The 144,179-nt window shown below is 45.4% G+C and overlaps 1 protein-coding gene across 2 annotated transcripts; it reads left to right on the forward strand.

The window, feature by feature from the left end:
- The first annotated feature begins 8,505 nt into the window (after positions 1-8,505).
- TNNC2 (troponin C2, fast skeletal type) lies at positions 8,506-68,753 on the forward strand. 2 transcript variants are annotated; one of them, XM_086932580.1, is made up of 6 exons: positions 8,506-8,628; positions 61,036-61,090; positions 64,165-64,308; positions 64,990-65,104; positions 66,118-66,254; positions 68,178-68,753. In XM_086932580.1, exons 1-6 carry the CDS (start codon positions 8,626-8,628, stop codon positions 68,207-68,209), a joined length of 486 nt encoding a protein of 161 aa, XP_086788706.1. In that variant the 5' UTR covers positions 8,506-8,625; the 3' UTR covers positions 68,210-68,753. The 2 variants fall into 2 exon arrangements, with proteins under 2 accessions (XP_086788706.1, XP_086788705.1); XM_086932579.1 differs by lacking the exon at positions 8,506-8,628 and adding an exon at positions 59,769-59,906.
- Positions 68,754-144,179: the final 75,426 nt, after the last annotated feature.

The following is a 144,179-nucleotide window of genomic DNA, read 5'->3' on the forward strand; positions in this document are numbered from 1 at the left end:
TTTAAATGCTATGCATAAGGCTTTAAACTCAATACGTCGCTTCACTGGTAACCAGTGCAATTCTCTTAAGGATGCAGTGGCTGATTTATGTTTCGGAATATTCAACAAAAGCCGGGCAGCCACATTTTGCACGATCTGAAGTTTAGTCAGGCATTTGGACCTCAGATTAATAAAAAGGCCATTGCAATAATCGACTCTGGATAGAACCACGGCTGTGATCACCAGCTTACGTAGCTCGGCAGCGATGAATGGGAGAATCTTTCTCAGTAGTTTTAACGTATAGAAGGATGCTGAGGTAACCTGGCCCACATCACCTTCAAATGTGAGCTTTGAATCAAAGATGACATCAATGTTTTTACTTTAGTTGAAGGGGTGGGCAGAGGGCCAAGTTAAGATATGGCACCACCTAACCCGACCAATGGATGTCACCTCACTGAACTCAGCCCGGAGACATCACCATATACAACACACAGATATCAACTAACCAAACTTAGTTGTATCACCTTACCAATCTCTGCCCAGAAACATTGCACTGCTTGCCCTACTCAGAAATATCAACCCACAAAAACTCATGTTAGTGGGCAACCTGACCTAGCACTTGTTATGCAAAGACTACTGTTATGGAAGCTGGCTTAAACCTTATAACACTCACCCCAAAAATATCACCCACCCAACAAGAGATATCACACTACCCAAAACAGAGACATCACCTTACCGAACCCAATCCGGAGTTATTACCTTGCAAACCCAGAGATATTAGCATGGTCAACCGAGAACTATCACCCATCCGGCCTGAAGATATCACCCTAGGCAACCCAAACCCCTGGCATCACCCAACTCAAACCAACCCAGAGATATTGCCTCACCAAGCTTAACCAGGAGGGATCACCCCATGCCTAAACCTGAAAGTTCACAACTGGTCACCCAGCTCAGAGACATCAACCTGACACATAAAACTCAAAGACATCTGCGCCCCTTCAGATACTGGGCGCTCATTCCATCAGATAAAGATAGTGAGAGAGGTCACCCTATCTAAGAAAAGTCAGTCACTTCCCCTTATCCAAACCGGCAAAAAAATACCTTCCCTTCTATCCAAACTCAGGGACATCATCACTACCCAGACTCAGAAATGTAACCCCTTTTAGCCAAACTCAGAGGGTTCATCCCCTCTTACCAAACTTAGGGAGCTCACCTAAATCAGGGAACTCACCTTGTACTACCACATTTAGATAGATTGCTTCAACTCAGCTAACCCAGAGAGATCACCCTATTGAGCCAGCCACAGAAAGATCACCCAGCTAACCGAAACCAGAGGGTCACCCTGCCAACCTAACCCACAAATATCTATCGCTAATCGATTCCTTTGGACATCAAACTCAAAAACTACTCCGCCCCAACAAACTTTGATCCACACCGAACTAAAAAAGAGACCAGACAAGGTCTATAGATCACCTTAATCCAGCCGGCCCAGAAGAGAAATGGCACCCAGGCCCCACAGGGCAGATAGACCTTCCCTCTCATCAAGTTAAGTGACCACATCCAAAGCATCACTTCATCCACCCCTCCCAAACACCACACTTCATCCAACCCAGAGAAAGCCCCAGCCAAGAGAATAACCACCCAACTCAGAAACATCACCTGGTGCCACCCATGAAAGAGAGCGCCGTGCCCTCTCCAACACTTAGCTATCACCAGCCCCTCCCAACCCACGGGTGACAGGGCCCTCCACCCAGGGCTTTACGTGGGATAAAAAAAACTGGGGGGTCTTTCAAAGGGGCGCAGCCGATGTAATGAAGTATTGAGTTATAACGGGGTATACCCTAACAATTCATGGACCTGGGTAAATAAGTAAAGTACAAGGAAAGTGGTCCGAGTTTGCGCAATTATTCAAAGATAATCTGTATTACTTCATACAAAAGTTCACCACAAATACATATAATTCTTCATTGATAAACATCGTGAACAGTAAAGCTTGCAATATTAAAGATTTGATTGTATTTATTCTTACAATCGTGTAGGATATAATTACTGCATCGCCAAATAAACATTTACTCTTCATAATTAAATGCGTAATTTTTAAATCATTACAAAGATGGTGCTCTCAGTGAAGGAAGGAGGGGTTGTGATAGGGTTTGTGAGGGATTGGTTAAAGGTAGTGCGACATTAATAACATCACATTAGAATCGGTAGGCCTTTACACTAAAACTAGTACACATGTTCCCGAATCACATCACACATAGGCTAGACAAATCCATTGCGTTGAGTCCTATGGCGTGTTGGGTTGGTGTAGTCTACGTTTCGACCCCTGTATGTGTGTAAGGGTTATTGTTGCCTCATGCTGGGGTCTTCGTCAGGATAGATAAAAATGTGAGCACCTAGAACATAAAGTCTAGCATTAGATGCTTGTGGTGAGCAGAATTCATCGTGAAGACTATAGGTAAGGGAATACCTACATGTGAACGGTCGGTGTCTGAACCGTCACTGCGTGGGCCTACGTGGGCTCCAGAGGAATCTAAAGAAAAAGTGAAGGACAAATCTTAATGAAAAACACTGGCAGCTAGGCCGTGTACCCGTTAATGCGGAAGACGGGCGGGAGACTTACTTGGGCAAAGCTCCTGTGATCATGTATACATCTCCGTTATAGTCACTGGAGGAATTCCAATGTAAGACAATTTCTTGTTTCAGTGCGTGAAAGCACCATTCTGAATAATCAAAGAGTGAGCATAGTAAGAACATGGAAACGGACTCTAAAGCGGTACAAGTTCGCCACATTACGAGGGGCTCAGATGGAACTCATATTCAGGTGAAGTGGTAAAGGTCCGCTTAATTGGAGCGAGCTAATACGGTTTTATGGCCTCACGAACTTGTACCGCTTTAGTTTCCATGTTCTTACTATGCTCACTCTTTGATTATTCAGAATGGTGGACTATAACGGAGATGTATACATGATCACAGGAGCTTTGCCCAAGTAGCTGCCAGTGTTTTTCATTAAGATTCGTCCCTCACTTTTTCTTTAGATTCCTCTGGAGCCCACGCAGGCCCACGCATTGACGGTTCAGACACCGACCGTTCACATGTAGGTATTCCCTTACCTATAGTCTTCACGATGAATTCTGTTCACCGCAAGCATCTAATGCTAGACTTTATGTTCTAGGTGCTCACATTTTTATCTATCCTGACGAAGACCCCAGCATGAGGCAACAATAACCTTTACACACATACAGGGGTCGAAACGTAGACTACACCAACCCAACATGCCATAGGACTCAACGCAATGGATTTGTCTAGCCTATGTGTGATGTGATTCGGGAACATGTGTACTAGTTTTAGTGTAAAGGCCTACTTATTCTAATGTGATGTTATTAATGTCGCACTACCTTTACCCAGTCCCTTACAAACCCTATCACAACCCCTCCTTCCTTCACTGAGAGCACCATCTTTGTAATGATTTAAAAATTACGCATTTAACTATGAAGACTAAATGCTTATTTGGCGATGCAGTAATTATATCCTACACGATTGTAAGAATAAATACAATCAAATCTTGAATATTGCAAGCTTTATTGTTCACGATGTTTATCTATGAAGAATGATATGTATTTGTGGTGAACTTTTGTATGAAGTAATACAGGGTAAACAGTCATAATATTGATTCCAAAATATAGAATGGACATAATATCGAAGTAAAAATATAGAATGGACAAAATATCGAATGGACACAATATAGTGGTTAAAAATATCGAATTTAAGGTAAGTAATATCGATTTTCAAAATATAGAAGTCAAAATATCGAAGTATACAATATAGGCATTAAATATATCGATTTTTTAATAATATACATTTTTTAAAGTGTTTTGTATGTTAGTATATGTGTGAAAAGTGTATATTAATTTTTGTAATGTATGTTTAATGTATTTTAAGTAATGAATTTTATGTTATTTAATTTTTGCGTAATTTAATTCTGTAGCGGGTTGTGGGTTTATAGGGGAATAGGGTGGGAAGTAATTTAATTGTAATTAATTAAATATTTTTATTTATTTATTGGTATTCATTTTGAATGTATTGTTATTTTTTAATTGGTAATTAATTTTTATTAATTGCCAATAAATTGTTAATTATGTTCATTTTCTAAATTTATTTTCTGTAGCGGGTTGTGGGTATATAGGGGAATAGGGTGGGAAGTAATTTAATTGTAATTAAGTAAATAATTTTTTTCATTTATTGGTATTGATTTTAAATGTATTGTTAATTAATTTTTAATTGGTAATTAATTTCTATTATTTGGCAATTAATTTTTATTAATTGGTAATTATTTTGTATTAATTAAGTATTTGATAATTATGATAATTGTATTAATGTATTTTCTGTAGTGGGATGTGGGTTTATAGGGGAATAGGGTGGGAAGTAATGTAATTGTAATTAATTACATATTAAAAATACTTTTTGTGTTTTGATAATTAATTTACTGTTAATTTTTAATTGGTATTAATTTTTATTATTAATAAGTTTGTTATTGAAAATTAATTAGTTGTTAAATAATTATGAATAGGTTATTAATTTTTAATAACTAATATGTCGTTGTATTTCTAATTATTTATTACATAATATTACATTGGTTATTAATTTCAATTAATGTTTTATTGGTATTGATATTTAATTTATTTTTAATAATATATTAAATCATTACTTCCCCTACTGTTAAACTCAGTGGAGTGGGAATAGTAATTTTCACCCTCCCGCTATCCAACGCTTTCCCTACTGTTGCACTCTCTGGAGTGGGAATAGTATTTTTTACCCCTATGCTATCCAACGCTTTCCCTACTGTTGCACTCTCTGGAGTGGGAATAGTAATTTTTACCCCTACACTATCCAAAGCTTTCCCTACTGTTGCACTATCTGGAGTGGGAATAGTAATTTTCACACTCCCGCTATCCAACGCTTTCCCAACTGTTGCACTCTCTGGAGTGGGAATAGTATTTTTTACCCCTACGCTATCCAACGCTTTCCCTACTGTTGCACTCTCTGGAGTGGAACTAGTAATTTTTACCCCTACGCTATCCAATGCTTTCCCTACTGTTGTACTCTCTGGAGTGGAAATAGTAATTTTTACCCTTCCAATATCCAACGCTTTCCCTACTGTTGCACTCTCTGGAGTGGGAATAGTAATTCTTACCCCTACGCTATCCAACGCTTTCCCTACTGTTGCACGCTCTGGAGTTGGAATAGTAATTTTTACCCTCCCGCTATCCAACGCTTTCCCTACTGTTGCACTCTCTGGAGTGGGAATAGTAATTTTTACCCTTACGCTATCCAACGCTTTCCCTACTGCTGCACTCTCTGGAGTGGGAATAGTATTTTTTACCCCTACGCTATCCAACGCTTTCCCTACTGTTGCACTCACTGGAGTGGGAATAGTATTTTTTACCCTCCCGCTATCCAACGCTTTCCCTACTGTTGCACTCTCTGGAGTGGGAATAGTAATTTTTACCCTTACGCTATCCAACACTTTCCCTACTGTTGCATTCACTGGAGTGGGAATAGTATTTTTTACCCCTACGCTATCCAACGCTTTCCCTACTGTTGCACTCTCTGGAGTGGAAATAGTAATTTTTACCCCTACGCTATCCAACGCTTTTCCTACTGTTGCACTCTGGAGTGGGAATAGTATTTTTTACCCCTCCGCTGTCCAACGCTTTCCCTACTGTTGCACTCACTGGAGTGGGAATAGTATTTTTTACCCCTATGCTAGCCAACACTTTCCCTACTGTTGCACTCACTGGAGTGGTAATATTAAATGTTACCCTCCTGCTATCCTACGGTAAAATATTGTAAATTTTTTATTAATAACTTAAATTAATTATATCTTAATTTTAAGGTTATTTGAGTATTTTTAAGTATGTTTTAGTTAATTATATTTATTATTTCATTAATTTTAAATTACTTTTAAGACATTTTAAAAAATTCGATATTTTGACTGACTATATTTTTTACAGACTATATTTTGGATTCGATATTTTTGTACTTACCTGTTTGTAGATAGGAATTCGATATTTTGGCATTCTATATTTTGGTGACTATATTTTGGTAAGTCTATATTTTGTCATTCTATATTATGTCAGAGATCCGTAATACAGATTATCTTTGAATAATTGCGCAAACTCGGACCACTTTCCTTGTACTTTGCCGATGTAATGAAGGGCGTGGCTTAAAACACATAAGCTAAAAATGTGGGTCGAGGAATGTCCTACACTGATCAGAAAAGAGCAATAGAAGCAAGAGCACAATCAATAATCTGTGCTTACAAACAACTGAAACAAAAACTGAGTTGCCCATCATATAGTCATCTTTTGAAAGTAATGGCCTCACAATTAATTCCTGCACTTGCATATAGTTTGGAAATATGGCACGGCCGGGAATGTGAAGTTTTAAACAATCTTCAAACAAAGGTGTTTAAAGCCGTTTTTAACCTTCTAAAAAGTGCATCACCTGCACAGAGCTGTCTGGAATTCGGTCTACAAAATCAGGAATTCCAACGTCAATCGGTTTTTATAAAATTATACTGGAAACTCCGTGCAGCAGATCCTAGTTCTCTGAACAGCCTTTGCTGGTCCGAAATAAAGGCTCAGTTGGTTTCGCAAAAATTACACTTATGGGGCGAATATTTATGATCAGCACTAACTACTCTAGACATACAAGAGGCATGGGATAGTAAGATGGAAAGGGCGGCATTTAATAAAGTATGTAATAGTGCTGCAAAAAATCTGTCCCTTGTTGAAGATAAAAGAGCTTTGGTAAAACGCAAACACTCCTGGTCAGTTATAAACTCTTATGTTAAACTAAAACCGCAAGCTTATTTGGAGGCACATTTTCGATTGTTTTAAAAAAAGAGTTTTATGATGTACCGGTTTGGAGAATATGAAACAGAGGATTTGCGACAATCATGGAAAGGAAAATTCCCAAATGAAAACTGCTGTTTATGTGGATACCACACCGAATGTTTATGTCACCTGATGTGCGTTTGCCCTACCTCGAAAGAAGCAAGAATGAGTCTCTTAAAACCAATTTTAAAAGATCTTAACATTCGCACCTGTAGGCAAACTGTGACTTGTTGGTTGGTGGGTGCATCAACTATTCTTATCTGTCGAGGGGTTAAGTTTCTTACCTTGATCAACAATCTCTTATGTAAAGTAGACAAAACAAAATGAACTAGGATATAAATGAGTTGGCAATATGGATGAATTGTAAAAAAAATATTTTCAAAGATTTTTTAATGTAATTTAGTTTTAAATCATTGAAATTGATTGTTAAACAGGTAATTTATCTTTAGTGTTATGCTTTATGGTTGTGATAACCAAATAAAGTTTTCCTTGAACTGAACTGAACATAAGCTAAAAATCTGTGCTTAGCATTGTGTGCCGCCCAATGGGTATTTTGCTGCTCCTTTCATTGCATTTCAGATATATAATGCAACAAGTAACAAATACACGTACAACAAGCCAGGACTGTTGGCTTTGCCAATGGATGTTAGTTGCATAAGATAAAAAAGCAGCAATTCTGGCTTCGTTGTATATAACTTTGAAAATGCTTCATTTCTGGCATGAAGAGACTGAAAGAACTATAACGAGTCTCTTTGAAGTTACTTCAAAGGCAGTGGAGGGTGGCGCTGCTGCAAATTTTAGATTTTTGTTCACCCTGAGGGTAAGGGCAAAGATGGAGAGCCCAATAGAGACCCGTCTCAGCACCTGCTTTTCAGAACTGCCGGTGCTGAGTACCAGCAGTACCCGGCCCACTTTAAGCCATTCCTCCGCCACTCAGGGGTGATACATCTTCCCGCATCAGCACCCTCCTGCCGCCAGAGTCAGTGACAACCTCCCCCGCACAGGGCAGCAGCATCCTCGCCCAGCGTCTCGTACAAGTGCCACCCCACGCATGTGCCAGGGCACAGCTCATACCACAGATTCTCTTCTCGGGGACCTGGGCACGTCACGAGCCCTTCGGCACGTTCATGCGGTGCTATTTCAGACCAACTTGTGTCTTGGGGAAGGGGGGAGTTGGAGGGGGTGATGAAGGAGCAGCGAAGAAATGGTTCACACGATACCCCGCCCCTCCCTCCACCCCCCCCCCCCCCCCCTCCCCCGGTGCCTGTAAATTCTAAAGCTATGGGTCCGGGCTGGGCACATTTTATGGGGCTGCTGGCTCCGACGCGTGCTTTATTTTAACTGTTTGTTCCAGGGGCAGACCCCCGGCCATGTGTCGCCCCCCCATCAGCTGCTCCTCCGGGGAGTTTATAATTAACGCCCCCACCCCCGCTGCCCTACCTGATCGTTTCTTCCAGCATCACGCACACACAGGCGCCCCATAAATCCCTGCAGCTAAATTTGGTAAAATGACTCTGCCACCAATCAGGGTGCCTCCAGGGGGCGGCCTGGCCACTCAGAGCATTGTGTCCGAGGGCGCCCAATCCTGGGGGGTTGTCCGGGGCAGCTGCTGGGGCAGGGACAGTACAAATTTGAGGGGGGTCTTTGGACAAGGAAGTGGTGTGGTGTGCCAGGCTGAGCAGACTTCCAAAGGATACCTCGTCACATCTCCATCATTCCCTGCTGAGGCGCGAGCAACACTATCACAATGGTAAGGGGCGAGATCAATCGAACTCAAGGTGTGCTTCTATAGCGCTAAATAACTGTCGACTTCTAAGCGCTATGATAGCAGACAGCACTGAACGGTAGTTATTCGTCTGTGTCTGAAACACGATTAGCAAAGTTAGCCCATCGTGCATAGACAGTGCTTGAAAGGGAAAAATAGAAGTGCAGGTACTCGGTCCCAGAGTACCTGCTTGTTTCTTAGAAGTGCCGGTACTCTCCAAGTAAAAGTATTACATTTCTTTTCAGAATTGCTGGTACTCTCCTTCTCAATACAATTCAGTGCCGGTACTCCGTACCGGTCAGTACCGGTCCATTTAAAGCTATGCGCATAGACCCTTCATACTCCATTACTGCTTGTCACCCGAAATCAGTGGTCCTCTTGTTATCTGAGTCAAGGAGGATGAAAGGCTGAGTCGTCTCTTCCATGAGCCACACCTATGCCTCGCACCGGGCTTTTTCTTGCGCACAGCAGAGATGAAGGGCGACGGTTTCAGGGTCGCACCCCTTTTGCCTCCGACAGATCTTTTCAATAATACCCATCACTTTTGATTTTTGGAACGTTTCCCTCAGAATTCCCGCCAGTTTCCGCAGGAGGTGCATAAACATACTCGACTATCTTTCTGATTTGAAGGCTCAGGAAACAGAGCATCCATGGATGAGAAACGTATCAGACAGCGGGCTCGTTTTGTAGTAGGCGTTGAAAGCGATGACACCCCAATATTTTAATTCTCCGACTGAACAGTGAGGTACATGAGGCAGTCTGGGAAACATCACTTAACGACATCATGTTTGCATGGCCCGTACTGCACCCGATTGCAGCTTCGAAGCGCTATACACATCAGCAATGTATCTGCGTTCACGTCGATGTCACTCCTTTTTTCGACATCGGAAGAATGAAAGACTCAGTTGGCCTCAATCAGCCTAGAACCCAGCACGTGCACGCAGACAGTGGCTGCAGCTGGCGCTCCACCGAAAGAGCTGTCTAGGGTCGGGGTCGTGAACACTTACCCCCTCCTCAGGTGCTTTCCCATCTCCAGGACAGAACAAGCGCGCAGACTCGCATTTTGCGCGCGCACCTCGGTGCCCGTGTGAGTTCACTATCGTGTGCAGGATTGTGAGGTCAGAACATGCTCTGGTGCCAGGTGGCACCACTACTACGGTCAGTCAGTCTCTTCTCTTACAGCGCCAAGACGCCCTCGGGCATTCAAGGGCTCTACAAATCACAAAATCAAATCAAATCAAATCATGGAGAGTGTGATGTTCACAGCAGGCACGGGCCGAGGGGCGCCCACACGCTGTGGCTGTCAGGATATATTTAATTGGAAACAGAGGGACAGCAACGCGGGGCACCCACACCCCAGGGGTGCGGTAGGCACCCAGAGAGCTCAGTAGCGCCGCCGCCGTGTCTCGGGTCATAGTGTAAGAGAGGAAATGCTCCCGCACCCCTGACAGCTGTATGAATAAGATACAGCGATAAACAGAGCTCAGTGGCCTCCGGTGCCACTGCACCTGCTGCACCAATTGAAGCCACATACCTGAGAGAGCTGAGTTCGTTGGCGCTCAGTCTTGGAGTGAGGGCTGCTTGCCACAACCAGGAAAGAGGCCAAGTGGGGGACAGCACGGGGGCGGTGGGGTGGATCAGGGTGCAGCGACAGTGAGGCATGGAGTGCGGTGTCTCTCGGAGTGCGGGGACAGCAGTCCAACCACGGGTGCACGGCGGTCAGACCGAGTCTGCTCAGATGTGGTTGGATATCTTGTGGGCGCGAGGGTTTGAAAACCAGAGTGGAACTCGAGAGAAACCCGTCCGACAACATGTTGCTGCAGCGAACATGGTGCACAAGTGCATAGTAACAGTGAACTTTTTTTTGCATAGTAACAGCTTGAGAGAGGGTTTGTGTGAGGATTTATATAAGGTGGTGCTCATAAAGGACAAGCTCGTCAAAAACGGTGCGGGGGACGTGTGAGAGTCGACGTACATGTACGGGAGAGAGTCTATGTCAGAAAGTGTGAGTCTGAAGCAGGATGCGCGTGTCTGTGAGTTAGACGTCGTGCATTTGCGCCAACGCGCGGGAAAGCTGTCTGATTGATAGTGCGTGCGTATGCCCGTGTAGATCACCGAGGTTGTGCAGAGTAGGTTATGGCAATAGTTGTCATTGCTGATTGAAGACCCCCGGTTCTGTTTGTTGTTGCATCTGAGAGAGAGTGCAAGAGTCTGTTTGCGAGTGCGAGGTAGCGTACACGTCATAATAGCTGAGAGTGCGTGAGAGGGCACGTGTGGCGGCAGTGGTTAATTTGTATAAAAACAATAAGTGCTAGGGCTCTAGTCAGGAAGCAGCTTGCACCAGCCCATTTCTCCAGTTACCCGCCTAAACCAGAACAAACTACTAACCATTAAATTAGGCAGAGGATGTGGCTAATGTCCAGAGCTGCCAATGGAGCTAGGGAACCAGGTTCGCGTCTGGACGTTGGCTCAATGTCCTATGATTCTGGGAAAATCTCTTAATCTCCCTGTGAATTAACTTGTCCTTAAATGGTGCTCATGAAAAGCACTAGTGTTGATGATTACGTGCTTCAGCACCAGAAGCCACCGGCTCAAATTAAGCACTGTCTGGCGTTTAAGAAAATGTTTATGTGTATATGATGCAATTAGAAGTGTGTGTCAGACAGCGGAATATTGTGTCTCTGAGTGTGCTTGTGAGAGAAAGACTAAGGGTGAGCATATTTGCGTGAGTGTTTGTATTTAAGTGTGTTTGTATGTCTATGTGCGTGAGAGTGTCCATATGAATGAGTTTGTGTACGAGTTAGTGTTTATGTGAGCAACAAGGTGATTGTGTTGGGGTGTTGACTCTCACTGTTCTCTAGATCATGTGGATACAGCCTGGTGTCTTGAGTGACCAGGGCTATTTCATAGACAGAGGGGAGCAGGGACCTCACCTCTCATCTGAGAAAGGGAGGACCACCCCACCTGGTGGAGTAAAGCCAGGATCCGGTACATCACCGAGGCTGGCTGCCCTGGAAGCAGGCGCCCTGTACAGAGAGGGCGGGACCAGTGTCCATACCACTGGAAGGGTGAACCAGAATGGAGGATTCTGTCTTTAATTCTTTTGTTTAAAATCCAGAAGAATCTCTAGTTCTTAAATTAAATTTAGTCGGTGATTCAGATGGTCACGGTAGAAACCTAAGGTACTCAACAACAACAGATTATCAATCCTGTTTATTTCCTGGCCACAGAGTGGGGTTTGTATGTCAATACATTATGGAGAATAAAAATTGAGAGGAGCGGGGAAAGTGGCTTGAGCTAACTTCTCCGAAGATGATCTTGAGTTGAAAGGGAGGTTGTTCTAGCCGGTCTGGAGAGATACTGGATCTTTGGCCACAATAAATGTACCGAAAATGTTTGCCCTGCCTGTGTTCAAGCGTATATTTGTGCGCATACCGCTGCAACTATTGAAAAAGCAATCAGCTCTTTAGTGCTTATTATCTCTGAGGTGGAAAGAAAAACCCATGGTTCTAACGGGCGCTGTAGAAGTTTGAGTTGAACAAATACCTTTTGGAGTCCGGGATCTATGCTTTATGCTTCATCGCTAGTTGAGGTGGCTTACTAGGTCCAGACTGGAGACCCCGTTGGAGCGTAAGTGATCAGGCAGCTTTTCCACTCACCAAAGAACATGAACCTTTTCGATAGGGTGACCCGATCTTGAGAACGAAAAACCGGGATATTTGGGAAAAATAGAAGAAGGACTACACTTTTTCACCCCCAGAATGGCTCAGAATGACAGCTGTCATCAACATAGGATCACAGAAGATGCATTAAGAAAGTACATAAAATGTAATTTCTACAACCAAAATCATACCTATTGATTACATTGCTTACTTATAACAGTTTCTAACTAGCAAAGCTTTAGATCACCCCAAAAAGTGTCTTTCACTATTTTAAGTCAACATCCTCTAAAAACCGGGGCATGAGCCAAAATTTCCGAAATCTGCTGGGACAACTGGTGAAAAACCGGGACTGTCAGGGCAAATCCGGGATGTCTGGTCACCCTACTTTTCGATGGATTAGTACATTGTAAAGCAGCAATACTTCCTGTTTGTGGCAGGGTTGACAAGACCTGGGACTGTCGAAGGGGCATATCTGATTCCTCATTATGAAAAATCCAAATATCAGGCTTAACACTGTTTTGAAGATCTTGGTATTTGAGTCTGGGAGAAGCATATTTGGCAGTATTATTGCCATGTTCCACTTTCCACGCTCAAACGACTGCCCCATCTGCATTACAGGGTTTTATCAGTTGATATTATGTGAAGGTCTCCGAGCATCAGCCTGCATGGTTAAAGGGGTACCTTTGGATGTTTTCCCCGTGCCCTTACTTTTATGGGGTAGTGTGATTCCCGCATCAACGTTGAACAAATTATTGATATTACCGGTCTTTGTTCATGATGGTTACCTCCCGGGGTATCAGGTCAGAAGAACTGACAAGTTGCAATTCTGAACTTGAGTTATGAAATAGTCTGGCTTGCACTTACCAGCTCCGACCCTGAGACTCTCTGTGCAGAAGGTTATTTTTTGGAAATATTACACACCAATTTGGTCAAAATATTACATTATCTACCACATCTTATTGCAGAGTTGTGCACCCAAGTGGTAATGCAATGGAACGAGATATTTGAAGTACTTCAGTTCATATCTCACACTCAGCCTAGGGCCTTTGTTTGTTTGTCAATTTCCCACTGCGATGGTTCTCTTGATCGAATGTGTGAGGGTCTCTGCTCTATGCGCCTTTACTCTATAAACTTTGGCCGTGACCAAGAAAATGACTTACACGAAGCAGCAATCCATGCATAAACCTAAATCGAAAGATGTTGTGAAGTTTTTTGTAATAACATAGATATGAAAGAAACTATGCAAAATGGAGACACATGTCACGTAAATCTAATACAGCGTGGAAAACATTTGAAAATTATCATGTTTATTGCTTAGAATACATCTCTGTTTTTGGTTGAATGCTGTAGTGAGATAGGGCACACATTTTTTGTTGTTGTAAATATTGTTTTATTTTATGATTGTATGTCTTCCTTGTGAACTTTTATGATTCATCTGGAATCGAATAAAGGTTTCTGACTGACTGAGATAGGGCACCCTCCTACCACTGTGTTGTCCTGTGGGTTCCTTCGTTTGACTTGTTTTGTCTTGTCTGCTTTTGGGGGTAGCTTCTGGGATCAGGCGAAACATATGGGCTTTTAAATTGAGGCCACCGTTGGTGTTGTATGTATTTGCTGTTTTGATTTTGAATATAGATGTTTATATAAAAATGTTCATTGTTGAGCCTTATTTATGCTTCAAATTCGCAAAACCTTTTCAGTACAAATGTGATTGTTTCCTTAATGAATAAAACGTGCATACAAGTTATTGTTCTATGTTCTGTCCCATCGTAGGACAGTTGAGCTGCAACATTTGATGGCCAGTTTTTAAGACTGTGGCCCATAGTCGTGGAGTCTGTCAGGAGGGCGTGGCCCCTGAATATCGAAGATGGGAAATTGTGGGATAAGAATACTGAGGACTAATAAAGTAGCGAGAGGAAAGTTAGTATAGGTTTTCTATACCTAACTCGACTTATGTACCTTGACTAAAAAACACACACACATACACACACCTTCTCTTTAAGGTTGATAGATGGGAAGCTAGGAATAGTAAGTCTATACTTCCTATATATGCACATACCTTTCATATCCTCGTGGAGAAGTGTGGCTCACTTGTTAGATGAGGCAGACCTGGAAGCAGAGGTCAGCCCGGGACCAGGGTTGAATTCCCGGCTCGGCGGGGTCTTAAGTCCTAAAAATGTCCACAGACTCGACAATTCTCGTTCCGGTGCCTACTCGATTCACAGGTTCACACTCTGTGACTCTGGGCAATAGCTTGCTTAATCTCCACAACGGCCCCTCGCGGCGGGATGCCTGGCTTTCACCTTGCGGATACCCTGCTGGGGTTATCTCACAGGGGAATACCAGGACAGGTTCCCTAAGCAAGCGCTTAGAAACCGCTCGGTGATTTGCGCTATATAAATTCCTGTACATTTACATTCAGTAGTACAAGCCAGGAGAAGTTGAGAATGTCTGACCACTCTCCTCTACTCTGGCAGTTGCACAAAAGTCCATGTGATATCAGTGTTATTGATAGGTCTGGTACCGGGGTGCAAGGGAATACCCCAGACCTGGAGTCCGTTAGTCATTATACTGGCTCAGAGAGGCAGATATTAAACAGCATACAATATGCACACAAATCACACAGATATTTTGTGGAGACTTGTCTTCATAGAAAATCTTCTTTATTCTTGATGCACACAGCCAACGCGTTTCACCCACATGGTTCCTTCCTTTGCGAGTTATCCAATGTTCTCAGGAGGGGTTAAATAAAACCGTCCTACTCTCCAAGTATTGCAAGTGCAATGCACCCACACTTCAGTTTATTCCATGTTCTGTACTCCTCACCGTATACGGCGGGAACGGCGATTTGATCATTCACCCAGGTCAACAAACCTGGGTGGATTATCAAATTAATATGACATGGATCACTGAATAAAAACTGAACATTGGAGGATTGCCTATCTACATGCAAAAACGTGGAATAGAGTATTCCACTTTAGCCCTGAGGAAGCCCGTGTGGGCGAAACGCGTTGGCGGTGTGGATCAAGAATAAAGAGGATTTTCTATGAAGACAAGTCTCCACAAAATATCTGTGTAATTTGTGTGCATATTGTATGCGGTTTAATATGTGCCTCTCTGAGCCAGTATAGTGTATAGTTTGATTTTAGGTCCTGTGGCAGTGGACCTACAGAGGTGGCCACGCTCTAGTTTGATCTGTGTGGATACTTATAGTGATCGAAGAGTAAGTGCGGCTGAAATTGAGTTCCCTCGCTGCCATTAGCGTTTTTTTTTACTGGAGTCAGTTAGTAGCTGCTACTAGTATTGATCGTTTTTTGTATTGACTAATTGTGTCTTGGTATCAACAACGACGGGTGCGGTCAAGGTCGGTGGGGCAGGGCGGTGGGGATGTTGACAGATGACGGAATAGGATTTATTTCATTAGCCCTATTCCGTCGTCTGTCCCCTGTCCCCTAAATAGATGCCTGTTATTTTGGGGTTGTGAACTGTTCTCCCATAAACTGTCATCTCTGACAGCCACTATCATCTGACAAAAGGTTCCGTTTCCCAAGTTGTTAACTTCTCCTGCCTAAATTCCTGTGCATTCCACCCCTGCTCTCCAGTAGAGTCGAAGAGCCCTTCGCTCAGCTGACCTCCCCACTCCCCTCCATCAACAGGTGTGAGATGGAGGGGCAGTAAAGGAGGAGGAGAACCATTGTCAGCTGTTGTGCATTTGTTGAGTGGGATTCCAACGGCACATCCCTTACTGCTTACAAAGGAGCTGTCGACATTGTTGGCAATTTTCATTATTCTCCGATCACAAGTGGTTGTATGTCAAAATACAGAGGGCAAACTATAGACCTACCCATTTATCGATCCCAAAAAACAGACTAACCCATATCATCAAGGTAAGCATGTGAAAATATAGATTTATTTAACTCCATATCTACTTCCCTCGCCGTTAAGGCACGTTGATACAGTGGAGCCGATATATATATATATATATATATATATATATATATATATATATATATATATATATATATATATATATATATATATATATATATGGTCTACATTAAAAGCTTGCTTTGTAGCACTACACCCACAGGCAGCATACTATATATATATATCTATGCCTGGTCAACTGGAATTATGCAATAATACGGCTGCATCGTTTTCTGCATATTTATAGATTTGCCACATAATCCGTAATCTGCAGCATTATCTGCAGAGTTTAAAAACGAAATTGTTTCTAGCTCCAACGGATCAAAAGTTACCAAAAACTCAGCAAAGCGCGTAGCAGCGTAGTAGAAGACCCTTTGAAAAATGTGACCGGTCACATTCCTGTGATTTATCACTGGATTCGTAGCTTAAACGGATACTAATGAGATGACATTTCTGGCCAGATATTTTTAACATGTAACAATGACAAAATGAAGTAATACTATCACAAATTGTGCAGCATTATGCCACATAATTTGACTTCTCCTGCCACACAATTTAGTCACCCCTGACGCAGAATTTGATCTGACCCTGCTGCATAATCCCACCGAACCTAATCTATTTAGGGCTCCTTGTACAGCAAAAATGTAGCTAGTGGTGCTTCTCATCCTCTTGTGGTTGAAACTTCATAAACCATTCGACCTGCAAGCTCATGATTTAGAAATAAGCATCTGTTATTTCAGTGCCAAGATACCCATCTGGGTGAATGTGGCGCTTTACCAACTACCCATGTCAAGTTATATGTTTGGTGAACATTGTAAAGTGCAGGTTGCCAAGAGTTACTCCACCAGCTTCAATTTATAACCCACTTTTGACACTCTAGGGGTCAGCATCCCAACTCAAACATCTCAAGGGCAGGGTCTCGTGCCCCCCGAACTATAGGGTCCCATCACCCCTCAACAGACTGTCATCCTGTGTCCACAATGCTCGTTCCATCCAAATTCCCAGCGAAGACATTTTGAGAATCTGGTGTCCTGGAGAATTTAGGGCGTCTTCGCTAACTCCTGCGGTTACCGTTTGCTCCACAGGTGGCCCAGAGAGTTGTTCGATTTCAATTTACACCTAAAATTGATCAAGAATGATTCACCTATAACTAGCCACATCTAGTCAGGGCTACCATGTCAATGGGAGTTTTGAGGCTGAACAATGCCAATTACTCCTACTTGGGTCTAGGGATGTGCTAAGGCTTTTTTTGTGCAGTTTTGCCAATTTTCGTCCTCTTAAAATGTTGCAAACTTTTCCAGTCTGCCTTCGCCTGGTTCAACAGGTTTTTTCCCTTGCAAAATATTTCTCTGCAATTTTTACTTTGTGAAGATTTCCAACGCACAATGAAATTGTTTGTCAATGCACAGGAAAAGAACACTAAGGGGCCCATTAGAATATAGGGCGGATCGCAACCGCCCTCATGGCGGTGGCGATCCGCCCTACTTCCTAGCCCGCCCGTCACCCATTTCCCCCGCCATATTAGTATGGCGGGGGAACCGCAGCAGACGGGCAAACCGTCTGACTCTTTTCCGCCCAGACATCGAGTTGACCGGGCGAAAAAGGGTTTCATATGGAGGCGGTGTCTGCTAGACACTGCCTTTCATATAAGGCTGCAGGCGGGAGGGACGCCGCCACGGAAAGGCATGCGGTTTTTGTGTTTGGGGCCCGTTGCGGGCCCCTAGGATGTTGGTGGGGGCACATGGGGGGTACCTATGGTACCCCCCAGCAGTTCCATGCACAACATCGCAGGCACCGCGCGGGGCCTGCCATGTTGTGCATGGAAGTGCACAACATGCCTTCCTGGCATTGTGGCGGGCGGTGCTGAGTGCACCACCTGCCGCAATGCCAGGAATACAGGATGCGTCTGACACTGTGGCGGGCGCATCCTAATTGTCCCCATGGGACCCCCGCCCTTATGGCGGGCGGTCTTTTTTATGTGAGGATGTCCTAATGATGCCCTAAGGGTCAGTGGGGTGGCCAGTGCCATTTTAAGAATGTTTGAGTACTTGGGCCAGACATATTTTGATGCCTGCTGTTCCGACCAACTCTAAATTTTACTGCCTCTTTTCTGCTAATTTAAAACGGATCCATCCATCCATCCATCCATCCATCCATCCATCCATCCATCCATCCATCCATCCATCCATCCATCCATCCATCCATCCATCCATGGGACAGAGTCAAACGTATAGGTAGAGAGGTGCCGATAGAAACATCAACAAAGGTAAGCTAGAGAGGGAGAAAGATCTCATTAACTGGGGGGCCCTTTGAAGGTGGGGGCCCATGGGACTTCCCGCTTTGCCTATGCCTAGAAAGCTTCTCTCCGTAGCCAGTGTGTCATGGGGCATAGTGCAAGGAAGGAACCTGGTCCCTGGCAACTGTCTGAATTGAAAAAGACATCAATATTCAGTGTTCTGTGGGCCCTCAGGGCTCTATGCCCCGGTGCCACTGCACCTGCTGCACCAAAGGAAGCTACGCCCCGGACTGGGGTCCTCTTTACAATAACCATGGGCATCCCAATCTGGTTCGAGCTGGGAGTTTGCGATTGGATGAGAATTCCCGGATTTGCAGTCATTGACGGACCTGCGGGTTTCACCCCAGTCGTTTTATGCTTTGTAAAACCTGCTGGATTTTTTTGCGATAAAAAATTGCACCGTTCCTGGTTGTGACACGCCAGAATGGAGGCAAACACACATTTGAAGCTTAGAAGAGTGCAATACTACGATCTTGGATTTATTTATAATGAGGGCCCATCAACTTTCTGCAAAGTCTATCTGTTGGGGACTTACTTTGATAGTATTAAATAAGGCTATGCGTGACCTGCGGCGTCTCATAAATTGTGGGTCTCACACCTACATGGCAGGGAGCAAAACTTTGCCAGGGTGTTTGGATGAAAGCGCTGCAACATCGCGCACGCCTACTGTACCTTCAATCCTGCTGAACAACACACCCACATCTACACAATGTTGCACTTTAGAGAGAAGGTGCAGAGAGGCCTGCACCCCGCCCAGTCTCAGGATCAACACACCCAAATTATTTTATTTATATATTTTAAAAGTTTGATATAGCGCTAGCTTGACCCGTAGGTATCAGAGCGCTTTACATACACACTGTAAAAACAGAAGAAAATTGCATTACATAGTAGGGAGGCGGTAAGGAAGCAAAACAGAGATAAAAAAAATACAACATGAAAAATAGGTAAACAGTGCAGGGGAGGGAGAGATGGTGCACTCCAGTGTTCTCCAGCCCCTGGAGACCCCCGCTAGGCGCTATGAGCATAACACCTAAATATAATCATGCTTGTGAGATGTGAGGGGCGGGGAAAGGGTCAAACAAGAAACATGAAACATATTTAATTTGATTTGATTTAGATCTCTGCTGAGGTCAACAAATACAAAATACATGAGTTTCAAACAATTATTATTATGCACTTTACAACCGCTTTTAAAAAGTCTTTAAAAACATGAACAAATTATAACAGACAAATTCATCAGGAGACGACTTGCAGAATATGATTAGACTCGAGCAGAAGAGAAATTATATCTAAAACAAATGGGCTTTATGAACTGATGCCTAGCCTCTACCAGAATAACGTTATAAAAGAGAATAATCTGAGGTGGGACTGCACTAGGGAGGGGGGCTTTCTGGAGTGTGAGGGCACAACCCCAGGGTAAGCAATACTGGGGTGGTTGGGGCCAGGGGTAGAGGGAAGAGTGGGGTGGTGGATAGGGAAAAGAGGGGGATTCTGGAGATGGAGGAATATGGGGAGAGGACATTGGAGATGACTGAAGGGGATTGTAGGGGGAGTTATACTGTTGATAGTAGGTGGGAAAGTGGAGTAGAAGCAGTGCTTAATTTCAGCCGGTGGCTGCATGCGGGCCCAACTGCACACATTTTTAGATATCCAGCGCATATTTTCCTTCACAGACTTTGACCCAAAGCAAGAGAGAGCGAAACACAAAGGGAGGAAAGAAGGGCAAAGAGAAAGACGGAAAAACAGTAAGAAAGTGAGAAATCAGAGGTGAAAAGGAACCTGTAAGATTGAGATAAAGAGGCAGGGAGTGTGTGGTGGTGGATGAAAGCGGTATGAGGTGGAATCAAGACTACGCAGCCTTGGCATTTGACAACCCGGACATTCAGCACTACTGGCTGCGGGCTTCTCCGCAAAACTTCGGGTATCAGCACTTATTCTTTTACAAACTGAGCACTGGGTAGAGGCAATGCTGGAGACACTGGATAGGAAAGTAAGGGGACAGGGAATACTGAAAATGGTAGATAGGTTAGTAGATAGAAAGGAATACTGCAGATGGTGGATGGGAAAGTAGGGGGATGGAGTACTGGAGATGGTGAATAGTAAAGTAGGGGTCAGGTAATAGTGGAAAAAGTGAATAGGAAATTAGGGGGACAGGAAATAATGGAGATGATGGATAGAAAAGTAGAGGGACAAGGAATACTGGAGAGGGTTAATGGCGATTTAGGGGGACAGGCAATCCTGAAGATGGTGGATAGCAAAGTAAGGGGACATGGAATACTGGAGATGGTGGATTGGGAGAGGGAAAAGAGTGAACAATAGAGATTGCAGCTAGGCAGAGAGAAAAGAGAGTGAACCACAGACATGGTGGATGGGGAGATTCAGAGGAGAGGGAATAACAGAGATAAATAAATAATTACAATTGGGGAACATCGAGATTGAGGGACAATTACAGGTAGAGGATGGTTCTGCTGCCTGAGTGAATCTCAAGGGAAGCGAAACATGAGATGGCGAAGATCTGAAGGAGGAGAGTGGATGCCCCCGGAGGGAGGAGTGAAGTGCTGAGGGACTGCTATGAAGATGGTGGTCAGGTGGTGGCCTCGGGTCCTGGCGGGAGCGAGACATGAGGCGGGGAAGATCTGAAGGGGTACGGTGGGTGCTTCGGAGGGAGGAGGGATGCTGGGGGGAATGCTTGGAAGATGGTGGTCAGGTGGTGGCCTTGGGTCCTGGAAACTCAGCTCTATTCATAGCCAGGGACAGCTGCCAGCTTTACTGCAGGGAGGAGCAGAGCGCATTCTCAAGCAGCCCTGTCAGGGCAGGAAGGGGGCGGGCAGGGCACTGGGGATGAGGAGAGAAGGTGATATTCGAGGACACGGCAGGACCCGAAGTGGGTACGAGGAAAGGGTGCTGGGCTACTTCCCCTCGTCTGCTCCTTGCTTTTTCCATATCTTTGCGTCCTAAGAGCCAAATTATATCAAGAACGGCGATAAAATTATCGCCACTTTAGCAATAGGAAACTGCTGCTAAAGCGGCGATAAGGGGCTTGATAATATGCCCTTGTGAATTCCAATAGAAGCCCAGGTTGTGGTGTGAAGGACATCAAACCTGGGCTTCTATTGGAATTCACAAAGGCATATAATCAAGCCCCTTAACGCCACTTTAGCGGCAGTTTCCTGCCACTAAAGCGGTGATAATGTTATCGTCGTTCTTGATAATATGGCCCTCTTTGTCTAGGGTGGCCAGATTTTGAGAAGCAAAAATTGGCTTTAGTCTAGACATAAAAGTAGGACTACAGCCTTAATTCTTTTGTGTAGCCTTGTAAAAAAAAAAAATATATATATATATATATGTATACATATATATATATATTATGCACACATTTACAAGGCTACGGTTACATAACATTAGCTATGGTAACACCTCTACCCTGAGCCCCCACACCCTCCTTGCGCTCTGTCAAGCAGTTAATTTCCTCCTGCGCTGCCTGAAAGAAACAGATAAATCACTTAAATTATTTCAGACTTTAGTGGAGTCTGTGGAAAGGAAAGCATACATTCAACTCTGCATTGCAGGATGACTTGACCTTTGTCCCAAAAACCAGGACACGTATTTAAAATTAAGAAAAGCATAGGGACACTGGGACAGTCCTCACAAAACCATGACTGTCCAGACAAATCCAGGAAGTTTGGTCACCTTATCTTTGTCATCACAGGGCTCTCCACTGTCTCCTGTGGTCAGATGCTCGGGCGTAACACTGGTGCCGTGAGGCCATGAGGTTCATTGGGACCCACCGTTCAGGGGGTGGGAAGGAGCACCTTCAGGGGAGGCCCCGTTTGTCCAGTGTCACATATGTAGGGGGTATCATGTTGTGTTACACCACTGGTCTGATCCCATATAATCAGATCAGACTGCTTAGACTTGGTCCCACCTCATGCTCCTCTGTTCCATCACCCGACCCGACCCTTCCTGCACCTTTATCTCACTCTTCCAGGTTCTGCCCCCCTTTGTTTCTGTTTTCCTATATTTCTCTTCTTCCTTCTCTCTCCCTTTGCTGTCTTTCTATCTTTAGCTCTGAGTCAAAGCATGATGATGAAAACATAAGCCCTGTCCTCAAAATTGAAAGCTGGTGCCCACCACCTTCATCCACCGGAACAAATTAAACGCTGGTCTTCTCTCATATTTGTCCATGATATCTTTCTTTTCTTTTTCTTTCTGTTTTTCCCCTATTCACGCTTTCATTCTTCTTTATTATACCTCTCGATTACCGTATCCATCGCCATTCCACAGTCTACGTAACTTATTGTCGCACTCTGTCTCCTCCCAATTTCGTCGCCTCCATGTCTTTGCCCCTTTCCTTGTCCACAACTCATACTTCTCCCAGTCCCTCTTCCTCATTGCCTATTCCCTGTGGTATTTTCTAATGTCTCGTGTCCCTCTTACCAGACTTGGACACTCCAAAAGTAGACAAAAACATCAAAAGATGATGATGATCAGTGGTTTAAATAGAAATACAGAAGTACTGGTACTCACCCTAAAGAGCACTTGTTTGCTCTTGAGAAGTGCTGGTATTCTCCCATTAAATGTATTGCAGCAGTCAGGTACTCTACCTTTCACATTAAAGAAGTGCAGGTACTCAGTACCGGACAGTACCTGCCCATTTAAAGCTCTGATGATGATGATGATGAAACAGACTTGTTTCGCACACAGCTACTCCAAGGAGTGTCCCGGCACTGGACACAAATCACAAATAAGTAATTCATCAATATTAGAACATTGGAATGTTAGGAGCTCCATTGAAAACAATGAAGTGCTCCAGGCTTATAATGGCTAGTATAAGCCTGGAGCTCCAACATTCCAATGTTTCTTTGTTCACAGCTCTGGCTGTGAACAAAGGCTTCAAGGAGCCTAAGGGGATTCCAATCCCCTCACGCTCCCATAAGGCTTTGTTCTTTTTTGTTAGAACATTCTGCCCTCTGGTGGCCGAATGTTCTAATAGCCTTATAGCCCTTCGTAGCTGGGCTACACTGGCTATTAAAGTCCCTATCCCTAAGCCGGTATAGCCCTCTACGACGGGCTATAAGGCTATATTAGAACATTGGAATGTTGGAAGCTCCATTGAAAACAAAGGAGTGCTCCGGGCTTATAATGGCTGGTATAAGCCCAGAGCTACAACATTCCAATGCTTCTTTGTCCACAGCTCTGGCTGTGAACAAAGGCTCCAGGGAGCCTGAGGGAATTTCAACCCCCTTGCGCTTCTTAAAGCCTTTGTTTAATTTGTTAGAACATTCTGCCCTCTAGTGGCAGAATTTTCTAATAGCCTTATAGCCCTTCGTAGCTGGGCTACACCGGCTATTAAAGTCCCGCTGCCTTGTTAAAGTCCCTTGCCTTCGGCTCGGGCGTTTAACGCTGCTGTGGGCTTTATTATAGCCTTATAGCCCGCCGTAGAGGGCTATACCAGCTATTAGAACATTGGAATGTTGGAAGCTCCATTGAAAACAAAGGAGTGCTCCGGGCTTATAATGGCTGGTATAAGCCCGGAGCTCCAACATTCCAATGCTTCTTTGTCCCAGCTCTGGCTGTGAACAAAGGCTTCAGGGAGCCTGAGGAAATTTCAATCCCCTTGCGCTCCTTAAAGCCTTTGTTTAATTTGTTAGAACATTCTGCCCTCTAGTGGCAGAATGTTCTAATAGCCTTATAGCCCTTCGTAGCTGGGCTACACCGGCTATTAAAGTCCCACTGCCTTGTTAAAGCCCCTCGCCTTCGGCTCGGGCCTTTAACGCTGCAGCGGGCTTTATTAGACGGTATAGCCCACTACGGTGGGCTTAAGGCTATATTACATATTTGTGTGCTACCACACATCATGAGTGGCAAAGATTTTGCATCATCCCAAAGTATGCAAAGTGAGAGCCACAGAATTGGGCTTCAATTTGTAGGGTAAAAATACCACTGGGGTTAAAGTCCGGATTTAAATACTGCCAGATCTGAAACTTACCCTCAACCCGGCGCTTTCCCTATCACAATGAAGTGCATAAGAAAAAGGTCTACGCAGTTACAGACAAACCTACCAGATAAAAAGACACCAATGGGAAGGTTTAAACACCAGTCGTTAACAAACTGACATTAAAATTGTAACACTTTGTTACTGACAATCATTCGCACACAGAGCTTCCATTATGAAGCCTTTGTTGTAACCTATGTGGTAATAATGAACATTATGACCATTATTGGAGGTATGAGTAATACTCCCCAGGGCCAAACTAAATGTTTTTAAATGGGAGTGGGGTAGCCCTGCTTCCCTCTTGGTCTGTTCTCAGCCCCGGGGACCGCCACCTCCACAGGGCAGGACAAGAAAGGAGGGGGACCGCGCAGCCCCCCTCCTGGAGCCAATAATGGCCCTGGGGACCGCAACCCCCCAAGGCCGGCTCCTGCTATGTCCCTGGGTGCCCATCCTGGGACATAGCTGTTTTCTGTGGCTTTGCAGGGGCTTTACTGCTCCTGCCAAGCCACAGCAAATGCTTCGCTTCCAGCAATCGAGAGCATTGATAATGCTCTCACTTGCTGAAAGCAGAGCAGATTTGCTTTCACACACAGGTAGCTGCCTTTTCAGCAGCTCCCTGTGTGTGAAAACAATGCGGGCCATTATACTATGGGGAGGGAGGGGTGTCCCCCCTCCCTGGGCTGGTTCCCACCCTGGGCACCACTTCCCTGGCTTTTTAAAAAAAAGTATTTTTTATTAAGGAGCGCAGGACCCCATTCGCCCCAGGGCCCGGCCATTATACTATGGAGAGTGGGGCCATGCTGGGCCTATTTCAGCCCAGGGGACCCCATCCCCCAGGTGTTCGGGCTCTTTACTGTGAGAGGCCTCTGTAGGGGATTGCGGGGGAGCATCAAGTACACCACCGTCCCTGCCGGCTCCCCCCTCCTGCGGGAGCCGGCATTGCTAAAAGGCAGCACCCTGTCTGTCAGAGCAATGTTTTGATCTGTTTCCCTGCACGCATATTTGCGTGCAGGGAAACAGATGAAAATTCCGCTTTCTACAAGCTGGTACTGTTTGACAGCTCAAGCTTGCCTAAAGTGCAGTTGTGTTTACTTTTGCTTTGCGGGAGGTGTCAGCTCCCACCAAGCAAAAGCAAACAGCTAGCTCCCGAGGGTGGGCATCTCAGGAGGCAGCATGAGCTGACCCTGGAGGGGGTGTAGTCCCCAGGGCAATCCAGGGCTCCAGAAGGTGGGCCATGTGGCCCCTCTACTTTACAGCACATATCCCTGGGGAGATGGTGGTCCCTGAGGCGCGGGCTCATGAAGCCCCGCCATAATGTAAATGAATTGCCCCGGGGAAGTAACGGTCCCTAGGGCTGCAGGGATGCCCTGCAGGCCCTCTGCATTAATTTGATTAGTCCCCAGGGCTGGGAGGGGGGGCTGCACAGCCTCCGGTACACATAAAAACCAATGCCCTGAGGAGGTAGCAGTCCCTGCGGATTTCATAAACCCTAGGAGGGGGGCCCCATGTGCCCCCCTCCTATTTTTATGGCACAGCCCCGGGGACCTGGCCCATCCAGGTGCCCGCACTGCGAATATTGCATTTTTGTGGCAAATTAAAAAAATAATGTTTGTTTGACCTTGCGAGGTCCCAGTGGGAACCCAAGACAAATGCTTGGGGGGTCAGGGTATTACTACCCTGCCCCCTTTTCTTTTTTGAATGTTTTTTTGGGTGGAACTCAGCTGAAGCCAAGTCCCAAGATGGCTGCCAACATTTCCTAGTTGAAGTATTGGCAGCCAATCAGAGATCTACATTTCCCTGCACAAGCTTGTAATTTTTCGTGATTAATCGCAAAGGACCTGTGGCCACAGATATCACTAACTTTATTTTCTTAAATTTCTCAACCACTACTGAGCAGATTTACGATACATTTTAAAAAGCACAATCTGAGGACCAAAAGCTAGCTTTCTGCCACATTTTGGTGCAAGTCTGGCCTGCAGATCGAGCTGTGGTCGTGTTCAAAAGTCCTATGGGATATAACATGGGAAAATGCCCTTTTTGACAGCCTTTTTTCCTCCCTCTGACGAACATACACAGAAGGGAGCCACACCACCGGGGTTTTCATTTATCCAATTGTACTGTTTTGTTACCGCTTGACGCATATCGGCTACATTGCAGTCTTGATCACAACAAAGGGTGCCTTTATCACCAATGTTTTTAAAGTGCATACATGTATACTCGTAAAAGACATAGAAATCATCTTAACAGTTTAGCGTTGCATCCGTTGTTTTCGTTTGTTTCTCTCTTATTTTCTCTTACTACATTTTCATACTTTTTACAAATGTTCAAGTGTACAACCTGATTTTGGATTGGTTACACATATGCTCATTAACTGCGATTTTCATTCTATTTGTAGCCATTTTCATACCCAAACCTCTTGATTACTGTATCCTGCATATTGAGTCCATGTGGGTATTCTTAATAAAGTACTTTGGAAGCGCCAAACTTGGTGGCAGATTTCTAATAAAAATCTCTATATAAATATATAGACAGACTCCGGTAAAATGATGTTTAGTTAAAATCATATAGTTGAAACCTTTAACAAGTGCATTGGTAAAAAATATTTTAAATTCCACCCAAATGGGCTTATTGTATAGCTTAGGGCGGTATAATTGTAATATTTGATATGCAATCCATATTTTTTGTATTTTATGTGCAATTCATATTCACTCATATTATGCCCAAGCGGGCTGCTGCACAACTTGATCTCCCCAAACTTTCTTTACCAATAAATGACTTAATCGCAACTGCAAATTCATAAAACTTGATTTCATTTTGTCAATGCATAATAAAGTGCTAATATATAGTTCATGTGTAAATACTATCCAAAAGTGACCCATGCATATAACATTCATTAAAAATACAATTTAATTATTCATCCTAACCTTGCTGACTTACAGTAAGAGGTATATTCACAGGTATATCATAGGTATGTATGCAAGTCTTCTTCTGCATTATGTCCTGTCAGCACTTTTGTGTTGAGTTCTATGATGTACCTTGATTCTATCGAAACATCTCAGGGCTTTCTCCCTATGCTCACCTCTTCCATTCTTGGGGATTGCCTCAATAGCATAATAGGATAGCAAGTTTGCATTGCTTATGTGGTACTTCTCAAAATGCCTCGCCACAAGATAGTTCTTATCTCTGCTCTTAATTGCCCTGATGTGTTGTAGGATTAGCTTATGTACCTGTATTGTTGTGCTCCCCACATACAGTAGGTTTTTTTGTATTTTATTTTACGTGGTCAGTCAAATAGTTCAGTTTTACACATTTTACATACACATAATTGCGATGGCAGTGTATACAGTACATTTTTACATGAACTTGCATCAGATTACTGCCTTTGGTGACTCTAGCTTTACAGGTCCAATCACTAACATATTGAAAAAGAAAAGGAATAGTACATCTATATCTTCATGAAACAAATAATCAGGGAACATTGGTCCGGCGCCTGGTATATGTATATGCATATAGGTCCTACTATCATCCACCAATTGGACTAGATGAGACATACACCTTCTACATCATAACATGCCTGTGAGCCAACCAACATACTTAATCAGTCCTCTGTTTGCTTAGAGAGAAGATACTGCACTAGTGGGTCCCAGAAATCTCATGGCCTAGAGGATTGGGGTATGTCTTCTGCATACATGTCTAGTTTTACAATATGACATGTCCCTGACTCAATTGTGTGCTTCGGTGTCTGTTTACTGCCCCATTTCATTGCTCTTCTTCTCTTTGCCAACAATAGTGCTACCGCCAAGGACCTACGTTTGCGCGTCAGTTTAATCTTATAGATACCCAAAAGGCACATCAGGGGTGCATTCGGAATACGCTCTCCTAGCATATGCGTGAGAGTGTCAGTGACTTCCTGCCAGTAAGATTGGAGTTTTGTACACGCCCAGACCATATGTACGAAGTCTGAGTTGGGGGCATGGCATCGGTGGCATCGGTCATCAACCCTTAGTCTGTATTTATGCAGTTGCATGGATGTATAGTATACCTGATGTATGAACTTAAACTGTATGATTTTCAGATTGCAGTTAGACGTGAGCAGCTGTAATTGCATACACTCAAAATCCCAATCTTCTTTGGAAATGGTTGTGCCCAATGTTGCCTCCCATCTAGCTAGGGGTCTATCCACTGTGCGGAACTGTTCATGTTGTGACGTGGTGTATAGTTTACTAACTAGGCATTGCCCCATACTGGCACATATAGTAGGTTGCATGGGCAAGAGTGTACATATACCACATGATCTGTTTTGCAAGTGTACTGCCTCTTGTACTTGCTCCTTCTTTTCTGGAGTGGTATCTCATACTCCTTCGTGTTCTTGCCATGTAGGCAAGCTTTACACTTGCTACATTTTCTAAATCTCAGACTTTGAATTAACCAGGCTACTTTCTTGACATCTTCCAGACTACTTTTAACTATGTAGTATCTCATTGGCCTAGCTCGCCTAAAGGTCAGCACTGGTTTTCTCAGTGCTAATTTCCTTATTACTGGGCCATGTTTGACAAGGTGCCAATTTCTCTGTAAGATCTTACATATTGCACCTTCCTACTTACTGTGCGCTGTAATCATCCTACAATTGGGGACATTTTTTATCTTCTTTGGCTTGTAAAGGAGAATTTCCCTAATGCGGTGACTGGCTCTCCTTATAGCATTCTCTACTCTGATTTTGGTATGTCCTTTTTCTTTAAATATTTCAGAAAGCTGTTTTAATGCTTTATTGGACTGTTATTTATTGCTGCAATTCCTTCTCATTCTTTCAGCTTTCCCAATAGGGGATGGTTGCTACTAAATTCTGTGAGTGGAAACTAGTGCCATGAAAGAGTGCCCTGCTGTTGGTGTTCTAAATACCTTTGTTTCTAGTTGGTTATTCTTGGCATAGACTGTGAGGTCCAAGACGTTTACCTGCTGTTTGCTTTTCTCACTACTGAATTTCAAACTGAGGATTTTCTTATTGATTCTTTCAACAAAATTCCTAGCACTGTCAACCAACCTCCTCCACATTACAAATAGGTCATCAATAAATCTGCGGAATACAAAAAAGGAGGTACCCCTGGTATATATAGCAGGGAAGGGGGTATTTGTATCAGCAAAACAAAGGTCCCTGTTTCAACAGTAGTAGGCTGGAGTGGCCAGACAAAATAGTGCTAGAAGGGGTAGGAGATATATAGATAATCCTCCCTATATTATTACACTTGTGGCAACTTGTTAAAGCAGGCAAAAAATAGACATTCACACAAAGATAACAGAAAGTATACTCAAAGAATCAATTTTTGTTGGTTGCAAAAAGATTAAAACAATTTATTACCTCCCGACACGGGTTACAATCTAAAACATGATAAAAACATTAGGGTTAAGAACCACCAATGGTGGTAAGGTAATACTATATGATAGAGTCAAACGTGAACAGAAACAGTCGACGCAGCGTTTCGGTGTTTTCTAAATCTTCACACCTTCTTCAGGACTTTTGTACAATATTGACTCAATATCTATAAAATTAGAAAATACATTTTACTATATGATTTCATATATATTAAAAACCAACAACCTAACATTGCCACTGCCTTGCTTAAAAAGGTACATACCTAATATTTTTAAATGCATTTCTTATTTAAGAACCCCTAGACATTCATTTCTTTATCGAAAGAACACAGAATTTATTTAGAGCTTGGTAATGGAATCTCATTAGATAAATTTATGTGCATACTATTCAATGTAAAGAACTTTCTTTATGCATGATTCTGCTTTAGGTAATTATTAAATGTTACCTGGTATGATGTAAAAGAGGATTAAAATTCTTTCCCTCTAAGTTTGGATTACTTGCAATGATAATCTTTCACAGGCTGTTTGAAGATAAGCATAGAGTATCATTTAGTGGTTTTGCCTTGTTATAAAATCATCACGAAACTAAATTTATTGCACATTTATGGCCGGAGTTTACCTTCGTAATTGATTAAGTGAAGCCTACGTGTGCAACGGAGGAGCCACCGTAAATATCAGGGATGGGTCATCTTTTTCTTGGAATCTAGAACAGTCATATAGTTTCAAAATTTATTTCTTGTATATACGTGAGGGCTACATGTTCATCCTAGTCACAAAAATGACCATGGCTACTGACCTGTTTATATTTTTACAGGAGATCTTGAGAATATGGATCAAACTGCGACAATCTCTTTATTCCAGTCTTCACCTTCGTTGCTTTAACGAAGTGGTCTAATATCAATAGAAATGATTATCTTTAGAATCTTGTCACTACTTTATGGAATAAATGGATTTAGTAGTTCTTTACCATGATGACTCATTATTAATAATTATCCCACTTTACAAAAATACTCTCAGAGCTACACGCTTGTTCTATTTATCGTGTTAGGTATACATTTGATACCATGACTCTGAACTAGCGTGTGATGTAGTCTATATCTAGCCTTCATTGGAAAGGTATTTCCATAAGGCAAGATAGCAGTATTTAGGTATCAGAAATTTTCATACTGCAGCTTTTAAAACGACCCTTATTGGCTGTTCTGTGAGAAAATTACAACTATATTTTAACCCAGTTACCAATAGAGTGGAAGTGGTCTGAACCTTATTCCCAGGTCTACTCAAATCCAAAGAGAGGGAAAAGGACGGTCTCCTCGTCTCGGCGAGTATTTTGCCTACCTTGGATATAAAGTTCGGCCTCCCTGCTCCTCTGTGCATCAGGACTTCATAGCGATTCGATGTAGAATGAGCCTCTCTAAGGCTCCGCTTTTTATGCTGCCGCCGCCTATGACGCCCCGGAAATGGTAAATGTTACGGGTTACACCAGGGGATGGTATAATGGAGTTATGGCGCTAAAATCTTATACTTTATGCCTAAACTCTGTCTGCCGGGATTGTGTATAACATAACGTCTTTTTTGGCCGGGGAAACCCGAGTTTCATTAATATTTACAAGTATCTGACCCGGAAGTGTTTGACCCGGAAGCGCATCTGTGTAGTTGGCAGTCCGGCCGGTAATGAGCTGCTCGATATTACAAAAAAAGGGATGTGACTAGGTACAAAAATGACAATAGCTGAACTTTATACCTTTCCAATGAAGGCTAGATATAGACTACATCACACGCTAGTTCAGAGTCATGGTATCAAATGTATACCTAACACGATAAATAGAACAAGCGTGTAGCTCTGAGAGTATTTTTGTAAAGTGGGATAATTATTAATAATGAGTCATCATGGTAAAGAACTACTAAATCCATTTATTCCATAAAGTAGTGACAAGATTCTAAAGATAATCATTTCTATTGATATTAGACCACTTCGGTAAAGCAACGAAGGTGAAGACTGGAATAAAGAGATTGTCGCAGTTTGATCCATATTCTCAAGATCTCCTGTAAAAATATAAACAGGTCAGTAGCCCTGGTCATTTTTGTGACTAGGATGAACATGTAGCCCTCACGTATATACAAGAAATAAATTTTGAAACTATATGACTGTTCTAGATTCCAAGAAAAAGATGACCCATCCCTAATATTTACGGTGGCTCCTCCGTTGCACACGTAGGCTTCACTTAATCAATTACGAAGGTAAACTCCGGCCATAAATGTGCAATAAATTTAGTTTCGTGATGATTTTATAACAAGGCAAAACCACTAAATGATACTCTATGCTTATCTTCAAACAGCCTGTGAAAGATTATCATTGCAAGTAATCCAAACTTAGAGGGAAAGAATTTTAATCCTCTTTTACATCATACCAGGTAACATTTAATAATTACCTAAAGCAGAATCATGCATAAAGAAAGTTCTTTACATTGAATAGTATGCACATAAATTTATCTAATGAGATTCCATTACCAAGCTCTAAATAAATTCTGTGTTCTTTCGATAAAGAAATTAATGTCTAGGGGTTCTTAAATAAGAAATGCATTTAAAAATATTAGATATGTACCTTTTTAAGCAAGGCAGTGGCAATGTTAGGTTGTTGGTTTTTAATATATATGAAATCATATAGTAAAATGTATTTTCTAATTTTATAGATATTGAGTCAATATTGTACAAAAGTCCTGAAGAAGGTGTGAAGATTTAGAAAACACCGAAACGCTGCGTCGACTGTTTCTGTTCACGTTTGACTCTATCATATAGTATTACCTTACCACCATTGGTGGTTCTTAACCCTAATGTTTTTATCATGTTTTAGATTGTAACCTGTGTCGGGAGGTAATAAATTGTTTTAATCTTTTTGCAACCAACAAAAATTGATTCTTTGAGTATACTTTCTGTTATCTTTGTGTGAATGTCTATTTTTTGCCTGCTTTAACAAGTTGCCACAAGTGTAATAATATAGGGAGGATTATCTATATATCTCCTACCCCTTCTAGCACTATTTTGTCTGGCCACTCCAGCCTACTACTGTTGAAACAGGGACCTTTGTTTTGCTGATCAATAAATCTGCACCATAAGACAACCTTGTTTTGCCACTCATCTGGGTATTGTATTTGGAGCAACTGCTCCTCCCACCAGCCCATGTGCAGATTTGCATAGCTGGGGGCAAAGCAGGTGCCCATTGCAATACCCCTCACTTGTCTAAAAAGCTCCCCATTAATAGAAAGCAATTGTTGTTTAGACAAGCACTTATCATCTGAATTAGTATTTGTGTATGTTTCCAAAGAATCCAAAGAGTTAATGGCCTTGTGATGAGATAGTGCTATACTGTCTTTACTCCAGCGGTTTGTTCTTCTGTATGGAATGTATAGTTAGCGGGGTATACTCCTCTTCCCTTGGGATATCAAGGATCTTCAAAAAATCACTGGTGTCTTGTATATGTGATAGTAGATTTTTTTTTACAAAATCCCTAAGGAAGTAATCCACATATTTGGATGTGTTCTCAAACATGTCTTTTATGGCCAAAATGATGAGCCGGGAAAGGAGTGGGAGCACATATTTTACCACGTACACCACACTGCCTCTAACACTGCGGGTACCGAGTCGGCCTAGAAAGTGGCCGCCTATTGGTACTATACACCGGCATGCATCAAGGCATGGGATATAACGAAGTCAGGCCTCTGCTGGCAGGGGTGTGGCCTTTCAGGTACTTTGGTGCACTGGTTGTGGCATTGCCCGAAGTTGGTGCGATATTGGAAAGTGGTTCTGGATGACCTGGATGATGAGTTCCAGATTACATTTTCCGGGGAACCTGAGCATGTGTTGCTGGGGCTTCCTCACCCTAAGTTCTTTCCCTTGCGCTCGCTGAGGGGTAGACAGATTGCATTAGCTTTGCTAGCGGCGCGGCAGGTCCTTTTGGCGCAATGGGGTTCCCCGGCCATACCTGACCCACGGGATTGGATACAAAGGCTCTGGCACATTTTAGCTATGGAACGTCTCTCGCTGGGCATGGTTGGAAAGGGCGCTGAATAGGCAAAACTATGGGGTCCGTTCCTACAACTCCTTTCTAAAGACCTGCGAGAAGTGACCTGCCCGAAATATCTACAAATTCTGCAACTCATTACTTTAGAGCCTAGGGGGGGCTACCAACGCTGTCGGAATGGTGATATGAAGAATCAGTGGCTTCTGGAATTTGGATGGTGGAGTTCGAAGCTGGTGCGTAGCGGGGTGGGGGGAATAGGTGGGGTGTGGGGCTGGGGTGTTTGTTTCTTTTGTTTGTTCTCCTAATAAAAGTGGTGGCTATGGCATTGGAGGGGCTGTTCTTAAAGCTCAAATCTCTTACGCGGGGTCACCCTCCGGGTTGTAGGCCCAGACGCTGTGTCGTTGCCAAGAGATTGCGCCCTGCCGGCAAGTTGATGTAGGCAGCTGGGCTGTGTATTAAGTTGCTTCCCCACACAATAAAAACGATTGACTCTAAAATGATTAGCCGGCCAGGAGGGTTCATTGTATTTTTATGAATTTTAGGGATTAAATATAATACGGGAGGTCTAGGATAATATGCATCCAAATACTGCTATTCTTCTAGGCTTATCAATCCCACATTGTACCATGCTCAAAGTTGTTCATTATAGTCAGCTTTTATTGTGGATAAGACATTGTTAGGCACTCTGACATAGCATGAAATGTCATCCAGCTGCTTATATGCTTCAATCATGTAGATTTGCATTGGACACAGAATGATGGTACCCCCCCCCCCCCTTTATCTGAGTTACAAACTACACAATCAGTTCTTGAATTCAATTTAGTCGTCAGATCATTAAAGACTTTAGATTTAATGTTGCCCAGTCTTTTCCGCTTTTGTTAGAGAGACCCACAAGCTCTTTCAATTCCTGGATTACAAAATCATTGAATATGTTTATTGAGTCTCTTGGCATCATAGGAGTAATTTTAGAGCTGTGTTTGAAAGTTGTATTGGCTTCCCCAAGTGCTTCCAAATTAAGTTTTTCTATGATATCCTCCTCAGTGATTTCATCTGTAATTACAATGATCTAATCCTCCAACTCCTGGAGCTCTTTCATGAGATCTACATCAGGCCACTCTTAGTTGGTTTGGTTGTTCCTCATTTCTAGCCACTTGTTTTTTCTTAAACTTTGGTTGCATCTCAAAGTTCTTTCTGATTTTTAATGATCTGCTGAATTTGAAAAAATCTTTTCTCGTTTTTGTGTAGTCCAAGTTTGATTCTGGGCTGTATGAAAGTCCCAATGACAGCATACTCAAGATAAAGACATATGTGGTAAAGACGCATGCGTTGTAAAGTCTGCGTGGTAATGGCATGCGGGATTCAGCCATCGCTGTAAAGGGTGTTTCCCACGCCTATTCAAGAGCTATTGGTTTTGGCAATGTGGTTTTCATATGTTGTACACCAGTTTGGCTGATGTTCAGCATGACTAAAAGTGGCTTGGAGTGTCCTAAGAGGGCACTGGGTGGAGTAGAGTATTGTAAACTGGATTTTTTGGTATAGAGTTGAGATGGGAGGGGGGTCATAGAGCTGAGTAGAGGGGAGTAGAGTTCAGTGGTTCAGAGGCAGAGAGTGTTGTAGAGTGCAGTCTCGTGGAGTGGCGTAAAGTGGAGTGGGTAACAGTGGAGTGGTGTAGATTGGAGTGCAGTAGGGTGGAATAGGGTGGAATGGGTTGGAGTGGATTGAGGTAGTAGGGTGGATTGGACTGGAGTAGATTGGGTGGATTGGATTGGGCTAGAGGGGGTTGGATTCAGTGGAGCGGGGTGGATTTGAGAGGATGAACTGGATGGAGTAGATTGGATTGGAGTGGGGTGTGGTGTGGATTGGAGTATGGTGGGCTGGATGGATTGGATTGAGTGGGGTGGACGGAACAGGGGTGTAGTTGATTAGATTGGGGTAGAGTGCAGTAGATTGAACTGCAGTGGAGTGGAGCAGATTGGAGTGGGGTGGACTGGATGGGGTGGATTAGATTGGAGTGGGGTGGAATGAAATAGGGTGCATTGGATTGGGGGTTGGTCTGTAGTGGATTAGAGTGGGGTGAAGTGGAGTGGATTGAATTTGAGTGGGGTGGACTGGACTGGAGTGGGGTGGAATGGAGTTGGGGTGAATTGGAGTAGGGTGGGGTAGATTCGAGTGGAGTACATTGGATTTCAGTGGAGTGGATTGGGGTGGGGTGAACTGGATTGAGGTGGGGTGGGGTGGATTGTATTGAGGTGGATTGGATTGGGGTGGGGTGGATTGTGGTGGGGTGGGGAGGATTGGGGTGGGATAGATTGGATTTGACTGGATTGGTGAGGATTGGATTGGTGTAGGGTGGATTGGATTGGAGCGTTGTTGATTGGATTGGAATGGGGTAGATTAGCTTGGGGTGAGGTGCACTGAATTGGAATGAGGTGGAAAGGATTAGAGTGGGGCAGATTGGAGTGAGTGTATTGTTTAGGATTGGAGTGGGGCAAATTGAAGTGAAGCAGATTCTTTTAGAGTGGAGTGGGAAAGATTGTTTTGGATTGGAGTGGGCCTCATTGGAGTGGAGCAGATTGTTTTGGATTGGTGTGGGGTAAATTGTTTTGGATTGGAGTGGGGCAGATTGTTTGGATTGGAGTGGGGTGGATTGGATTAGAGTGGGGTGGGTTGGGTAGGGAGTGGGGTAGATTGGACTGTGCTGGGTTAGATTGGTGTGAGGTAGATTGAATTTGAGTCGGGTGGATTGGAGTGGAGACATTGGGATGGAGTGGGTGGATTGAAGTGAGGTGGACAGGCTTGGAGTGAGGCAAATTGGAGTATAATGGATTGGAGTGGGTCAGACTGAGTGGGACATTTTGGAGGGGCAGATTGGAGTGGGCAGATTCTTTTGGATTGGAGTGGGGCAGATTGGAGTGGGTGGACTGGAATAGGCAGATATTTTTGGGTTGTAGTGGGGCAGATTGGAGTGAGACAGACTGTTTTGTATTGGAGAGGGGTGGATTGGAGTGGGCTAAATGGAGTGTGGAAGATTGGAGTGTGGGAGATTGTTTTGGATTGGAGTGCAGCAGATTGGAGTATGGCAGATTGTTTTGGATTGGAGTGGGGCAGATTGTTTTGGATTGGAGTGGAGTGGGTTGGGAGGATTGGAGTATGGTGGATTGGAGTGTATTGATTGGGGTGAGTGGTTTGGAATGGAGTGAGTGGATTTGATTGGTCTGGGGCGAGAAGGGGTGGATTGGCGTGGACTGGAGTGGGCCGGAATAGAGTGAGGTGGATTGGGGTGTAGTGCACGATTATGTGTTAAAACATAATTTCAGAGATTGCACATAAGAAAAAAACAATGCCACTTTGCAATAAGATAAGCCTCATCGTTTGAGAACCGTGCTCAAAATCAAAATCAAAAGAAAACATGAGTGCAAAGTGGGAAAAGAAGACTTGGCAAGAAAAACAAAAGATAGCTATAGAAAAAAATGGTTGCAATTTTGTTTGTCCTGCTGGGCGTGTTTTTGCCAGACACATGCCTTCTGTTTGCAGGGCACTAAAAGTTAAAAAGAACAAAATAGTATGGTAAATCACATTGGGAGCGGCAGGACGGACACAGATTAAGTTGAATCGATCCGTGCTTGGTCCCTGCTCTCCAGAGAGGAACAATATGGTGTTAGGTCTGCCTTGGTGAATTATGAGGCTGTAAAGAAGAGTGCCACACAAGTCAACAAATGGTAAGCAACGGGCGGGCTCCAAGCACTTCTCTGTATACAAGTGTCTTGCAAATGTGACGCATGCACTTGCGCATGCTCTCGCAGGCTCGCCCCTAAAAATTACTTCAAGGTCAAACGCCACTACTATATATGTTAACACATAATTTCTAGGCCTCGTTGAAATTTTAGTTGCACTAACGTGATCTCACATAATCTCTTCAATTTTGCGTTACGTGAAATCCCCCAAATTACTATATCAAGCCAGTGCGAAATTAAATCCTATGGGAACAAAGTGAACAAACAGAACACAAAGAGCTGCTCGTGGCACTTGTAGTTGTTTTTCTTTTTTGAGTACACATTGCATCCTTGCTAAATGGCAGATTTTGATTTTGAGTGATTTACCTTCATTTTCTTAATTGTCCCAAACTTTCACATAATTTCGAAAAAGAAAATGACACAAATTGCGACACCCCTAAGGTTTTGCTTCACCCTATTCTCTTATTTTTCTACTCTTCAAATTAGCCCCTCTGTTTCCAATGCCTTGCCTTCACAGTGTTTCCTTTCCCTCGGCCCCCTCCCACGCCACTTTTATACTTCTGGTTCACCCCTCCTCTCAATACTGCCCCTGGTTACCTTGTTTTCTTCTCTTGCCCCCTCACTTTCCTGATCTCTCCTCTCTGCCTCTTTACCCTCCATGTCTCTCACTTCTCTCTTACTTCTCACCTTGCCGACTGAACACCCTGTCCTCTCTACCCTTTCCGCTCACTTCGCTGCTCGCTCCTTGGGTCCAGTGATACATTATGGACCTGAAGCAGATAATGAAAGTAGGCCCCTGCCACCCTGGTTAAGTGATAAAACACAGTCATCAGCCTGGGTTGGGTATCAGTGGGCCCTCATATCCCAGGGCACTAGCACTGCTACACTTGCTGCTCTGATGATAACTATGTCTTTGTTTCTTTGTTCTGCTTCATCATCATATCCGTGCATCCTTCCTGAAGATCTTTAACCCCTTCCCCTCTTGCTTCTCCTCCTTATCAATCCACCGCCCATCTTTCACTCTTCCACAGTCCCCTTCTATCTCTTTTCCTCTCCATTCTGCACAGAAATTTCTGCCTGGCCTTCACTCCCATTTCTCTCTTGCCTCTTTTATGCTTCCTCCTCTGTCCGATATATATTGAATTTGCCATACTGTTTACCATTTGTCCCATATATATACATTGTTCCTTGTATATCTCCACCCACCACTCTTCTCACTTCTTCTGTATCTCAACACCATCTACATTTCACTCTCCCCAAACTCGCACCGGTATCTCCACTTTTCTCGCTCCCTCATTCTGTTTTCCACTTATGCTACTGCTAAACTCTGTATTTAACCCTTTCCCTGTCTTTTTTTCTTCTTCATCACTTTAGTCCATCTTGGCCTTTCTTTTTGTGTCTATGTTTACATTCTCTCATGCTTGCCCCCATTATCTCCTGGATCTCTATCTTAAACCCTTCACTCCCCATAAGTTACTAGACTATTAAACCAGGCTTTTCAATCTTCATGCATATCTACATCCTTCATTGTAAATATCCGCAGTCTACTCCTCTCACTCACTCTCTATGTCCCTATTTACCACCTTTCATCCTATTTTTACTCTCCTTTCTCGGTTGTATGATAGAAGCATGCATGACTAAACAACGTGTGCCTGTACCAGGCTGCCCCAACAACGAATGCGTCTATCAACGCATTCCTTTACCACGCATGCCTTTAACATTAATGCCTTTACCATGCAATTTCGTGGTAACGGCATGATTGGAAAAAGGGAAATGCGCTGTGAAGATCACACATCAGTCTCACCAACCTGAGCCCTAAAACCCAGCCCCACGTACTAAAAACTACCCCAACCTAGCCCACCCACCCTGAAACTGCCCTGAAAACTGTCCCTTCCCCCCTGCCCCGCCCTGAGCCCTAAAAACCGACCCCCCATGTCCTAAAAACTACTTCGACACCAGCCCCCCACCCTGAGCCCTAAAACGGACCCCTCATCTTGAAAACTACCCCAACCACCCCTGCCCTGAACGCTAAAAACCAGCCCCTCTGCCCTATAAACAATCCCCACTGAGCCCTGAAAAATACCCCCACCCCTAAAAACTACCCTCCACCCCCCAAAACCCTGCCCAAGCCCCACTTACCAGACCACATCCTCTCCAGAACCTTCCTCTTCCTGTGCCCGCCCATCCGCGCATCTAGAACGTGTACTGCTTTAAACACATATGCATTGTTATGGCAAGCGTGGTACCGCTTGCGAGGAAACTGCACCCGGGGTTCAGCCTGCGTTGTAAAGGCTGTTTTCCTCCTTGCACCTCTCCACTCTTCTTCCTCTTTCACCATTCTCTCCTCCAGCTTTCATTTTATTGTTTCCCTCTAGTCGCACCTCTGCTTTTATCCTATATTTCTCCCATACATTATTTCTTCTTTCCACAGCTAATCTGCACCTCTTCATTCCCCCACTATCTTCCTTCTTCCATTTACTGTCTCCTGTATCTCTCCAGTCTCCCCTTTATCTATGCTCTACTCACTTTCTCCCGTCTTTCCACCCCTTTGATTTGCTTTCCACTTTATCTTGTTTTTCTCCATTCTACCCTGTATCTCTCTATTCTGTATCTCTCCATCCTCCTCTTTCCCTTATCCCCTGAATATCTTCGCCCCTTCATTATCTGTCCACTGCTCAGTAGCAATCGTCTCCCCGTTATCTCTTTATTCTTCCCTCTCTCTTTCCTCCCTTCCATCTCTACATTGCTTCCTATTTCCTTACCCATTTATTTCTCCATACCAAACCATCCACTCTCTCTCCTCTCTCATATATTTTTCTAATCTCCATTCCAATCCCTCTATTCACCTGTATGTTTTTCCACTCTTCCCTGGAACACTCTACTCCACTCCATTTCCTTTTGTTTTGTCTTACTATGACTGTGGTTTCATGCACTGGGGGAAGATTTACCAAGCCCTTGAATCACACAAGGAGATGGGAAATCTTAATTGCTGTTTACTAAGTCACACAAATCCACCTTGCATGGCTCTGCATGGCATAGTAACTTCAGAGTAATTCAAGGTAGTGCAAATCGTTGCCTTGCAAAACTGCACTTGGAAGGTGCTCAAGGGTGGAACATGGGCATCCCCATGCATCTGAAACAAAAACAGAAACCCCTCCCTAAACATTAAATAATCCATAGGTCATAGATCCTAGTGAGAAAAGAGTATTATTGTTCCACAGAAAGGCTATTTATAAAGTTAGTTTTATTGCTATTGTTGTATCAAAAGATATCTTTTTTTAATATATCTAAATCCATTTATGTAGAAAGAACAACATACTTGATTCAAAAGCATCAAGACCCCAAAGTAAGAACAATACAAAAAATATACGAAAACAATTAAGCACCACACATCACACAACCATCATTCATACCATACACATCCCAACTGGGCAAGACATAGTTTGATCATAACATACTAACTAACAAAAAACAGAAAAACAATTACCATATACATTATACATAAATAATTGCCATGTACAAAATACAAAAAAAATTTCAAGACTAAGAACAGCGCCGACACGCGTTTCGGAGTGGAACCTTTTCCAACAGTTCCTTCGTCAGGGCGTAGCTGATACACTTTTGCTTTACAAAAAGGATTCCGTCAGTGGATCAAGAACAATTTATATAAGCCATTGGTATGGAGTCTTTGTATCATAACATTCAAGTATATAGAATTGTATAAATGCAACACTGAAAAAACTTGACAAGCGAAGGAATCTCGAATACATGAGACCATAAATCAGTAGAGGTGTTCTCTTGGTAGGGGGCTTTGCAATCCCCGAATATATAATGCTAATAGGCGAGGAAAACACTACAAGGGGGGCTTCTCACTGTAGTTAAAAAAGTGCTTAATCGTCCAAAGTCGAGGTGGTAGATGATTCAAAGGACATTGAAATAAGTAGGAAATGGAATGTCAAATATCATGCAGAAGCCAGCACTGTACGCGTCCTGGGCTTATCAGTTACGAGAATAGCGTGCCATATGGGAAACAGAAACCGGCACTATGCACTTCCTGAGATTAACATGGTGGAGCTTGAAAAGTCTCCAGTGTCACACGAATGGGGAGGTTCTTCCTCCGATGGACAGGGTCGGTCTGGCCGTGGTGGGCACAGGGCGTTTCCCGGGTGGGCCGCTAGGGTGGGGGCAGATTTTGGACCCCTGGGAGCCGTTTTTGTCACAGGGCCATTTTTTCAGCTTAGCTGCAAAATCGGCCTCTGTAACAAAATCGTCTGAAACCGGTCCTGGCAAACAGCTCAGCCGCTCCCAGGGGGGCCGGCCATGCTCTTTGCCAGGGCCAGTTTTGGTTCCCAGTCCGGCCCTGCCGTCGGAGTCAGCAGGGCATCGCCATGTATCTGCCCATGGATTTTGACGACATCCCAGATTTACTAAGGGTAGTAAACCTGGGATTATGCAAAAATAGTATGTCTTTCCAGCAGAGGCGTAACAAGGATAAATATATTTGTTCCTTCTCGTTATTTCTTCTTTCTCCGTGTGCTGCAGAATGAGAAAAATGCCTCTAAGGATTGTTTTTTGTGCAGGAAGGTCCTGCACCTGGTCCTGGCTGTAACCCGGCACCCTTGCACCATAGCACAAGAGTGCCTGCGATGGTGGTAGGTAGCAGTGGGTGTGGCAGTGCAGGGCAAGAGCAGGAATGCGTCATTTCTTTGTAGATATGGCGCATTCCTGCTCACTCCCGGTCACGCAAAACAGCATAGCATGACTTTTTGGGGAAATCTGCCCCTGAGCCTTAGTCACTGCACAATAAAATCCTGCATGTGGACTTAAAGGACTTTTTTGCAGCTGTGCCAGCTCACAATTATCAGAATTCATAAAAAGTTAAATGTGTTCCAAAGAGGCCACCAAACGAAGTAGATGATCCAGAAGCAAGTTTGTCTCTCTCAAGTTTCCAAAGTCAATGCGCGACTCATCTACATCAGGTTTTTACTTTGCATTCTTGAACTTGTATTTTGTTGATGTGTTATAAAATCAGGACCACAAGTCCCAGAATGCTAGCAAAGCCTGGACTGAATGATCTAGTCTTGCATGGACTTAAGAAACGTGTGAGTGCTGCAATTTTATGTTTCTGCTAATGTCTGTCCCTTGCTGTTAAGAGCACTGAGTATTTAAGCTTCCCTTATAATGCTATGAGCAAGAGACACTCATTCATCTAACAGTGAACAGCTCTGTATTTCCTCACACGGTCCTCACCGCGCACTTCCACTTGTAGCACCATCAGCGTATGACCTACCATCCCTTCTTGGTTACTCCATCGCCAAGTTTCCCCTTTCATAATACCTCTAGCTCAAACTTCCTTCCTGCTTGGCTGAGTTTCTCTCCTCTATTCCACAAGTGCCAAGGTTATTGTCTCATAGTGACACCAATACCCAGCTTCCTATCACCTCACAGTGATATCATCATCAATTTCTCTGCCACTCACACTGACTCCATAACCTTGGTACATATATACCCTGCTCTTTTTTTCTCACATAATGTATGCAGCACTCTAAACCTGAAAGGGGATTATTTTGACTCATACTGGTTTCTCCCTTGTGTCTGGATAAAGCTATTTCTCTTTGATGACCTCTAATAAACCCAAAACATGCGTGTTTGGGGTGTGTTTAATTCATTTCAGGATAGCATGGATGACATTTTACCATTGCAGAGCTGTAATACTGTGCTTGGAATGGCTAAAGCTTTTGTTATTTTTCAGCTTGGCATGGATGGCACTTGCTAATCCTATGCTTAAAGACTTTGCTCTAAAAAAAGGGCAAAAGGTTTTGTAGACATTTGAAGTTAGCACATTTTGAGTGTCTGTGGTGTGGTAGAGTGTTACTTATAAAAGAGCTGCTTCCCTCCTGAAACTTGGGAACTGCTTAGGGTTTCCTGCTCTGCATTGCATAATTTATGTGGCACTCTAAGCCTGAAAGGGGATTACTTTATATGCGTTTGTGTGTGGTGGGTGGGTGTAGTCTACAAAGATGGTTAGGGACAGAGAGATTGAAAGATGGCTGTAGATAGACAGGTATAGTCAAGCTAGATAGTTTGATATACATAGATATACATAGATCTAAATGTAAAAAATTGATACTTGTATAGCGCACTACTCACCTGCAAGGGTCTCAAGGCGCTTGCACGAATACTGCTGTGGAACCCATCCTGGCTTTCCCTGTGAGGCGTCCACTCCTGGGCACCCCCAAGGTGGAGGCCAGGCATTCTTAGCGTTGTGGGGGCCGTTGTGGAGATTAAGCAAGCTATTGCCCAGAGTTGCAGAGTGGGACTCCATGATTGGAATAGGCACCGAGGCGAGAATGATCAGGTCCATGGAATTTTTGAGCCCAAGACCCGCTGAGGCGGGGAATTGAACCCTGGCCCCGGGCCAGACCTCTGCATCAGGGTCTGCCGCTCTAACCATTGAGCCACACTTCTCCACTAGCTATGTATATAGATAGACAGACATACAGACAGACTAATGGACAGACAGACAGACAGACAGACCAATCAATCAATCAATCATGACATTTGTATAGCGCGCTACTCACCCGGAAGGGTCTCAAGGCGCTGGGGGGAGGGGGGCGGGGGAACGTTGCTGCGCGAACAACCAGGTCTTGAGTTGCTTCCTGAAGAAAAGATGGTCCTGGGTCAGACGAAGGTGGATGGGGAGGGAGTTCCAGGTCTTGGCTGCCAGGTAGGAGAAGGATCTTCCTCCGGCGGTGGCTCTGCGGATGCGTGGTACGGTGGCGAGGGCGAGGCTGGTTGATCGTAGCTGGCGGGTGGGCGTGTAGAAGGTCAGGCGGTCATTGAGGTACTTGGGGCCCAGGTCATGGAGAGCCTTGTGTGCGGGGGTGAGGAGCCTGAATGTGATCCTCTTGTTAACGGGGAGCCAGTGCAGGTCTCTCAGGTGGCCGGAGATGTGGCTGTGTCGGGGGATGTCCAGGATGTCTTGCGGAGGCGTTCTGGATGCTTTGGAGTCTTTTCTGTAGTTTGGCTGTGGTTCCGGCGTAGAGGGTGTTACTGTAGTCCAGTCGGCTGGTGACGAGTGCCTGGGTGACCGTCTTCCTGGTCTCGGTGGGGATCCAGCGGAAGATCTTGCGGAGCATGCGCAGGGTACTGAAGCACGATGAGGAGACGGCGTTGACTTGTCTGGTCATCGAGAGGGAGGAGTCCAGGATGAAGCCCAGGTTGCGTGCGTGGTCCGCTGGCTTGGGAGTGGAGCCCAGGGCAGGGGCCACCAGGAATCGTCCCAGGCGGAGGGCGATGATCCCAGGATGAGGACTTCCGTCTTGTCTGAGTTCAGTTTCAGGCGGCTGTTCTTCATCCATTCGGCGACATCTTTCATCCCTTCGTGTAGGCTGGTTCTGGCGGTGGCGGGGTCGTTGGTGAGGGAGAGGATCAGCTGCATGTCGTCAGACAGACAGACAGACCAATGGACAGACAGACAGACCGACCGACCATTGGACAGACAGACAGACCGACCGACCAAAGGACAGACAGACAGAAATCAGTCCCTTCCCATAGCAAACACTCAGCAGCTAGGCCCCAAGCAAGCACTCTGAAAACAAAACCTTATTCATGAGGGCAGCCTGATAGGTAAGCTGCAGCCAGATATGGGCAGGCTGGGCCACGCATTTCTCTGGCATTGGTGCACTTGAGCAGATGCACCATTTATACAACCATGTCTGGGTCTTTATTTTCTCTCGCTCTCCACATCTTGTTGATATCGCTACTATCTACATCCTGCTCTCTCCTAACCTCTTCGTCCTATCTGCACCCTGTTCCCACCATTGTGGTCCATTCATCCTCTTTGCCCTTGCCATTTCACCTTGACCTCTTGATCACCCCTTCTTTCGTTTAAGCTATTCCCTCTCTTCCTAATAAAATTATTCCCCACCTCTATCTTATCCTTTGGAATTTTGCCTATCTCATCTCTCTGTTCATGCGTCTTCCCCTTTCACATTCTGGTGTCTCCTTCTCCCCCCTTCTGTGCTCACCTTTTTATCTGTCTAGCCTTGAGATCCCCTTATAAGTCCTCTGTCTTTTCATTGTTTCCTCCATTTTCATCTTCCTGATCCTCTCTCCTCACCTCTTCTTTTTCACAACCACTTTTTTCACAATTCTGTATCCAACCCTTTTCTTGTAAACTCTTGCCTTCTATACTCGCCCTTCTCTCTCACACTCTCCTTTCATGCCCACCTTTGTTTCATCCCAAAGTTCCCCACACCTCTGTCTATTAACCCATGTCAGACACACCTGCCCCAAAGGCCTTCTTTGCCTCATGCTCCATCTTTTTTTATCCAACTTTCTCACATTCCACTCACTCCCTCTCCATCTTAGTCCATCTCTGTCTTAGATCCTCTCCTCTTGAAAAGACTTAGTAACTCACTCACACAAACACTACGGTTGCACATTTTACACAAACAAAGATGGGATTCTTGCTTTGCACAAGAGCACCTAATAATTCTCATCGTCATGTGCACTGCACAAGCACATACCTTGTTTCTCTCTTATTTTGAACAAGTATCCATGCTCATTTTTGGGTTTCGCCGCCTGGACCACATACCAAAAACGTACATTGGGCTTAGAGCCCACCCATTGCTTACAATTGGTTGACTTGATTGTCACTATCATTTGCTTGCTTCCTATTTGATAGCTGACGTTCCTCTTCTTGTGTTTGTCCCTCTCCTGGAGCAGAGCCTCTTTTCATACATTTGACTTGTATCCTTACACTGGTCATATTTAGGACCTGTCTTTTCTTTTTTTTAACTTCCTCATCATGAAAGTGCATGTTTTTTACTCTCCCTTGTGTGTTGCTTTCCCCTCAAAACCCCACCCCCTTGTTGCTTCCTCTTCACCAGCTCTTCGCTTATTCCTGCATTGCTCCCCCTTCGCTCCCCCGGTACTCCCCCGTTACTTCCTACCCCATGAGGTCCTTTAAGAAAATACTTTTTTTATGTTTTGGGAGTTCAAAGTAAGCTTTTGCAGATCTCCATAGCTCCCTTGCCCCCACATACCTCCAGTTTCCTCACCGATTATCCCCCACAACCTTTACAGTTCTTTAAATAATTTTTTTTAGGGCCTGGCACCTGCCGTTTGTTGTTGGTCTGCCCCAATGTAAAAAGAGGTTTCACCAAATAGAATTTCATTTTTGTTTATTTACTGATCCAAGTGGCACTTCCCATTTTGGTTCAGTAGATAGAAAAAAGAAAATGGAAACCTTGGTTTTCCAGAGGTAAACTCCAAGCTTGATGACCCATACATGTGGAAATGTCATCATACACATACAGGCACCTATGAAATAACACAGCCACAAGTAGCAGTCCTGTCACTGTGCCTTTCATTTTCTTTTCGCCGCTGCTCCAAAGCATCAGATAAAAGCTTTGGCAAAACCAATAGTTCAACAAAGCAAGATTTATTTTCTTTCACAATGTTTGTTTCACTTATTTTAAATAGCCCCCCTTTTGAAAAGTTTTTCAAACACATTTGGTCTTTCTTGTTCTGTTTGCAGAAGAACCACAGCTCTCATGTATAGTTCGGGAAGGCCCCCATATTTTTTCTCACTTAGCGTACTACGACACGTTTCTCTTTCAGTTTTTGTAAGCATCTATGTTGTACACACTCTCGTACTCGCACACATGTACACTATTTCCCTAAAAGGGCATGATTCACAAAGCTGACTTACACTGTTGAGTAATTTTATACATTTAAGTGAGTTTAATATTTTACACTTTTGCAGTAATTACCCATGTAACTTCCAAATTTTTGTAGTTATCCACACTTTTGTAGAAAGTCCAGCACTACACATGGCCAACAAATGCTCCTGCAAAACCCTCCCACAAAAATAACACCTCATAGGAAATAATGTTAAATTAAATTATTTAAAATATTTTAAAATATAAATTGATGTTAAAACATATATGAACATAGTACATATTTATAATTCAATTCTAAAATATTTAATAACCTATTTTTTAAAAGTATTATAACATTATATTTCAGTGAAAATAATGACATACATTTTAATTCATTCTATACATATTTTTTAATTCATTAGTAATGCAATTTAAAAATATTTTTTCAACAGATGGGAAATTCTTTTTTATTATAAACTTCCAAAAATAATTTTTATTTACATTAATATATTTCAATTCATTTAAGTTTTAATTCAAAATTAATTCTATTTTGTTCTACATTTAAACTAAATTGAATTTACATTAATATTTGCCATAAAAATATTTAACATTTTATTTTCGAGTTGAATAAACTTTTCAAATATTTCCTATACTTCAGAAAAGGGAGACTCCACATTTAGGGCAGAGATTGTACTACAAAAGTGTAAGTTACACATACAAGTAGATACAAAATTGTAAGTTACTACAAAGTGCAGCCATTTGTGGAAAGCCGCTGGTAGAAACCACTATAAAAATATTTTTTTATTGTTGCTATTAATATTCTATTATAAGTATCATCACCTTCAGGAAACCCAAAGAAGCTAAAGTCTGCCAGTGACTTGCTGCCTCACGAAGAACGCCATGTCATGTGAGCTAAATGCATTGGGGGGGGTGGGGGGGGGGGGGGGGGTCACACTTGTTAGATTTTTAGAGTCCCAAATAGAAATTGTGATCTTTGTGGAGACGAGGAAAACTGGCAAGGAAACTGACTGTTCCCGTTGAGTAATGCTCATGCAGAACAAAGATTCCACAGTATCTTTCACAGAATCCTCTGTATTTGCGGGCGATGTAGCAAAGCAGGGCACAAGTCCTAAAAAAAGAAGTGGGGGGACACTGCCGTCACGACATGAAGTGACGTCACGAAAGGTGGCTTGCACCATCAGACTCATTGCCTCCCCTCTCTCACCCCTTAGATGCGATTGCATTAGAGAAGCCAGCACGTAAGCAGCATTCTGAATGAGCTTCGATCTCGCCCCAGAGAGGCCAAAGAGTGAATGTGTGACTCCATGTGCTCCAGTTATCGAGCTCCCAGTAAAATAAGAGGGGGGGCGCCGTCCACCCGCGTGGTACCCCGACTTGAGCCCTGTAGCAAAGTTCCACCTGGAACCACCAAAATGACTACGTACACAAAAATTGTGATATTTTATAGCGAGTTACAATTTATTATGTGCTAATTTTCTCTGTAAGAATCACCATTATAATAAGAATGTGAGACAAGTTAGCAATTCTGCTGCATGTGCTCCACCTGTAATTGTGTGTGTGTGTGCGAGCACGTGTGTTTTTCGGTGTTCAAAATAATTGACTGTCACTACTAGTTTCATTTGTTCCTATTATATGGGGCTTAGGCAGCCTATTGATTACTTCAGAGTGCAAGGGCGGGTTAACACAAGTGTGGGGGAGGGGGGGGCACAAGAATGAAAATGTCACAAATTAAGAAAGGTCTGGACCATATGCATGGCAGGAGAGGTGGGTTTTAGGCCTTTCCTGTTCTTTCCACAGCCTTCCACTAGAAAAAGGGGCATACGGTGAGGGTTCCATAGGGATGACCCGTGGGGAAAGGCGGTATTTTATTCCTTATAATATGTTGGTGTTTTAGATTCTGAAACCCGATTTTCTCATTTTTATTTTCTTAATTTTTAACATGTTTTTGGGTGTTGGCTTTTCTCCTATTTTATACTCTCAATTTTCCACTATCCATGTGTGAGTAAGCTCACCCCTACAGGCTGTTTGCTATTAGGTATTGCATGGAACAGTGGCGGGGACCTCAAACACTTTCTCGCTGATATCCAGAAGCATAAACAATGTATTTCAGATACACTGGCCAGGGGCGGCTCTAGGCTCATGGTGGCCCTGGGCAGGGAGCATAGGTAGGGGGCCCCGGAAGAGGGGGTCCGGGTGGGGCGGGGCGCGGCGGCCAGTGAAGAGAGGGGGTCAGGATGTTTGGAAGTGGAACAGAGCCGGAGGCCGACAAATCCCTGCCAGGGGCCGCCACACAAATATGTATCCATCCTCAGAGGATTATTAAGGATACATATTGGCGTGGTGGCCCCTGGGGTTTGGAGGCCCTGTGCAGGTGCACAGCTTGCACATGCCTAAAGCCGCCCCTGCACTGACACACAATATTGTGTTTTCCCTGCACTACTCAAGCCCACTTCATGATTTCTTAAGTGAAGGCGGCTGTTTATTAATACTGCTCCGGAACACAATTTGGTGATATCACTAGTCACTTATAACAAGTATTACAAGCAGCAACTGAGGTCATTTTATTATTTCTAGGAACGTGTGACTTTATACTGTTCCGGCACTGATAAAATAAAAGATAACATGCTTTAGAGAGACTGACGTTTCCCACGCATTATACAGTGCTTCCTAATGCACTTCTGCTGGTTCTAAGTGCTGATAAAAGTGCTGTGTTGCTGGCAGAATCTGAAGAACACATGGGGGGCAGATTTACAAGCCCTTGTGCCTTCTTGCGCAGCCATTGCGTCACTTTTTTTGACACAACGGCGGCGCAAACAATGCAGCCTATTTACGTGACGCATCTAGGGAAATGCGTCACGTTGTAAAGCCCTGCCTCACATTATATCTGCGTCAGGTATAATGTATACAGGATGGGCGTTCCCATGCAGGAAGGCCTCGTAGAAGTGTCGAAGGGAAATCTACAAGACTGCAATGCGCCACTTTTAGGAGCGCCACTGCGTCAAGCAGTACAGTAAGTATAGGCCTCAAAATACATTGCTGGAGGTGCATCGTGCTTGCGACACGTCTCCAGCAATGCATGACTTTTGGACCAACAGATGTGTCCGAATTTCTGACGCACCTGTTAATCCTTGACATTTGACGATGGCGCAAGGAAATGGACGTATCTATGCAGATGCGTCAGTTCCTTGTAAATCTGCCCCATGGTGGTAAATGTGTACAGTGATCTCATTACCCACGTGTGACGGCAGACACGTTCCAGTTGGCAGACAAGGGAATATGGCACAATATCACATTTACTGGTTTGCCTTTAATGCCAGCAGTTGAGTCTTTTATAACTAGATTGTGGCTGCCGGGTACAATAGAGGCTGAGATTAGTGTCTGAGACTCTCTGTTCCTCTCCTCGCAAGCTGTCAGCACGGCCACACGAGAGAACTGAAAAATGTAAACATAAAAACGAGGAAATGTCACTGAAACCTCTGGTAGATTTCAGTCTGGGTATACAGGGAGATTCCAGAAGAGTCAGGAAAACTCCTTGATTAGGAAAAATCCTCTGAATGAAATAGCTGTCTCCTACAGTAAACTTGTGTGGTACACTGTTAAAGTCCGTCTATGCTGGCTCTGCCTTTCATCCTTCCAAAGTCAATACAATTATTGCAATAACTTATCTGACCTTCAAGAGACAATTTAGTTTGTGGTGTGTGCTCTTTATATGTATATTCTTCTTTTTCTTCCTCTTATTTTTATTCAACTACTAACTCCATATCGTCATGAAATTGATACTACCCAAACATGCCTTTCAAAAAGGTGATAAACCCCAAAACTTCAAAGAAAGAGATAGAAATAGATCATACCCATCGATATCTTCGTGATATGGCAAGTGAAAATGAGTCTGTGGTATATCATGTGCACACACTTCACCTCCCAAAAAGTCAATGTCCCAAAAATGTGTATGAATAAAAAACACAATTAAAATTTTGCACTGAAAGAAAGAGACTAAGGCCCAGATTTACTTATACTTTGCGTCACTGCGTTGTCATTAAGTGTGGGCGGAATTAGCTGAATTTGATTCCATGGAATTTTATGGAATTTCATCTAAATTATGTGAGATTATGCAGAATTCCTCGACAGTGTGGAGTGGGCATTTGGTACTATTTTCCTAGTGACAATGCACCCTGGTGTCCAAAAATGGAAGTGAGAATGCATTTTGCGCTAAGAAATAACCCTGCCAAATACCAAATGCACTTACAGTGCAAACCCCTCAGCACCCTTATGAACTCTGCGGTAATTACTGCAAAGTATATAACGTTGCCGAGGGGTATGCACTGCTGCTCATACCCCTTGGCGCCATCACTGCAGAGTATGTACGGGCACAGAGGGGTATGCACAGCAGTGCACGTCCCTCTGTAATGGTGCAGGGCCCAAGTCCCTTATGCATTAATGACTGACACCAGGGGCGGACTGGGAAACAAAACTGGCCCTGGCAAGGAGCTCGGCCGGCTCCCCTGGGAGCGGCTGAGCTGTTTGCAAGGGCCGTTTTTGTTACAGGGGCCAATTTTGCAGTTATGCTGCAAAAACGTCCCTGTCACAAAAACGGCCCCCAGGGGCCAAAAATCGGCCCCCACCCTAGCGGCCCACCAGGGAAATGCCTGGTGCCCGCTATGATTAAACAACAAGGGGTGGTGATGGACAGAGTTTCTGAATTAAGCAGAATACTCTCACCCAGTCAAGAGATCAGGGCTAGGTCCAACACCGTTTTTTAGCTCACTGCACCATCCCAGCTCAGAACCTGGCTATATGCAAATTAGCCTGTTCCTGTCCCAGTGCATGATGGGAACAGAGCAAACCAAACTACCAAGCCAATTCTTTCACTGGGAAGGAAACAAGCTTCCGGGGACCGGTTTCTGGCATTACAGCCGTCTTCGGCCCGGCTTGCTTGAATCCTGATGGTGCAATGAGCAAGGGACTCACATCTGAGTATACCCTTCCACGCTTATGGTGGACAAAGTAATTAAACAACAAGGGGTGGTGATGGACAGAGTTTCTGAATTAAGCAGAATACTCTCACCCAGTCAAGAGATCAGGGCTAGATCCAACACCGTTTTTTAGCTCACTGCACCATCCCAGGTCAGAACCTGGCTATATGCAAATTAGTCTGTTCCTGTCCCAGTGCATGATGGGAACAGGGCAAACCAAACTACCAAGCCAATTCTTTCACTGGGAAGGAAACAAGCTTCCGGGGACCGAATTCTGGCATTACAGCCGTCTTCGGCCCGGCTTGCTTGAATCCTGATGGTGCAATGAGCAAGGGACTCACATCTGAGTATACCCTTCCACGCTTATGGTGGACAAAATAAATAAACAGCAAGGGGTGGTGATGGACAGAGTTTCTGAATTAAGCAGAATACTCTCACCCAGTCAAGAGATCAGGGCTAGATCCAACACCGTTTTTTAGCTCACTGCACCATCCCAGGTCAGAACCTGGCTATATGCAAATTAGTCTGTTCCTGTCCCAGTGCTTGATGGGAACAGGGCAAACCAAACTACCAAGCAAATTCTTTCACTGGGAAGGAAACAAGCTTCCGGGGACCGGTTTCTGGCATTACAGCCGTCTTCGGCCCGGCTTGCTTGAATCCTGATGGTGCAATGAGCAAGGGACTCACATCTGAGTATACCCTTCCACGCTTATGGTGGACAAAATAATTAAACAACAAGGGGTGGTGATGGACAGAGTTTCTGAATTAAGCAGAATACTCTCACCCAGTCAAGAGATCAGGGCTAGATCCAACACCGTTTTTTAGCTCACTGCACCATCCCAGCTCAGAACCTGGCTATATGCAAATTAGTCTGTTCCTGTCTCAGTGCATGATGGGAACAGGGCAAACCAAACTACCAAGCCAATTCTTACACTGGGAAGGAAACAAGCTTCCGGGGACCGGTTTCTGGCATTTCAGCCGTCGTCGGCCCGGCTTGCTTGAATCCTGATGCTGCAATGAGCAAGGGACTCACATCTGAGTATACCCTTCCACGCTTAGGGTGGACAAAATATTTAACAACAAGGGGTGGTGATGGACAGAGTTTCTGAATTAAGCAGAATACTCTCACCCATTCAAGAGATCAGGGCTAGATCCAACACCGGTGCCCGCTATGGCCAGTCCGGCCCTGACTGACACACATCAGTTAATTAGTTAATGGGTAGAACTGTCCCAGGGCACGTGCGCCCGGCCCCTTTTATTACCAGAGTCACATGTCCTGTGATGCCTGTGGTGGATGAGTTTGGGGTGAGGTGTAAGCCAGCCTTCTAGGAGTGGATGGTACAATAACAACTAGACCAGTGATTAGCAGGTCACTACACCCCCAAACCTCATACATACTCTATACTCTGAAGAAATCACTGCAGAGTATGTAAGGGTGCCAGGGGGTATGCACCCTAGACAAGTAGTGGTGCGAGTGACCCTACTGTGGTGGTCGGATAAGGCAACGGGCAGGCGGATGCTGGATGTTTTGCCATCAGGATGAGCAATCACATGCTTCTCCCCGCTCAGACTCTCAAAGGTCCCTTGACATGATTTTGCCGGCCAGATTGCAATGTTGGTCAACAACAAAAATAGTGGCTACAGACGAAGTTTCAGAATGCAAGTCAGTCCACACAAAACCAAGCTCGGCCTCTCGTCAACACCATTGTATTTTTATCAGACTACTCCTCTTTTTGGAATCCAGGATAAGAAAAGAGACGTAAAGTAGCTGTAGTGCCATTAAATTAGCACAGCTGGATGTTGAAGCTATTTTGAGGTCATTTCTAGGTCATTGCGTCGCATAAAGGGGGGGGGGGCAATCCTGACATTATTTGCAGGGGTATTACTCCCCTTGCAATAAAGACTCATTCATACTGTAACGCATTAGGCATTGAAATGTCACACATACACACTGAGGGGCAGATTTACAAGCCCTGTGCGCTACTTTTGCGCCGCTATTGCGTCACTTCTGTGATGCAGCGGTGGCGTAAAGCTAGCGCCGTGCTGCGACGGATTTACAACGTGACGCATCCAGGGAGATGTGTCACGTTGTAAAGCCCTAAGCCACATGAAACCTGTGCCAGGTGGGCGTTCTGGCGCAGGGGTGGGGCGTTCCGGTGCAGGAAGGCCTCGGAAAAGTGCCTGAGTGAAATCTACAAGATTTCACTCAGTCAATTTTCTGACACCGCTGCGTCAAAACTTTGCCCTGGCTTGTAGCAGGCATAAGGCTTGAAGCACCACGTTGTGTATGGGCAGCCACGAGCATTACTAGAGTTGCGTCGCACTTGCGACACAACTCCAGCAATGCGCCACCCTTCCGACGCGAGATGCGTCACGCATGTTAAACCCTGCGTCATGATGCGCCGCATTGTAAATGCGGCTCATCTGTGGTGGCGCAAGGGTAAACTTGCATGACACATCTTATCTGGCCCATCTCTGCTGATTTGCAGGGATGCGCCAGTCGTAATAAATCTGCCCTTACATATATGAAAATGTCGCACATATGGTGATAACTTGGCAGCTATAGCAATTTCAGGCAGGAGACAGCTAAAATAAAGCTATTTTTGGCTTCAAAAATTGGAAGTCTCCCACCTGAATTGGTTCTGTTGGCATGAATGCTATTATTAATGTCAGGGTCTCTGCTTACAACTTTCCAAATGTAGGTCCCTCCCTCTCTCTCTCTCCTTCATCAGAACCCTCATAGTCCCTCCTCTAAAAGGGCAGAAGACTGTGTAGGAGCAATGGGCGGTAGAATGGGGGCCCCTAGCGGTTGTTTTGTAGAAATAGCACAAGAAAGACATCTGGCCACACGTGATGAGTTTGGGATATGCTTGTACTTTTAAAACAACCTCAAGACCAATGCGGTAAGTAATTGGATATGGGTACGCTATATATTCTCTCCTATCACACCGAATTCGAACCATTAGCTTCGAACACTTGAGTAACCGTCGAAGAGAATAAGTGAGGTAGAAAGCGGACTGCACACCTGCTTTCACGCACTAACAGCATTACTGGCATTGCAGCGGGCCCATACTCTGTCCTCCTGACCCAGTCCTTATGACCTATCACCTCGAACTTGAGACAACTGGTACCATGTGGGACAATAACCGTCGTTGATGACTAGTTTTACAATAAACATACAATTTAAAAAAAAGAGTGGGCATCGGTTTTGGGGGCACACCTGACTGTTGCCTTCTTCATAATATTATACATTTCATGTGGGACTTTGACGTTGTAGAGGGGCGTGTCGGCCACTTTGGAATGGATTTTGACATGTTGCAGTGATTTTTTTTATAAGGTTGCCACCTGTTCAATAGAAAAGTATCGGCCATTTGTTGTTATTTTAATGGCTTTGCAAAGGCCTGGACATGATACTAAATAGGATTTTAAGCAAAATCGCATGTATTCATTCGTAAAATGACTTTTCTGCCTCTGTTTACCTTAATTATTAGCTCTAGAACACATTTAAATGTGTTTTATATTTATGCTTGGAGTTTGAAGTCTGTATAGGTAAGGGCTAAAATCACTGGCTTTGCCTGATTTTGCTTACTTTTATACTGGCCAGAACATTAAAACAGATGTACGTTGTTACAACGCATGCTTTTACCACGCATGCTGTAACAACGCAAGTTTTAAAACGCATTCCATTACAACGCATTACACTGGGGGGTGCTGGATAGTGATTAGTTTAATTTACTATTCCAACACCAGTCCCTGTGGACACTAGGGAAGGTGTTGGATAGTAAATTAAAACTATTCACTATCCTAGAGCGCCCCCCAGTGTAATGCGTTGTAATGGTTTTCGTTTTAAAGTCTGCGTTGTAATAGCACTGCATGCTAAAAGTTGCGTTATAAAGGTTGTTCCCCCATTAAAACACCGGTGGTGGTGGCAACCCCATTTGTTGATCGTTTGAAAATTAAATCTGGCCATTGTTTGTGGTTCATTGGTCACTGTAGAATGATTTTTGAATGTTGCTTAATGTAGTGCAATCGATGTTAGTCAATTTCGAAGTGAATTTTCCCTATTAAGCATTTGAGCTGTGTGCCCATTTTAGGATGAATTTAGCCATTGTGTTTTACTGAATGTGAGTATTGTACTGTACTGCAATTGTATCTGTATAGTCCTAGTGGATAACCCTGTGGTTCTTAATGATTGTTGTAAATTTGCTGGCTATTGAGTTAGCCTTGAGTTCTGCAGAAACTGAAGCATTTCTTTCAATTGCTAGTGGTGTATTAAGTTGTTTTTATATCAGTAAACTCTTAATTCATGTTTGGCTCCTATTTGCAGGCGCATGTTGCACTTTCCTAGTGGATTGTAGAAAGGAAAGCTTTTTGAAATAAGTTTTGGGTGACTGTGCATTTCAGCCCACAATTACTGTAAATGTTAGCGTCCTAATTCATATGCTCACTTTTTGCAGTTTTCATTCTTTTACGTATTGCATGCCTATCACTCTGTGCAGCTTTCACTTCACCCCCTTCTCCAGTTTCAAATGTCCAGGACATTTCTCATGTCTTGTGAAAACATATAAAACACTTTATATTCATAATTTATCAATTAAGCAATATCTCCTTTGAAAAGAGTAATTTCATAAGAGAATAGTTTCAAGTAATTCATGCTCATCTCTTCTTGTCACGCTAGCAGGGTATTACCGGGGTATAATAAACCCTCCTTCTATTCCTGTCCTCAAACGGGGATGTCAGTGTGACTCTATATTATGTCTCAGTCCAAATAGGGGGGTGCTGTCAGTGTCCATTCCCCATTTCGTACTTTTCCTCTGTGGTGGCTGGTGTCAGATTCTCACCCAAATTCAATGCCTGTCCTCTGAGCATTTTGGCTGACCATTTATGAATAAGTGCACGCATTTGACATGACTGTCTGTATTTAGTTGATTCAGATATTAGGTGCTATTAACTTTTGTGTGGGCCAGGTTGTTTGGTTACGGGAAATTGTAAGACCGTAATTACAGTACATCAATTGTGAATATTTTGTTTATTTTCTGTGAATTTCCTTTCTTTCTTGATTCACTGCACACTTCTTTGATCACTACCTTTTGTGCACGCTCTCTCGGGCAACCTTTTTATTCTAATAATATTGAAAACCTTGTGGAATATCAATTTTGTGATAAGAGACAATGAATTAAACATTGTTTTCTCCCCTGTTTTGATATTTTGGTGTTGTAGTGATATTGCCTTTTGTTCTGAGTAACTGAGCTCATTTATGGTTTGGAGCGTATTTGTGAGGAACGCCCATGAACACTTAAATGTTTCAATATGTACTGATTGAATCAGTGAATTAAGTAATAGGTTCTGGACCATTGTTTATTCTTATCGCACTATACCCAGGTCCGTATCCTTTTGGGTTACCCCCTTTTTCATTAATGGTGTCCTCTGAGGGGAGCAGTGTTATTCGCCATTTTGCTCCATTATTGCTGGTGCAATACTGCTCAAGTGCAAACCATAATTTTGGTCCATATATTATTATATAGTGTCACGTCTCAGTGATTGGGATTGCACATAAATTGTGAACAATTATTTATGGAGTCAATAATGCTGTTTCACAGAAACATTTATGAGTACGTGAAGCAGTACTATAAAAGTACTCTTTTACATGCTTTTACGAGTTGGACTAGAATTGTCCAACTCCTCATTAGTAAGAGGGAGAAAAGTGAACAGTCCTTTCAATTTGTACTAATTGTATAGGAATAATCCCTGAGAATTCCCATTTTATGTGTTTCGGGACAATTTAGAGAGTATGTAAAAGAAGACTACAGGAATACTTTGTATGTACTTTAAACGCCTTTGTTGAATCTGCACCAAAGTGTCTGACTTTTGCCCCTGTGCTGAAGGTGTGCACAGTATATTCATTGCACAGAATATCGAGGCCAAAATATCTAAACCGAAATATCAACAGGTAAGTACAGATGTTCAATGCCAAAGTCGACATATATATATATATATGCACACACACTCACATATATATATATACACACACCCACCCACACACACGCACACTCACACACACACACACATATATATATATATATATATATATATATATATATATATATATATATAGTTCCAAGGTTTTGCTACGATAAGCAATACACGCACTCAGAGAAGGTACAGCTAGTGGGCGTTTATTTCCAAGGTAACGCTACGCGTTTCAGCACAAGAGTGCCTTGGTCAAACGTGTGACCAAGGCACTCTTGTGCTGAAACGCGTAGCGTTACCTTGGAAATAAACGCCCACTAGCTGTACCTTCTCTGAGTGCGTGTATTGCTTATCGTAGCAAAACCTTGGAAATATTGACATTACTCGGCGGTGGGGTTGGCCGAGTGGAACACGCCACCTGACTACGGGAACCGGATCCCGGAGACTAACCCTCTTGCAAAGTGATTGAATATATATATATATATATATATATATATATATATATATATATATATGTATATATATATATATATATATATATATGTACATATATATATATATATATATATATATATATATATATATATATATATATATATAGATATATATATATATATATATATATACATATACCACATCTTCAAGGTACGTAGATGTGAAGTTAGGCATTGCAAACCTATACTTCCCTATTTGCACTCCCCATTCATATATTTTGTTCCTTGATATTCTTACATTAATGACCAAAGAAGGAGCGTGGAAGGACACACCACACATGGCCTCCAGTGATAATTTTTATTAATTGAAACAATACCTTTTATTTACTTACTTATTCTTGTACCACAATATTCTGGGGTCGATATTCAGTACTGCAGTACTACACTACTGCTCGTAATGTTTCATGTGTTTGTTAGTGTTTAAAGACTGATACCTAGTATATACCATCATGGACATCCTAATAGGCATGACATTGACTAGTTAATCTTATGGATACAGATAACTTTACCTTGGATGACTTTCTCAGTGACAATTGTAGTGCTTTGAGGGCTGCTGTGCTGGGCTTTAGTGGTCAGCCATAATATCCCTGGCAGCATTTCTTCAGCTGTGAGCATCTCTTTAACCGTAATGTAATACAAAATATTCAGGTAATGGCTTAAATGGTTGAATGCAGGCCAAAGTGTTCTCATCTTTTCCCTTTTATCCTGTGTATGACATCATATGCAGTCCACTTTCTACCTGTAAGCGTAGTTGGTGAAATGTAGGGTCCCTCCTGTAGAATGCAGCTCACCTTTGGGGACCAGGAAGGAAAAGGGGTGCTAGACCACGCAGTGGCTGTAACCTGAGAGACCCCCCAGAGGATGCACAGTCTGCAGTTGGGTAAATTTAGACGTGTGTCATTCGACTACACAGTGCCTACTCCCATCGCTGCTATAGTCAGAGTCGGGGGTCTTGCTGGTCAAGGAGTAACACAATCCAGGCCTTGCGCGTCTCCCTATAAGGAGCCCTGGTGTCCTTGCTAAGAATACCGGCAGATATCTTGAGGCACAAGAGCGGGGAGCCAGTGCCTGGTGTTAGACTTCGTGTGACTGTCCAAGGCGCTGCAGGCCTTGGTAACCCGCCATCATGAGTCAGGTTAGTGCCATGCCCTGGACCCGGGCATGAACTTCATCCCATGGATGGGGGCTCCTTCAACCGAACTGCCTTGGCTTCCTTTCTTGATGTCTGACAACTCCCACCATGGACTTGCATGCACAGACAGAGGGCTACCTTGGGGTGCAGGCTTTCCTTTCTGCATCTGATTTTTGGATTTACTTTGAAGAGTTTTTGATTTTTGAGCACCACCCTGGGTGGACTCAGACATGTCCCTGCCGCCTGCTCACTCTTTCATGTTTTTTTTTTTTGTTTTAGATTTTGTGCCTGGATTTGTTTTGGCAGGAGGGTCCTGTCACATACAGGATCGCTGTGGGGCTTCTCTGTCCTACTTTAGATTTTGGGATCCCTGCCCTTCGAACAGCAATGCAACTCATGGTGCTGGCCTGTAGTATCTCTAGGCTGGAGGTTGCAAAGGCAGGAACATTCCAGAACCTGTCTCAGTTTGCAAGTTACCCGAGATCCTTTAATGGTGCTTAGTGAAAATATTGCTAACAAAAACATTGACAACAAAAACTTTAAATGTAACCACGTGTGTGATGAATGTGTGTTTTTAATGTTTTAACCCCTTCCAAACCAAGGGATTTTGCAGGAGGCATTTTTGACTTGTAAACATGCCTGCACTACAAAAGTGCAAACAAATGCTGGGGTGGTGGTGAAAGCACATGATGCAAACTCACAGCTGCTCAGCCAAGGGGGCCTGGGGGAATAGGATAAAAGGGGCAGGGATAAGGGCCAAATGTGTACTATACAATGTATTTTAGCTAATCACTCCTGCTTCCCATCCACCCCTTTACTAGAAACACAATTGCGAAATGAAATCAATTGATGAATATTCCTGAAAAAAACACCAGTGTGAGAAAACAGTTGACACTGGTGTTGGTGTTTTGTTCAGCAATATTCAACACGCGTCCTTTTACCGGTCTGGGGAGCTTTTCTTTTCTTGAATGTGGGGAGAGAACGTAATATACTTCCAGTCGCCCTGGTGTCGCATCAGTGTCTTTACACCTGGGCAGGGTTGCCTCATTGAAGCCTTCGACATATTTCCACTTCCTGCAGTCACCTTTGTTGACCTGGCGTTGTTTTCCTTGTCTCTTTTCTCTATCTACAGCCAACAGACCAGCAGGCGGATGCTCGCTCCTTCCTCAGCGAGGAGATGATAGCTGGTGAGTCAAACGTCTCTTTTACAAACTTACAGTGTGGGCAGCAGAGATGAGATAGACAGGGGGGTGATGGGGGGCCGTGGCTGATGAGGGGCGAGTATATCCCTTCTGGGGAAGGCCGGGGTCTTTCCCCACTGACTCCCAAACTGACTATCCTACAAAGATTAAATTTGGCCCTAGCCTTCGGTATTGAACCTAGAGCTCGAGTCGGGTTTACACGTGGGTGGACGGCGACCCCCCACTCTTTTCAAAGGTTAGACGCCGTTCCCCCTGCAAAAAAGCTGGGCCCCACAGAAATAAGCTGAACGTGACTCGGTGTAATTTTCAGACACCGGGGACACGGTCAGCACGTGACGTCATGAGGTAATTTCCATAATGTCAGTTCCCCACTTCTTTTAATAGGACTTGTGCCCCGATTTTGAACCTGACAATGTTTCAATGACAATGAAATGCTGCTCCAACGAGTTCCCTTGTAATGCACTGAGCCGCATAAATGGGTGCCACATAAATGGAAGTTTTGACTGAGAGATTAAGGTAAAATTAAGAACGTACATTCACAACAAAGGTTCCAGGAGTATGATGCACACGTGCCCCCCTTTCCCTGATGGCCTCGTTCAGAGTCCAGTGCATGAATAATATACCAGGGTCTCAGTCAGGGAGTTCATGGAACGGGTGGTTTTTCTGTGGGGTGTGATTTTATGCTCCTGGGCTATTCCGGCACAGAAATAGCCCTCGGTGCCCCCTGTGACCTTCAGTTCACCGCCCTAGAGTGATAGAATTTCTCGCCTTCGTAGTGAAATGAAAGCCTGTGGGGAGCACCTGTTTAAATCAGCCGTTTAGGCCTAATGCAATTACCCTCCCTCCCTGCCCCCTACAGAGAGAAGTATGTGGCCTTTTTAGACATGGCAGGTGCCAGAAATGTCACCTCTTTGAATACCCAGAGGTAGGCCTCACCCTCCCTTGTGCATGTGAACATAACCTGCCCTCGCCATATCTTAATCCAACCACCAAGGCCACTGTGTCTCTCATCAGAAGAGAGCACCACATAACCCTTGTTTTAGAGTCTGTGTGCCCACTGGCTCCAGATCAAGCCATGTGTGAACAAGGGGCCTGTCCCATTTCTCTCTCATTGGGTCTTTACTGACTGTCATGTGGTGGCTTTGGGCCTCAGTTTACTCTCGCCATTCATTTGCATAATGGAGAATGTTCTCATTTCTGATGTGACCCCTCAGAACAGTTCACCAGCAATTCATGGTTAAATATAGGGCGGCCTGGTAATTCTATGGCATGAGGACACCATGTTTCAGGGCCTTTTTTATAACCCACCTGTGCAACTTCATTACTGTAGATTTGATTCGTGGCAGCTGCACCACTTAAACAAAAGCTCAAGTTTACTAAGATTTTAAAGGGGAAATGGCCCGAAACATGGTCACCCCTATAACTTGCGTTCCTATTTTTAACCAATAAAAGAACAGGCAGTAGCCGGTGTCATGAAATTCTCCGAATTGAGATTTGAAAGGATGCGAGATATGTCATGTAACCCAATGACATGGCTTCTCACCTCCCAGCCTGCAAGGACAGGTATGCGTTTCACATACCATTGGCACCAGGACACAAGGGGCATAGTTGAGTACCTCCTCCCCCGAAGACATTTATGTCTTCACTCCATAAGGAGGTCAATGCCAGAAAAATAGACATGTCCTTAAATAGGCTGAGCCTCCAAGGCTACAGGAATAGAAAGAGCACTGGAATGCAAGCGCACTGCCAACCCTTTCTAAGTGATAGCACAAATGTGGCAGCCATCTTGGCAAGAAAGACTTCTGTATTCCATTCTTAGGCATCTCTAAAAGTGAAGTCACTGTGAAGGAACTATTTGTACCATATGTTATACTAGATGGTTTCAGAATAAGTTAATCTGATTAATAGTCATCAATAATTCGGGTAATAAAATGTAGAAACATGCTTCCACTAATTATTACAATAAAAATATATATGTGGTATACTTTCTCCTGTTCTAAAATAATGCCATGTTGCTGTACAGTGTGCCTTGTGCTTTAAAATGTCACTATTATTCAACAGAAAAAAGGTGGCTAGAAAAAATGAGGGGGCAAATTATAATTTCCGATATTACAGTTCTGTGTTATAGGATTAGGAGAGCACTCAAATGTTGAATAACATTTATTAATGTCTAGCATTTGACCACATAGCTGAAAACACTGTCTAAAACTTTTCGAGTGAGCATCTATGCAAGAATTTGTTTTATTTAAATTAGCGGTGTAACAGCACATCTAGTAATGCCCCCATAGAGTAACGTGTGGATTGCACACAAGGACCAGGGTTGGGAATGCTGTGCACCAGGCCTAGCTCAAATTGCACAGTTAAGTGTGTTTTAGGAGAGAAGATTGCCCGATTGTTTGTCTATTAGAAGGTTCCACGGTGGTTGTGTTCTGGAGCTCTGGCATGGGCCTAGCTTCTGACTGACAGGTGAGTGTGAGCTTATGTGCGGGGAGTCGAGGTTCTTTCTGGCTGCCATATTTAAAGGCTGGTTAAAAGTGATAGATAACAGTGGATAATACCCTTTCTTACACCATTCCAAGCAGTTTGTGTTGTCATTTTTGCTCAGTTAAGGAGAGATACCGCACCAGAAAAGAGCGCACCATAGTGACATTTAAAGTAAAGATAAACGTAGCTGAATGGTTGCCGGGCCCATTACCCTTATTTATTTCATTTATGTGCTCACTGAGCGTTCTCCCAGCCTAGAAGATGCAGCAGGCTCAGTCATATCAGCTAGAACATGATGTTACTGACTCTGTCCCAGCCCTCCCGGCCTTTCTGTAAGTCTCTACGTTTATGATAGGCCAGATTGCTTATGTCCCAGCACCATTACGTTATTGCTGTTCCTACTTTAAATCCCCTGTTCCCAAAGCGCATTTTGAAGCAGGCCATCAAGGCGCTACAGACTGCGCCGAGTTCAGAGCGGAGAGAAGGCGCGTTGACGGTTTTACCAGGGTGTGTTTGCTGCCCCTCTGCTGCGGCGGTCCCTGCGCTCTAACCACATCTTAAAATGTCTCTTGCAGAGTTCAAAGCCGCCTTCGACATGTTCGACACTGATGGCGGCGGTGACATCAGCACCAAGGAGTTGGGGACAGTCATGAGGATGCTGGGCCAGACCCCAGACAAGGAAGAGCTGGACGCCATCATTGAGGAAGTAGACGAGGATGGTGAGTGCCTGTCCCTTCCCTCACCCGCGCACTAGAGCGCTGCCTTACCTGTCACAATGGCCGAGTCTGGCACTGGGAGCACGTGATTTGCATTGCACATCTAGGTGCCCTGTATATGGTCCTTTGTGGCTGAATAAAGGTTGTAACACTCGGTATTGTGTGTGTGTGTGTGTGTGGTGAGAGAGAGAGAGAGAGAGAGAGAGAGAGAGAGAGAGAGAGAGAGAGAGAGATACAGTAGGCAGAAGAGGGGGTCGGAGTACCTTACATATGGCGGGCGGCTGGCTGAATGCGTGTTGTGTATTGTTTCTTTATAGACATGGGAGGCTCCCAGGTATGGATCTGAATCAGGGTGGATATGGTGGGGGCTCCTTTAACATGGTGTATTGCTAGGGGCGGAATGTTGTATATTGGGCCACAATGTATGTGTGATGTCTTTAGGGCTCTATGTTCATGTCAAGCTCTGATACTACTTGGTTTCTGGTGGACACGTGGTGTGTGTGTTCAGTCACAGCTGGTGGGGAGTGTTGACGTGCAATTTGCAAGGATGTGTGTACTCTGGTTTGTATATTCCAGCCGTGACTGCATTCAGGCTGTATGTTTCCAAGTTGTAGGACTAGAGTTTTTTGTTATTAAGTGCAAAATGGTCCAAAATGTGAGTTCCACCTGCCTTTCTCCCTCCAGGCAGCGGTACCATCGACTTCGAGGAGTTCTTGGTCATGATGGTGCGCCAGATGAAAGAGGATGCGCAGGGCAAAAGTGAGGAAGAGTTGGCAGAATGCTTCCGCATCTTCGACAAGTAAGTACCCCCCCTCGCGTCCCTGAGCTTCCGGGTCACAGATGCCAACCTCTCTGACCATTGTCCTAGATGCCAACCCCTCTGACCGTTGTCCTAGATGCCAACCTCTCTGACCTTTGTCCAAGATGCCAACCTCTCTCTGACCATTGTCCTAGGTGCCAACCTCTCTGACCGTTGTCCTAGATGCCAACCCCTCTGACCTTTGTCCAAGATGCCAACCTCTCTGACCATTGTCCTAGGTGCCAACCTCTCTGACCATTGTCCTCTGCTGGCGGCTAGGGCCGGGCACCCAAACTCCTGGCAATGCCCTAGGCAGTCATTCTTTGATCATTTCTTCTCAAGGCGCCTGCTCTCACTATAATGATCATTTTGATGAGAGCTGATGAAAGGGCCGCTTATTTCAGTGACACCACGGATTGCCGTTTTACCTGTCCCCATAGTTCCTTTTCCTCCTTCCATTCATTGGCTCTCCTCACACCCGTCCTCTACGTTTCCCTTTTCTCCTTCCCTTCCTTCATTTTAAAAGCCTTTCTGGCCTCCTTCCCTTATTTCATTTCACAAGCCTTTCTGGCTTTTCTTCCTTTCTTTCTTTCCTTCCTTCCTTTCTTTCTTTCTTTCTTTCTTTCTTTCTTTCTTTCTTTCTTTCTTTCTTTCTTTCTTTCTTTCTTTCTTTCTTTCTTTCTTTCTTTCTTCCTTCCTTCCTTTCCTTCCCTTTCTTTCTTTCTTTCTTTCTTTCTTTCTTTCTTTCTTTCTTTCTTTCTTTCTTTCTTTCTTTCTTTCTTTCTTTCTTTCTTTCTTTCTTTCTTTCTTTCTTTCTTTCTTTCTTTCCTTTCTTCTTTCTTTCTTCCTTCCTTCCTTCTTTCTTTCTTTCTTTTTCTTTCTTTCTTTCTTTCTTTCTTTCTTTCTTTCTTTCTTTCTTTCTTTCTTCCTTCCTTTACCTCTCTTCCTGTTTCATTTTCTTTGTTCCCTCCCTCTCCTCTCGTTTTAAATCTGCCTCCTGCCCCCTCTCCTAGGAACGCTGATGGCTACATTGATGGAGAGGAACTGGGTGAGATCCTGCGCTCATCCGGGGAGGACATCACGGAAGAGGAGATTGAGGAACTGATGAAGGATGGAGACAAAAACAATGACGGCAAAATCGACTTTGATGGTAAGGGAAGCCATGTCTGTGCTTGTGATCATGCACCCAATGGCCATGCTCAACAGCAGTCGCGGTTAGCTTTCTTTATCTCAGTCTCCGGAGGTGGTTGAGTGTCTCACAGGTGGGTGATGGATATGTCTGCCCTTGTTCTTTGGTCAAGAGAGGAGTGGCCAATCTTTCTGTAGTCTTGTGTTGGAGTATCACTGAGTGACCTAAATGTCTCACCCTAAAATTAATTAAAAAAAATATTGCCCCACTGGAGTTATAATAAAAAATCCCTGCTCTACAGCACCATATGTTTGTAAATAATATTTAGGACACAATATTTATATCAGGCGGTAGTTCTGTCTTTGATATTCTGACATACAACCCTACCCTAGTCAGTTGAGGTGTGGTTCGGATTGCAGATACAATGAGATAATGGGAGATCTCTTATCACAGTAGTAGGGGGTGAGTTTGTTCTTTCCTCCACGGTTCAGTGTTGAGCTTTCCTGTGGCATGAATAAGAGATAAGTATTTTGTTGTTCTTGATCCCACAGTTGTGGTGACTTCTTTCCCCTAAGATAAACAGTGTGGGTGGGACTCAACACACAATTCGGCCATTGGATTGTTCATGATACGTGGATGCATTTTTCTTCAAGGCCATTGATCAAGTTAGCGCTTAATGTGTTTGTGTCATTTCCCTCAAGTGGTTGGTTGTTGTTCCCATCCACAGTTAGGCCATGGATCCCTGCTCTCATGTCATTGGTGTGTTTCTTGCTCCACAGTCATTGCAGGGGCTGTTCTGATTGACTCCTTCAGGTGAAGGGTTGGTGTCCACATACAACACTTAGATGATGGCTGGGCCCATTCCTGTCCTGTGGTCCATTGGCGAATGGTTGATTCCCTGAATGCGTATGGGTATTTTTTCATCACACAGTTCAGCAACTGGCATGTGTGTTTTATCCCTGTTGTTGTTTTGTGCATTGTTATATTTTGTCCTGTATTCCATACCCCATTTCTCTATTCTGAAACACATGTAAAGTTTCGTAGTGAACAGGTAGAAGAAGCAAGGGAAGCAATAAACTATGTTCCTCAGAAACGGAGACATCTCACTCTCCCAAAAGTTTCTCGCCATGCCCAACTAGGGGCATATTTACAAAGAAATGACGCAGCGTGGTGCAGCAAGCAATTTAGCAGCGCTGCACTACGTCATTTAAAAAACACAGGTATGCACCTTATTCACACGAACACGATTCACCCCTGTGTTTTCCCTTGCGTCTGCACTAAAAAAGCTGCCTAGCGCCAACGCAGGCACCGTGACGCCATGGTGCAAGGGTGCCTGTGTTGCAGGGATAATTGTTTATGTGCCAGAAGAGACACCAAAGAGTGTTGCGGTGGAACGCCCACAGCAATACCCATAGCATGCCCCTTTGACACAGAAAACTGCACAAAATGGTATGAAATGTACAATGTAGCATTAAGCTATGCAAAGTGGCTTAGCGCTGCATTATAAATAGGGAGCAGGGCATTGCACCACCGGAGCGTCGTAAAAAGTGACGCGCCGGTGGCACAATGCTTTTGTAAATACGCCCCCTAGTGCTTTTGTGACAGCATATGGGTCATGATTAAAAATAAATCTAATTGGTGGCTAATGAGAAACTGACCCGAGAAGAGCATTAGCTGTGAACACTGTTGATCACCATTGAATCCAGAAAAAAGGATTAAGACATGGCTGTTTCCTTGAATGTGACTCTGTCCTCTGATTCTTGCCCACTCTCACAATCTGTTGTCGCTCTGGTTAATATTGGTCCTCTAAATTATGTATTGCAGCGCCAGGGATCCGTGGGGTGTTTGTTGCGCTTAATAAATACTATAGACATACATACATACATACATACATACAATCCCTGGTTGTAGTGGTGACTGCTCTCTCCTCTCTTGCTTCTGCAGAGTTCCTGAAGATGATGGAAGGTGTGCAATAAGTGACCAGACATTCCTGTGCCAGGCCCTGCTGCTGCCGTCGCCTCCCTGTACATTTCGAGACGTGCTGCATCTTTCACAGCCCCTGCCAAGCGCCCACTTGCCTCCTTTTGCTCCTTGAAACAGTCCGCGAATGGACTTCTTTGGTGTAGACACAGCGTGTCCTCGAGATCCCTCCATTCTGGTTCCCTCCTGACTGCCACCAGCGGCCTGCTCCACGTAGACAATTCCCTCTCTGTAGACACAGCCCATTCTTGAGTGCCTCCCCATCTCCCCAGCATGGCCTGTTGCACGAAGACACTAAGAGAAGACCTGGCCTGTCCTTGAGGGACATCTTGGCTGCAGCCCACCGACTGCTGGTTGACACCACCGCTGGAGTCTGCTAATTGCGGACGGCTCCACAGCATCCAGCGGGGCTACCAAGTTGCCTTTCAGCAGCCATTTCACAGTCTGTTTCAATCTCCTGTCCCACCTCTCGATCGAGAAACCTTCGGTAACATTATTTATAATATTCAGATCTCATTAAACGGTGACCATTTTAAAGAAGTTTCTTGTTTCCTAGTATTTTCTTCGTAAAGGAAAGAAATTGTGGTTGCATGGTCTGCAACTGCTAGTGACCCAGTTAGATGAAGAGGTCATTCTTTTTAGGGGGGGGGTTATATAGCGCAAACTCGACCCAAAGCTATCAGAGCACTTTACATGAGCACCAGTTGCCTTGCAGACAGACACATTAATTTTTTTGATAGGCACTGGGGGAATTAGTGACTTGCCCAGAATCACAGGATATTGAGAGGCCAGTTCCCCAGCTTCGAGTTCGACAGCTCTAGCCATTAGGCCACATCCTCTCTGGTACTCTTGCTCTTAGGTTTACTCATATAATCAATCTGTGGGATTGTCACCAATCATCAGAGGGAGGAGAAAATACTTCTTGAGATAGGTATTGGGAATTAACGAGGCACTTCATCCATACGAAGGAACATCTCAGGCCAGCGTTCAACATGTACCTGCGCTCAATGAGTTGTACATCCCCCCACAATGTACAGTATACTGTTGCTTTATAGCTAGGTTTACACTTTACAAGTACATCACAACAGACTGTACGATACCAGAATACCATAACCAAAATATCTTCGAACAGAAATATTGTGCCTAAAAATTGCTTACCAAACTAAAACCCCATTGGAGTTAATGATAGAAAATCGACACACAATGAGACAATATTTTTGTAAATGATATTTAAGACATAATGGGGCATATTATCAAGGACCGGTGTTAAAGTTATCGCCGTTTTATCGACAGGAAACTGGCGATAATAAGCTTGATAATACGCCATTCCCATAGAAGCCCATGTTGTGGTTTTAACATGGGCTTCTATGGGAATTAACAAGGGCGTATTATGAGGCCATTATCGCCGTTTTATCGGCAGTTTCCTGCCTATAAAACATCGATAATTTTAACACCGGTCCTTGATAATATGCCCCACTATTTCTGTCAGACGATATTTTGCTAACAATATTCTGGCACTCATCACATCAGAGATCAACCGCTCAACTAAAACTCAGTTGGCATCACAGAGGTACGCTGCAAAAATGTACGTGCCCATGTTCACGCGGTCTCAGAACAGCTGCACAGCTACCACATTTCTCTTTTCATAATTTATACCGGGTGCCAGAGCTGAATGTGCACCAAGGTGGGTACCAGTAATGGCAGGATTACCGTAATGCCTCTTAAATATATGACCTGGCTAAAATGAAGGCCCATCAATGTAAAGTGAGATGGCGGTGCAAGGGAAGGTTGGGAAAGGGCGAATACATGGAGGCATTAGGACATAAGAAAGAGGATAGGCATGTGTGGTACAATGCCAAGCTGCCTTCATGATGTCTGAACGAGGGTAAGTTAGAGACGTGGTAAGATTGAAGAGGGTGAAGCCAGCTGAATGGGGGACATTTTGGGGTGTTGGAAAAAGTAATGGGTAGATCTACGAAACAGATGTGGCGGTGGTCCTGTGTTTCGAGTGACTACTGCATAGATCAGGGTCTGGGCAGAACAGGAAGAGAGGCAGGGCAGATATTGTAACCAGTGAGCATCTGCCAGTGGGTTAAGGTAGAAATAATGGAGATGAAGGTAAAGAGCCCCAATCTGCTTTTAAAATGAAAACCATGTGATTGCAGCAAGGCAGGGAATCTTGAAAGGAAAACTGTGGAGATGGAATGACGTGGGACACGGTGGAAAAGCAGAGGCACATGTATATCTTGGTATAGCCGGGTCTGGTGGCTTAGAGGACTAATGGGTCCACCTCAAGGTCACAGGTTCAAATCCCGGCAGGTCCACTCAGCCTTTCATCCATCTGAGGTCGATAAAATGATTACCATTCAGTTGGGTAGCGATAAACATCTGTTATTCAGCGCCTTGATGCCCTTGGGTGATACGTGCATTTAATACATGTGTTATATTATAGTTGAGGGTTGGGCAGTACATGTCCCTCTAGTGTTGGATGGCAGCAAGCCATTTGGCAACACACGCAGCGGGTGAGTCTGTGCCTTTGAGAAGAAGACCTGGGTGCAATCAGAAAGGTAATATTAGGAGAAAGAGTAGATTAAAATCTCTAAGAGAAGCCACGTAGAAGGAAGAGGAGAACAATAACAGAGCCTGGGGGGACACCGGCAGGTCATGTTGTAGGTGCAGAGATAATGGAGTGCATTGAAATACGGTAGAATAACTCAGCCAAGGAGAAGCATAGCCAAGTGGAGTAAGTACCAGGTTGATATTGGTGACTCACCTTTGAGGATCTCTTGGCCACAATAATACTTCATCACGGCCTTTCTTCCCTACACTTTACTTTTTCATGAGCACTAACACCCTACACCTTTACTTTGATATGGCTCTTGCACCCTAAGGAGCTAAGACTAAAGTTAAATAGTGAATCAGTTCAGTCGAAGAAAAAAAGGTCATGTCAAAGTCATAAAAGTCGTAGTATGGGAAATTAAATCTGTTCAAGCATAGGGAATTCAATGTGTTGATTTAATGGTATGGGTGTGTGTTGTGAGGTGTAGTTGAGACACGAATCAATCAGGAATATTTTGTGGCCACAACAAATGTGGCTAAGAGTTCGATGAGGATATGGGTGGAAGAGAGATATTTTAGGTGGGCAGAGGGTGTGATGTCACAGCATAAGAACCATAACAACAGTAGAGTGCATTGGCTGGAAACACGAATACCTGGATTACAGACATTATTACTGGGAGATCACCAAAGGACAGAGCCACAGCCCATCATTTCTGCTCAATGAGTTCTAAAATTGCCACCAGCTTTAAAATGCAGTGCCTGAGGGCATCCACTAAATATATTCAAAACCTACATTTGAAAGATATGCGTTGGGTTGTGTCTTATAAAGTGCATCAAATGCCCTTTAGGCATCTTTGCACTGAACCGAGTAACAACATCAGAAAAGATATGAAGGTATTCAATAAAATAGATACATTTTAAGAACCATAGGAAAAATAAAATGGGCCTCTATTTTGCGTAGGCCCATATGGGGTACATTCTAAACAGAACAAAGGAGAAGGAACTCTATGACAAGTCATCCTGCCATTTTCTGAACTCCTTTAAGCTCGTAAAAAGCTGATTCAGTAAAGGCAATGTTGCAAGCATTGGCATAGGTCAATCTAGAAAGAATGTATGACGTTACATCGCATACATTCACAACGAGGTATTTTACATTGTGTTCGTTACAACGCAAGTCGTTACAACAACTTGCGCTGGAGGGCGCCGGACTTAGGAATAGTATGATTTACTATTCCAACTCCAATCTACGTACAGTAGGGAAGGTGTTTGAATAGTAAATCATACTATTCCTTAGGTTAGAGCTCCATCCAGCGCAAGTTGTTGTAACGGCTTGCGTTGTAATGACCGCAATGTAAAGGCATTGTGATGCAATGCCCGCCTTGTAATGGATGTCTCCCATCTAGAAATGATGGTAACATTAACACAAGGTTTTATGCGGCACAAAGTTAAAAAACAGGTTCTTCTTTGAGATCCTCATTTGGAGGTAACAGGACGACGCAATGCACCAGCCGGATGCGACAGGTGTAAACATCATCATTGTAATCCTGTCTGATGGAGTTCAATACAGTTGCCCGGGCAATCTCAGTGCCTAAACCAGGTTTTAAACTCACTCAACTGACTAGCTTTTCTGGTAACTGTTGCTCTTCAAGATGTTTAGAAAGTTGGTGAGCAAGATCTTAGCTCTCAACTAATAGGAGCCATAGGGGGAAAGAAGGGGTTTAAACAGGTCGCCCCCACTCAATGCACTTTCATCACTACTAGACCTGCCCCTATTCTTTGTGAAGACCCACGTCTTCCATAAGATTTTTACTAGATACCTATCCTAGGATATCCGCCACGGTGGACAACTTTGTACATCCTCTTATATATAGAACCATGTCATATTTTGCAAGAAGATTTTTTTGTATGCACGTGTGGAGCTGTGGTAACCTATGTACCCTAAGTGTACGTGAAAACAATCCACCAATACAAGGAAAAAAGGTGAGGGGAGTTGGCAGAGCCTCACGGGAGCAACACCTGGGGAGGAATAAACAGGCTGGTACTCGCCTGTGTCCTCACGTTCTCATCATCAGCTACTGCCAACTGAAAACAAACAGGGTAGGTAATAAACAGTGCAGATAAAGAAAAATTACATATGTGCTTATGTGCTAGTGACCCAAAAGGTGTGCCAAACTCTGTACATGGGAATTGGGACACTTATCAATTAAACGGAGCTAGGCTACACTGGCTATATTACTTTTATTCCTTGCTGTGCGCCCGCTCTATTAAAAACTAACATGTTTCATTGCCTGTTTAGATTTACCTGCAACTTCATCAGGGTTTGGGTCTGCGTCTTGTCTGCACCTTATTTCTCCATTTCTTGTACCAGGTAGCCGCTGTTCAGCGCCTCCGTAGAAGAAATTGGAAAAGATCCGGTGTTTGTAGCTATCTTTGTTGCTACCGGAAACTGCCTTTGGTCAGTCGCGAAATGCAGGAATGTGGCCTCCGCTCAGACGTGGGTCTTTACAAAGAATAGGGGCAGGTCTAGTAGTGATGAAAGAGCAAGATCTTAGCACCAATTTTGAGGAGAAATATACGCCTATAGTTAGCTTCTACCCAAGGACCCAAGTTTGACTACTTGAAAAGGGGCTTGAAAACCCTTTCTTACATCCACTAGCAACTGTGACAAATGAAAACAGGTCTATAGTATAAAGTTGAAAGCAGGTGTAACAATTTTAAAGCTCTGACTCGAAGGTAAAGAAAAGTTAACCTTCTCCTCTTCCTCATTGGGAGAGCTGGTACATGAGTGACAAGATGTGAGAAGGCTTTTAATTATGCTGCATGACACAGGATGAAACAAAAGCTGGGCAATACATTCACGAATGGCCTTGATCTTTTGCTCGTCTCCTTATGGAAAAAAAGAGGCCAAATTATCATAAAGAACTTGGGAGGGGGAATAGTCATTTTGACAAAGGGCAGATTGGTGGGATTGGAGACTGCCTGAAACAGAACCTGTGAGGAGTTGGAGGCCTGAGGAATAGAATTTGAAAAAAAGAGGCTTTGATAGCATTAAGAGACAATATGTAACTCCTGAGTTGGTGAAATGTATGTGGTAATTTCAAAGTCTGGTGTATGTGTGTGTACTTACAAGGTTGTATTTTGCTACATGCAAAATTATATATATTTTGCATACCAAGCTGGAGGGGTTGCAGCCCTGTTTTTTTCCCTTCACCTTATCCGGATGCTTCTAAACTACCTCCAGCCTGTCCTACTCTCTAAAGAAGGATGCTTTGCTTTTTACTTTACCCCTATGGACCTAATGCTGGCAGCTTCAAAGGCAGAGGCTTCATTTAGAATATGGTGGATCCGGAGCACCACCACAACTCTGCAGTGCTTCCGCCCCACCAGACTAGCTGTTCCCCGCTCTGCCTAGAGTTGGCGGAAGAGTGAGGTTTACACTGGTGGAGTCTCTGCTGTTTCTCCGTGTGTAACGTCTGACCTGGCGGCCCATCGGCCTAGGTTCTGCTGCTAAGTCACAATGATGGTCGTCCCACCCTATTGAGGGCAGTGGTACCATCATTCGTTTTCCCTGCTCGAGGCATTGTGGGTACAGGCAGGAAAAATGTATACCAGCCTCCTCACACTTGAGAAATCTCCCTGTGTATTTAGCCACTTGTGTTTTGTATTGAGAAAACACACTTCCTCTTCGACAGCTTATGTTCTCAATACAAAGAGGCTTTGCGAGTGGTTGCTTTAAAAATGGAACCACCTAAAAAGTGTGCATGGAGTTGTGGTATAGTGTGATGGTTGTGGAGAGTGAAGGAAGGAGGGGAGAATGTTAGCTGGTATAGGAGAGCATGTAATGCTCCACCGTGCCTTCTCTGAGGTTCAGGCAGGGGTCTAGGCTACAATGCAGCCTTTTCTCACAGGAATTTTACCTGCTGGATTTTCCCAGCGGGAAAATGCGGTAGACTGACCCTGCACCCAGTAAATCCAGGTGAAGGAAAACTTGACCCCTTTTTATTACCTCTCTTTAAATTTACAGCTGGGTCTGGTGGCTTAGTGTACTAATGCATCCACTGTAGGGACGTGTGTTTGTCCTTATGGTCACAGGTTCAAATCCTGGCAGATCCACTCACCTGTTCATCCTTCTGAGGTCAATAAAATGAGTACCATTGAGTTGGGAGACAATAACCCATCTGTTAGCCAACACCAAGATGCCCATGGGTGAACATGTGCTTTACAAATACACATTATGTTTTGTTAATTGGCAGAATGGGATTCCACATTGGCACACCGTTGCCCAATGGCGCAAGGTTGAAAATCTGATGAAAAGCATAGGTTTCGTACCGGGAAGGGATTCTTCCATTTCAAAAACTATGCTTTCATGCTTTTTCCACTTTGTACATGTGTTCAAAAGTGCAGCACATGTGCAAAGGTGGAAACATGTGGCGACTTTTTAAAGTTGATCTACTGTTGCAACTACCCTCAGGAGCATAGTTCCCTCTAAAGTGTGCGCCTGAGCAGGTGCGCACACTTAGGTTTCTCGCCATGCAGAGATCTACAAACACTGTGTACCACAAAGAATTCCTCTGCATTTTTAAAGTGCTTAATTGGAGCCTTTGTAATGATGCTGTAGTGATTAATCTGTGCTTCTAAATGCATTAGACGTGATTTGCCTTTAAAAATGCTAATCGAGGAAGTGGAAATACCTGCAGTGAAAGGCACTCCTCAGAGCCTTCACTGCAGCCAAGAGTCCAATCTGCCCAGTACCTTGGAAATTGTGGCAGTTCCGAGACATTAACATACTTTGGAAATTGTGGCACACATTGATCATTCATGTGTCAGCCATCAGTGACGTCCCAGAGCCTGAAACTATATAAATAAATTAAGGCCATCAGTTTTGGACACAGATAGTTTTAAAACTCGCCAGCTGACAGGGCTGTGTATTTTAACTGCTGAAAGTCCTCTTGTTTTAAAGGGAAACATTGATAGAAATTGTGCAGCAGGTGCAGTGGTGCCAGGGCCCAGGTCTGCAGGGTACCCTCCGGTCGCTCCTAAGTTAGAGTGTGATTCAAAACTCCTCTCATTTTCACTGTTGTAGATTTTCATACTTTCAAAAATAAGTACAAATAATCCTCACAGTCCTACTACTTAGGTAATTCTCTTTTCAGGGTCTTTTATCCAACGTAAGGGGATAGGTTACAAAGAGGAGTACTATATTTCTATTTACTTATAGTCAGGACCACTGGAATTATGTGGCCAGAGAGGACCAAATTATGTGGCCGGGTGGACTAATTTATGTGGCAAAGAAAGGCAAGTTATGCTGCACAGTGCAGCACATGTTGTGATAGTATTGTTTTCTTATTTTGGGCATTTTCGAACAGGTTAACAATGTCTGGACAATGGAATCACTTCATTAGTTCCTGCTTAAAACCCAAATTCAGCAATAAGCAAAAGAAAGGGGGGCAGTCAACCGTAGCAAATGGCCTTCCACTGTGTGACAACATATTATGTTATGTGAATTTGTAGATCATGGCTAATCACCTGTGAGGGTATCCAAGCGCTGAGGATGTGTCGCCACTATTTTAGTAACTTATGAACTGTTCCAGCTAGAAACAAAAATGTTTTTGTTACAATCTACAGATTATGTAGCAGATGATGGATTATGTGTCAAATGCGGAAATCCACACATGGTTAGAAAATGCTGCATCTGCAAAATTGCATAGCCAGTGGCCTTGCTTATAGTCTGTAAATGCTTAGAAAAACTGCAAGTACCAGAATCCATTGCAGCGGTCTTTGTAATTTGTTAATGCAGTTGACAACTGTGAGAGAGAATCAACAGACGTTTTTATTCATATTTGTAATTTTATAATTTTATGCACCCTGGTTATCAGCTTTTACGAGCTGTGCCGGTTATGGTATGAAGCCAAAGGAAAACACTATAGACCTGGTTGGTTGCACTGGGAAAAATTATGTCCGATGCCATTCGTATGATCTATTTCCTATAAAAAGTTATGATAAAGATAGTAGGCCTGGCTTGATTATTGTGAAAACTCTTTGTTAAAACCAGTAGGCCTATAATGAGGGATTGTTATAATACTGTGCTTAAGCCTGTAGGCAGACATTTACTTACAAAGAATTTTGCACAAATTGCCATAGTGGGCAAGGGTCTTGTTGTTGGTGACTGACTTGGCCAAACTGTGGAGATATAAGATTTGCACTATGATGATCCTGTTAGGGCTTCTTAAGGGGGATTATTTTTTATTTTTTAGACAACTGTAAATTAGTATATTTGCAATTTTATTGACGGTTGCCTTGTAGGAAAGCTTATTCTTAATACAGATGGCCTGCTCTAGGTACAGTGATCACCCAATGACAAAAGCTACAGAACTGATTGCGTCATTCTGAAAAAAGGTTAATCATATGCCATAAGTCTATTCTATCTCTTATGAAAAGATATGATACAGGCAGCAGACCTGATTTATTTATTATGAAATACAGCAGTTAAAGCCAATAGGCCTTTAAGAGTGGATTTTTATTACAACCCGTTAAAGCTTGCAAATGTATTTTGTTACCCGCAATCTCAAAGACTAGTTTTAAGGCAAGAACTTTTATGTCTGTTACCCAAATGTAAGGGGTACAAGATTTTCAATGTAATAAGTCATCCTGGAATCTTTTCGGAAGGTCTGATAGGCTGAGTTGTCTGCCAGGATCAGGTAATAAAAACATACATACACTGACATATATACCCGTGGTATATATACCAATTCAGTTATTGACTCTCTTTGTGAGTGACTTTTGTCTGATCACATGTGCACATCCGCCTGATGAATAGTGCACTTTACTGCCAAGACTGGTGGGCCAGTCCTTTAATTTTCCATTTTCTAGTTGCAGGTTCCTTTTCATGTCTTTCCATCTCCTCTGCTTGTTTTCGTATTTAATGCAAGCTACACCTCCAAAGACAGGCTAGCTGGCTGCTTGCTTGCTGCTTGCTTGCTGCTCACTTCATCTGCAAAGTACTGCAACATGCACAGCTGCTTCATCTAACCAGCAGACCACCCTAAAGGATATTGTCTATTGGGTATCATTGTTTTTACCATTGCAAGATGGCCAACATGTTGGTTCTAAATGTGGAAGTCAGATGGAACTATAAAATAATACAGTATGTACAGTACCATTGTAGATTGCCTTCTGCTGCTTTGCTTGATTTTGTTATTGCAAGCATAGGTATGCCATTTTTAGGGAATGGCATGTTTTCTTTTGAAATGCTTATCATTTATCTTGCTTATGCTGCTGAGTTTGTGCATGCATTTTATTCAGGTTCTGTAAATGGGTGAATGTAAGAGTGAGACAGTGATGACTGGATGTGTGAGTGCAAGGGTGAGTAACAGAATGCATGTATGATGGCTTATTCTGTGCCTAAACCCATCAATGACTAAGGGGGCACTCACATTTGTAAGCCAGACATTTTGACCTTGTAAATGCTTGTTAACAACCTTTAATTGGTAGCTCGTCAATTTTCCTTGTTGGACATCTGATCAATCAGTTGAGCACACACACTAGACATGTGTGCACCAACCATTCTGTTGCCGCACACAAGGAAGAAAAACTAAAAGGAACATTTCTGAGGAGGTATGCGTTTTTGACACAAATCCTTGCCTACCAATGGGAGTAGATATAGATTTGACACAAAACCTATTAGTGATTGCAAGGGAACATAGCTATACTATCCACAGTATGCTCCCTTGAAGCACAGTAGAGCGTAGACCTACTTTCTGTTACTGTAGGCAATTATCCATTTATTATGGTTATTTTGAAAATTACCCTCAAACTAGATATAAGGAATTGGCCGTTATCAATCTCAGAAGCTATTGCAAGCAAACAGTTATATTATAGTGGTGGCTTGGTGTGGTGGCTTAGTGGCTGTAGGGGCCTATGTTCGACCTCATGGCCACACGTTCAAATCCTGGTGGGTCCACTCAGCCTTTCATTCCACTGAGGTCGATAAAATGAGTACCATTGAGTTGGGTAACAATGAACATCTGATATTCAGTGCCGAGATGCCCTTGGGTGAATGTGCACTTTACAAATACTTATGCTAGGTTACAAAAACACGTTTTGTTTAAAGAACAGAAGCCACCACGTAACTCATACAGGAATCCTGGACACTAATGTAACATCGATGTTAACTGTGGTAACATGTATGTATAGTGATTCATCAAGAAACAATTTATTTATAGTGATTAATGCAGATGGTCTAATAAAAGAAAGGTAACATGCAGCCAGGGCTGGTTTAAGTGCTGGTGACACCCTGTGCAACAATCTTTTTGGTGTCACCCCCATTACCTCCTTCTACACCGATTAGCTCACTACCACTCTCCAACAGTGCCCCTCATCTCTCCGTCGCCCCTCTCTCAACTGCATTTCATTTGTTAATAGTGCTACTCATACCAGTGCACGGAGTCAGGGCACTATACATCACACATATTGTACAGAGACAAATAATATTATGTGATTAAATCGGTCTATAGGAAATTCTATATAAGACATTAGGAATTACATGTCATCCATACTAGTAAGCAGAATATGTTAAGTGTTTATTCTGGAGCAACACCAGCTCAGTTTTTAAAACGTACCACAGTGGTTGGGGTTGGTTTTATTAATAAGAATGTATTTCTACCCCAAATAAACCTTTTTTAGTAACATTATTATAATGAAACTGTGGGAAAAACATAACATTCTAACCTCTACCATGCAGTTTGCATGCAGCTCTTTAATGACAGTTCTTAGGCCACTGTTCTATGTACCAATTGTAGCTTGTGAACTGCAAGCCACAAAAGCATCTCTGTGACAAAAGCAGTAACCAACTGAGCTCTCCACATACAATAGAGTTCTCTGATCTGCATGGTACACATTCTTTGCAGCAGGCATAGTAACCCTCTGTGCTACTTTATGACGTAAAAACTGCAACTGGACATTAATCACCAGCGTTATCTTGACATTTTTGTTTCCTGAAAACTGCTGGACACACATGGAACTCTGCAGCAGGTGCTTTTAAACCCATAAGTTATTTCTAAACCAGCACCCCCAAGTTCAGCGCCAGGTGCGGCTGCACTGGTCGCACCACCATAAAATCATCCCTGCATGAAGCTTCAAGCTGTAACTTGCTCCTGATGCCCACTGGAGAAAATTTTATTTTTGGGTTTATCTCAGGCATACCAATTGATAACGTATGATTTTTCCCTACTTACCCTCTGCTCTCTGGACCCTTTGAGCCCTTGCATACTACCTCGATAGTCCTTCGGACCCTCTCATAATTTGCTCCTATTAATTCTCTTGTCCTGATGAAGCCCTTGAGTAATTACTAAGTCGAAACATCGTCGACTTACACAACAGTAAGACTAGGAATTTTATGGCTAGACTGGACACCTGGAAAGACTTTTGACCAAACCACCCCACTGTTCATTCACATCTGGTCTTATGTCACTGTGTCATAGTCACACCTTTTTGAATTGTACTGATGTCACTGTGTGATCACTCTGAGTACATAACGCTTTACTGGAGGCTACATGTAAAAGCACTTTTATAATGCAAATACTCTCTTTTACATATATTACTTTAAGCTGCATGTTTATTTTATTAGACCATCAGCATTAATCGCTACAAAGATTTTTTTTCTAACAATTCACTATGCTTAGGTTAACACATTGAATCTAATCACAGCCTCTTTGAAGCATCAGACTCCTATTGCAGCAGTTCTGTGAGTGTCACTCCCATGATGCACCCTAAGAATGCTACCCCATTCACAACACTTTATGGATCACACTGCTGCAAGCACACTAGAAAACAAAGTGCAGGCCATCACCGCATCCACCCTGAAGACCTCACCTTTGCCACAGAACTCTAGGGGCATATTATCAAGAATGAGCGTAACATTATCGCCGCTTTAGCGGCAGGAAACTGCCGCTAAAGCGGCGATAAGGGGCTTGAAAATATGCCCTAGAGAATTCCAATAGAAGCCCAGGTTTGAGGCCCTTCACACCAGAACCTGGGCTTCTATTGGAATTCTCTAGGGCTTATTATCAAGCTCCTAATCGCCGCTTTAGCTGCAGTTTCCTGCCGCTAAAGCGGCGATAATGTTGTTGCCCAATTTTGAGAATATGGCCCTTGGAAGTGTTCCCCTGTCACATCTTAGTAGACACTGGTTTGGTCTGATTTTCAATAATATTTTCAAAGAGTCATGCGATGGGCAAATTCAGATGCAGTGCTGAATAGATCAAACGTCACATGTCAGCTAGTGGGACTGTAGAAATTAGAACATTACAATTAGAATAAGGTTGTCTTCAATATCTTTGGAACTAAGTTTTCGGAAAAGACAGATAATTTCGAAACATTTATATTATCTTATAAATCTTCAATTAAATTGGCAAATGCTGATTTTTTAGGATGATTAGGGGGGCATGCACAGTCCTGCAACTCTGCACATGCGAACTCTAGCAATAAACAATCATTGGCAAAGCCAATATGTCTGGCCTTGGAAGTGTCTTTCTTTTATATTATAATGAACTGCTGGGTAATGTTTTAATGACAAAGAAGACATTATTTTTTTGTTTTTGTTTAATTAAACTGTTTATTTTTTATATGTTTATAGTGCACACAATACTGAAATTGTGCATACATGAAGAATGTGTAACTTTTTCTATAATTTGTGGTTGCAAAATTATAATTGTTTTGTGTGACTTACAGGAGAGGTTTTTAACATGCTTTTATTTAGTTACATTTAGAAAACTTATATGCTGATTGTGATTAATTTTAAAAGCTAGTTTAAATTCATTTTATCTCCATAAAGTGTTACTATTTCTAAGATTCTATGTAAGTATGTATGCAATGGTGTAGGCAGTTGTTAGATAGATAGATAGATAGATAGATAGATAGATAGATAGATAGATAGATAGATAGATAGATAGATAGACAGACAGAAAGACAGACAGACCGCTAGATAGCTAGCTAGACAAACAGACAGCTAGATAGATAGACAGACATACAGCTAGATAGAGAAACAGATGAACAGATAGATAGATAGACAGACAGACAGACAGACAGACAGACAGACAGACAGACACTTATGTAGCCCATTACTGCAGCTTCACCAATAATCGCAACAAGCCTTGCCAATACACACTGGCGAGAAAGACACTACTTCAGCGCAGGCAAGCGATAAGGATAACAGAAAGGCAATATTTTAACCCTGTGCGTGCATCGGACGGCCGCCAGCCGTCTGACGTCACGGGGCCGTCCGAACGATGCCAAGTCACAAATCACCTGCACCACGGTGGAATTTGCAACGAGTTAAAAGTGATAGTGCAAGCAGCCAGGCAATTGTGAAGGAAAAGTGGAGGTGCAGAAACTTTTTCACATTCTGCCATAAAGTTGGAAACGGCAGCTGTGAAATGTTCTTAAATATATATATTTTTTGTTATGGTATATCTATTTAGTAAAGTGCAACGAATCACACAAGGAGGTGTATCAGATATCACACACTGCAAACTTGAAACCTAATTGGATAAAGTGATTTGTGTTCCATAAAGGAAACCACAGAGGCAGTATGTGAAGAGAAGCCAAATAGGAGGCTTCAGAAGAGCAGAGTGTAGGAGAGTAGGGTCTGCTTTCTATGTTCACCCCCACTTTTTGCTTTTGCTTTACTGGTTTTCGACTTTAATGTGGCATTGGGCCTACTAATCAGACCCACATCCCAGCTGTTTTCTCTCTAAATTCATACCATGTACTTTAGGTACATATCCAATTGGGTATTGGGTCACCTTATGAGCCCCTGTACAGTGCACCATAGATACCCAGGGCATAGGTGCATCCATAGCCTACCAGGGGCTGCAGCATGTTTTATGCCACCCCTGGCTGGCCCTCCACATTGACACAACTGGCTAATCAATCAGCTGGGGCAAGGTCGTATAATCACTCCTTGCTTAGGTATAGTATCCCTATACCTACCATTACATATAGACACATAAACACATATAAGTCACTCCTATGGCAGGCCTTAACAATCCTAGAGGCAGAGTGCTTGGTTTTATGTGAGATGGTGCTCTAGCATGAGCTGATCCTGTCTGCAGCTATCGGAACCATGTCCTTATAGCTGTTCTATGATATAGCCATACCATATACTCTTAAGTGCATTATAATCCTCGTGGTTGAATGCTAACTTTGATTTGGCTTTATCAAAACATGTCGTGTAAGGTGTCATACGCTTTGGAATACTATCCCCTCACCAATTCTGGTGACAGGGTAGCATTCCACCCTTCTAGAGGGAGAAGACATGTTGTTCCTATTAAACCCGGTTAAAGTTAACCAGAGCCTCAGCATCACAAAATGGATGCTGCTGCCACAGACACAAGTCAGACCTCCTGCTGCTGGGAGTCCTTCCAGCGAGGGAGGCTTGGACAATAGGTTTCCTGTCTTGGGAGGTGCTAGCACCACCCCAGAAAGGCCATAGTGTATTGGGGCAGGGAGGGCTGAATGAAATGAGACACTGCCTGGGGCACACAAGGTGCTCCATGCATAGTCCGGTTGAAACCTGTTGCTGGTGCACTCCAGCCCCAGCTCTGGCACGAAACTGGACAAAGGGAAAGGGGTGTAACCACCCCTTCCCTGGTCCCACCCATAGGAGGGATCTAGCAGGTAATCCAGCCCCTTTAAGTCGTATAAAAATAGGAGCTGAGTTTACAGACTTTAGATTAATCCTGACTGAAACTTGAAACAAAACTCTGGACCGTAGACATTCTATTGCGACTAGAAGATTGAAGAATCTCCCTTGTGGTCAAGGAGGGACCACCCTGTGTAAACAGGCAACATCCAGCGATCTGCGGTTTGCTTTGTCGACCCTCCCGCCAGAGCCCGAGCACAGAGCCTGACAAGAACCAGACTTCCAGACTTCGCTGAGCCCGATCCACAGTCCCAGCAAAGCTGAGACCTGTGGAGGCGACGAGAGACGTGGGACCCCCCATCTTGAAAAACCTGCAACTTGCTACTTGTGCAGCTTCCAAAGCACCCTCGAAGTTGTGCATTTGGGATTGAGAAGCCCAAACCCCGAGCACCTTCTACACTGACACACAGCCCTCCACACTCCACGAGTGCCGCGTGGGGCCTGCTAGTGTTTTTGTGCTTGACGCGTCTGTCCGGTCACTTGCCCATTGGCTAGTGGCCATCTTGACAATGAACCTTTGAAACTACACCACTGGCCTGGTTGCTCCAGGCTGACCCTTGCTTCCCTGAAAAGGAGAAGCCCCCCCAGACTGTCCTGGTGTGCGACAGAAGCCATCTTTGATTCCTGCGTGGGTTGCCTTTGCCAAGGCTTGTTGACTCCAATCCAGAAGCCGACACCGCCGACAGCGAGAGCCTTTGTGGAACAGTCGGTATTCAGCTCCTGGTTATCGTCGACACCTCCTGGTCTACGTGGCTGCAGAGACAAGCTTCACAACATCACCTGATTGCTTCAGGACATCGCATGGTTTCTTCCTGGTTCCTTCCTGGTCACTGGCTAGTGACCCAGACTCTGTCCCCTCTGTTTTCAGGTACTCTTCATCTTTGATCCGCCCTTGGATCCAATGGACATTTCTTTCCTGGCCGCCTGCAGCATCTTTTCACAGGTCTCCATAGGATTCATCGACGAAACCCGACACACTTTGACACCTATGTACCCGGCTCCTGTGGGTGAGGTAACGCGAGTACTACGGTGCTTCTGTGGGTATTGACAATCCTAGTGTCCTAGTTTTTAGTAGCTTTATCCTAGTCCATCCGGAAATGTCCTAAAAAAACTACTTTCCGTTTCTTTTGTTCCCATTATATCTCTATGGTAACCCGCGTGTGTCTTTAGACACTGCACACACATCCCGTGGGCCTCCTGCTTCCTAACCTTTGGTAGTACAGCATAGCCCCAGCGATTCCCTAGGCCCTAGGCCTACTCTTTGTTTGTGACGTGGTCCTTATACCACTATTTTAGTATATGGTTTAGTGTGCCCCTAGGGCCCAACCGTATTTTGTGCAACTTATTGTATGATAATTAAGTCTCTTGTTATGTGCTTCTGCCTCTGACCTCATAAAGAGTTCATAGGGGTTGTGTTAAGTAATAAATACATATATATTTTATATATAACCTGTGTGGTGTCCTTTCATTTGGTATTCAAGGGGTTACATATGGTAAAACAGCTGGCTTCACATGCTCTCTAAAGTTTTAGCCTAAGAATGCTTTGTCCATGCTAACAATAGGATAGCTGGTCTATAAGGTTGACTTTACAACCATCACCATAAGGGTTGCTTGGACTGGTGCAAGGTGCTCACTAGAATAGTGAACATCATATACCAGGCCAACTTCTCGCACAGAGGACAAATACGGCATTCAGAGGTTGTAAAATGGAGGTGTCAAGAGGAAGAGGAGAGAAGACAAAGGAAAGGAAGCGAAAGATGAGGGAAAAAGAGAGCAGGAGGAAGGAGAGAGTAGGGAGGATGAAGTTCTCATATTCTAAAGGCAGAAGTTTATTATGTGCTTGCAGAAAGCTGTAGAAAGCCATTATGTGAAATGACTAAAAATACACTTTTTTATCCTAAAACAGCAGCTTTAGAAATGGAAGCATACCAGCCCTGCCACTAAACATTGAAGAGAAAGGAACTATTTTAAAGGTGGATGTATACAATGTGAAGAAACCAAGTGCAGCCACTCCAAATAAAGGGAGCCACTCACTGAAGTAGGGTTACCTATTGCCCCATACTGTTTGCTGTGGCAGGCAGAATAAAAATATGAAATTTCACTCTCTTGAACAAGCATTGGCCAAGCCAATAATTCTCTACTATGCTAGAGCTATTGGCTTTGCCAATGTCTTTTAGCCATGTTGTACAGCAGCCTGACCGTGCAGCATGGCTAAAAGTAAAGTTAGAAAAAAGTGCTAGCACTGCGCCAGAGGGCTTTTTTTCAGGTGGGAAGTGGTGGGCAGGGCGGGCGAGCAAGGATAGGGGGAATGGGGTGGGGCAAGCAATATCAAAAGGACAGGTGAGGGATTGGAGAAGTAACACGAAGAAAAGGTGGGTGGGGAAGGAAGAAGCAACATAGAGAATGGGAATGTGGGGGGAGAAGCGCCATGGACAATGGGGAGTGGGAGTGAAAGAAGAAATGATACCTCAATTAAAGTGCAAGCTGCGGATGGACACTTATCAGTAGGATGCAATCTGTGCTTGGTCCATGCTCCACAGAAAGAAATGAAAGTGACATCTGGCATGTGCTGGCCAATTAGGAGGCAACAAAGAAGAGTGACACTGAAGCCAATGAATAGTAAGCAATGGGCTGACTCCAAGCCATCTGTTGCATGCCATCTCTCTCCAAAACTATGATTTGCTGTCAGTCTCGGGGAATATGATCCAATCGCAATTTCTGAAGGATTGAGGCAATTATCCAGAATGTATACATTACTTCAAATGCTACAGAAAAGAGCTGCGTTTCTGTGTTCACATCATCCTTGAAGCTTAAATAGTCAACTGGCAGGGTTTAATGGGAGCAATATTCATTACATATGCTATGAAAATTTAATAAACTTTGCTGGGGTGGTTGTGGGGGATATGTGCAGGAGGTGTATGGGGCTGTGACATTTATTGAGTGAAAGCATAAATGTGAATAATCAAGGGCTAGGCTAATAGAGATGGGGCTAGCAGCTGAAATCATTAGAACATGTTAATCTTCATTGCAAACTGTGTGGCTTTATAATGTGTATGCCACAAGAGTGCACCTAGTCAAAGTGATACCCCATCCAGATGGATGGAAGATCTGAAACGAAGACACTAACATTGAACTATACAATATTGCTATTAAAGTCTGGATACTTGGGTGGCACATAGAAAAATGACTATTGACCCAGAGATGGCACCCATGTCCACGAGAACCAGTGCCAAATGCTGAGAATCCCCAGGGCAGATGCAAGGCTCTTCGGGGGGTGAGGCTCTAGAGTAGGGAAGCTGGGAAGATGGGATGTGCGTGGTGGGCTTTAGCAACCTTGAATTTGTTTAAAAAACAAACCAAGTAAGTACAGTGGCCCAAAGTTTTTCTTAGGATCCTGAGTGCCAAGATGGCCTAGTTTTTTTTCCACCTCAAGCCTCTTTCTTTCACCCCATAAACTGCACCTCGTCTCTTTAGTTCGCTCTTGCAGGCTCTTTCTTGAACCTTCTTTCTCCCTTTTCTGACTTTCTCGCCTGCTCTGGGCCAAAGCCTGGTCATGGAAAATAAGTTTGGATGGGGAGCTTGTGTACCCGGGTGGGGCGGGCTCATGTGCTGGGGTGCAGAGGGCTCATCTGCCAGGGTGGGGAGGGCTCATGTGCCAGGGTTCGGAGGGCCCATGTGCTGGGGTGGGGAGGGCTCGTGTACCGAGGTGGGGAGGGCTCATGTGCCGGGGTAGGAGGGGCCGGTATACCAGGGTGGGGTGGGCTCAGGTGCTGGGATGCGGAGGGCTCATCTGCCGGGGTAGGAGGGCTCATGTGCTGAAATGGGGAGGGCTCATGTGCCGGGTCCGGAGAGCTCATGTGCCGGGTGGGGAGGGCTCATGTGCTGGGGGGAGAGGGCTCATGTGCCGGGGTCCGGAGAGCTCATGTGCCGGGGTGCAGAGGGCTCTTATGGCGGGATGGGGAGGGCTCATGTGCCGGGTGCGGAGAGCTCATGTCCGGGGTAGGAAGGGCTCATGTGCCCGAGAGGAGATGGTTTGTGTGGAGGGCTCCTGGGCCTGGGTGGGTAGGGCTCGTGTGCCGGGATGCTGAGAGCTCATGTGCCAGGGTGTGGAGGGCTCATGTGCCGGGGTAGGAGGGGCTCGTGTGCCGGGGTGTGGAGGGCTCGTGTACCGGGGTGGGAGGGGCTTGTGTGCCGGGAAGGGGAGGGCTCATGTGCTGGGGTAGGAGGGGCTCATGTGCCGGGGTTCGGAGGGCTCATGTGCTGGGGTAGGAGGGGCTCGTGTGCCGGGTGTGGAGGGCTCGTGTACCGGGGTAGGAGGGGCTCGTGTGCATGGGTGGGGAGGGCTCAAGTGCTGGGGTGCGGAGGGCTCATGTGCTGGGTTGGGGTGCGGAGAACTCATGTGTCGGGGTGGGGAGGGCTCATGTACTGGGGTGAGGAGGGCTCTATGTGCCTGGGTGCGGAGGGCTCATGTGCCGGGGTGGGGCGGGTTCACGTGCCAGGGTAGGAAGGGCTCATGTGCCGGGGTAAGGAGGGCTCATGAGCTAGGGTGGAGAGGGCTCATGCACAAGGATAGGTAGGGCTCTTGTGCGGAGGGCTCACATGCCGGGTTGGGGAGGGTTCATGTGCCAGGGTCCGGAGAGCTCATGTGCCGGGGTGCAGAGGGCTCTTGTGCCTGGGTGGGGGGAGCTCATATGCTGGGATGGGGAGGGCTCATGTGCCGGGTGCGGAGAGCTCATGTCCCGGGTAGGAAGGGCTCATGTGCCAGAGAGGGGATTGTTTGTGTGGAGGGCTCATGGGCCGGGGTGGGGAGGGCTCATGGGCCGGGGTGGGAGGGTTCAGGTGCCAGGGTGGGGAGCGCTCATGTGCCAAGAAAGGGAGGGCTCATGTGCTGGGATGGGGAGGGCTTGTGTGCCAGGGTGCGGAGGGCTCATGTGCCGGGTTAGGGAGGGCTCATGTGCTGGGATGGGGAGGGCTTCTGTGCCGGGATGGGAGGGCTCATGTGCCGGGATGCTGAGAGCTCATGTGCCAGGGTGTGGAGGGCTCATGTGCCGGAGTGGGGAGGGCTCATGTGCCAGGGTAGGGAGGGCTCATGTGCTGGGGTGCGGAGGGCTCATCTGCCAGGGTGGGGAGGGCTCATGTACTGGGGTGGGGAGGGCTCATGTGCCGGGGTTTGGAGAGCTCATGTGCTGGGGTGGGGAGGGCTCATGTGCCGGGTGCTGAGAGCTCATGTCCCGGGTAGGATGGGCTCATGTGCCAGAGAGGGGAGGGTTTGTGTGGAGGGCTCATGGGCCGGGGTGGGGAGGGCTCATGGGCCGGGGTGGGGAGGGCTCATGGGCCGGGGTGGGAGGGTTCAGGTGCCAGGGTGGGGAGCGCCATGTGCCAAGAAAGGGAGGGCTCATGTGCTGGGATGGGGAGGGCTTGTGTGCCAGGGTGCGGAGGGCTCATGTGCCGGGTTAGGGAGGGCTCATGTGCTGGGATGGGGAGGGCTTCTGTGCCGGGATGGGAGGGCTCATGTGCCGGGATGCTGAGAGCTCATGTGCCAGGGTGTGGAGGGCTCATGTGCCGGAGTGGGGAGGGCTCATGTGCCAGGGTAGGGAGGGCTCATGTGCTGGGGTGCGGAGGGCTCATCTGCCAGGGTGGGGAGGGCTCATGTACTGGGGTGGGGAGGGCTCATGTGCCGGGGTCTGGAGAGCTCATGTGCCGGGGTGGGGAGGGCTCATGTGCTGGGGTAGGGAGGGCTCATGTGCTGGGGTGGGGAGGGCTCTGTGCCGGGGTCCTGAGAGCTCATGTGCCGGGGTGCAGAGGGCTGTTATGGTGGGATGGGGAGGGCTCATGTGCCGGGGTAGGAAGGGCTCATGTGCCGGAGAGGGGAGGGTTTGTGTGGAGGGTTCATGGGCCGGGGTGGGGAAGGTTCATGTGCCAGGATGCTGAGAGCTCATGTGCCAGGGTGTGGAGGGTTCATGTGCCGGGGTGGGGAGGGCTCGTGTGACTGGGTGGGGAGGGCTCATGTGTCAGGGTGGGGAGGGCTCATGTGCTGGGGTGGGGAGCACTCGTGTGCCAGGGTGGGGAGGGCTCGTGTTCCTGGGTGGGGAGGGCTCATGTGTCGGGTGGGGAGGGCTCATGTGCTGGGGAGGGGTGCGGAGGACTCATGTGTCGGGTGGGGAGGGCTCATGTGCTGGGGTGCGGAGGGCTCATGTGCTGGGTGCGGAGGACTCATGTGTCGGGTGGGGATGGCTCATGTGCTGGGTTGGGGTGCGGAGGACTCATGTGTCGGGGTGGGGAGAGCTCATGTGCTGGGGTACAGAGGGCTCATGTGTCGGGGTGAATAGGGTTCTATGTGCCTGGGTGCGGAGGGCTCATGTACCTGGGTGTGGAGGGCTCATGTGCCGGGGCTGGGCGGGTTCACGTGCCAGGGTAGGGAGGGCTCTATGTGCCTGGGTGGGGAGGGCTCATGTGCCGGGGTGAGGCGGGTTCACATGCCAGGGTAGGGAGGGCTCATGTGCCGGGGTAGGGAGGGCTCATGTGCCAGGGTGGAGAGGGCTCATGCACCAGGGTAGGTATGGCTCTTGTACGGAGGGCTCACATGCCGGGTTGGGGAGGGTTCATGTCCCGGGGTCCGAAGAGCTCATGTGCCGGGGTGCAGAGGGCTTTTGTGCCTGGGTGGGGGGAGCTCTTATGCTGGGAAGGGGAGGGCTCATGTGCCGGGTGCGGAGAGCTCATGTCCAGGGTAGGAAGGGCTCATGTGCCGGAGAGGGGAGGGTTTGTGTGGAGGGCTCATGGTCCGGGGTGGGGAGGGTTCATGTGCCAGAGTGGGGAGGGCTCATGTCCAGGGTGGGGAGGGTTCATGTGCCAGGGTGGGGAGGGCTCATTTGCCAGGGTGGGAGCGTTTATGTGCCAGGGTGGGGAGGGCTCATGTGCCAGGTTGGGGAGGGCTCATGTGCCGGGGTGGGAGGGCTCATTTGCTGGGTTGGGGAGGGCTCATGTGTCGGGGTGGGAGGACTCATGTGCCAGGGTAGGTAGGGCTCGTGTGCCGGGGTGGCGAGGGCTCATATGCTGGGATGGGGAGGGCTTGTATGCCGGGGTGGGAGGGCTTATGTGCCAGGGTTCGGAGGGTCATGTGCTGGGGTGGGGAGGGCTCATGTGCCGGGGTAGGAGGGGCTTGTGTGCCAGAGTTGAAAGGGCTTGTGTGCCTGGGTGCGGAGGGCTTTTGTGCCAGGGTAGGGAGAGCTCATGTGCCGGGGTGGGGAGGCTCATGTGCCAGGGTCATGTGCTGCACTGCGGATGGCTCATGTGGCAGGGTGGGGAGGGCTCATGTGCTGCGGTGCAGTTGACTCATGTGCTAGGGTGACCAGAATTTTAAATCTAAAAACCGAGACATTTCACAAAAATAGAAGGACTCCAATTTTACTTCAAGCGAGCGCACAGAATGACAGCTTTCCTCGGCCGAGAATTACAGAACAGGCAGTAAGAACATACATAAAAAGCAATTTTTAAACCCAGTAGCTTGCCTGTTAATTAAACTGCTTTCTTGAAACAACTGGTAACTATCCCTGATTTGTAAAACATAAAAAAGCACCTCCCGCAGTTTTCAGTCGACCCTCGCCTCTTTAAAAGCACCGGAACATGAGTTACACTTCTTGAAATCTGCTGGCAAATCCGGGGTGGGGAGGTCTCATGTGCCCGGGTGGGGGAACTCCAGAGCAGGAGAGAGAAGGGCGTGGCTTGAGTGTCTTTCTTGAGGTCTGTGCTATTCTGGGCCGGGTTCTCGGTTTCCTCAAAGGATGGATTATATCTCAGCTGCTGCTTGAGAAGGAGACGGAGAGACATTGATCCCTGAATAAACACATTCTCGCAAGTCCTGGGCATCTGTTTCTTCCTCTGCCGCCTGCCCGGGAGCCGCCAGAGCCGAACCGAGAGACCTATAGGGCCCAGGCCTTCTCGCCTGTTCCGGGACAGAATATCTGATTGTCTCATGGGTCGCCTGTGCCTCTCGAAATGCATTTCATACCTCTCATGGAAGTGCTAGAATTCACCGCCTGCCAAAAAGAAGCAAAAAAAAAAAAAAAAAAAAAGAAAACCACAACAATAACTAAACCCGAAAACATGAAAAATTGTAAGGAAAAAGAGAAAGAGGCATAGGCCACCCACGTCCGAAAATGAAATATGATGTGAGGCTAGTTAGGATCTAAAAACCCTTCTAGCAATTTCCATAGTTCATGCAACATTACAGGGAAACGTGTTGCATTTAAAAAGAAATTTGAGACATGCTCACCCCCCACGAGAAAAAGCACATGTAGGTGTGATACGCTTCCATACCTCTCAAATCACCCTCTTTTGGGAGATATCCCCAACTTTGAACTCATCTTCACTCAGACTCCTCCAAACAAGCATTGTACTCTCCATTGTTTTCAATAGGTTCGCCCTTCAAAACACCTCTATTTCACCCTCCTTGGAGACTTAAAGTGTGAGATGTATGGACAATGGCTGAATCCTGTAGTATTGTTGCCTGGCTTCATTTGTAAATAAATAAGTGTTGGGACCCTCATCAGACCGCAGTTTGAACCACACATTGCCGCTGTACTTACACAACTACTAACCATCACACTGATGTGTGACAATTCAGACTGTTCCAGGCCACCCAAGCTTTAAGAATGGCCGAGGTGGCAGGTATTCGTTGTTTTTAATGTATATTAAATTAACAAACCCTTGTTTCTATGCTCATCTTTAAGTTACATAAACAGCACCACCACGTGGCAGCTGTCGTAAATGCAGGTTCCGGCAATTAAGTGCAGAGTACTGGAAACCACCGGCTCAAATTAAGCATTGCACTCCTCATCTACCATGGGCAGGCTGATGAGTGGCTTCTTAACAGTAAAGTAGGAATGTAATTGTGAGGATTTTATGGACAACATACTTTTTACCTGAGCTCTTTATTTTAAGCTCCGGTTGGGCATTCTCCAGTTAGCATTATTGACAAGTTCTTGGTCGTCAGCAAACCAAACCAGTAAGCTATGCTCCTCCTCAAGCGTCAATGTTGACAGAAACCAACCACATCCGGGTCACTCTGGCAAACACTTCAAGCAACGGCAGGAAGTTCTTGTGGGTCATGTGACCAGTCAAAACAGTTCTTGATGGGGTGTCTGACATTTTCCAACAATGACTGTGGTGTCTACAACTAAAACAGACAATGGGAAATAGGGAGAGGGGCATGTTTAATGCTAATTGCTGAAGGGTTGAAAAAAGGGTGAATTCTTGGGGTGGAGAGTGGTGGAGATCGGGCAGTATAATGGAAATAAAAAAGCACACAACATTCTTGAAACCTATCAAATTGTTTCAAACACTGAGGTCTCTGCATTTTGTTAAAAAAAATGGCAATACAAATTTAACAAGAACCTAACCAGAGGAAGCAGCTGAGGGCTTTGCAGAGGACATGTTTATGTCACTAGGGGGGTTTCGATCTTGGGGTGACTTTCATAGAACAGCATTGTGTGTTTGGGGTCAGGCTGAAACCTAGGTTACAAAAAAGACAGAATCCGAGGAGGCGGGTGGAAGATAACAGCACATTTGTAGGGTTTTACTCAATAGCACACTGTAAAATTAGTTGTTACACGTGGTGTTATTTTAATAATGTTTAAAATGTGATGCTCATAGATGAACACTGATTTGTCCACAAGATGCACTGAAATCAAGAGTAGGCCCCACACCTGCAGTTTGGAAGAACAAAATGAGTATATTTGGAATATGGATTTGGATATGGTCATAAAAGGAGGGGTGGGCGAAGTGAAACACTATGACAGCAAAGTCGAGAGAAGCTAAGGGAATTCAAACTTTGTGACAGAAAGAGGAGTTTCCAGCTACGCCCTATCCCAGCCCTTTAAATGGGCTGAAAAGGTGCCACTGTCACAAAAATAGAGTATGGCTTAAAAGCACAACTAGGAACTGTTTCTAATAGTTGTGGCATTGCTATCTAAGGGCATCTCCTAATACGTGTGGCCTAGAGCTGCACTTCCTGTCTCCTCTTAGTGGTCCTTTTCCTGTGCCTCTTCCTCCTGGCCCTCCTCCTCCTCCTGTTCCTCTCCTTGGTTTTCATCCTCCTTCTCATCCTCCAGATCATAGTATTTCTCTTAGTCTGGACTCCTGGGGGCATATTATCAAGGGGGTTTATCTCCGCTTTTATGTCTTTAAAAGCCAAGACAGTGGAGATAAAATTATCTCCCTATTACCTAGCTGTCGCTAACACCAGTTAGCGACAGCTAGTAGGAGATAGCGACCATCTTGGGCCCCACTTTGCATGTCAGTGATATTTATCACTAATGACATGCAAAGTGGGCGTGACAAGATGTTAGCAACTGGAAACAGTCGCTAACATCGCTATCTCCTATTACCATCTTTTGGAGATATTCGCTCTAAGCGCGAATATCTCCAAAAGCTAACACCTGCCCCGAGCAGTTCTTAGCCATGCTATCCAATGGGAGGTGGATAACATGGCTAAGAGCATTACCTCGCTAATGCATGAATATCGCTGATTTGTTAGCGATATTCATGCATTGCGGCCGATTTTTATCGCATTTGCGATAAACCTTGGTAATACCAAGGTTTATCTGCGATAAAAATCGCCGCCACTCGGTGATAATTTTTTCACGCTAACCAAGCAATAGCGATAATTATCGCTATTGCTTGATAATATGCCCCCTGATCCCCCTGTTCCTTCTTGTTCTGGTCTGCCTGTTCCTCTGGTCTTCTGACTTTCTATGCCCTGGCATTGATGGTTCTTGATCCACCTGGCCCTGACATTGATGGAATTTGATCCCCTGGCCCTGGCATTGATCCTCCTGGACCATACCATCCTGGTCCTCTTTTCCTAGTCCTCACACTCTCGTTATGATCCTCTTAGGCTTGGCTTTCCTGACCCTCCTTGTTGTGATTATACAAGTCCTACTGGCCATAGTTCTACTGACTCTAGTCCTGCTGGCTAATCTGACAGTGGTCCTCCTGGTTTGGATCGCATTGGCCCTGTTCCCAGTAGCGGCTGGTGTATTTGAAGAGTGACGGGGGAGGTTTCGTGGGGAAGATGGTCAACAAATAAGATACCAATATAAATGAAAAAAAGTACCTGCAGCCAGCCGCATCATGCTCCAGTCCGCTACAGGCACTGGATCCCAATTTCCGCTGTGGCCAATCCTGATGCTGCTCTCATGCATCAGAGTAGCATCAGGATTGGCCTGAGCGACCTCAATTAGTGCTCCCAGTGAGAATGGGAGCCAGTGCCAGCCATCTCCAACCCGGCAACGCAGCTCGGGTTGGAGACTGCTTCAGTGCGCATGTCTTTGACCGTCCTGAAACGGCCGGCCAAACCCACATGTGCACTGATACCAGTGAGTACCAGTCCCCTCCAGTGACTATCATCCCCCTGGCCCTGCCCCCAAAGACTCGGCCATGAAAAGAAAAATAAAATGATAATAAAACTTGTTTAGTATCAGTTGATTTTTCTTTTCCTGCTGTTTTGAGGCAGCTGGCGGGGGGTGGGGGGGTTGACGATCCTCCACCATAGCAGCGGAGCCGCCGACGCCTGTTCCTCCTGGTTGTCTTGCTTCTTCTGTCATGACCATTCTATTACTCCTACTCTTGGTGGTAACTGCCCCCGGTTTTCCTTGGTGCTGGAACACCGGACCGGACCCGATTTTACCAGGTGGAAAATCTGCTCTGAACAGTTTCATGAGGCTTTGTCTGCAGCAGCAAACGTCATCCCCCAATTTATTTCTGGTAGGGGGAGTTTAATGCTTCCCACAGCCATATCTTATCTGCCCCTTTCCTCCCCCACATGCTCTCCTTCCACCCCAACCCACACAAAGGCCCCCGGATACATTCACCACCTGCTCAGAGCAGGTGGTAAATATATGTGCTAAAGAACAAGGAAGTTGAAATTCCATCTGGCTTTATGACTGCTGAGTCCGGTCCCAGACAGTAATTCCCCATTTCATAGGGGTCAACTCTTAATCGTACTGTTCTGGCACGGTGTTACCTCATGGTAACGTAAATTTTACATGCATATTTATTACCCCACCAGTACTGTTCAATTCCAAATCAACCCCACACAAGCAATGGCAAAGTTAGTATAGTAGGTCTGCATTAATGTGCTTTCTCGTGGCAACCGCATTCCTTCATACCTCTGTTTTGCCGTATTGTCATATTGAACCCAAACCTCCTGCTTTGCCGATACTTGTACTCAGAGGCTGTCAATGTCTGATAACAAGTGCTTCCTAGAAGGAAGAAGTGAAGCCTTCGTGTATGGGTGCGTAAAGTGAACCCGGAGATTGCCATATAGGCCAATGGAAAGTATTGTGTTAGAGTCATACCTCGCCGTCTTACAGCTGGATAGTGAATGATAGGTTAGTAGGTTTCACTGTTTACTTTTGATGGTATGCCTTAACAGCACAGCTGTTGCCAGAAAATAATGTGAGCATCACTAGAGAGAGGCTTATTCTCCTCCCACACGTTGGGAGCCAGGAGTACATGTTTTGATTGCACAGTAGTTGTGCGCGTCCACAAAAGAGTGCTTGATTGAAGCTGTGCATATTTGGCTCTTTTATGCCCTTCGCCGTGGGTCTAATTCCCCCGCGATGTGGGAGGGGGGGAGGGGGACCACGCGCGGCGCCATGGTGTTCATGAGAGGCACAGTGGAGCTGTGCTCATGACGAGCTCAGCTCGTCATGACTCCGCCCACTTAATGGAACGCCCCGCACAGGAGGGGAATTATCCCCGCGTGGGCGTTCCACAGCTGTTATGATGAGCTAACCTCATCATGAGTGCCGAAGGGGTTAAACAGCTGCCTGGGCTTGAACTTTCAGGGGCACGCAAATTACACTGTATTGCTATTGAAGTGTCCCAGATAACTAATAGCTCGTACTGATTTCAACTTTCAAATCCTTCCTTCCCCACTTATTACCGATGTCGATCCCCTCGTAGCCCGTTCTACCTCCCATCAAGCCCCCCTCACTTTTGTTCTTATTTACCGTCCTCCCCAGTCCACCCCCTCGTTTCTCCCCGATATCCAGACCCTTCTGGCTACTTTGGTAGTTAATAATTCTTCTGTATTAGTTTTAGGGGACTTCAATTTCTGGCCCAATGACCCTGCTGAAAGCCCCCAATCCAAGGAATTCACCAGCCTTATGAAAAATTTGAATTTTGTACCGCTCATCCACAGTCCAACCCACCTACATGGCCACATGCTAGACCAAATTTGGACACTGAATGTTCCATCCACTTCTCCCATTATTTCCCCTTGCCCATGGTCAGATCACTCCACCATCACGTTTTCCCTTGTCCTAGCACCCCCGGTCAAACCCCCCCTTCCCAAAAACACCTGGGTTCGGAAATGGGGTAAGGTAAACATGCCCTCCTTCTGTTCAGCCCTGGCCAAGACCTGTCCGGACCTCACCGGTCTGACAGCCGCCCCTCAGCTGGCCGCAATTAACAACTGGCTTATGGGGGCAGGCGACAAATTCGCCCCCCTCAAGCGCCTCTCAGTTAAACGGGCCCATGCAGCCAATCGTTGGTTTACCTCCGACCTTAAAGAGAAAAAACTTGCTGCAAGAAGGGCTGAAAGAGCCTGGCGAAGAACTTACGATCCTGCCCAAAAAACTATCTACCTGGCCGCTCTGCAAACCTATAAAAAGAGCATCCTGGAAGCAAAAGCTGAATACTACACCCACAGGATATTGGTTGCTGAGTCACAATCGAAAGAAATCTTCTCCACCGTTCATGAGCTTGCCTCATCCACCAGAGCCACATCAACCATTCCCCCGTCCCAATCCCTCTGCGACTCGCTCAATGAGTTTTTTATAGACAAAGTTGTAAAAATTAAACACAACATCCCTCCTCCTTCTTCCACCTTTGTCGACCCCTCTCCCCCCCCTCTACCGTTAAACTGACCAACTTCCCACTCCTAACCATTGACACCCTTCGTCCTCTGCTCCAACGGGTCAAATCAGGCTCACCTCAGGACTTTGCCCCTGCCCACATACTCAGGGAAGTCTATTCAGCCTGCCCCACCCCCCCTTTGACCCTCCTCAACGATTCACTTAATCATGGTCATGTTCCCATCTCACACAAATCGGCGACTGTCATCCCAATCTTAAAAAAATTGGACGCCGATCCCTCTTCTGCTTCCAATTACCGCCCCATTTCACTTCTCCCCTACCTTGCAAAGGTTCTCGAAACCCACATCACTTCCACTCTGAGCACTCACATTGAGGCAAATCATTGCCTCTCCCCCTGCCAAGCTGGTTTCCGTCCCCTGCATTCTACCGAAAAAGTGGTCATCTCAGTCATGGACAAGCTGCGTGAAGGCATCGACATCAACCTTCCGCAAGCCCTGATTCTCCTTGACTTATCCGCCGCTTTTGACACGGTGGACCATACCATCCTCCTTAACCGTGTCAAGGCGGCGGGTGTAGAGGGCCTAGCCTTCTCTTGGCTGGAGTCCTTCCTTGCTGGGAGAACACAGGGAGTCCATTTGGCTGGTTTTGCGGCGGCCTCTCGTAAGGTAGAATGCGGGGTCCCTCAGGGTTCATCACTTTCCCCTCTTTTGTTCAACCTTTATATCTTACCCCTCATTTTTATGTTACAGCAACTGGAGGTCACTGTGTTCAATTACGTGGATGACCTCCAGTTAATCTTCAACCTGTCCCACTAACCTTCATCTGCCTTGAACGTCCAAACCACCATGACCCTCATTCAAGATTGGATGAACTGCAGCCACCTCAAACTCAATCCGGACAAGACCGAGCTGGTCCTGACCGGAGGTGGCTGCAGTCCCTGGTCCCCTTCCTTCTGGCCCCCCTCCCTTGGTGCCCCTCCACTCCCGGTGTCCAAAGTGAAAACTCTGGGAATCTTTCTTAATCCCCAGCTCACTGTTCTCCCACAAGTTAACTCCGTGGTCTCTTCATCCTTCTTTTCCCTCAGAGTAATTAGGAAAGTTCCCCGTTTTTTTTCCCCTCCAGCCTTAAAAATCATCATGCTGGCCATGGTACTGTCCCGTATAGACTACGGTAATATAGTCTATAATGGAGCCCCTGCTTACATGATCCATCGACTACAACTGGTGCAGAATCAGGCGGCAAGCCTGATCCATGGCCTTCCTAGATATCATCGGGTCACCCCATTACTCATAACTCTGCATTGGCTCCCCGTAAGAGAGCGTGCCCTGTTTAAACTCGGCTGTCTCACTTATCAAGCCAGAGCGGGCACTGCTCCCGAGTTCATTCGCTCCCTCATCAAACCATACTGCCCAGGCAGAGAACTTCGCTCGGCCCATTTGGCCCTCCTTACCATCCCCCGCTTTAAAAAGCAGAGGGCGGGCGGAGCGAGATTCGCTGTCCTGGCTCCAACCTTTTGGAACTCCCTCCCGATTACTCTGCGCACCTCACCTTCCTACCCTCTGTTCCGGAAAAACCTCAAAACTTTTTTGTTCACACAAGCCTACCCTTAATCTCTCTGCTGCTGCCATCCACTGATCACCACTAGCGCCATGAAACCGCTGGGTATGCGAGCGCTGTACAAATGTTTTTAAATTCAAATTCAAATTCAAACTAGATAATTTATGGTGTATTTTTTCTGGCATCAGCACAGATAGGAGTAAGGCAGTAATTAACCTACGCTGATTTATATGTCTGGCTTAAAAGGGCAACGGCCATATGACCTTTTAACCTACTTCAATATTAGTTTACAGTTCTTTGCTTTCACACAAATACATATCCATCCCCATGCTAATTACTGGTAATGCTTCACAAGTCCATACAACATTCCTTTAAAGCCAGACCTATTTGCATTGCTAATGCTTGTTAAAGGGTCAAATTACCATACTTACTTGTGGCGGGGCCTGGAGGAGGGGGGTCTGAAACAGCGGCGTAGCAAGGGGGAGGGGTGGTCTCCCCAGGCGGCACGAGTTTTGGGGGCAGCAACACTTTTACCCTCATGGTCATCTGTCTGTTCGGCAACCTCCCCACCCCGCTCTTAGCTCTGACCCAGAGCTCGAGTCTGGGTACCGCCCAGGTGGACGGCGTCCCCCCACTTATTTTACCGGAAGCTCGATAACTGGAGCAAATGGAGACACACATTCACTCTTTGGCCTCTCTGAGGGGAGATCGGAGCTCATTCAGAACGCTGCTCCCGTGCTGGCTTCTCTGATGCAATTGCATCCAAGGGGTGAGCGAGGGGAGGCAATGAGTCTGATGGTGCAAGCCACCTTTCGTGACGACACTTCCAGTCGTGACGTCAGAGTCCCCCAACTTCTTTTTTAGGTCTCAGCCTAGCGTACACTGAGCAGCAGTGTCACGCAGCCGAGATTTAATGTTTACAAGTATGGGGGCTTGAACCCGCCACTCTTCTCCATTGGCTGGCTTCCTAAACGGAGGGCAGCCATTGGAGGAGAGGGGCATCACTCCGTTCAAGCCCCATCTTTTTGGAATTCGGGGGGGTGTTTTTTCCGTTCTTTATCTTTTCTTTCTCTCCTCTTCCCATTGGCTGGATTTTTACCTTCCAGCCAATGGGAAGAGGAGAGAAAGAAAAGCACGCCCCCGAATCCCATAATGACGCTGCATTTCTCCGAGGCATTTCTGCCTCGACTCGGAGAAACGTGGTTCATGGCGTGGTCGTGTTAACTGATGTAAAAGTCTTATCTGATGGATTTTGGGGAAGGATCTGCAATTTTTTTAATGTATTTTGGCATAATAAAAGAAAAGCAAAATACAAAAAATTTACTTGCTCACGCTTCAGGTTTTGTGAAGCGCTCTGATACCTTCGGGTAAAGTTCACCATCCCTGCTCCAGCTGCCGCTTCCGCCCGGAGACCCCGCGCCTTCCTCTTAAAAGAAAAGCAAAATACAAAAATATTTACTTGTTCACGCTTCGGGTTTTGTGAAGCGCTCTGATACCTTCGGGTAAAGTTCCCCGCTCCAGCTGCCGCTTCCTCCTGGAGACCCTGCACCTTCCTCTTAAATGAAAAGAAAAATACAAAAATATTTACTTGTTCACGCTTCGGGTTTTGTGAAGCGCTCTGATACCTTTGGGTAAAGTTCCCTGCCCCTGCTGTCACTTCCTCCCGGAGACCCTGCACCTTCCTCTTTGCGGCCGGAAGTGGTCTGCTTTTCTCTCGGGCTCAGGATGGCTGGTGCTGACGGAGACGACTCGCTTTACCCCATTGCCGTGCTGATCAACGAGCTGCGGAATGAGGATGTGTAGGTAAATCTTCGGGTGAAAAGAAAATGGTGGTCTGCTGAGATTTAGGGGCATGGTAGAGGGTATGTCTATCTTGGTGGGGGAGAGGTGGTACCGGGGGCATGGCCTGGCCTCACCTAGGATACCTCAGTGTTTGGCCTTGGTGTGAGGGAATGAATGGGGTCCGGTGTCGGTGTCCATTAGCTCTGTGAAACCGTAAAAAAGAAAATCGGGTCCGTTTTTTTGTGCCTCTGTTTCCTGCTTGTAATCCGGTTTTCATGCCTCTGTTCCCTGCTCGTGCCTCTGTTCCCTTCTTGTGATCCGGTTTTCGTGCCTCTGTTCCTTGCTTGTGATCCAGTTTTTGTGCCTCTGTTCCCTGCTTGTGATCCGGTTTTCGTGCCTCTGTTCCCTGCTTGTGCCTCTGTTCCCTGCTTGTGCCTCTGTTCCCTGCTTGTGCCTTTGTTTCCTGTTCGTGCCTCTGTTCCATGCTTGTGATCCGGTTTTTGTGCCTCTGTGCCCTGCTTATGATCCGGTTTTCGTGCCTCTGTGCCCTGCTTGTGATCCGGTTTTCATTCCTCTGTGCCCTGCTTGTGATCCTGTTTTCGTGCCTCTGTTCCCTGCTTGTGCCTCTGTTCCCTGCTCGTGCCTCTGTTTCCTGCTTGTGCCTCTGTTCCCTGCTTGTGCCTTTGTTTCCTGTTTGTGCCTCTGTTCCATGCTTGTGATCCGGTTTTTGTGCCTCTGTGCCCTGCTTGTGATCCGGTTTTCATTCCTCTGTGCCCTGCTTGTGATCCGGTTTTCGTGCCTCTGTTCCCTGCTTGTGCCTCTGTTCCCTGCTCGTGCCTCTGTTCCCTACATGTGATCCGGTTTTCGTGCCTCTGTTCCTTGCTTGTGATCCAGTTTTCGTGCTTATGTTCCGTGCTTGTGATCCGGTTTTCGTGCCTCTGTTCCCTGCTTGTGCCTCTGTTCCCTGCTTGTGATCCGGTTTTTGTGCCTCTGTTCCCTGCTTGTGCCTCTGTTCCCTGCTCGTGCCTCTGTTCCCTGCTCATGCCTCTGTTTCCTGCTCATGCCTATGTTCCCTGCTTGTGCTTCTGTTCCCTGCTTGTGCCTCTGTTCCCTGCTTGTGATCCGGTTTTTGTGCCTCTGTTCCCTGCTCGTGCCTCTGTTCCCTGCTTGTGCCTATGTTCCCTACTCGTGCCTCTGTTCCCTGCTTGTGCCTCTGTTCCCTGCTTGTGCCTCTGTTCCTTGCTCGTGGCTCTGTTCCTTGCTCGTGCCTCTGTTCCCTGCTTGTGATCCGGTGTTTGTGCCTCTGTTCCCTGTTCGTGCCTCTGTTCCCTGCTGGTGCCTCTGTTCCCTGCTTGTGCCTCTGTTCCCTGCTTGTGCCTCTGTTCCCTGCTTGTGCCTCTGTTCCTTGCTCGTGGCTCTGTTCCTTGCTCGTGCCTCTGTTCCCTGCTTGTGATCCGGTGTTTGTGCCTCTGTTCCCTGTTCGTGCCTCTGTTCCCTGCTGGTGCCTCTGTTCCCTGCTTGTGCCTCTGTTCCCTGCTTGTGCCTCTGTTCCCTGCTTGTGCGTCTGTTCCCTGCTTGTGATCCGGTTTTTCGTGCCTCTGTTCCCTGCTTGTGATCCGGTTTTTCGTGCCTCTGTTCCCTGCTTGTGATCCGGTTTTTCGTGCCACTGTTCCCTAGGGTGTTACTGGACAGAGAGCTGTGTGTGTGTGTGTGGCTCTGTGTGTGTGGCTCTGTGTATGTGGCTCTGTCTGTGTGTGGCTCTGTCTGTGTGTGGCTCTGTCTGTGTTTGGCTCTGTCTGTGTGTGTGGCTCTGTCTGTGTGTGTGGCTCTGTCTGTGTGTGTGGTTCTATCTGTGTGTGGGTGTGTGGCTCTGTCTGTGTGTGTGTGTGGCTCTGTCTGTGTGTGAGTGGCTCTGTCTGGGTGCCTCTGTTCCCTGCTTGTGATCCGGTTTTTCGTGCCTCTGTTCCCTAGGGCGTTACTGGGCAGAGAGCTGAGTGTATGTGGGTGTGGCTCTGTGTGTGTGGCTCTGTGTGTGTGCTCTGTGTGTGTGGCTCTGTCTGTGTGTGGCTCTGTGTGTGTGGCTCTGTCTGTGTGTGGCTCTGTGTGGCTCTGTCTGTGTGTCTCTGTCTGAGTGTGTGTGTGGCTCTGTCTCTGTGTGTGTGTGTGTGTGTGTGTGTGACTCTGTCTGTGTGTGGCTCTGTCTGTGTGGCTTTGTCTGTGTGTGGCTCTGTGTGTGTGTGTGGCTCTGTCTGTGTGTGTGTGTGGCTCTGTGTGTGTGTGTGTGTGGCTCTGTCTGTGTGTGTGGCTCTGTCTGTGTGTGTGTGTGGCTCTGTCTGTGTGTGTGTGGCTTTGTCTGCGTGCCTCTGTTCCCTGCTTGTGATCCGTTTTTTCGTGCCTCTGTACCCTAGGGCGTTACTGGGCAGAGAGCTGTGTGTGTGTGGCTGTGTGTGTGTGGCTCTGTCTGTGTGTGGCTCTGTCTGTGTGTGGCTCTGTCTGTGTGGCTCTGTCTGGGTGGCTCTGTCTGTGTGTGTGTGGCTCGGTGTGTGTATGGCTCTGTCTGTGTGGCTCTGTCTGTGTGTGTGTGGGTGCGTGTGGCTCTGTGTATGGGTGCGTGTGGCTCTGTGTGTGTGGGTGCAAATGCAATAGGTCTCGCATTTGCGAGAGATTAAGTTATTGGCATTGTAAATCACAATGCCATTTATTTATATGTTTTAAAAACAAAAATAATGTCAAGAGCAATGTCAATAGCTCTAACTTTAACAAGGACGAGACAATTGCTTTGTAAATGCTTGTTTAGGACTTGTGCCCTGCTCTGACCCATGGCTGTCGCGGGGCGGCAAACACAGTGACCGCCATAGACGGCAAAATGTCTGGCTACTCCACTGTTCAGTAAAGTAAGTAAATGAGGATGGTCGCTTCCAAACTTTCCCCTGGATCTGGGCAAGGTGATTGGTCTAGTGAGTGAGTCACTTACTACACCCTCCCCACTGCAACTTCCTGCCTACTGCCTAGTACTGCTCACTGTATACAACAGTGGGAGGGATATTGTGATGAAAAAAACATAACGTTTTGTGGCAAGCCTGCTGGCAGAGAAGGAGCAAAGTGTATTATTTTATAAAATATAGAGAAAAAACGATTTTTTAGTTAATGTATTTTCCACTGCCGTCTTCTGCCGTCATTAGCAAACTGAACGTAGTCTTATTAAAGACTGTTTAAGAAGGAGAGGGTGCACTGAACGTGCATTTAAAAAAATGAACAAAAACGTCAATATTGCGTCATGTTATAAGAGGTGTAGTTGTCTTGAACGCAGCGCGTTTAGCACTTGTACATGTGGGTGTCTGATCCTCACGTGAATAATGCTGCTTTTTGAACCCGCTCCTTATTACAGCGTCATTAGGCGTCTCTGAGCATTGCTTTGTAGGTGTTAGAGGGCCCCCTGTTGGACAGAAGTAGCACAAGTTATATCGTGGTCGGTAACTGGCCCAAAATTAGCCAAACGCCGTTTTCCGACTGCAGAAATAAAAGAATGATCATGTCCCTTTTACCCCATAACTGATATCACGGGAAAAGAATTCCAATGCAACCACGTTAGTTCAGCAGTTCACTGAGAAAACAAAGTAAAACGTGCGAAAAACAGGAATATTTCGACAGCTTAGTAGCGGTTAACGATCCGGGTCTTATCTCCTCTGTTTTTTAAGAACGTTTTTTACCCCCACAAAAGGTGCCCGTGCTAAAATTGTATCCTTTTTTCAAACATCCTGAGTACTTTAAAGGTACCCAGAGTATGTAGATTCTCCAGGAGGGAATTGAGAAAATAGCTAAAATATAGTTACAATTTTTGTGGCGGCAGGGAATTGGGTAAAAAACTGCTGTGCAAGAAAGAATATTTTTTTTCTTCTAAAATATATTGACAAATGGTTTGTTGAACTAGGATCACCATCTTATCCACTTTCAGGAACAGCAAGAGTTATATCAAAACACATCTTTAACAACAGTTATTGCATTTTTCTAAGAAGTAGTCAATTTTTCCTAATTGGTGCGGTTTCAGCCTATATGCAGTTTGTGGTAGAAACAGATGTGAAGCCCCTGGGTGATCCTGGAAAGCTAAATATTTCTGAAAAGTAGACACAATTCTGAATTCAACAAGGACTGTTTGTGCAGATTCTTCAAGGTTTTCCCAACCAATCTAGACATTGAAATAATTTAAATAAAAAATAATAAAAACGATTAGCAAAAAGCCAAAAATAAAGTTCTCATCTGTAATTGTTTGTCACAATAGGCGACTTACAAAAGCACTATCTTTTCACACCCATAGACCTTTCTGGTTGCGAATATATATATGGTTTGCAGGTTCTCAAAAAATATGCGATACCTACAGCCAAATACAGAGCTGTAGCTTATAAATATTTTTCTTTGTGTGATGACCATACAGCAATTCATACGGGAAAATATAATGAATTAAAAATGGGTATGAATGAAACCTATGTATTTCTGAAATATGCTAAAGATCCCCTACCTTTTCTTATCCACATGTTCCAGAATCTGCGAGATCCAAGAATTCCTATCATGCAGCGTTTCCACACTTCTCCTGTTAACAACAGTACCCCACTGCGTGCAGAGCCCAGCAACCACATCAGGAACAGATCAAACCAAGGACCATGAAGAGACACTAGTGACTTGGCATGGTCCCTGGTTTGATCTGTTCCTGTTACGTGTGTTAAGCCCAGCAGTGCAAATGTAGTAGCATTTTTATCACCCCACCTATTCTTCTCTAGTGGGCCTATTTTTCCAGTGGTGTATAGTGGGCTTTCTGCTACCCTGGTGGGCAAACTGGGGTCAAACTCTCGAATTGCTCCTGAGGGGACAGGAATACTTTAGTGCCCCTATTTGGGTGAACCGTTGCCCGGTGCTGCTGTTGAATGCTCCACCCCTTTTTACCCCAGTGTAAAATCCTGTGTGTCTAATGGGCTTTCTACCCATTCACATTGCAGGCAAACCCCAATTGGGGAAAACTTCCTAAATGCCTCCATGGCAGGAGAGCAGAAACACTATATTACCCCTTCTGGAGTCTGTGGCCCAATGCCTGAGTGGGCTGTCTAAAAATTTGCGTACTGCTCTACCAGATTTAGGCTGCCTGTGCAGCCCCAGGACATTGCTCTCTAATCTGTTTAACTCTTGCCACCGGTCAGTTGCATCTGAGAGAAGGGTGTACACTTCATTTCAGATTTCGCAGTCCCAGAACATATGGGGCATGTCTGCATTGGGAAACAACCTTTACAACACAACTTTTACAACGCACTACCATTACAACGAAACTTTTACAACGCAACATCTATTACATCGCATGCCATTACAACGCAACCATTACAAAGCATGACACTACAATGCATACCACTACAACGCATGTCATTACAACGCATGTCATTACAACGCATACCATTACAACGCATTACAACCCTACACTATCCAACACTTACCCTACTGTTGCACCCCCTGAAGTTAGAATAGTAATTTTTACCCCTACACTATCCAACACTTACCCTACTGTTGCACCCCCCTTGAGTTAGAATAGTAATTTGTACCCCTACACTATCCAATACTTACCATACATGCAATGTAATGGTATGCGCTGTAATGGTATGCGTTGTCAAGGTAGTATGCGTTGTAATAGAATGCGTTGTAAAGGTAGTTTAAAAAAATGTGTTGTAATGGCATGCAGTGTAATTGAATGCGTTGTAATTGATGTTGCGTTATAAAAAATGCGTTGTAAAAGTATGCGTTGTAACATCATACATCCGTCTGTATTTGGGTAATGACAGCGTGGGCATTCAGAAGAGACAGCTGTGTGCATTTATCGCAGCCTAGCTGGAGAAAAATAAATTGGATGAAGTATGTTATGCTGTATGTGTTGCAATCTGGAATTACAGGAAATTGCATCTGGGTGTGCAAGCGATCTGTCCCAATCTTTCTGTGTAATGTGGCAGCCAGCATGTGTCAGGGTCAAATGTCATAGTTATGTTTTGCTCTGACACAGCAAAGAGTCATTTGTGGCCTAATGGTTAAGGTTTCAAACTCTCAGTCTGAGGATTAAGGGTGGGAGTCCTACTATCTTTTCTAAGGTTGGTCACTTGCAAAGAGTTCCAATGTTAAACAAATAAAGTCAAAGATAATTTCTTTCTTAGTGACTGGCGAATATTTTTGCTTTTCACTTTCCTAATCTTAAATGACAAATCTGTCAGTGCACAATCACATACGGCACTACATTGACTTGCATTTTTGGATCGAATGATATAGTTATGTTTTGACCGTCAAAGAGCAAATTCAGTGTTGAGTTACTATTAGTAACTTTTCAGATGCAGGAAGAGTTCTCCCCCACTGGAGAAGATCTCCCTATGGAGAAGTATAGGTCAGATTATTAAGGTTGATTCACTTATTAAATGTATTAAAAGTTTTTAATGTAAAATAAAAAGGTACATTAATTTAAAACAATGAATAATACTCATGAAGTAATAAAATAAAAGTATACTCTCTATTAACTCATCAAACTAAATCTTTAAGTATTTCAATAGTTGAAATATTTGAATGTATTTTATAATTATTGTTTTTCAATCACATGTAAAAAAATAACACCCTGCCAGACATATTAATATTTAAGTAATATTTTCTAATGTTAAAAAATATGTTTTTATTATATTGAAATGATTAAATTTTTTGAATAATAATTTAAAAGTTTAATTTCTTTTTAAATAGGTAAACTTTTATTTTTTTAACTATAGCGATACAAATGAGATATAGTTAATATTGAAGTCAAAATAATGGAATCATTTTAACATTATTTTCTGCAACCCCAAATTCCTTTTTGCAATGTACATAAACAAATTCTATGAGTCCCACAAATTTTCTCACAAAACAAAATGGGTTTTGTGACCCATAATGAAACGCAATTTGGAAGGAGGGTAAATGGTATTAATTCCAAATTGTATTTCTGGTATGTAATGTATCACAGTTTTGCGACCTCAATTCTGGTAGCAACTGACACCTCAAAGGAGGTGATAACTGATTTGCAAAAGGGAAGGGGGCCTTTGGGAAGGGGTCCTCTTCGGATCCCTTCCTGTAGGATTTTTGTTGCAGTAACCCGCTCCCCGACTTTTTGCCAGATTTTTGATGAACTTTGACTGAGTGTGCCCTGCGTCCCTGCCAATCAGGTACCCAGGGCCTGTGTTCTTTCCCTAAACCTGTAGCACTGTTTCCACACTTGGCACCACTCTGGCCTACCTATAAGTCCCTTTTAAGGGGCTCCTATAGTACCAAGGGCACAGTAGCCAAGGAAAGGCCTCTGAGGGCTGCAGCAAGTATTATGCCACCCTCAGGGACCTCTCACCACAACCATGTCCCACTGCCAGTGCAGCCTGCGTGTTTTGGTGCAGTTAAATGTGGAGTCGACATGGCACACATTCCTGTGTGCCATGCCTGTTCAGCACGGCATGAGGCCTAGGTAAGTCACCCTTAAGGCAGGATGCACTATCCCTCATGTGAGGACCTATCTGCATGAGCAGACAGGCCCCTATAATATCTAAGTCCATTCTTAGATATTATAAGTGACAAGTAAAGCCATACTGAGTATATGGTCTAGAAACTGGTCATTGCAAGTTTCCTAGCACCATAATGGCTTTACTGATTCCGGGAATGTTTGGTTTCAAACATCTCAGAATAATAAACCCGTACTGATTCCAGTATTAGATTTATTATCACATGCACTCAGGGTCCCTTCTAGAGGGGTACCCTGAAACAAACCAACCACTGGTGGGTTGCTGACTAGTGAACACCGGTCTGCCACCACGAGACAGGTTTCTGGACCCCCTGGTGTGCGACCATTCGCTCCCAGGGCCCAGAAACAAAGCCTTTCCCGGGCGTAGGTGTTCACATCTACCCCAGGTCAGGGAGAGCTATCCGTGGCAGGGGAGCTTCAAAGCCCTTGCCGCCTATGCAATGCAACCCCCAGCCTCCCCTGCAAGCAGGGGCAGACCCCCTTCCTGTCTTCACCCTCTTTTGTTTAGGAAGACAGGTGGAAAAATCAGGACAGCCCAGGAGGTGTGCCCACCTATGCGAACTCCACCCCTCAGGTGGGTGTGGTGAGGTGAAGCCCACTCCTCAGTACCCTCCATCTTTCTGAAGGGGGCATCCCCCAATCAGGGTTAGGGAATGTGCTCACACCCCCATGTGGGATGAGAACACCATGGGTGTAGCCACTCTAAGGTCGGTAGCCCATTGGCTACTACCTCGATCCCCCTAAAAAGCCCCCTAAATACAGTATGTTGGGGGCAGCCCTGAACCCAGAATCGATGACCTAGAAGACTGGAACCCGAAGACGCCACCACAATGAAGACTCCAGGCCTAACCGACTTGGCCCCAGCCCTCTAGGTTGCCTGCAAAATCTGAACCCCCTGCAAAAAAAACAATGGCTCCAAAATTGATCACAACTTCCAGACTTGGTGAGCACCGATCCTTCACTTCAACAAAGACTCAAGACTTCCAAGGACAGCGGCCCTATCCACTAAAGAAGATCAAGCCCCTGCAGAACCAAGAAACCCTGCTCCAGGACTTACCTCTGCACCCGCCATCCACGACCCATGCCCAGAGGGTCCTTCAGTCCTGAAGTAGTTCCCCAGCTGTCCTGATCTCCACTCCATCAAGGGGGTCACCTCCAAGGCCCAGTGTCGGCGCCTGCAGCCTCTTCAAGATGACCCCCCTCCACCACGACCTTCGGTAAGGACGAAACCAGACGCCATCAGAGACCCCTGCAGCCTCCAGCCCTGGGTCCAGTAGACCAGTTCCAAAGGTGTCCTGATGTCCTCCTGCATTCGAAGATACTTACCTGGCTGTTGATTTCCTTTGTTTGGCTTCCTGGCAGATGCCTGCAGCCTGGGACCGATTTTGAAGAGCTCCTTAGACCATCATTGGGCAGCCGACTTTGTGTAAGCATCCTGCACCTGGCCGTCCCTGTGCCGCTGGTGGTGTCTTGGTGCTGCCTTGGGCCCCCCTTTTCCCTCACCTAAACCATAAAAGATCTTTACCCCAGACTAATTGGCCTGCCTGTGGGCTGCCTCAACATGCGCTGCCCCTAGCCCTATTGGCTAGCATTGGTTCCGGTACCAAATTTCCTACTCTGCACCCGGCCGCCCCAGGGCCGCTGGTGGTGCAGTAAGTAAATCTTGGTTCTAGTAATAAAAATAACAGATTACCAACTTTTTATACAACCCATTGGTCTGGATTCAGTCTTTGAGTGTGTGACATCATTTCTTGTCTGTGTGTACAACAAATGCTTAACGCTACCCTTCTGATAAGCCTGACTGCTCAACCACACTACCGCAAAAAAGAGTATGGTATTACCTACTTTAGTCTCTGCTATAACTTTGTGGATCCACTGGACTTTGTGCACAATATTCCTTACTTTGGTATGGTATATATTGAGCCAGCTCCCCATACTTCCCCTTTTGGAATATTGGTGCAGCATCAGGGAGAGTAGCCAGTAGTCCGGAAGACCACGGCCTGCTACCCTAATGTTTTCTAAAACTGAAAACATTTATTTTTTAATGCAACAACACTTCCTGCAAGGAACAAGTGCTGCTTTAAAAAAAAAGAAAAGATTTTATATTCGAAATACAAATACGTGGATGCTAGTATGCTGTCTCTTGCAGGTCACCATCCCTTTATTTGTAGACAATTATATGGAGTCTCAAATTGCAACCTGCCTGATTGATGTTCATTAGAGAAGTCATCTGCGACCAGGGAATGATGATTTTGTGAATGGAACTAACAGTATATAGGCCAGTTCTCAAAATCATTTGCTGGTCTGGTACGCAATTTACAACCACTGTTTGCAACCACTATGTTAATACATCTGGCCCTTAATTCCGAAAAATAAAGAAAGTCGGTGCCACACAAAGCATCACAGAGAAAATGTGTGATTTCTGGCATTATATATTTTGATATTACCGGCATTCTACAACATATGGTTGCATCAAGATGTTCTGATTTCTGTGACTTCAAAAAGGGCTCTGTATGTGGACCATTCCATTTTGATTTTACCAGTGGCTGCTCCCCCATCGGGGCGTGGGGACATAGCTCCACTGCTTTCTCCCAGTTTGAGAAGGCAGAAACATATATGGTAATAAATACCATTTTATGTTTGTGCATTCTCGTACGGCGAGAAAGCAGAAGTGCCTGGTTGGGGGTGGGCGGTCCTGCTGAAGGACAGGGGGAGTGGCTTGTTCACTGTTGTGCATACGGACTGGTTGGGCAGCCTGAGGCCGCCCAAACAGTCAGTATGATCAACATAGGAGAAACCACTCCCCCTGCCCTCGAGCAGGACCACCCACTCGGCCTCACCAATCACAACGCTGCCAAAGCAGCGTTGCGATTGGCGGAGGGTAGGTAGGGAGGCTACCTTTGCCTTTCCTGATGATGAATTTGAAAACACAGGATGGTGGGAGTCTGACTCAGGACCCATCGAGAAGTGAGGTGGCGCAGGACGGTATTGGTAAGTGTTATTTTAAATATATTTTTAATTAAACCCCTCCCGACTCCCCCCTATTCCCCTCACGATGATCCCATTTCTAACCCCCCCCAAACCAGCCCGCCATGCCGGCCGCGACTGGTGGTAAGAGACGGTAATAGTTTGTGGATTAGCAGGAGGTGGGGGAGTAAGGTGTCGGATGTGGGTGTTTGTGTGTGTGCCGTGAGTCTCACCCCCAAGCACAGAATTGTGCCTAAAAAGCAACATTTTTGGAGGATTGTAAGGGATAAAGAAATCACACGGAAGGAATTTTAAGTGACCCTGGTACATGACCTCTAAATTCCTTTCAAGGTCTCATTGACGGAAAAACTTTGCCAAAAATGAAACCTCTTTTGCTTTATTTAGAGAGGGTTTCTTTCCTAGGTCTCGCACCTGGCGACGCAGCGCAAAGCGCTGTCGCCAGCGAGACTTATTGTCAGCCACTTGCCTCTCAAGTGGTACAGACCGGGCACGCGCAGGTGATTGGGGTCTGTGGACGCGCACGTACAGGCACGTGCACATCTCCTGCCCTGCTTCCCGAGACCTAACCAGCATGCAGTTTCACTTTCGCCCCATCGTTGGAGCGGCTTGCAATAGTGAGTCCGCTCAGGAAATAAACTTGATACTGAGCCTTCATCTGCACAAATTGAGAATCCCCCACTCACCCGGTCTTGGGGGGGAGGATCCTCCTCAACGGTGGCTGGCTGTGGCCGGAGAACTCCAGCTCCTCTACACATCTGACTGCACGATGTGGGGCTCTCTCCATAGGCATGGGAGCCCCACACTGCTGTGTGCCGCTCTTCCGCTCTGGGGCTCTCTCTTCAGCATGGGCAGCGCACACGAAAGTTGCAGGTACTGCGTATGCGCGGGCAGCCCTCGCCCTCCCATGTCTCCTCCCCGGGTCGGATGTGAAGTTGCTTTCTGTTTTGCTTTTTTTTTATCCATTTCTTGTTATTCCGAGAGGCCGTATGCATTTTTATTACATTTCGAACCTTGCCGTGGGCCGTGCTGATGAGTGAACTTATTGTTCTCATTTTGTCTCGTACTGCTGGGTAGGTAAGTGTGATTAGAATGTGTGTAAGGCGGTGACAGTCCCTGTTCAAGACAACGTCTGCGATTGTCCTGCTTAGGTCGTGTATCCTCGATTCGAGGTCCCTCTGCTCAGCCTCAATTCCCAAGCACGGAACAAACCCCCCCCCCCCCCTCTGACCTGATCTACCTGTACACCTGAGGCTGCCACACCCTGGGCTGCTCAAGGCATCCCCTCAGTTGTGTAGAATCGGCCAGCCTTTTTCATTAGCTGGCATCAAGAAAGCTGTGAAACCGTCCAATGTTGTTTGAGCAGCCGTTGTTGCTAGCTGCCAAATGCCCACTGGATATCAAAGTTAAAATAACGGAGGGGCACCCGAGGAAATACCTGTGTCTACAAGGCACACCTACGCCTAGCTTGGTCGGTTGTGCTGCCGTGGGGATCTTGCTTACACTGAGACTCATAGAGTTTTACTCACGCTGGCCTGTTTCCAGCTGGAGAGTAGAAGCTGAAGAAAGCAGAAAAGAGAGGCAGGTGGCACGGACTTTATCACAGGCTTCATTTAATTGCCTTGGTCGCAGACTAAAGCAGTCAAGCTGAACTTTGGGCGTGAGGAGGGTTTTTAACTTGATCCCGACTGAAACTGCCAAGATAGTTGTGCCTGACTCACTCCGGGGAATTTTTGGAGCTGAACAAGTTCAGAACTGGATAAGCTACAAGCCCCCTTAGCTGCCTTCTCCGCTCCGACAAAGCGCTTACGCTGACGTATGCCGAGAGTTTCTGACCAAAACCGGACAAGGGGCTTGGAAAAGTCACTGCAGACTGACAGATTAAATACACGAGGAACACCTGTTGGGTGTCCCTTAAATTGCGGAAAGTAAATGTGGCAGTTTTGTGCAGCACCCAATCAGCTTGTTCAGGCTTTAACAGAAAATTCTTCTACGCTGAACTAACGCCAAACAATATGCTAACCACATTCTTAGCTTAAGTTGCATCCTGAAAGAAATTGTTTCAGACATCGACAAAAACGGATTAATCTTCTGCGCATGGTTTCTATTTATGTTGCCTACTGGTTAGGAAGAAGCCAGTGTAAGGGAGCCTTGTGCTAGAGAGGGAGAGAGCACAGTACTGCTGACCAGAGCGCTTGTTACCTTATTAGTCACAGCCCTGCTCGTCTTTCAATGACTCCATGGAACGGTGGACGCAATTATCTTAACAGCTATCCTCCATTTTATGTCACAGTCTGCCCAAGCATGGCTTCTTTAGTGTCTGGTATTTCTGGACTTGCAGGCCTCTGTAGGGCTCTCCATTAGGTGGCTTCCCGTTCAATTCACTACATATTGCGAAAGCTTTATTTTCTCACACCGACCTAAGCACAATTTCTGCCATTTGCTTGGCTCTTTCTTAAGTTTATACATTGATTGAACTGCTCTTTATATGTAATCCTGTTAAAAACAAGCATTTGCAGTGCACTATGTCTCGCATTTGAGAGAGTTTGAGCTATTTTCATCGTAAATGACAATGCCTTTTATTTATGTGGTTGGAAAAGCTGCAAGCGGTGTATAAACGTGCCCTTTGTACTTTTAGTCCCTGCTTACGAAAAGGAAGGCTGGCAGTAAAAGAGGCATAGTTACTGCCAGTGTTGCTTCTTGTAAGAAACAACTGTTAGAACAAAGTGCGTATTTACGCACTGCTTGCAAGTTTTTAAAATACACAAGTAAAAGGCATTGGTATTTACAATGCCAATAGCTCAAACTCTTGCAAATGCGAGACCTATTGCATTGCAAATGCTTGTTATTTAACAGTTTCTATGGCAACTGGCGATACAGGAAAACCATTTGGGCACTACAGGGAGCAGCCAGTAGCTGACGATTCGCTGCTCTCAAGATGATGGATGAACGAATTAACCCCCAAGAATGAAAATAGCCCCATGTAGGGTACATTCAAGACACCCTTCTCAGCAGTGCTCGCCTCACAAGCAGCAAATAGTGACCCCACTTTCAGTTTTTGCTCTGGCTACCGAAGCGGGGAGTTGTGTAAGTTTTAGTGACAGCGTTTACCTGCTTGGCGCTTGTTCACCACTACGAGTGTGTGTGTGTGTGTGGCTTACCACTATGTGGCCAGTAGCAGCCGCACCGCTGCTGCAGGCTTCTTAGAATGAATGCTGCCATTAATTTCTTTCTAAGGTTTATGACTGACAAGGGTAAGGTTACTATTAAATGATGTGTCAAAAGTGCATGTCTGCAAAGTACAAAATTAAATTGAATCAGATACAAATGACTTTAAGAAAACAACTTTAGAGGCGCTAGATGATAACTGTAATAACTGGTTCCCGATGCACGATGAAAAAAGCATGTTAAATTATATCATGTCGCATATTGAAATGTTCAATATGATTTAAATGGCTGAAGTGATAGGTGCTGTTAAAATACTGGACCCAAGCCCTCGAGGTAGCCAAGCGTCTTTACAATGCATGAGAACTCTGCAGGCGGAAGTGAATATCTATATTATTCTTTCCTTATTTTCCAAAGATTGTAGGAGAACATGATAGATTGAAAGACCAATATACGCTGTTCGGGTGAATTAGAAAGAACTGTAGAATGCTGAATTTCATGTGCACTCAGGAAGTCATTTAATCCGACAAGAAGGCCCTACAGTGTACTAATTAACATATCTTGGCCTGACTTTTGGAGGGAAGCATAATAACGTGTGGTCATGCAGTGCTTCTTATCCGCACCTCTGCCGTTTCTAAGCACTACAAATAAGATATTTTACTCTGGGGGAGTGATGCAGAGAGCGTCTTTGCTGTGCAGCTAGCCCAAGCACATATGCATTTAATTGATGTACGTACGTGTTCTTTGTAGCGCTTCGAAGCACGAAGATGAAGGGCGCACATATAGAACAATGCAAAAATGCCGTAACCCAGCAACATGTAAGATAGTTGCAAAGAGACTGGTGCTTGCTCTGGGGAGCATAATATTGTGTCTGAGAGCCAGGAGTGTGCATTGTGCATTTTCCTATTCATCGCTGCACTTGGTGACCCACCCACCCAGAGTAGGAGGTATGCTACCCGGGTGCAGGGTCTCTGGTGTTGTTAGAGGCGGCATTCATGGACCCCAGGGGCTAGGAAGGGAAGGCTGAGTAGAACCCCCTTTCAGGCCATGGGCACAGAAGACCTGCCCAGACTATTCCAGTGTGTCTTTCACTCGCCAAAGCAAGGAAAAATAATACCTGATAACTTCGGAGCCTCAGACGACGTGGGAAGGCTTTTCTACTGAGAATTTTGAGAAACGATAACGTGGGAAGCTTTTGCTCTTACATGCAGGCATTTTTTACACAGAGTACTACTTGAAATGCATTCACATCTTTGACACTTTTTTAAAAAAATTGGGTTTCTTGCATGAAAACAGAAAATTGATTTAAGGAATTAGTGTCATCATATTGATGTACAGCACTACATATTCAATGAATGTATTTATTGTACATTTAAAACCATTACAAGTGTATCAGTGTGATCAAAAGTTAATATGGGTAAATGATAACATCAGCATACGCAAAGATTGTCCTCTAAAGCTCATAAAAATTGGCAATTTCTTAAATGATAAATAATTAAATCGTGTTGCTTTATTAACATTCGTGCTTCTTAAAATTTGCTTAGAAATACACCATTTGTCCACTCTTTTTTCAAAAAAATTTCGGGGGAGGGCCCAGGAACCCCCCCATAGGTTGTTCAGGCTGGCTCGCTTCGCTCGCTTACCACAGTGCGGTACGGCAATAATTTTACGCCCTACCACTTTCAAATGTCAGCAGCCGCCACTGGATTTTACAGAACTTGTTAATAGTTGGATGCACACCTATGTAATGAAGTTACTCATGTTTTATTCTATATTTATGACTTCTGAATAAGTCCTGCAGGCAGATTCTAATTCGTCAGTATCCTGAGAATGTAATTGGTGGTTAGAAGGTGAGCAGGAAGACACATCAATATCAGAGATAGGTTTTTCTTGAACATTCTTTCTGTGGGCCAATTAGGGGCAAAGCCAGATTAGCAGACTTTCCCTAAAGCTTGGCTTCCAGTCAAATCGTTTGTGCTTGCTCTGATTGATATGATATGAATAATCTTTCTCTATTTCCAGGTTGCACAGGAAGCAGAATGTGTTGGATGGGTACACAGCAGGGTGAACAAATAGGTTATTTCTGAGCCTGAGAGAACACGTGGTAGCCAGCCCACAAAACAGGGGGTTAGCGGAGCTCCCCATGGGGGAATACATCGTCTTTCTCAGACACATCCATGAAATCAGGGATCTTCATTTATGTTGAGAATCCATCTTGTATTCACAGAAGCATGCACACATGGTGTAGATAAAAGGTTTTGGGTGCCACACTGGATTAACCTAGTTGCTCAGGCAACAAAATATGAACCTCAAGTACATCCAATGGCACTGCCAACTACCAGGTGGTCATTCATTAATGCCATGGCGATTGCTCCCAAAATTGTTTCAAGTAGGGGTCTAAATCTGCCTGATAGCATCTTAGAACTGGCTCGTTAATGGCCTCAGGGTGAAAATTGTCAGGAATCGAGGGAAACAGTAGAGCAAAAGGCAAATAGTGAAAAGACTGCAGGGCTGCGAGTGGAGCACTGGTCTGTTATACAGATAGGTCATCCTCTCAGATCAGGCTTTGATGGAGAGCTACTTCTCTCCGGGAAATTCCATATCATAATGGCTCAATCCTGTCGAAGAACAAGTCAATTCAGCAACAATTGGTTGATCACTGGGCAATGGTTTGGAGTTACTACATAGTAGACCCATTAACCAGGCCACCATCATGTCTTCTAACTGGTTTAACTATGGTTCCCTAACCTGATCAGATGACAGGACCAGAACAATCTGTACATCATGGTGGGAGGCGAATAACAGAACAACCTCTCCCTATTTAGTAGAAATTGTGGTCTTCAGGCCAGTTTGTGACCCAACACAGTAGCCCATACTGGAGATTGGGCTTGTATGAGACCAAGACTTTGCTCTGAAGAGCAGAGTCTAACTTTGTTATACTCACACAAGAGGCTTGGTTAGGTACTGTCCACCCCAATAGGGATGAGAGTTCAAGCCTGCTGCCCTTGAGGTGTACTTTGTGTTCATAAGAGTAGGTAGCTTGGCCCCCGTGACATTCAAGCAAACATCTCTGAGATTAGAGGTGGGAAGCTCAAGCCGTGGTTCATGAGATCAATGTAAACCTAACCGCGGTGCCTTCAGCTCACTCATAGTTGGAAGAACCACAACTCTATCTCTAAGTTTCAAAAATGGACTCTCCTAAGAGCAAGTATCCTGCCCCAATGTAGAGGGCTGGTATGAGAGATCCATACTTTCCTCACTCATCATGGTCAAGATAGAGGACAGGCCAAGAGCTTAATCTCCATCTTCCCATCGCTTGAAAAAGGCTGCCAATATAAAAGTACTATCAGGTCCTTCACGGTTCTTTACATCCATCACCTCACTCAAGTCTGCCACTGGTTGATTGATACTGTAGTATTCTGTTTTGACTTAAGGGCATAACATGTAATAAAGAATTTACCTCCTACCCGAGTGACTTCAGATTATTGTATGAATACATTGTCCTCTACCAACAGCAGATATCAGAATGTTCAGCTGCATCTCTTAGAAGGCAACCAAATCCGACCACACTATGACCTCTTTAACTTAGACCACCCTCACATTATTTCTCACTATCTATATGAAGAGGGTAAGAGTGTTTTTTTCTGCCCAGAGGCTAGCTGGGATGATTTGACATCAAGGGAATCTTTTGGAATGCAGAACAAGAATCTCTTGACAAACATCATTATAGTAGATCCCCTTCATTCCTCGGTCATTAACCTGGGGACTAGTCTGATGTCAAGCAATCCTCAAAGTATTATCCAGAAGGAGGCTTAAACACCTGTTTGATAGTCTCCAGATTGCCCTCATACACCCCAAGGTTCAGATTTGAGAATGCATCCTAGAATACTTGCACAGGACTTAAAGGCTTGTACCTGATGGTGAATAGCAGAAGTCATGTTCTCCTTCGAGCCTCCTGTTTGTCTCATGCATAAGCAGTTTCTCAAGGACAGAAGCTTGTTTCTTAATTTCTTTGTCTTAGTTTGCCTTCTCTTTCTTCTGTTGGGGTGTGGCCCCCAAGGGCCATTAAATGTGCTTAGTATGTGGGTCTCATGGGTAAGACAGTTTGGCACATGCCATTAGGATCTACTTAGTTCTGCTTGTTGGTTTTCCAGAGGTGAATCTTTCAGGTAGTACCAATGGGTCACACAGATGCCTAGGTGCCTGAAGTAGAATTTGACAGATGTGGGATATCCGACTAAAATGGCAGATGCCCCTTTGGCTCTATTTTGAGTACAAAGACATCTTTACACTCTGAATATGGCAGACTGGACATCCATAGCTTTTTAGCACATGTCCTGCATCTGCCAAACTCTAAATCATGCTTTAAGTTCTCAAAATCATTACAGATTTCTCCCTCACAGAGGCAGACTAGCTATAGCATGTCAACCCTCAAAACCACTCAGGTGTGAGCCTTCTATGTCCCCCGCACACCCTTACTTACAGAGGGTGCTGCTGCCACTCCCTCTCTCCTTCATGCCTTCTTCATTTACTCTAATGAATGTTAAATTATTTGTTATATGGACAGCGATCCCCAGCTCAATGATTTATAATGTGTATCTTGCCATAATATTTAAGACTCACTGTTGCATTAGTTTGGAACACTCACTTTTCTTGCTTGCCAGTGTTCCTGTACTTTTTTTTGTAATTTGTTTTTATTTTGTAACAACACAGCAAATATTACAATTCTGCATAAGACTGTTACATCAGTTGTATAGACACAATAGCGGGCCTTTCGCAATTACATTCACTTTGAAATCTCAGGCAGTGAACATGACATTAAGAGCACATCGCTTCCTCAGCTATACATCCAAGCAGTTATTATTAGTCTAGTTTTTCATTTTCCTCAGCGATGCTCGGTGGTTCACAGATGTCACCCCTGAACGTGTTCCATTCACCCCATATCTTACCCCACTTGCCTGGGCAACTACGATGGACATATACAGCCTTTTCTGCCACCATCGCCCCATCCATATCTTTACACCAACTTTGCAGTGACGGTGACACTGCAGAGCCCCAAAGCCTGGCGATGTTGCGTTTTGCCATCAGCATGCCCAACATCACCCAGTCCTCCTGCCGGTGGTTCAAGTCATTTGGTTCCCACACATTAAGTAAGCAACGCCGAGGCTCCGGCAGCAGGGAGATGCCTATCGTTTGGGAGATTGTGCGCATCACTGCTGTCCAGTATATTGATATTAACCTACACTCCCAGATAGTGTGGAAGAATGTCCCCTCCTCCCCGAAATTACGTAGGCAGAATTTGTGCTCAGCTCTTCCTATCTTGTGTAGAAGTGGTCTAGTACTGTACGTACGGTGCAATATTTTGAGTTGGATCAGTTTTAGTCTAGAGGGGATCGCCGCTTCACGTGGAGAGGCAAGGAGTGCTGCGTTGGGCCTATCAAGTCTGAGGGTGGACGGGGGCTGTATAGATTACCAAGCAGTCTCCTGCCTTCCAAAGAGTGTCTGTCGTGTTCCTGTACTTTTGACAACCAATCAAAAGATTTATATTAAAAAAACACTTGGGCTCTCTGTTTCAATCTCTACTCCAAAGAGCCTCCCAGCTGGAGCATACCAAGTGGGTTGCCTGAGAGCAAGTTAAAGTCAACACACACTACCCAAAGTTCGACCAGGTAATTACCAAGTGATTAGTCTGTTAAGATTTCAGTACACAAACTCACTTTCTTTCTGGAAAATTGGTCTCTTTCTTGATGCGGTGCTCTAGTAATGTCACAGGAAATCCAACGCACCCTGGGCAAATGGCCTAGTGCGCCAACCTCAGATCTCAACTAACAGTAGATGAAGCTTGAATGATACAATTCCTTTCTCCTTGACCCACCAGTCAGAATCTTCCTGCACTATATATCTAGTGCTCCCAATTACCAGGTCGCTTCTTCTGTGTCTCCTCAAAGGTTTTCAGGTAATAAGCAAGAATCGACTCAACCTCCTAATAGGTGTATCATGCATTCTATCTTATATTGATCGCTCACTTGATGATGTCTTTCTTTCTTCTTCTTTATTTATTTATTCGTTTGTACATTTAAACCATAAAAGTACATGATAAAAACAACGCAGTGTGCAATGCAATAGATAAATAGTTCATTATAGATATGAATCAACAGCTAAAAAGGCAACTATTAAAAATCTCTAAATAATATGCAAAAATTCTAAAACAGACAGACTTCCGTGCTCACGCTGCGACTTTCAGAAACAGCCCAACAAAATTAAATATATCCTCATTATTCAGTTGAAATAATGCATTATATGCTGCTCTAAAGCTGATGGGTAGCTTCTTAATTAGGGGTAGCAGGATACCTTTAGTGTATATTGGATAAAGATGACAAAAGAATGAAAAGTGTAGCATAGATTGACTAGTCTTCCCATTACATGGGCAAGGGCAAGCATCTAGATTAGCTTGAAAGCCTAATGGGACGTTTAACAGATGTTTTATTCAACCTTCCCTGAAGCAGAACAGCAGGCTCTGTTCCCAATAATACATGGGGCTGATCAGATATCTTTGGGGTAGAACATTCCATTCGATCTTATACTGATTGCTCCCTTGATGATGTCCTTTGTGCACGGCATGGACCTGGATCAATCTTGGCTTCGTTTCTACAATGGTTAAACATCCAGGATCCTCATTTATATTTCACTTGTCTCACAATCGACAGATTACATGTTTAGATATAAAGATGAAGGGGCAGATTTACAAGAAAGTGCTGCAGCGCGGCAACGCAAGCCATTTGGTTGACTACGCTGCAGCACTTTCAAAGCACAGGAATGCAACATGTCGCATTCCTGTGCTCTCTAATGGCGCACAAACAGCTGCCATGCACTGGCGCAAGCACCCTTACACCATGGCGCAAGGATGTCTGTTTCGATTTTGAATCACATGGGCAGACATCCATTCCAGCATCTGTATAAGCATACTTCTTTATATCCCATGGCCTTAACAAATAATGTACTGGTAGGCAACTTTTTTAGGATCAGACTAAACTGTAGCCAGACTATGGATTTCATCACAAAGGAAGGATTTTTGGAAAAAGAAGCATAGCTGAAGACAATGTCTGAACCAGTTTGTATGTCATGCCTTCTAGAGAGCACTCAACACACCTGGATGTGCTCTCACTGGGCCTTATTTATGAGCCCTTTACGCTACTGTTGTGTCACTTTTTGTGATGCTGCGGCGGCGTACAATATATGCCACACTCCAGTGGCGTAACGAAACTTGAGGGGGCCCCCCCTGCAAAGTACATGGATGAGGCCCCCTCCCCAACACCTACCACTTTTGCTGAGGGGGCCCCAGGGAGCTCTGCACCCCGCACTGCGGGAACGTATGGTACATCACTGCTGAAGAAAAATAATCACTGAAATATTTTCTGATATACACACAAATGTTGCAGAAAAAAGAAATAGGGGGCATGCACGATTTACTCTGAATGTGTGGATGCGAAACACAATTGGGTATTTTCAGCACAATGAAAAAATGAACATTACCATATAAACAGAACACTGCTCCTCCAGAGGAAGCATAGGATTAAAAACATTTGGGTCTTGCTGTTTGTCCACTTTCATGGTTCTCAGCAGGCTGTAGTGGAGAATGGCAGTTGAAAAAAAAATGTGTCAAATTTTTCATGTGCCGCACCCAATCCAGAGACACTGGACCCTCCAATAAAGAAGCATCAATAAATCAAATACCCTTGCAGAGCCGCAGGCTGACATCTGCAAAATTTCGAAAAAGCAAGGCTTATTATTTTATTAAGGGTGTATGGTTCGTGGTGGCTAGAGTCTCACAAATGGCATGCAAGCAACTCCGGGGCCCAGGTCCCTGAATAAAAGCAGCCCCCACTGCAGAGAATTGAATAGAGAACATAACTGAACTCAACCAGTAGTCGAAGTGGGGGGGGAAGTAGGGGAACTGTGGTTGGAGAATTAGAGGGCGGGGATAACCCGAGGATTGGATCAGTGGGCGGAGTCAGAGGTGTGGCCAGAAAGAGAAGGACATCCCTATATCTAGTATTTGTTTAGCATTTCAATGACCAGTTACAGCTTATCACATTATTTAATTCAACCAATGAATGCACACGTTTATTAAAAGTTTAATATGAGTTATTGACATTAAAATACATTCACAAAGTGGGATACATTTACAATCACAGAATGTCCCACATATGCTCAAAAGTGGAATCACAAACTATCTGTCTCCGAGCCATGGAGTTTCTGTCATCAGAACTTCTCTTGCCCTTTTCCACAAGAGCAGTTCAAACATGAATGACGAAATATCCTAGTTTTCAAATGTATTCCCCATAATTAGGGCTCTGCCATATTTGTCACATAATACATCATCTGCTGCATAATTTGACGATTATGACTAATAAATTGTTTGTAGCTCAAACGGATCAAAGGTTACTAAAAAATGTGACTTGGTTTGCTGCGAAGTGCCAGGCCCTTTGCAAAGGTTGACTGGTCACATTTCTCACTGCTTCATTTGTATGTTACACTGGTACTAATGAGGTAAAATCTTTGCACAGACAGTATGTGTAAAAAGTCAAAATAATAAAGTATCAGAAAATATCCAGCATTAGGCTGCAGCCATTTCTTTGCTGCATAATTTAGTCAACACTGTGGCATAATTTTGTTCCCCCATAGCTGTATAATTCCAGTGGCCCCAAAGCAGTCAGCAGATGTTAAAAGTGCTTGTGCATGAAGCAGAGAGACAGTGAAGTTTGAAAACATAGTTTGGTGTGTCTGCAAATCCTGCATTGCCGATCCCTGGTGAGTAGCACTACTACTGCCGTAACAAGGCCAATGGAGGTACCAATGGGTAAGGCGGACTGGTTTCAAGGGTCCTGTGATCTCAGTGACAGTCGCAGTTGCTCTAGGGTGTGCTGATTCGCAGTCCTGCCCTCAAGATGGGATGTGAACTTTAGTATGGTTTGTGGTGGACAGGCCTTCAAAGTTAACGCACACTTGCCGGCACTAGTGTCAACCTGCTCGTGCTATGACACCAGGGCTCCTTAGGTCTTGCGGTGCCTTCTTAGGTCTAGCATGGGAATGTGCTCCTTCAGGAGAGTGATCTGGTGGACTGGTCATGAAGGCTGAACCTGGTTCCCCAGTGGCTAAATCGGCAGCTGCTGCCATAGTGCCACATCCTCTCCCCCACTGAACACCAGACTACTCCACTGAGAGAAACTCGCACTGCCTTCAGCTGCAACCAAATCGTGCCATACTATAAACACCTGGATGTGACTCAATTCAAATAATGCACTAGACAAGAATAATATGCTGCCTGCAAAAAAAGTAACAACATCCTGGAAAAAGCAAACACTCATAGGAAATGCAAGCTTAAGTAAAGCATGTGAAATGTAAGGCGGAACAACGTGGGTACCTTAATGCTTTTACACTCATTATTCAGAAATCAATGAGTGTTTTTGCTTGAAAAGTTAAGGAAATGACTATAGGGCCTAGAAGTGAACAGTTTCAATGTCCATTGCTTATATCCTTAAAACATCATATGCAGTATCGTTTATAAAGACCACATCCCTGGACGCAGATAAGCTAAAATAAGGAAAACAGCTTATAATGAACATATTAAACGTTTTCCACTCTACACATTAATTAGGTATTGCAGTCCCTTCAGGAATGCTACGCTTCCCCAAATAAGGAAAACAATGCTGTTCAAAGAAAGACGAGAAAACAAAAGTAGTGCTTCACTGGAAAACTTTGTGATGTGGCGCTAAAGTGTGTGAGTGTGAATACAAACAATCTGGCCACTTTGAGACCACTATGTCTTGCTCTATTTAGCTATTTATTTGTTGTATTTTAAACCTTTTTTCTCTCTTATAAATCAAAAACACAGCAAGAATATGGTCAGTGGGCCCCTCAGACCTCTGCGCCCACTGCTGGTGCATGCACCTTGTAATATATGGTCTGCCTTGCTGATGGCAATGAGCAACGTGGGGCACTCCGTGGCAACGCAAGGATATGTGACGTGTCAATCAAGTACCTGTAAACACCACTACTCAGATTTAAAAAACATAATTTTGGTTGGGCCCTGCATATGGGGAGTGTTGGGTGAAAGCAGAGATAATTTCAAATCGATTGTTGAAATTCCTGAAATGTCCACATTCTTTCGAGAGACTGCTTGCTTGCTTAATTATTATTATTTTATTTTTTTGCCAGTGAAGGTTATTCACGGCCACAAATAAGTCCAAACATACTTTAAATCACATCTGGGCAGAAACCCACATCCCTTACACATAATTTTGCCAGCAATAAGACACGTAAAATAATTGTGTACTTGTTACTAAGAGTTGACTATTCATGTTTGCTGCACACATTATCTAAAACATTGTTTCGATTGGTACCCAACCCTCCCACTTTTAAACACCTTTTTCTGATGTCACGCTGCCCCACCCACTTAAAGTACACTTAGGGGCAGATCTACAAGCCCCTTGCGCCACTTTTGCGTTACTTTTCCCATGTTAAAAACTATGCAAAAGTGGCACAAGAGGCTTTCTAAATAGGCCCCTTAATTTCTTGGTGGCACTGGTGGAAGGGTGGTTGTCATCATTTCACACACGCTGGTGTTAGAGTCACACATTCTCCAAAACATCTGTTGGTATTGGGCGCAGGGCGCCGGTAGTAAAAATCAGGGAGGTGTTGTCAGGCTTTTGGTTTGTGTTTGTGTTTTGGGCGTTGATGGTTTGCATTATCACGTTAAAATATAATTAAATTCAATAGGGCACCATTATATTTCAAACATTAAGGTCACCCCGCCTCCTATATGTACAGTTTGTCAGAGAGTCCAATTATACACAGTATTTCCATGTCAGTAGGTGAAGTGATAGAATTAGAATATCTTCTGTTTGGCAATACAGCAGCAGACATAAACCGAAACATACTTTAGATTACAGTTGCAGAAGCCCCCACACTTGCGCCGGTGCATCATGAACTCTGCTGTCAGTCTATCCACTCCCTTTAAAAATATTATTTTCCTCTCGTTGGTAAATGGAAAGAAGGGGGCTGGGATGTTGTTTTTGTTGCTCTGGAAAAACTGTGCTTTTAGCGCAATAAGTTAACTTTAACCGAGGTCCCAGAGTTCAGATGGACCGTGCCTTTGAGTGCAAGTATAGAGTGTGCTTAGGGGGCCCCTGGAGCTCGGGGGGCCCCCCGCACCGCAGGGGCTGCAGGGGACCTTGTTACGCCCCTGCCACACTCAGCCCTATTTACAAAGTGACACATTTATGCAGAAGTGTCACTTTGTAAACCCCTGCGCCACATTCGCTACATTATACCTGTGACAGATATAATGTATGCAGGGTGGGCGTTCCCCCGCAAAAAAAGGTCATAGATGTGACGCAGTGAAATCTATCAGATTTCACTATGCCACGTTTAGGACACCGCTGCGTCAAATCCTTATGCCCGCCTCACAGCAGGCATAAGACTGATGCAGGTGCCTTTAACATGTAACTTACCCATGTGTAATGACACATTGCTGGAGATGCATCTGTTTTGCGACACACTCTAGCAATGCATCATTACCGCGCCGACAGATATGTCAGGAATACTGACATATCTGTTGAGTCATGGAGCGCCGTACAGTAAATACGGTGCTTCCAAAGCGTTGCAAGGAGGGTACTCTGAAAGGTGTTGCATTACTGGTTTCATGCAGCGATGCAACACTTTTAATAAATTAGGCCCTTAGAGCCAAATAGAAACAAGTAGAAGAAAGGACTACTTTTGTCTCTACCAATGATTGGCTGGCAAATTGCATGAAATAATTATGAAACACTAGTGTAAGTTTCAAACTGGAGAGCCCTTAGATTTGCATTTAAATTGATGAGAAATTTAAGAGACCTGCTGGCCCATACTAGACCCAGGAGAAAAGACGAAAGATCAAATACTCTTTGGGGCCTACCCAAAACTGTAGGACATTTTCCTTGAGGAATTTGTAATATGTGGGCATACACAGAATCAGCAAAGGATTGACATAGAGAAATGGGCGTAATCGGGAACAGAGAAAACATACTACACGTAATTCAGTGACTGTGATGTATGGATTGACCTAAAATGGCGATTGACCCAAGACTAGCATGGAACAAGACAAGAGTAGACCAGCTGTGGAAAGGTATGGGAGGCACACTCCAAACACACAACACACATTTAGCCTCAGCTTCAGGCATGGCTCCTTTTCTGCGTTTACGTGGTGGGTTTGAAATTAGGCTGGTCTATGCTCCTTTGGATCTTCGATCCAGCAGGATCCTGTGATCTCGCTGGCCCCCATCTTTAACCTATGAGCAGAAGGCGACTGCCCCAGCACGTTGGCCAGCATTCACTACCTGAGGTTATCTATTTAGAGAGAGTCATGAAATTGGTCTGGTTGACCCCATAAAGCCCCATCAAGAGGTTTCTGAGCACAGAGCTCAACAGCAAGACTTTTTCCTTAAGGAGGAGTGGCACTGGCTGTCATGGGTGCAAACAAAGATCACAAATAATGTGATCTTCCATATATACCAATGGAATGTCATATGCCCCTGCAGTGCATGGTAACCACGACCCCTCAAAGAGCTTTGTGCGACCCTAGAGAAAGAGGGGGGCCGGTTTGAGAGAGAGAGAAGGAAAGAGAGAGACACTTGAGGGGCCTTTCAGCGGCTTGGGGCCCCCACCATTTTCTGTTACAAAACTGGTCCCAGGGCCTGTGCCTTGCCTGCTTTAGCCAAGCATCTCTTTGCGTATTTGTCCTTGAAAACTGGCACGTGCCACTTTCACTCGTTCACGGTGTCTCCTCATCCTTCCTGCCACCCCTAGGGTGACCAGAATTTTAAAGCAAAAAACTGGGACATTTCACAAAAATAGAAGAAGGGCTATAATTTTACATCAAGCGCGCGCACGGAATGACAGCGCTCCTCAGCAGAGAATGATAAAACAGGCAGTAAGAACATACATAAGATGCAAGTTTGAAACCCAGCAGCTTGCCTGTGAATTAAAATTCTTTCTTAGAACAACTTCTAACCATCTCCGCTTTGTAAAATATAAAAAAAACACCTCCCCCCGTTTTTAGTCGACCCTCTCCAAAAACCGGAACATGAGCTAAATTTCTCAAAATTTGCTCGGACAGCTCGTGAAAAACGGGGACCGTCCTGGTAAATCCGGGACGCCTGGTCACCCTAGCAAACCCACAATTCTTATCCCCCTCACCAGCGCACGTTATTTACCATAGACCCTAATAAACCTTTCTTGCCACCTTTACCCCCCTCAAAGCCAGTAATGCCCTTTCCTCTCTATGGGGTACGTCGCCCCGCCCCGTCTGCGGTTGTTTACCCGCTCTCTCTTTCCCAGCATTTGTTAGAAATGCACACTGACTGAAAACGGTGACGTGTTTGTTTTTTCGCGGTTGCACTACTCTCGCGCCTCGCCCTCCTGTGAGGCGGCTCTTATCGATCCGTGGAGGTGTTTACCGCACCCTCCTGCACCTCCCTCCGAGGATGAGGGGCGCTCGGAGCGCAGGAGAAGCTTCACATTTTCCGTGTTGTTCCAAACAGGCCCCCAGGGCTCTTCTGCTGCAGTTCAACGCTAAGTGAGCACCGCGGTCCAGAGAGAATACAAATTATGTTCTAGCGGAAAAGATCATGGAATAATGATCAACAGGGCACACACTGCCGCCAAGCCAGAAATAGGCTGTGGTGCCCAAGCTCGGAGTCAGAAATCCTGGTAAAATGTAAACAATAAGAATCGTTAGTCTCCTGTTAACTCTGGTACTCTCAGTGCACTAAACCTAGAGCCAATGGAATTATGCGGCAGAGGTTCAAATTACGCAGCAGGGTTGAATAAATTATGTGGCAAGAAAAGGCAAAGTGTGCCGCATAATGTGGCAAATCCATAGTTATGCAAAAAACGACACCGTTGAAGAATCCTATAATTCCAGTGGCCCTGACTATGCCCCCTTCTATTAGTGACTACTGAAATAGTAGCGTAGCCAGTGTGTCGCAGGCCTTAGTGCAAGGAAGGAAAGGGCCCCTAGACTGCTGACTGCATAATAAAATAAACCAATAATCAGACTTCAGTGGGCTCCTCAGGACTCTTGGCACTGGTGTCACTGCACCTGCTGCACTAATGGTAGATACGCCCCTTTAGTGAAATCATTTTGCAGCCAGTAGAATAGATTTAGGCTACTCAAGGACAGTGTCGTGGGCTGACCTGTTGGGCGTTGTGCTGCTCCTGCTTTGGATCTCCGCTGTTTGAACCCCTGACGCCCAGGACGCGGCTCTGCAGAGGGAGCTGCTGCCGCGGGTGGTAGGACCCGCCCTCACCGACCACACCGCTGCGGGACTGCGAGGCAGTCCTCACACCTGCAGCCTCTTCCCGCAGCGGCCCGCCCCCCCGCCTGGTGCTGTATAAACTTTCGCAAACAAAACAGGTGATGGACAGAATGTGGATCAATGTCACACATTCACCCCAGTCCAAAGATCTGGGCCCAAATCCATCGTTTTTTTGCACTCCACACCACCCTGGGTTAGACAATGGCGATATGCAAATCAGCTCTGACCCTGTGCCCCATGGGAACAGTCCAGTCCGAACTACAAAAGCCATGTCCTTCCCAGAACGGAATCAAGCATCCGAGGACCGGACCGGTTTCGAGGTAACACCTCTCATCAGCCCGGCTAGCTTGATTCCAGTGGTGTGGAGTGCCTGGGACCCACGTCTGGGCATCCCCAGCGCACTTAGGGCGGAATTTGCAAACAAAACAGGTGATGGACAGAATGTGGATCAATGTCACACATTCACCCCAGTCCAAAGATCTGGGCCCAAATCCATCGTTTTTTTGCACTCCACACCACCCTGGGTTAGACAATGGCGATATGCAAATCAGCTCTGACCCTGTGCCCCATGGGAACAGTCCAGTCCGAACTACAAAAGCCATGTCCTTCCCACAACGGAATCAAGCATCCGAGGACCGGACCGGTTTCGAGGTAACACCTCTCATCAGCCCGGCTAGCGTGATTCCAGTGGTGTGGAGTGCCTGGGACCCACGTCTGGGCATCCCCAGCGCACTTAGGGCGGAATTTGCAAACAAAACAGGTGATGGACAGAATGTGGATCAATGTCACACATTCACCCCAGTCCAAAGATCTGGGCCCAAATCCATCGTTTTTTTGCACTCCACACCACCCTGGGTTAGACAATGGCGATATGCAAATCAGCTCTGACCCTGTGCCCCATGGGAACAGTCCAGTCCGAACTACAAAAGCCATGTCCTTCCCAGAACGGAATCAAGCATCCGAGGACCGGACCGGTTTCGAGGTAACACCTCTCATCAGCCCGGCTAGCTTGATTCCAGTGGTGTGGAGTGCCTGGGACCCACGTCTGGGCATCCCCAGCGCACTTAGGGCGGAATTTGCAAACAAAACAGGTGATGGACAGAATGTGGATCAATGTCACACATTCACCCCAGTCCAAAGATCTGGGCCCAAATCCATCGTTTTTTTGCACTCCACACCACCCTGGGTTAGACAATGGCGATATGCAAATCAGCTCTGACCCTGTGCCCCATGGGAACAGTCCAGTCCGAACTACAAAAGCCATGTCCTTCCCAGAACGGAATCAAGCATCCGAGGACCGGACCGGTTTCGAGGTAACACCTCTCATCAGCCCGGCTAGCTTGATTCCAGTGGTGTGGAGTGCCTGGGACCCACGTCTGGGCATCCCCAGCGCACTTAGGGCGGAATTTGCAAACAAAACAGGTGATGGACAGAATGTGGATCAATGTCACACATTCACCCCAGTCCAAAGATCTGGGCCCAAATCCATCGTTTTTTTGCACTCCACACCACCCTGGGTTAGACAATGGCGATATGCAAATCAGCTCTGACCCTGTGCCCCATGGGAACAGTCCAGTCCGAACTACAAAAGCCATGTCCTTCCCACAACGGAATCAAGCATCCGAGGACCGGACCGGTTTCGAGGTAATACCTCTCATCAGCCCGGCTAGCGTGATTCCAGTGGTGTGGAGTGCCTGGGACCCACGTCTGGGCATCCCCAGCGCACTTAGGGCGGAATTTGCAAACAAAACAGGTGATGGACAGAATGTGGATCAATGTCACACATTCACCCCAGTCCAAAGATCTGGGCCCAAATCCATCGTTTTTTTGCACTCCACACCACCCTGGGTTAGACAATGGCGATATGCAAATCAGCTCTGACCCTGTGCCCCATGGGAACAGTCCAGTCCGAACTACAAAAGCCATGTCCTTCCCAGAACGGAATCAAGCATCCGAGGACCGGACCGGTTTCGAGGTAACACCTCTCATCAGCCCGGCTAGCTTGATTCCAGTGGTGTGGAGTGCCTGGGACCCACGTCTGGGCATCCCCAGCGCACTTAGGGCGGAATTTGCAAACAAAACAGGTGATGGACAGAATGTGGATCAATGTCACACATTCACCCCAGTCCAAAGATCTGGGCCCAAATCCATCGTTTTTTTGCACTCCACACCACCCTGGGTTAGACAATGGCGATATGCAAATCAGCTCTGACCCTGTGCCCCATGGGAACAGTCCAGTCCGAACTACAAAAGCCATGTCCTTCCCACAACGGAATCAAGCATCCGAGGACCGGACCGGTTTCGAGGTAACACCTCTCATCAGCCCGGCTAGCGTGATTCCAGTGGTGTGGAGTGCCTGGGACCCACGTCTGGGCATCCCCAGCGCACTTAGGGCGGAATTTGCAAACAAAACAGGTGATGGACAGAATGTGGATCAATGTCACACATTCACCCCAGTCCAAAGATCTGGGCCCAAATCCATCGTTTTTTTGCACTCCACACCACCCTGGGTTAGACAATGGCGATATGCAAATCAGCTCTGACCCTGTGCCCCATGGGAACAGTCCAGTCCGAACTACAAAAGCCATGTCCTTCCCAGAACGGAATCAAGCATCCGAGGACCGGACCGGTTTCGAGGTAACACCTCTCATCAGCCCGGCTAGCTTGATTCCAGTGGTGTGGAGTGCCTGGGACCCACGTCTGGGCATCCCCAGCGCACTTAGGGCGGAATTTGCAAACAAAACAGGTGATGGACAGAATGTGGATCAATGTCACACATTCACCCCAGTCCAAAGATCTGGGCCCAAATCCATCGTTTTTTTGCACTCCACACCACCCTGGGTTAGACAATGGCGATATGCAAATCAGCTCTGACCCTGTGCCCCATGGGAACAGTCCAGTCCGAACTACAAAAGCCATGTCCTTCCCAGAACGGAATCAAGCATCCGAGGACCGGACCGGTTTCGAGGTAACACCTCTCATCAGCCTGGCTAGCTTGATTCCAGTGGTGTGGAGTGCCTGGGACCCACGTCTGGGCATCCCCAGCGCACTTAGGGCGGAATTTGCAAACAAAACAGGTGATGGACAGAATGTGGATCAATGTCACACATTCACCCCAGTCCAAAGATCTGGGCCCAAATCCATCGTTTTTTTGCACTCCACACCACCCTGGGTTAGACAATGGCGATATGCAAATCAGCTCTGACCCTGTGCCCCATGGGAACAGTCCAGTCCGAACTACAAAAGCCATGTCCTTCCCACAACGGAATCAAGCATCCGAGGACCGGACCGGTTTCGAGGTAACACCTCTCATCAGCCCGGCTAGCTTGATTCCAGTGGTGTGGAGTGCCTGGGCTGCGCTGCGCTTGGCTGGGCTGCGCGGGTGCTACTCAAGGACAGTGTTGTGGGCTGACCTGTTGGGCGTTGTGCTGCTCCTGCTTTGGATCTCCGCTGTTTGAACCCCTGACGCCCAGGACACGGCTCTGCAGAGGGAGCTGCTGCCGCTGGTGGTAGGACCCGCCCTCACCGACCACACCGCTGCGGGACTGCGAGGCAGTCCTCACACCTGCAGCCTCTTCCCGCAGCGGCCCGCCCCCCGCCTGGTGCTGTATAAACTTTCGCAGCACCCGCTGCGCGGGTGCTACTCAAGGACAGTGTCGTGGGCTGACCTGTTGGGCGTTGTTCTGCTCCTGCTTTGGATCTCCGCTATTTGAACCCCTGACGCCCAGGACGCGGCTCTGCAGAGGGAGCTGCTGCCGCTGGTGGTAGGACCCGCCCTCACCGACCACACCGCTGCGGGACTGCGAGGCAGTCCTCACACCTGCAGCCTCTTCCCGCAGCGGCCCCGCCCCCCTTTTCCCAGGAGTATAAAATCATCCTAAACCGTCTCGCGCAGCGGAACGCGCGCGGGACGGAGCTCGGGGCGAAGCCCGGGCAAAGGGCGGGCCCTCTGAGGCCCTCGTAGGCCAGAGTAGGCTGGGCTGGGCCCACCCATTTACATCTGTAGCTCAAGTGGTCCGTGCTCCGGCAGGCGAATGGCTATGCTGGCAGAAGAGGAAACCCCTGGGAAAAGAGGAAGACTACGTAATGGGTCTTTGGACAACTACTTCCCTAAGGTTCTGTGTGAGGGTGATAAAGACTCTATTTTAGCTGAGCGCAGGGCTGAGCGGCGACGTTCAGTCGAGAGTATGAAAAACAGATCCCTTACTGTCAGTACTCCTCTTGCTTTGACCCAGGAGGGAGGCTTACTAGACATGAGTGGGGAAATGCTAGTCAAGAAGGTGTTCCCCTTCTGCTGCGCGATTGTACACCCACACCCTGCTTGCCCTCGGAACATATTGTAATTGTTTCCCCATCTCCTAGTCCCGGCCGTATCATTGTTACAGCCAAGCCTAGGAAGCCGAAACCCAAGCAATTAGTTGTTGCCCAGATTCACCGCCCACCACCAAGTAAAAAAAGGAGGAAATCAAGGGCGGCCCAAGGTCAAGCTAAAATCCCGCATTCTGACTTTGGTAAAGGGTTAAAAACTCCCATTACAAATGAGAGTGTTCTAGTAGAGGGGCCGGATTTTCCACCAGCTGAAGCACCACCGCCAAAAACCAGATCACCTGAAGTAGTTACACAGGCCGTGGATTCAGATAGTAATGTTGGAGTTGTAGCACCAGATATCCCATCTCCCCCCTCATTAATAGGGAACTTGGAATTTCTATTAAGATCTCTCCTCTTACCTATTAATGAGACCATTAAAAAGGTTGAAATTAGACTGACAATCTTGGAGACTGCTATAAATAGTATGGTCACTTTAACCAAAGCCCAGGGGAGCGGGGTGGTGCATCCCACACCTTCAGCTAGGTTACCCGCTACCAATGTTGCTAACACCCCAATCGCCCCACCCCAGCCGACCAAACAGAAGTCACAGCCCCAGGGTAGGGCTGACCTCGGCTCCCAAAATCCACCCCCTCCTAAACACTTAAACACCCCAGTAACTGAAACGGGTGGTGACCCTAAAAGGCCAGTGTTAAAGGCCCCCACAAGTAATAAACGGGACGATCATGGGGAAGGCAGATATATTAGAGACCCACGGAAAAAGGTGCCGCAAGTGGAAATTCCCCCAGAAGCAGTGCCCTTTGTGGTAGTTTTGACCGGGGTCCCACCGTTAGCAGAAAGCAAGAAGGAGGGATATGCTGAATTAAAAAATAAAATCATTCACTGGTTGAGGACATATAGGCCCATAGCACATAATATAGATGGGGATATAGTCCATGTCAGGCGGATCAACTGGCTGGGTAGCAGACGTAAAGATATTGAAGGGGACTTAGTGGTGGTTAACTTTAGAGACCCTCGGGCAGTAGATTACATCTTAAACTGGCCACCTGGAAATGGGGACACTCGTATCATTCCTCGGGCCCTAACTTATTTCTATCCCAGGTCAGAGGCCTTTCCTCCTAAATACCAAAACAAGTTCCACTGTTATAGACCATCCCCTCCCTTACCATACAGCAACATTTATTCTCAGCATGGGCAGCACTCAGCCCTGGCTGCTGACCACTCTGCCTGGATTACAGTGCCCCATAGACACACAATGAACCACAACACTAGGATGGAACATCTAAGACCCTTTACCCCTCTGGACACTTATAATCGGTTTTCACAGCTCTCCGGGCTGGAAGACTGCGATTGATGTTCACAGTCTAAGGGGGAGAGACCTGGTCAGTTAGGTGTGGAGGCTCCGCGATCAGGTGGCAGTATAGATACATGGCAGGAGGGATCCCCTGTAGTTCAAACCGCCGCTACCACCAACACTATTGGGGCTCCATTGGTAGCCGTGAGTATGGTCAGCACGGTTAGCTGCCCTGTACACCCTAAATCTTCTAATTGGGAGGTGGGTAGCTGCACGACCACGGTGGGTAATGATGGGGGGAGTAAGGGGGTTCATTCCAAAGTACCCAAGGGTCGACGGGTAATAAACCTGTTATCTTGGAATGTAGCGGGGTTAAAAAGGAAGCTGGATATACTGGAATGGCATACATTCATCGAGAAGTTTGATGTTTGCCTGTTTCAGGAAACCTGGAGCCTGCTACCCATAAACAAACCGGGTTACACCACCTATTTTTCCCCAGCAGTAAGCAGAGGGAAGGGCAGACCGGCGGGAGGTCTCACGGTCTGGATAAAAATTGATCTAGACTGGGATGTGACCCGCCACGACTCGGAGTGTAGTGACATACTTCACCTTTCTTCTAGGGGTCATACTGAGGGATGTAGGCTTGATCTATTCAACGTGTATGCCCGAGGGGCACCAGGGGATACCACCTCATCAACCTTATTATCTCTGGATTCAGCCTTAGCTAACTGCCCTCCTGCAGTGAAAATCATTGTGGGGGGGGGGGATTTCAATTGTACGTTTGAACCCCTCCTCGGAGACGACCCCTTGGGTATTGAAGATGAAGATTCGAAATGGTCCATCCCAACCCTGTCCTTGTCCCCTATTAGAAAATGGTCTGCTAAGGCAATCCAAATCAATGCACTAACTAGGGATCACAAGCTAAGAGCCCTTAACGGTAGGACCACGTCCGACCGGGCAGGTGCACTGACCTTTAATAGGTTCACTGGGCCGTTCCGAATTGACTACATCCTAATGGATGTTAGTTTGTGGGCTGACCTAATTGATATGGAGGTGCTGCCAAGTCAGGATAGCGACCATAACCCCTTCTGTAGTAAGTTTAAGTGGGGTATCTCTAAAGATAGGAGGGTGAATGCCCCCACAAAGATAACTAAAGAGATTATCCCATACAACAATAACCGCAGATTGAAATGGGATAAGGCAAACCTGAAGGAGGACGATCTAGGGACCATTAAATCCCTTGTGGAGGGCCTGTACTCGGATCTGGAGGTTTGGGATTGTGAAAACCAGATTAGCATGAACCCTCACACTTCCCTTGACTTAGTCTATAAAGCCACAATTGAGCAAGTAAGTCACTTCTTCACCTCCAAAGGGAAAAGCCATAGGAAAAACATCACACCCCCCATCTCAAATAAACCTTGGTATTCGGACCAGTGCAAGGGCAAAAGGAAAAACCTGACAGAAGCCCTACTTTCAAGGGATCCTTTGCTAGTTAGAGCGGCTAGGAAGGACTATTTGAAAGTATTAGCGCTGGCTAAACGCGAATGGGAGGAACAGCATTGGCAAGACCTAACTAACGCCGTGAGCAGGAGGAACCCTAACCTTTTTTGGGACTTAATTAACAGAGCCAGGCAGGGGAGATTGCAACCATTAGCAGCTCACATAACTAGCCAGCAATGGTTTAATCACTTTTTAGCCTTATATGGCGGTAATGAGTATATAAATAGCCCCTGGGTAGTCAGTTCTGGTGATGGGGATCCCACAGGGGTGGACGACCTCCCATTTACGGCCTCTGAAGTTGCAGTGGCTATTAGACACCTAACCCCCAAGAAGGCGGCCGGTCCGGATGGGATCCCGGGGGACCTCTTGATTGCGGAACCTCGGGCTTGGGCCAACCTAATCGCCACAATAATGAATTTGATTGTAAGGGGACACCCTGTCCCAGATTCTTGGAAGGGGGCTGAGGTGGTAACAGTGTTTAAGAAGGGGGCAAGAGATGACCCTGCCAATTACAGACCTATCAGTCTGATAGATGTAATCCAGAAAGTGGTTGGCAGGGTCATTATCTCAAGGGTTGGCAATTGGATGGAGGAGGCTAGCATCCTCTCCCATTTCCAAGCAGGATTCCGAAGAAAGGTAGGCACGATGGACCAGGTCTTTCGCTTTTTTTTATCTATTGGAAGGCAGTTACCATCAAAAAAGGCAGTTTATATATGGCCTTCATAGATCTTAAAACAGCTTTTGACCTGGTTCCTCGGGTTAAATTGTGGGAGATCCTAAGAGGGATGGGATTCCCCGGTAGACTCTTGAGTTTAATTGTAAAACTCCACGAGGGGAATTATGCGAGGATCAGATGGGGTACCCAGGGCCAGTTAACGGATAGGGTCCCTGTGAGGAGGGGAGTACGCCAGGGCTGTGTCATGGCCCCGGCTCTTTTCTCCCTGTTTGTGAATGGAGTGGTGGACCATCTGAAAGGGGAAGAGTCGGATGCCCCATCCCTGGCGGGAGAAAGAATACCCACCCTACTCTTCGCCGACAACACCTTATTGATCTCCAAATCCCCAGTGGGTCTGCAAAAACTCTTGAATCGATTTAGCTCCTTTTGCACTAACAGAGGCTTAATCATCAACACCTCGAAAACTAAATTGATGGCATTCTCACCTTCCAAAAGATTTAAAAATAACTTTTCGCTTAAAGGGCCCCCCTGGAGATGGTCGACTCATTCGACTATCTAGGAGTTCGGATAAATAGTCGAATGACTTGGAAGGACCATCTGGCCAAAATGTTACTCGGTCACAAAAGAGTATCTGGGGTGACTCTGAGGGAGCTTCGTGAGTCAACCAGCAAACCTGTCTCCCCGGCCTTGGCGATTTATGAGGGCCAGATACTCCCGGCGGCATTATATGGCTCTGAGCTCTGGGGGTTCGAAAATGTTTCTGAACTTTCCATAGCAGAAAATAAGTTCTTGAGGGAGGTGGTGGCTCTTCCCGCCTCTACTCCGCTGATCCCCCTGCGACTAGACTTGGGTAGATGAGCCCTTAAGGACTTGGTGAGGCTACGCCCATTGCTCTTCTGGGCCCGCTTAAGAAGGACTGAGGAGCTTGCTAAATATGCTGAAGGGTTGGATGACCTTCTTCTACTGCTCGACACTGGCAATAAAATTGGATGGCTGAACAATGTGAGAGACCTGGTTCTCAAACTAGGACTAAGAGATGCATGGGAGTCACAAATGCCGCCGCCCAAGCTAGTGATCAAGAAGCTATACTGGGATTGGGTACAGGGCGAGGCATTACGTGGATCGGTTGGGGGTTCACTTACTGATCGGTTTTTGGAATTCAAATGGGTGAGAAAATTGGAACCTTTCCTTGACCTGATAACCAAACCCCTAGACAGAGCGCTATATTTAAAACTAAGGTACGGGACCCTCCCGGTGCATGATTTTACCATGAGGTGGTCCAAATCTGGTGCCCCCTTGCGTTCGTGCCCCGGCTGTGCAGCACCTAAGGAGACTGTGGCTCACCTATTTTTTGCCTGTCCCGCCTACAAAGTGGCCCGGAAAATCTGGCTGAAACCTGTGTGTAGGGAGTTGGGGTTGAGGTGTCATAGACTGGCCTTACGTGTACTCTCTACCAATTCATCATCCACTGTCATGATATGCGGGGTGGCAAAATTTTGGAGTAGTGTTTGGCTGACGCGCTCACGGTTACTGAAGTTGTATTCTAGGTTACCAATTGACTGATGTATGTAACTGAAGATACCCTCACTTAATCTAGTGACTGTTGAGTATGCTTCATCTCAGGTTATATTAATTATGCTGCTATATTTTATCACTGTTTTTAGCGGGGGAATTGTATATTTATTGTGCATATGTACTCTTTTATGGTGAACAATTTTTACCGAATAAAGATTATTACTACTACTACTAGATTTAGGCGGTAAAAAATATGAGGTTGATGGACCTCCGAAATGCTTTTCCTATTGGCCCAGATCCTCGGCTCATACCTTCCTCAGAATCCTGACTCCTCCATCAGTTGTGACTCAGCCAGTGATTGGACAGAGAGAGCATCGCCTTTGAGAGCTCAATGATCACTGGCGATGCAACAGGGCACAATGGAGTTTAAAATACTGCTCATGAGAAACGTATCCTTAATCTGAGGTTCATCTTCCTTCTATTGCCATAGGAACTGATTACCCTGCAGAGAACGCTGAGAGGATGGTGACAGCTTATGCTAGGTGTTAGGTGAATGTCATTTTTTAAAAAGTATGTACTTGTCCAATTTAAACTGGAAAAAGTTGGTATCACCAAAGGGTAAGGAGAGGTCCATGTGGTTGAAGTGCATGTAGCCTAAGGCGCACTGATGTCCAGTGCATTCCTATCATAGTTTACAGATCACCAGAGAGTAACGCAGAACATCTCAGAGTGACTGATCATCAAATTAGACTTCTAAGGTCACTGAGATATTTCATGCAGGTCGCTTTCTGCCATCTAGGAGGGGGAGACAGTATCAGACGGAAGAATGCCTGAGGTACCTCAAAATATTAAAGGCAGGTGTTTCTTTGCAGAAGTCCTGGGCCCCTGAAGTCCAGGATACAAACTGATGTTCACAGGACAGGGCTATCAAAATACAGTCAACTATGTAGAAACTTCTGAATAAAGTTAATGGATTACCTGGTTGGGCATATAGGCAACGGGGCGTGCTACTACAGGTCTAAGGTCTGTGGCAGGAGGGTTAGAGGAGTATCTTAATGCTCAGTGGACGGAAATAATTTAAATTACCCAAGGCATAAGTCAAGAGAGATCCGTTCAGACCTCCAGATATTGTCATTGAGAGATCTGAAGACGGCTCAGGTTATGAGTATGAATGAGAGCAGGCTACTGGGTGTGACCCATCTATCCAAGAGCCTCTAAGTGGGAGGGACCTTTCCTCTTCAGTAATATTCCTACCCGCATCAGCAGGTTTCTGAAGACCTCTCACCAAGAAGAACCACCTCATTTTGGAGAGAGAAGGAATCCTTTAAGACAGACGCATCTTACAATTAAATGAAGGTGGGGAATAGTCGCACTTAGGCCCCTCTGGACTTTCTAAAAGGAAGGCACACATCAACTTTCTGTAAGAGGTTTCTGATAGCACCTTCCCCAGAATGGCTTGGAATGGCAATTGGGGGCTAAACCACTCCCTCCTCTAGGATTTAACCAGAAGGTAAAAGGGCTGCAATGCCTTGAGTGCCAAAATAATGATCACCAGGCCCCACTGTGGAGCTGAGAGCACCGTATTACATGAGGGTATTGAAGGGAGAAAAGACCCTTGGACTGCTCTGAATGAAGATTTTCACTCTTACTAAATGTCTGTCTAGTAGCAGACTTACCTTTCAGATCTGGAAAGGTCTTTTATTTTTAGAGATCCATAGCCTGTTCCTAGATTTTAATGGTATGGGACTGATTTAGAGTATTATACACAGGTTACTCCACTGCAACAGCGATGGAGTACCCTCCCCACCAAACTGAAGGTTCTCCCACATGATTTAAACTTGGGCGGACCTTAAGTATGTCAGCTGTGAAGCCTATTCGCTCCGTCATTTACATACTCCTCCGATTGCTCTTTGGAGCAAAGATCGTTGAGGTTTTTGCCATTTGACTGTCCAACAGGTTTAGAGGTCTAACTTTTAACTCATTGACAGGGACAAATGTGACGTATGCACCAATGGAATATGAGCACCCAAAATAAATATGCCCACCTACGTACTGCAACTGCCCATGCATACATTGGAGTAACAGTACAATGACATCCCACCATAAAACTTTACATCAGTTTGATTGTGTCCTACGCGTTATGAGAACATGCCGGTAAATGTTTTGATACTTGTTTTATAACTAAAATGAGATAGCAAAAGGGTCAAATAACTAGGTAAAAGCTCACGTCACAGACCGTTTTAGCTCTCTGTTGAAAAGAGGCCTATTGTCTTCAACATAGACTTAGAGTGGGCCTTGGGTCCATCCCCGACTTAGGATTTGATGGTTTTCTTGGCTATCTCAGCTCCCTGCTCTTGATTCAATGGCTTTCCTCCCTATTCTTGTGCCTGTCCCATCCAAGCAAAACAAAAGGGGATGATGGACGGAGCGTTTGAGCAAATTAAACACTCACCCCCAGTCAACTGATCTGGGTTTAATCCATCACCATTCTTTAGCTCACTCAGCCACCCCAGTTCAGACATGGCCATATGCAAATCAGTCTGACCATGTGCCTCATGGGAACAGTCCAGCCCTAACTGCCAAGCCATGTCTTTCCTGGACCGGAAACAAGCATCCTGGGACCTGTTTCAGATTCATAATCCTCATCAGCCAGGCTATCTTGAATCCAGTGGCCAAGTGAGCAAGGGACTCAGGTCTGAGTATACCCTGCCAATTTATGGCAAACAAAGCGAAACAAAAGGGGATGATGGATTATGAATCCGAAACCAAGCAGCATATTCTTTTCACTGTTTTTAGAACGAGTTTCTGTAAGAAGAACACTATGAAAGGCCACTGCATTCTAACACATCTTTAATTAGTAAATCAAGTAGGCAGCAACAATATTTTAAGTGTGAATTCAAAATTCACTGAGACCAGGGCTTTGCTTACTGAGCCTCTGGAATATGCAACGCTAAATTCACTCATTTTCAATTTTCTTTTGTGTGTATTCTGTAATCCAGCAATGGGATGAAGGTATATGTCATCCAATACAAAACTCTAGATAGTTAACAAGCTAGTGCCTAGTCTTTCTCATGGGACGAATGTGACGAGGCCTTGGAAAATAGATAGAGGGGGGTATAGTAGAAAGCTAACTGCACTATATCTGCAGTTTTCACTTGTGTACTTCAACTTTAAAATCAGGTTACACTTACTCAAGCAGTCAGGATAAGTGTGCGATGCACAGCACCAAAATATAAAATGGCAATAAATTTAAATTGTGTGTTAGAGTGCAACAATGCAAAGGCTTTGATAGTACCTTAAGCAGGTATACATCAATTTCACAATTTGTATCCTTTAACTACTGAAATGCACCTTGCATGGCAGAGCATGAGGGATTGCTGTTTCTTACTTACCTCCCTTTTTTCCTGCTTCTCCATACTTTTTATGTAAAAAGTGGGTCCCTCGGTGCCAGCTTGCACCAATTGCACTCCATCTGATGCCACAACCAATAGAGTGGTGGGTGGTCACCTTGTAATGCATTTTCTTAAGCTTTATAAAAAACTATTACAAGACGACCAGCCATCTTAAAATGATTTTTCTTATGATTTATGAAAAAACATTTCAAGATGTCTGCCTTGAGTGCCCATGCCCTGGTGGCAATCTTGGAACAGTTTTTCACAAACATTAAGAAAAAAATGTCAAGATGGCTGTCATGAATTCACATGGATGTTTGGCGAAATTGGAATGCTTTTTCCTTAGCTTTACCAAAAAAGATTCCAAGATGGACATTTAAGTGTATCCATGAATGCACACATGCATGAGCCATTTTGGAAGGCCTTTTCATAAGCTGAATGAAAACCTTTTCCCAAGATGGCTGCCCATTTTGGTAGCCATCTTGGAATGGTTTTTCATGATGGCCTAATTGGTTATCTCAGTTCCCTGCTCCTGATTTGATGGCTTTGCTCCCTATATTTGTGATTTTACTGGCCAAGGGGCAATTCGGTCAGAAAGTGTTTCATTCTCACAGTGTTTTCATCAGATATGTGGTATTGTTCCATTGCTGATGTCTGAACCGTGCATGGCAATACTGGAACAACTATTTTTCATTTCTCTCTCACCTTGCTGCCCCTTCCTCTTCTTTTCCACCTGTCTCTTTACTTAAAATCCACTCCTGCCCAGTGCCCGCTTGCCGCTCTATACTCTGACTGCAGCCCGCTGTGTGGGCACGGGACACAGTGAAGCACAAGAAGAGACAAATATGGTAAAGATGTCACACAGGATACTGGAATATGGAAATTAGACAGTTTGACATGTAAAACGACATTTCCAAAAGTCATATCAGAGAACCTGCACACACGGATGTATGACGTTACAACACATTCGTTTACAACGCATACCTTTACAACGCCTTTTTTTACAACGCAACATCCATTACAACGCATTCCATTACAACGCATGCCATTACAACCAATTTTAAAAAAACTACCTTTACAACGCATTCCATTACAACGCATACTACCTTTACAACGCATACCATTACAACGCATAATATTACATTGCATGTATGGTAAGTATTGGATAGTGTAGGAGTTAAAATAACTATTCTAACTGCAGGGTGGTGCAATAGTAGGGTAAGTGTTGGATAGTGTAGGGGTAAAAATTACTATTCTAACTCCAGGGGGTGCAACAGTAGGGTAAGTGTTGGATAGTGTAAGGGTACAATGCGTTGTAATGGTATGCGTTGTAATGGTATGCGTTGTAATGACTGCGTTGCAACGACATGCGTTGTAGTGGTATGCGTTGTAGTGTCATGCGTTGTAATGGTTGCGTTGTAATTACATGTGTTGTAATGGATGTTGCTTTGTAAAAGTTTCATTGTAATGGTAGTGCGTTGTAAAAGTTGCGTTGTAAAGGTTGTTCCACTGCAGACACAGACACGCTTCCACTTCCGTAGTGGCAGTTAGAAAATTTAGGTCTGACTCACACTAAGCTCACTTTTCTGGAAATAGCACTTGTTGTGACACTTCGCGACTCACATTAGTTTGCACCCAGCTCGAGTCGTTCCTCAGCTTTTGTTGTGCTTTCCCCTCAGTGGTTCTCTTGTTCCCTCTCCTCTTGCTCTTGGTTATCTTCTGCAGTGTTTTTCCTCTACCGGTCTTGAGCAGGTTTCATGGTATTCGAGGGTTAGTTGCAGTATACCGTATGCATGCCCCAGGTAAGTCCCAGTCTGTGGCATTTATGTTTTGTGCATCCCTTCCATGGGTAGACCTCTCAGTAGTTTGTGTTGTCTCATGTATAGGTGGAGACAAACCCTTGAAAAGTCATACTCAAGACACTGTGCTTAGGTATCCAGTCTAGATCTTCGAACCACACACCTGCAGCAGTGTCTTTCTCTCTCTCCATTCCCTCACTCACTTTTTCCCTTTAGCCTGGGTCTTGATCCAATTCAAGGGGTGAGTAGCCTCTAGGAAAAAAGGAGGGGAGGTACTAGTTTCAACACACGCTTGCTGTACTGAGTCCGCGACACCCGTTGCTGATAAGCGTGCGGCTATCTTGGAAAGCTTTTCCTTACTCTATGAAAACTATTCCTAGGCGGTGCTTGTGCACACATGTATAGCACTAAAGTTGGAATGATTTTAAGTAAGCTTTATGAAAAAATGTATCAAGATGGCACACACAGGAAGCCATGTTGGAATGGTTTTTCATAAAGTTTAAGAAGGAGTAGTTTCTTTTCTGTAACTCCAGTTCTGTAGTAGGGGTATCTCTGTTATAGTCATAATCTAGTGAATAGTCCCGCCCATGTGCGTGGACCCCGGAGCAATCAAAAATAATCTCTTACAGTGTCAAAAAATGCAGAAATGCATAGACACTTAAGAGAGAATTTAAAGACATATAATGCAGCCCCAAACAGGCTACACTGTCCAGTACTTCAGCTAGAAATTCCACCAAAAAAATCCACAAAACAGCAAAGCCTGTCCAGATTTTCATTTTCTTCAGTACAAACCCCTCTGGGAGATAGAGAGGAAGACCTGGACAGACAAGCCCCATAGGCTGCCATTATGTGTCTCAGAATAGGGTACTGTGCCTTTAAGAGAACTTTCCAGAACTTCACAGTATCCCAGAATGCCTTGCAGGTCTCTCT

This window comes from Lissotriton vulgaris, chromosome 7 (genome assembly GCF_964263255.1).
Source record: "Lissotriton vulgaris chromosome 7, aLisVul1.2, whole genome shotgun sequence".
NCBI lineage: Eukaryota > Metazoa > Chordata > Amphibia > Caudata > Salamandridae > Lissotriton > Lissotriton vulgaris.

Bases quoted from the DNA above. Each gene is read 5' to 3' on its own strand.
- TNNC2 (XM_086932579.1), top strand. The intron at 64,309-64,989 runs GTGAGTGCCTGT...TTCTCCCTCCAG, and splicing joins TGAGGAAGTAGACGAGGATG to GCAGCGGTACCATCGACTTC. The intron at 66,255-68,177 runs GTAAGGGAAGCC...TTGCTTCTGCAG, and splicing joins CGGCAAAATCGACTTTGATG to AGTTCCTGAAGATGATGGAA.